Here is a 105,321-nt window from a genome sequence, read left to right on the forward strand (position 1 = left end):
GCACATGACCTGGAACTCCTTTCCCCTCAAGTTAAGCTCCTCCAAAAATACCTAACGGCAACAGCCAGCTACCCCATTATCAGTGTGAATCTATTTTGGTCACAATATCTAATGAATGCGACAATGTGTCCTTTCAGGGAGATACGCCTGTCAGATGCAATTATCGTGCCCTGAAATACCTCATGAAAACTCTCTGGAATCATCAGTGATTTTCATGTGTGTATCAGTGAAGGTTCATTTGTGTGATGTGTACTGCCCTCCATGCATGTCTTATAAAACCCGGTCGTCCTTTGTCGAAGATGTAAAAATGTGTGTCAAAGTCCATGGAGACATTTGTTGTTTGGCGATGCTTACAAATGCTCACATAAGACAGTAATTCATCTGGCTTTCACGTGACATAAACCGATTTGTTTTCATGACAACTATACATACATACATACATACATACATATACTGTACATAATGCCAATGTTTGGATAAATTGTACGACAAAAAGTTTGTAGAAAGATTTTTTTAAAAATGATTATACAAGAAAAGATTGAATAGTAGTAATTATATATTTATAGTTCACTATTTTATAAATGTACTGTATATATGTAGATTGTAGAGTAAAATGTTTGATTTTTTTTCCTTTTCCCGCTTGGATAAAGAGGCATTTATTTTTGTTACTTTTGGCGTGAATATAAGTCACAATAATTCATATTGATTATTCATCCCCCCAAAAACATTGGAATTTACTTAGTTCACTTACGTACTGCATGCTCATTAATGGATCTTAGAGAACTTAGAAATAAAATGCTGAAGTAGAAGTGCTCCCCTCCCTGCCATAGAACCACTCACCAGAATTGAAATGCAGTTCAACACTTCCACCTGCAGGATATTATCGACTCTGCAATAAAAATACTGTACTGTAGTCACTGTCCTACATAATGGTTATTCCTTCCTGAAACCAATCACGTAATTGTCTCAATAAATGCATTGCACGATTCTTTATCCACGAGAGCTATGGCACTGTATTAGTTTCTGTATACACGCTAAGACAAACATTTGACAAATTAATTTTCCAGCCAATTAAGTCTGCCATAATGACTTTAAATTGGTGTCTCTGCATATTTCCATTTGGAGAGGAATGAATTACTTGTGCGCGTGTGTGCGTGTATATACAATGTATACACGCGCACACGCGCGCACACAATTGGGAGCCTTTCACAACAATCTTCCGCCAGTAGGCGGGGGACGAGCGAGTGGCAACGTAAAATGGCCGCCGACAGCTAAACTTTCGCGTCTCTTCAAAATGATACTAACCGGAATAAGTTATTTTTATTTTCTTCAAAATAAAACCAAAAAATTTCTCTGTGATAGGAATTGGAGGAAAATATAGGTACAGATTGAACAGTACCTAAAAATTTTAAATATAGTGTTCGATAATTTGACAACAGTTGGTTTTAATGCATCACATTACGCCTGTCGTCCATTATTAGACCTTTATGTTGAAAGAACACGTCCAACTCGTGCGTTTCGCTACCGTATTATCTAAATAAATGAATGGAATTGCCACTATCGACGTTGTTGTCATCGCAGGAAACGACTCCACTGTTTTAACCTTTCGCCTCAAGTAATGTCGTATTCGCTAACTCAACAATGAATGTTCTAGAATACCACAATCTGGAACGTGTAGCAATCGTTTGCAGTGGTTCCCGATTAATTTAGCCTAGCCTGGATTGATCGGCGCCGGGTGAACTTCAGTGTTTTGTTTGTCAAGTGTAACTTCATTCCGCCCCACTGCCTTGCTTCTTGTCATGGAGTCACTCGGGGCCATTCTTGGGTGTTTTGCTCTAAGTGTACTTATATTTGCTGCCAACAGACTTGGCTTACTGTACCAGTTGTTCCACAAGGTAAGCGTTCCCGGACTCATAAAATCAATTATGATGTTTCTTTCGAGTTTCTTTTTACTACACAGCCAGAATGTTGAGCGCCATTTTAGTGAACCAATTACCCCACTTACTATGTGCTATCATTCCCTTTAACGAGTGTGACGTGAAAAATTAAATGCACCTAACCTTAGACTTTGTATGCCTTCCTAACACAAAGGTCAATGCCACACCCTGGCATGTTGGGAATGATGGATGCCATTTTTTATAGATGCAGCTGTGGTAAATCAGTTCACAATCGATTTTTAAAATCTCGTCCTTTTTGACATCCCACAGACTGAGACAAACAGCCCTAGGCATGGTGGCGAAAGCGTGGCAGAGGTCCTGCGTGCCCACGGGATCAAGTATGTCTTCACTCTGGTTGGTGGACACATCTCGCCCATCCTGGTGGCCTGCGAGAAAGTGGGCATCCGGATTGTGGACACCCGGCACGAGGCCACGGCTGTCTTTGCTGCTGATGCAGTGGCGCGTCTTTCAGGTGCCCTTTTATCACAGCACATCACAGTGGCCATGTTGTTTTCTTATTGATGTTGACTTCTTGACACCAGATTCCTGAGCCGTCAGGATGATGATGGATGAATGTACAGATTTCATCTTCCACTCAGTCTTGACCAAGGTCTCTGGTCTGTGTGTTAATGATGTGTGATTGGTTGAAAACAAAGGTGTAGACAGTAAGCACTGTAGTACAATACAAGCAAACGACACAGGCCTTGTTAAATGTGAAATTTTTAGTCTACGCTGCGGGCCACGGTGTGTACACTCCTGATTTAAACCATGCAAACGTTTGTTGAACTTGCAATTGTCGTGTATCTAATGATGTGTCCTTTTACTGACCGTCTTCCCATTAGGTACCGTTGGTGTAGCTGCAGTGACTGCCGGCCCAGGTCTCACTAACACTGTGACAGCAGTGAAGAACGCTCAAATGGCGGAATCGCCCTTGTTGCTCATCGGAGGGGCTGCTGGGACACTTCTTCAGGTGCAGTCAAATTGTTATGTTGTGACAATATGTTGTGAGTGTAATTAATGTTTCTGAAATGTTCCAATCAATGTTTTTCTGGTATTTGTTGTTTTGGGTTCCAGGGCAGAGGAGCACTGCAAGACATTGACCAAATGTCTCTCTTTAAGCCTCTGTGTAAGTTCTGTGCCTCCATCAGAACGGTCCGAGAAATCGTGCCTGTTGTCAGAAAGGCGCTGGCTGTTGCCCAGTCTGGAACACCCGGGCCCGTTTTTATCGAATTCCCCATCGACACTCTGTACCCTTACCATTTGGTGTCCAGAGAGTTTGCTGTGAAAAACCCTCCCAAAGGCCTGATGGGCAAAATTATCTCCTGGTACGTTCATTTTTGTTTTCCTCCCTCTATGTTATGGACAAAGTTCAAGTGCCATTTGTGGGTTGCCTGAACAATTATACAGTCACCGACCACAACATTAAGCACAACTGAACAAGTTGATGAAAGCCAATAACGGAGCACTAGTAACATTTCTGCCTTAACAAAGATAATGATGATCAATTTTAATTAGCTTATTTCGCATTCTTGGAGAGGCAACGTTTTTACATCAACATCAGTCGAAAATATGTAGATATTTTCTAAAATATTGGGGGGAAAAAAAATCTGCAAATGTTTGAATATGCGGGTGCTGAACCGTGTGCACGCAGGGTTTCCACTGTACATATTTAAAAATCTCTTGAATTCTACTGTGTGTACTGTATATGATGTATGAAACTGAATGCATACTTGCTAGGTACCTTAACAACCACCTCACGAACATTTTTGCTGGTGCCTGGGAGAGAAGAGACGTTTCACCTCTACCTGTTGACATTCCACAAGCCACAGATGATCAGGTACATCAACACGTGGCTCTGTTTTTTTTTTCTTTCTTTTTTTCCAAACCTAGTGATGTGATACAGTGTGGGAAACATGTATCTTTTTTTTTTTTTTTTTGCAATGCTCGTTAGGTACAAAAGTGTATTGAGCTGGTAAGCCGAGCCAAGAAGCCTGTTATTCTCCTCGGAAGCCAAGCCACACTCCCACCAACACCAGTCAATGACATCAGGTGAAAATGTGTTTGGCTAAAGTATTTTATTGTATAAGTACTCATTGTGCTTTACTGTTGTTGGGCGAGTTTATTTTGTGTGGGTAAATTACGCGTAACATCCAATCGAATCCGTTTGATGGCATTACAGGTGCGCTTTGGAGGACTTGGGCATTCCTTGCTTCCTTGGGGGCATGTCTCGAGGCATGCTAGGTAAAGACAGCCCAATCCACATTCGACAAAACAGACGCGATGCTCTGAAGGAGGCTGATGTTGTGATCCTTGCAGGTCAGACGCTGAGTATTGACCGGCGAAATCGTGTTTTCTTTTTTTTTTCCCCAGCAAATGCTCAAGTTTAAGTGTATCGGTAGTTGAGAAAAGACATGCAACGGGAGTTTTAAAAACTGCAATATGGATTTCTTTTTTTGTCATTTTGAAGAAAGTTCCGTGTCTGTTTGTCATTCATACTTTCTGAGTACATGCACGGCTGGTGCTGATGAGAATGCTGCGTCATGGTAGGGAGTCTTTCCCACTTCCTCGTTTCATTTTCACCCATTCATCACATTAATTTGATTCAACATTTGACCTAGGTATAAAGAATTTGATTGGGTGTGAGCCTCTGAGTCAAATGGTTGAGAAAATCATAGGGAGTGCAAGTCACTTCTTAGTTCATTTATTTTGTGTAGGTATAGCTGCCGGTGTTTCTTATTCTGGGAAATACTGCAACATTTGGTCCACAAATGCATGTCAGATGATAAATCATATTTATTTGGACTTTGATCTTTCCTGTAGGGCCCGATAAGGCTAGATTAGACAGACAAGTTTATGCTAGCCTTGTTATCTTGAAACGTGATATAATTGTCTTCTTGATTCAGTCATCAATCGACACTATGAAAGATATGTTTCTAAACATTTGTAGTACAGTAGTTTGATTAGGTTTTTTTTTGTTTTGCAGGCACGGTGTGCGACTTCCGTTTGGGCTACGGCAAAGTTCTGAACAGACGTAGTAAGATCATCGCTGTCAACAGAGACAGGATGCAGCTGCTCAAAAACTCGGATATGTTCTGGACACCAACTGTCGCAATTCAAGGTGTGTTTCGTAGCTATTTTTTGTTTTTGTTTTTTTGGTCACTTGCATTTGTAATTGCTAAAATGTTTGTCGATCACAGGTGACGCCGGTTCATTTTTAGTACGGCTTTTCAAAGGCTTAAAGGGCCATCGATGTCCGGAAGAATGGCCTCAAACCCTCAAAGCAGGAGACGTGATTAAAGAAAACATAAATAGGTAAGGAGGCCATATCAAATGTTTTCCTTACTAATTATGGAAGTGTACTGCTGACAGACACCCACAAAAAAAAATGCTCACTATCACATGATGACATAAAAAGTATCGCATCATTCATTTTATAACGTGAACTTGCATCAAGACATGATTGAGTGCTTCGGGGGTTTGAAGAGCATGGCATTGACTTTAGCAAAGGTAATTGTTGTCTTTTTTAATTTTCAGGGTTAAAGCCGATGAGAAGACGGAGCATCACCTGAATCCCTTGAAGGTACTTCACGTGTTGGATGAGCACATGTCAGAGGACAGTATCATTGTCGCGGACGGCGGGGATTTCGTAGGAAGTGCTGCTTATATCCTGAGGCCGCGGGCACCGCTGCGTTGGCTCGATCCAGGTTCGCTCCTTCTCTTTACATGACGTGAAAAGCTCTTTGGGGATTGCAGAAATACACAATGAGTTGTGTTTTAGGAGAGTAATGATTCCCCACAGGGGCCTTTGGAACGTTGGGCGTAGGAGGAGGATTTGCGCTAGGTGCAAAACTGTGCCGGCCTGAATCAGAGGTGCTGTGCGGATGCAAGTTTTTTTTTTGGAAAAAGGATCCATCTGCTTGTGATGCTTCATGAATGAAATCTGACCTCCTGTGCGTTTTAGGTGTGGATTGTCTATGGTGACGGTTCCCTTGGATACAGTGTTGCCGAGTTTGACACGTTCACTCGACATAAGGTACATCCATCATATTCATTACATTTCTGTGATACTGTTGTGAGAGATATAGGTTGTTGGAATAGAGGTCAAGCATCATATCCATCCATCCATCCATCCATTTTCTGATCCGCTTTATCCTCACAAGGGTCACGAACAAAACAAAAACAAAAATAATTTGTCTTTGTGACAGATATGGCAGGCAATTTTAAGAAAATGCAAATGTTTGTACAATAAAGACATCCCCTATCTGCAGTGGAGACGCATGACTTAAATAGGGATTCTCTTCTGTTTACAGACACCAGTTATTGCCGTGGTGGGAAATGACGCATGTTGGAATCAGATTTCCAGAGAACAGGTTCCCATTCTGGGCAGCAACGTGGCATGTGGCCTGGCATATACAGGTTGGCGCTTGATGATTGGTTCTATCTCTCGTGTTCTAATGTATTCCGCTGACCTCCCTGTTTTCAGATTATCACACTGTGGCTGATGGGTATGGTGGTAAAGGTTACCTTATAAGGCGTGAGGATGAAGAGCAGCTCGGGGACATCATCAGGGAGGCTCGAAAGGAAAGCCGAACGGGCAAAGCAACACTTCTCAATGTCCTGATAGGCAAAACTAACTTTAGAGAGGGCTCCATTTCTGTATAATGTTCATGTGCTCTGAGCATATTCAGCATGTACCAATGGCTTCTTTAATTTTTTTTTTTAATATAGTATAGAAGAAAATGAATCGTGAAAGCCTTAATCATACAGTTAAACATTTTCTGCTTCCAGGGTTACTTTTCTCCCCAAACCATAATCATTGCATTTCAATAAGGGACACCCGCAAAAATAAAATAAAAATAAAACGCTGGCATTGGGCTAAATAAACCCTCCTGTCACAATTTGGTAAATTTCATATTCTTCACAAATTCATACTATCGGCCACTCCACACTTGTGTTTTTGTTTTTCTAAATTGACTAATCGAAAGCGTTTAAAAATGGCTTGCTGTCTTTGACCATGTAATGCTAATGACAATAAACATGCCGTTTTTGGGGAACTGCTGAAAAGTGAGAATTTTTTCGATTCAAGTATTCCACCCAACGTTATCATCAACTTGTACAGTGCATTCGTTCACCACGTACTGTACGTATTGCAGTTTCTTGCATTGTTAATTAGATGCAACCAGAATGCCTTCAATCCCATTGTGAAATGAACATGAAGCCTTTGTGTTTGAAACCTGTCGTATTCTCCAGAGCAGCGGTGCCCAAGTCCGTGTCTTGAAATCCCCGATCCAGTCTGTTGACAATTTCTTCCTCTTGCAACACACCTGATTCTAATGATCAGGATCATAATCAGTCTTTTCAGCCTGAAGAATTTGAAAACATTTTGAATGCCTTCAAGTATATGCCTTTCGGATGCTCAAATAGAATAACAATAATATGCAGTATTGCAGAATATATTGATATATGTGACTGTAATATACACCAATGATGTCATTTTTAGCAGGTGGGTGTTATTTCATCTCAGGGGCCAGTTGTTTGTCCTCCAAGACCATATTAAATGTTTGAAAAAAAATATGATGCAATCAGTCAAACAAATACTCATTTTTATATAAGATGACATTTCAGGGTTTAGTGTTTTTGTGAATTTTAGAGCACTTTCCCCTGGGGGGGGGGCGTTTGTCGTATTTCTAGAATTGCATAGCAGGCCAGATGAAATGCTCCCGCCCACTCCTGCTTTACATTCTGCATCATATATTGCACTATAAATGTTCGTGATTGGTTCACAAGGCAAATGCACGTTTATTGCTGCTGTATGAAGGGATTTTTTTCAGTGTCCAATAGAAAATGTGTGTTGAATTTAATTATCTAATAAACTGACAAAAACAGGGGCGACTTTTGTTTTTTGTAATGCATCAAATATCGTCATAGTTTTGTATGATTTTGATGAACCATCGATTCCATTCATTCTTTCTCTTGCGCTTATCCAGGGTCGGATCGCTGAATCGGCATCTTAGAGTTTGTTCTCTGCAGCCACTTCGTTCATCTCTTCCTGATGTTTTCCCAGGCCAACCCGGGAGACTTAGTCTCTCAGGGTGTCTGTCCTAGGTCATCCCCGCAGACTCCTCCCAATGGGAATGTGCCCAGAACACCTTCACCAGGGTGGCATCCAGGAGGTATTTGAACAAGATGACCAAGCGACCTCATCTGGCTCTTTTCAATGCAATTCGTCTCGGAGCTCCACCCATGTGACTGAAATTCCCACCCTATCTAGCCCAGACACCCAATTTCAGAGGCTTGTATCGACAATCTTTTTCTTTCGGACACAATCCACAACTCGTGACCATAGATAAGGGTAGGAACGTAGATCGACCGCATCATGGCAGAGACTGCACCAGTCCGCCTGTCCATGTCCTGCTCTGTTCTTCCCACCCTTCCCCCTTGTGAACAAGAAAGCCCCAAAGATACTTGAACTCCTTTGGTTGGGGCAAGGTCTCATTCCGGACCTAAATAAGGCAATCCATTGTTTTCCAACTTAGAAACATGGTCTCAAATATGGAGATGCTGAGTATCATCAGTACCGCTTCACACTCGGCTGCAAACCACTCCAGTGAGAGTTGAAGATTGCAGTTTGGGGAAGCCAACATAACCACATAATTTGCAAAAAATTGAGAGGTAATACTGTATAAAAACCTAGACCAAGAACAGTAAAACTCGGGACTCAAACTCAACATCTCTGTTCCCACATCACGTTGACAGCAGGGACCACATTTTGCTTGGATTCTTTCGACCAGGGTTCTTTGCCATAATGAGACGTGGTATTCTAGGTAAGGTAAAACGTGTTCACTAAAAAGCAGGAAGCTTCGAATCCAATTGGTAGTAGTTCGTCTGCCGTCAACGAGATTAGGGGACGGGATTTTGGCTGCCAGTCTGAGCTGTAATTTTTAATTATACAAGTAGCACCACAGGATAAATCGCAGGAACAGTCAAATTATCAAAACGTGTTCGATTTACAGTCTGAAAAATACGGTAGTTATTATCCATTTTAGAAAGTGCTGACTGAAAATCGCAGAAGTTATTTTTCAATGTGACTAAAAATACGTGTTCACAATTATGTTAAAGGAGAGGACGGATTTAGTTGAGGACAAAACACAGAGGGGGAGGGGGTCGTACTGCTATTTACGTCATCATTTTCCGAAAGGAGATACAATAAACACTATTTTTATACAATGTGCGCATACGACGTTCACATACTTAGTTGTGTTTGAATCGTATTGCTTTCAAACGCTCATTAAAGTGTAGAAAATGAAACACAATGGCTAATTATGACTTGAAAAAGTGTCATTAAGCTCCGACTTGTCGATATGAGTATGAGAATTATCTAATGCGAGTTCTATTTGATATATATGATACAATGTACTGTGTCTTGATGGAAGAAATGTACGACCTCTTTCTGACACGCCACACTACTGTAAACGACACGCTTTTGTTATCCGTGATGCACGTGAAGGCATCATAAGACAAGCAGCAGAATCACCACAGGCGGCGACTTCAACCACCCCGCTCTCTCTCTCTCTCTCTCTCCCTCGGCTCTCCCTCGGCTCTCACGCGAAACACAAACTCAACATTGGACAATAGTGTTGAGCCTCCACGTAGTCCAAACTTCTTTTCGAAACGTTTCTATGCCATTTGCGAAGGCTCCTTCAGGCTCTGCGTTCATCATGACAAGTTAACCCGAGTTCCTGTGCCATTTAAACAAGGTTAGAAAGACAGCTACAGCAACAGTTGTGCTGGGTATTACAGTCAAGTTAGCTCGGTGCTTCGTCAGTTTGGAAGCCGGATTTTGTCCATCACTTCTTGTTACAAATACTTGATGACGTGGACTTATTTCGATTACAAAAAGCTGAGAGAGATTGCCCGGAGTTGTACGACTGTTTCTCACTGAGCTGGAATTATAGGAAGTTCTCCGTGAACAGACTTTCAAACAAACGTCGGGCGCGTCCTCCCTTATAAATAAAGGTAAGTCATTTTCATACAGATGAGAGCGTTGACAAATATGTACATTCACTCGTCATTTTCCATGTGATGGCTCAAACTACAGGCTGTTTGTCTCAGTCCTTGGTCTCATTATTACAGAAGATGCGCCGAATGTGTACTTCCTGTTTTTATCATGACTCAGACACCGCACTGTACAATGTTAAGTTTAACTGCATAATAATAAAAAACATTGTCGCGTAAGTGAGGTAATCGGAAAAGTTTATTTTGAGGTATGACATTGACAGTTTTGATGGTTCCAGGTGCTGAATGGCCTCTGTTGTAGCGGTGAAAACCGAGAAACGAACTGCAGCTGATTCTCAGGATGCAGATTCAAATGGGAAGAAGCCTAGGTAAGCATATGATATTATGAACACTGGTCATGGTTCAAAAACACCCAGAAGCCAACTGTCTGTCATTGAGAAGTAAACTATAGACTGTATTTAGATGCAATACAATGTACCTTTTATTTATATAGCGCTTTCACAACAGCTGCAGCTGTAATAAAGTACTTTTTCAGAACATTTCGGGTAAAATAACAATGCAACAGAACGCATAAGATAAACCATCCACTCTCTGTACACACTCGATGTCAACGAGATGTGTCAGAAAAGCTACAGAGCTGGTGTCACAAAAGTTACCGTATTTTCACGACTATAAGGCGCCATTAAGTCTTTAAGACATTTTCTCCAAAACAGACAGGACGCCTTATAATGCGGAGCGTCTAGTGTATGCGCCGAGTTCCAAAGCCTGACTGAAAGCACCTCTGGCCGACATGCTGTTTATATAGAGAAAAGGCGGAGTGAGTGACGACAGGCATGCGGAAGTCCGCCAATGAGTGAAGGGTGGGCGTGTAAGAGGGATGCTAAAGGCACGCCCCTCGCAGGTACCAGTCGCCAATGAGTGAAGGGTGGGCGTGTAAGAGGACGCTAAAGGCACGCCCCTAGCAGGTACCAGTCGCGTGAGTACGTTGTAAAATGCCAAAATAAAGTACAACCGAACTCAGTTTTGCTTCCATTGCCTTTTAAAAACGTGTTTTTAGCGTGCGTGCATTACGCCGTATGTTTAAGATGGCGTATGTTTTACCATGCCTGGCTGCGCCCAATAATACAGTGCGTTTTGTGTATGTGTCAAATACAGAAATAGCACCCCTTACTGAGACTGCGCCCAACAACACGGTGCGCCGACTGGTCGTGAAAATACGTATATTTCAAACCCAAACTGCCAACTAGGAGTTCTCCCCAGCAGAGTGGGCCAGACGGTCAACCAGGACATCTACCAAGAGATAACTGCATTGTTTGATCAGTGCGAGATAAAAGGTGGGATTTGGGGCAAGGAAATGACTACTGCACCATGACAACGCATCTGATCACAATGCCCTGAGCATCCGTCAGTTCCTGACCGAGAACAGCATTGCCATGCTGGAACAACCTCTGCACTCACCCAACCTGGCTTTGCGAGCTTTTTCCTCATTCCCAAGATGAGGGGACTCATCAAAGGGACCAGTTTTGAACATAGGGGTGATGTCAAGATGGCCTTGCCGACTAAACTGAAGACAGTGAATAGAGGTGGATTACGCCAAAGAGAAAACCTAGACATTTGTAGTTTCGATTTGAAATATACCTTTTGTGACACCAGTCCTGGAGTTTGTCTCAAACACCTCATATTATATTTCAGTAAATGTATCAGAATTATAATGTGTGCCATACTCCTTTTTACTTTAGAATTTCTTTCACCAAGGCAATTACTTTTTTTGAGTGGCATATTTCATTTCGTTAAATTGCCATCCTGTAACAACAATACGGAAACAATATTACAATTGATATTTATCTTGATAGGCCTATGTACCATTGAACTTTACAATAATGTGTTCTGTGCACCTCCACTGATCGAAACAATGCGTTCTGATTAATATTGTGTTTGGAGTATGAGTTAAGGAACCCCCCCCCCCCCCCCCCGTTATTAGTCATCTTCGGGGGCAGCCATTTTGCCTCTTTCTGTCAACTGAAAATGACGTCACAGTTGCTAGGGCTCAGGGAACAACCAATCAAGGCTCACTTGTTTTCTGAAGCTGAGCGATTCTTATAAAGAATGTTTTGGAGTTGACTTTCCCTTTAAAGTTTATATGTCACGGCTTATAAGAAAAATCTCTAATTTGTACCTTGTTATTCCTGACACTGCTCACAAACTAGGACTTGTTCGGGTAATTAATTCTGTAAAGCCCTGTTTTATGGATGCCATTCTGTGTGTCCAAAAGGAAGCTGTTGCCCAGCCTGAAGACAAAGCATGCCCCCGAGCTCGTATTGGTGATCGGCACGGGGATAAGCTCCGCCGTGGCCCCGCAGGTCCCCGCTCTCCGCTCCTGGAAAGGCCTCATTCAGGCCCTGCTGGATGCCGCCAATGACTTTGACTTACTCGAAGAAGAGGAGAGTCGGCGTTTCCAAAAGCACATGCAGGAAGATAAAAATTTGGTGCACGTGGCTCATGACCTCATTCAGAAACTTTCCCCGGTAAGACATTATGTTTATGATTTCCCTTTGCTTCTCCTTTCCACATTGCTGTGTCATGGCTTCAAGATCACTAATCTAATAGTCTCTGTTTCCATGCTCTATGCTAATTTTTTTAATCAAAATAAAGATAACCAATGATGCAAACTCCTATGACTGCGGCATAATAAAAAGTCTGGCTGTTCAACTATTTTTTTTTTTTTTGTACAACGGCAAATAGTTACTTTATCTTGGTATGGTTTTATCATACAGTGGCTATGTTAAATTGCTACTTCAAACATTGTCTGTACAGCTAGCAACGGTTTGAAGAAGTTAATCTCTTTTCAAACAAATTGTGTTTCGACCATTATCTCTGATCTGATGGCAAACATTCAGAGGGGAGATTACAGCATGTGCTGGGAGGTGATGTGAGTTTCTACACATGAACGGTAAACAGCACTTCTGTTATTTTATTATCGATGTTTAATTGTTGCCTCTGCTTCATTATATTGAGCAGCCAAATTCCATTCATAGTTCTGTTTAAAAGGTGTGATTTGCCTCTATTCTTGCCATCCTGACAAAAAAAAAACACCAAGTGACACACACACACAAAAGGCAAAGAAAAAGTATATCTCACTTGAGATAATCTATGACAGTTTCGCCTGATTTAACAGCATGATGGATTGGATTTGCCCGCCGCATTTTTGTGCGTCTTGAGAGCAGTGCGTTTCACTTTCCAAGTTGTATTATCTTGAGGCCATTTGAATTTTGAAGTTTGATGTAAAATACCTGCAAATCCATGCCCACACTTTGTGCGTGGACTCGCTCGAATATATAATGGCATATAAATACAATAGTTTATGAAATATCACCTTGACATCACAGGGAAAATAGTTTCATATGATCAAGTTCACTCAAAGTATTCTGACGCACAGGCTCAGTCAGCCAACTATGAACATTTGTGATGGTCTGAGGAACTTGTTTGACTAACTTCCCACTTTCAAAGTTCACTGAGAACTACCGGCATGACCGCAGCCAACGAGATAGACGGTAGAGCTTTGAATCACCCTCGAAATCTCGTTTCACTATTAGAGTTCACGTGAGAGCAACGAATGACTTCCGAATTAAATTGAATTGTTCCTCCTTGGCTCATTCCGAAATAAAGAAGTGTAGTAGCCCCCCCAAAAAGTATTCTTGCTTTGGTCGCCAGACCGCGGTTGGGGTGCACTGGGTAGATTGTCAACACGGTGCTGGGTTCCTTCATTGCGGGGAATCAACATATTGACGTTGCTATGTTGTACTAAACAACCAGGAAAAAGATGCCTTAGCACTTTGTTACGTGAAGGCCCATTTCTCGTTCTGTGGTCTTCCTTCGTGGTAGTTCTCTTTTCCATCTTTGATACCGTACTGCGGTGGCATCACAAACCTGTGCAGACACGCCCATATGCACACAAAAGCACTTGTGGAGTTTATATGTTGAGTGGTCAGCAAATCTTGCGTGACCTCACACGTGACCACTTGGTTTGACCTGTCAAATTTATGTGCAACTTGAGAGGAGTGATTTGCAGTGACATTTTCGTCTGCTTCCAAATTTTTGTTATGGCATTGCAACGATACATTCACAAAAAAAGCCCAAGAGCTGGAGAAATTGCTGACAGAGGGAGAGGGTCCTGATAGCGTTTTTCTCCTGTTAGTCATGTCTCATTGCACTTTTGACACTGATAAAACACACTTTGTGTCAACCCCTCAGCCTGCTGTCCCAAATGGAGCAAACAACACTTTATGGCTTTCTCTGCCGTGTTCTTTTCACTCCACTGTGCTCCAGACCTGTTTGCTCTCGGAAAAACACAGAAATAACAGACACGGGCTGCTCAACTCAACTATATTTATAGAGCACTTTCAAACGGCCATCGCTGTATACAAAGTGCTGTAAATGGAGAAAATATCATATATACATTACCACCACAAAACAAGAAATGAATAACGAAGACAGTAGAAAGCACAGAACAGTAAAAAGTCATGCCGAGTCTGCTTTGCATTTGGTTAAGGACACAGTCAGACATCGAGCCTGCTAACAATTTGCTATACAAGACTTGAACGGGCAACCTGCCTGCCATTTGCAATTACTTTGAAATCCTCCCGTGAAGCACATTGCATATGTGTCAATGGCATTTTCGGAGCCAAAAACACGTTGGAAACCGCTCCCACAGCGGACGATTTTGAAATCGACAGCTCTGTTATTTTCCTCTACGGGCCGAGGATGGTTTCTGTGTCTCCGTTTTTACATTTCCCCTTTGAACGTCCCAGAAAGCAACCATCTTAAAACGTATACAACACAACACGTCGTTATTTATACACGCTCGTGCTTTCACAAGAGCCGTAGCTGTAACAAAGTGCTTTACAGAACACTTAACATAACAGAACATGAAATAAAACATTAGCTTTTTGCAAGCTTTATTCTTTCGTTTAATTAAGTTTAAAATGTGAATAATTTTGGGGGGAAAATAAGGTCCAAATTTTGGACATCAAACTGTCGGAATGCGGAAACGGGATTTATTTTGAGTGATGCTTTGGTAACACTTTTTTTTTTCTGAAAGTCAGACTGTTGGAAGTGAACAATAACCGAATTTTCCGTGAAGTAAGCGGACTCCTTTTGGCAAATCTCCCGTGACTGGCGTTCACCATTGGTTTGTGCCGTGTGACTAAGACGGCGTACTGAGTGAAGATCCAGACAGTAAACAATCAATAGTTGCCAATTGGCTGGCAGCCATGTCGTTTTTGCCGCTCTGTGTGAACGGGACGTGTTTTGACAACTTGGCGTGTGTGGAACTTTTTCCGAAATGTACAAGCCCAGTTCCAGTCAAGTCTTGAATATTCACCTTGCGATGAATATTCATTGATGAGTCAATGAATATCTGAGGGTCGGGATACCATGACTTCATATTGCTGCTAAAAAAAAAAAAAACCCTGCGCACCGAACAGCAAGTAAGTGCGAGTGAACCCGCTTAATTATCTGTTGATTTAAGTACCAGACTTGTTTACTTGCACTTTATTTGGTGTTTGCTGAGTCGCTCAGATGGCCTGAGGACACAGCGATGTGGGCTTGGCTGCCATAGACACTACATGTGGATGATGGCTCCTTTCCCGTGGAAAGGAATCAAGCTGTTTAAAGCCCATTAGTTAGGTAATCGCCTTCAAGTCGGTCTCCCACAGTCGAGCGTCTCCCGGCGCCCAGATCACCGAGGTGTCACTACAGCGAGGCGCAAAAGTTCATTATTTATAGCTTCCATACAGATTTACTAAGTCGTCAGAGCACAGTCGTCATCCGTGTACAGTACATGAAAGCCCCCCGTCCTTTTTTTTTTTTTTTTTTTTTTTAAACAGGAGATCCCACAAAATTGGAGCAACACACATCCCAGTGAAACAAGATATGGTCCGAGCCGTGTGCGCTTTCACACAAAGACACAGCAGTCATGGAATTAGATGCGCAACAAAAGTGAGATTTGCTCTCAGGGGGGTTCACACCTTGCTCCCACCTTTTCGGCATTCTCATTGCTCTCAACTGCGATCTCGGCTCTGTTAGCGCTCGGATTTGCTTTGCCTTTGAGTCACTTGATGCATCCTCGATTTAGGTGACACGATGAGATAAGTAACACCTTAAACTCAAGTTTAATCCATTTAGTTTCCTGCATGCTACAGATTTGAGAATGGCTTTAAGAGGTATGCGTGCTCATGTTTGTTTGTTTTTTTTCCAAGAGTGCTCCATTCTTAACCGTCATATCAATTCATGTAAATTGAAGTCGCTCGCGAATGGAAAATAAAATGTCCGTCCGTCCATTTTATTGTTATCCCGCTTGTCCTCATTAGAGTCGCAAGTGAGCCGGAATTTATCTCAGCCAACTTTGGGGCATGAAGATGAACAGGTCGCCAGCCAATCACTTGCCAAATAAAAACAAACAAAAAAAAAACATTTTCACATTTCATCAATTTAACATCTTCAATGAAACCACCGTGCATTTCACACGCGGCAGTTCAACATGTGAGATTTTAATTTGTCCTCTGAAAATGTCAGTGTTTTTCGATTTATGAATGTGAACAATGTGTCACGATCTTATTTTCAGAGAACAGGCAATGTACGGTCCACGTTCTTCAAGGACTGCCTGTACGAGGTGTTCGACGATTTGGAATGCAAGATGGAGCACGCCGGGAAACATCTGCTGCGCTCTGTGCTGCAGTTAATGGAAAGCGGCGCCCTGGTCCTCACCACCAACTTTGACAACCTGTTGGAGATCTACGCGGCCCACCAAGGCACAAAGCTGGAGTCTTTGGATCTGACCGACGAGAAAAAGGTAAAGGTTCCTGTTGACATCATGCTGAGGTATTGATTGAACGGTCAAGCCTAGTTAAGACCAGTCAGCAATTTAAAAGGAGAGCAAGGTTCACTGGAGCATGAACGTCAACAAAGACTTTATTACTGAGCATGACTCGGAACACTTAAAAAAATTAATAAAAATAAAATAAAAATAACAACCTTGCAATACTAAAATCTTTTGATTGTGACATCAATTTCCTGGTCTGAGGCCCAAGATGTTAGGCTGTTAGGTCTCACGGCGGCTGTAAGAACTGTAAGAAAACAAGAATGGACAGTGTGTTAGCTAAAACAAACATTTGTACATGTCATGAACAATGAATGGTCAGGAAAAATAACCCCTGAAATTTCTTATAATAATAATAATAATACATTTCATTTATAAGCGTTTTTCAAGACACTCAAGGACACTTTACAACAAAAACTAAACTAGGTGTGACGCTGTGGGGCGGAATATTTGCCACCAAAAACTAAACGTGAATAACTTTTAAATAGTTTATACTGAATTTCAATTACGTGAATTGAAGGTCAGTGGGTCGGATAATGGATGTATTTGTATATTTTACTCTGAATCATATTGAATAACTGAATCTGAATTGTACAATCTGAATTTGAAACGATAGACTTTTTTTTCTTTGAAACTGTATTTGATCCTCACTGAAAATTAAATTCTGTTTATTTCCATATTCAGTCTTACAAATACAAAACGACGTTTTTTTCAACGTCAGATTTTGTTTTTGAATTGAGGTACTAAGTTTTAAATTAACTTTATGGTCAAGTATGAAGTATCCGGTTTGTATTGCAGCAAACGGAATCAAAATTAATTTCATTGTATTTCAGTGCAGAAAGGGTTCTTTTTGGCAGCACCTCTGACTGTTCAATCACCAACATTTTCACAAGTGATGTGTCGGTCGCGAACGAGCCGGTACAAAGAGCTCTTTGAAGTGAGCGATGAGCCGTTTTTAGACGAAAAAAAAACGACCATGTATAGTCAGGCGTTTTTAGCCGAAAAAAACGACCATGTATAATAATAAGGCATTTTGAGCCCAAAAAAACGACCACGTATAGTTAAGCGTTTTTAGCCGAAAAAAACGACCATGTACAGTAAGGCGTTTTTAGCCGAAAAAAACGACCATGTATAGTAAGGCATTTTTAGCCGAATAAAACGACCATGTATAGTAAGGCGTTTTTAGCCCCAAAAAAACGACCATGTATAGTAAGGCGTTTTTAGCCCAAAAAAACGACCATGTATATTAAGGCGTTTTTATCCTAAAAAAACGACCATGAATAGTAAGGCGTTTTTAGGCCAAAAAAACGACCATGTATATTAAGGCGTTTTTAGCCGAAAAAAACTACCATGTATAGTAAGGCGTTTTTAGCCCAAAAAAAATGACCATGTATAGTAAGGCGTTTTTAGCCCAAAAAAACGACCATGTATCGTAAGGCGTTTTTAGCCCAAAAAAACGACCATGTATAGTAAGGCGTTTTTAGCCCAAAAAAACGACCATGTATCGTAAGGCGTTTTTAGCCGAAAAAAACGACCATGTATAGTAAGGCGTTTTTAGCCGAGAAAAATGACCATGTATAGCAAGGCGTTTTTAGCCGAAAAAAACGACCATGTGTATAGTAAGGCGTTTTAACCCGAAAAAAACGACCATGTATAGTAAGGCGTTTTTAGCCGAGAAAAATGACCATGTATAGCAAGGCGTTTTTAGCCGAAAAAAACGACCATGTGTATAGTAAGGCGTTTTAACCCGAAAAAAAACGACCATGTAGTAAGGCGTTTTTAGCTGAGAAAAATGACCGTGTATAGCAAGGCGTTTTTAGCCGAAAAAAACGACCATGTGTATAGTAAGGCGTTTTAACCCGAAAAAAACGACCATGTATAGTAAGGCGTTTTCAGCCGAGAAAAATGACCATGTATAGCAAAGCGTTTTTAGCCGAAAAAAACGACCATGTGTATAGTAAGGCGTTTTTAGCCCAAAAGAACGACCATGTATAGTAAAGCGTTTTTAGCCCAAAAAAACGACCATGTATAGTAAGGCGTTTTTAGCCCAAAAAAACGACCATGTATCGTAAGGCGTTTTTAGCCGAAAAAAACGACCATGTATAGTAAGGCGTTTTTAGCCGAGAAAAAAGACCATGTATAGCAAGGCGTTTTTAGCCGAAAAAAACGACCATGTGTATAGTAAGGCGTTTTAACCCGAAAAAAACGACCATGTATAGTAAGGCGTTTTTAGCCGAGAAAAATGACCATGTATAGCAAGGCGTTTTTAGCCGAAAAAAACGACCATGTGTATAGTAAGGCGTTTTAACCCGAAAAAAACGACCATGTATAGTAAGGCGTTTTTAGCCGAGAAAAATGACCATGTATAGCAAAGCGTTTTTAGCCGAAAAAAACGACCATGTGTATAGTAAGGCGTTTTTAGCCCAAAAGAACGACCATGTATAGTAAGGCGTTTTTAGCCGAAAAAAAACGACCATGTATAGTAAGACGTTTTTAGCCCAAAAAAACGACCATGTATCGTAAGGCGTTTTTAGCCGAAAAAAACGACCATGTATAGTAAGGCGTTTTTAGCCGAGAAAAATGACCATGTATAGCAAGGCGTTTTTAGCCGAAAAAAACGACCATGTGTATAGTAAGGCGTTTTAACCCGAAAAAAAACGACCATGTAGTAAGGCGTTTTTAGCTGAGAAAAATGACCATGTATAGCAAGGCGTTTTTAGCCCCAAAAAACGACCATGTATAGTAAGGCGTTTTTAGCCAAAAATAACGACCATGTATAGAAAGGTGTTTTTAGCCGAAAAAAACGACAATGTATAGTAAGGCGTTTTAACCCGAAAAAAACGACCATGTATAGTAAGGCGTTTTAACCCGAAAAAAACGACCATGTATAGTAAGGCGTTTTAATAAGCCTTTTAATAAGCCTTACTATACATGGTTGGGTTTTTTTTTCGTCTAAAAATGCCTTACTATACATGGTCGTTTTTTTGGGCTAAAAACGCCTTACTATACATGGTCATTTTTTTCGGCTAAAAACGCCTTACTATACACTCGTTTTTTTCGGCTAAAAACGCCTTACTATACGTGGTCGTTTTTTTGGGCTAAAAATGCCTTACTATACATGGTCATTTTTTTCGGCTAAAAACGCCTTACTATACATGGTCGGTTTTTTCGGCTAAAAACGCCTTACTATACATGGTCGTTCTTTTTCCGGCTAAAAACGCCTTACTATACATGGTCGTTTTTCTTCGGCTAAAAACGCCTTACTATATACATGGTCGGTTTTTTTCGGCTAAAAACGCCTTACTATACATGGTCGTTTTTTATTTCCTAAAAACGCCTAACGATACATGGTCGGTTTTTTCGGCTAAAAACGCATTACTATTCATGGTCGTTTTTTTTGGGCTAAAAACGCCTTACTATACATGGTCGTTTTTTTGGGGCTAAAAACGCCTTACTATACATGGTCGTTTTTTTCGGCTAAAAACGCCTTACTATACATGGTGGTTTTTTTGGGCTAAAAACGCCTTACTATACATGGTCGGTTTTTTCGGCTAAAAACGCATTACTATTCATGGTCGTTTTTTTTTCGGCTAAAAACGCCTTACTACACATGGTCGTTTTTTTTCATCTAAAAATGCCTTACTATACACTGTCGTTTTTTTCGGCTAAAAACGCCTTACTATACATGGTCTTTTTTTTTTTACTAAAAACGCCTAACTATATATGGTCGGTTTTTTTTCCGTCTAAAAACGGCTTACTAGACATGGTCGGGGTTTTTTCCGGCTAAAAACGCCTTACTATGCGTGGTCGTTTTTTTTGGCTAAAAACACCTTACTATACGTGGTCGTTTTTTTTTCGGCTAAAAACGCCTTACTATACATGGTCGTTTTTTTCGTCGAAAAACGCCTTACTATATACATGGTCGTTTTTTTCGTCTAAAAACGCCTTACTATACATGGTCGGTTTTTTCGGCTAAAAACGCCTTACGATACATGGTCTTTCTTTGGTCGAAAAACGCCCTACTATACATGGTCGTTTTTTTTCGGCTAAAAACGCCTTCCTATATATATATGGTCTTTTTTTTTCGGCTAAAAATTCCTTTCTGTACATGGTTGTTTTTTGCGGCTAATAACGCCTTACTATACATCACTGGTGTCAAACTCATTTCACATGGTGGGCCACATACGCCCTCGGTCGATGTCAAGTGGGCCGGAACATTAAAATTATACCATACTTTGCTATAAACAACCAAAACAATATGTCTTTCCTTTGTTTTGGCATAAAGAAACACAAGAACATTTGGAAAATGTTGAAATTTAATGAACGTATCTTTTACAAAACATTTCATGAAGCACCTTACATTTCCTTCAACAAATGTGCAATTTACTTTTATCATTCACATATATGCATTGCAACTGATCCCACTGATTGTACAAACTTTAACAAGTAATTGGTATTGAAAAATATAGTAATGCACTTTATGATGAAACAATATTTATAAAGAAAGGAAATTTTAAACCATTTACACGTGCATATAAAATCTAAATGTAATCCCTGCCGACACTTTACAAACTAAGGAGAGTGCTATTGATAGCGTCTGCTGTCATGGGTCTGTCTCAGTGACGGACTGAGTCTGCTGTTGTCTTCTTCTCTGGTCAAAACAGTGTCGTCTAGTGGATATTTAATGAATTGCACCTTATTAAAAATATTAATTCTGTGTCATTTATGCATTTTTTTTCATTTTTAAATTATCCTGCAGGCCTGATTGAACCTCGCGCGCGCGTGTGTGTGTGTGTGTGTGTGTCTGTGATGAATGCAATTCCGCATCGGTGTGCAATTGTAAAACAAGGCTGTGTGTTGAAAAAATAAATCTGAAACTGCATTTAAGGGTGGCTCAATACTGGCTGGCCATATACGGGCCGCAGTTGTAAATTGATTTCTGGCCCAAATACTTGACTCCACAACTGGCCCTCATCTGGTTTTCCAGAGTCAAGCCAGTGCCTCCTTTGCCACTCCTGGGCCGTGTTCGGCCCACATGCATTATGCCAGTGCTGACTCAAGGCCAGCTGTGCCAGCTTCATGCTGAATCCGGGCCAGATGCCTTTGCTGACTGGGCATAAAATACAAATGTCAAACTTTTCCTAATGGCGACATACCATTGTGCCTCTCAGTCCTGGTATTTATGTCGGGGGCTGTAATATCCTCTTACTGCTACCCGCCGCCGATCCGGTCAGAACAGGATGTCGTGCAGCGGACTGTTCTAATGTGTGTGCTGTTCCTTTTGTGGACAGGTGTTGGAGTGGGCTCAGGAGAAGCGGAGGTTAAGTGTTCTGCACATCCATGGCGTTTACACCAACCCGTGCGGCATTGTGCTGCATCCCGCTGGCTACCAGAATGTACTGAGGAACACGGAGGTTATGGTGAGTCTTTGAATGCTTTTTGTGTGTGTGTGTGTGTATATATATATATGTATATGTATGTATAGTAGTCTCTGTGTAATATCAAAATTGATTTGATGCACTGAAACCTTTGTATGGGATAAATATGCAAAGAACACAGAAATCGGGGGCAAATACTATTTGACAACACTGTGTGTACGTCTGCTATGACTGCGAGAACAATGACACATCTTCCCACTGGATTCCACAGCGTGAGATCCAGAAGCTGTATGAGACCAAATCGTTTGTTTTCCTGGGCTGCGGGCGAACCGTTGACGACACAACCTTCCAGGCGTTGTTCTTAGAGGCGGTGAAACACAAGTCTGACCTGGAGCATTTCATGCTTGTGCGACGCGAGGACGTGGGGGAGTTCAAGAAGCTGCGCGACAACATGCTGGACAAAGGCATCAAGGTCATTTCCTACGGGGACGAGTACTCGGACCTGCCCGAGTATTTAGAGCGGCTGGCCAACGAGATCTGCTTTCGAGAGGTGTCAACGAACGACTGGGGTAAGGTACAGTGTTCGTATGTGGTTTGATGAATAGCAATGATCAAACTTACATGACATTAATCAAGTTGTATGGTCAAATAAAACTTGCATCATTGATCAATTGTGCGGCTCACTCACTGAGCTGAAGACACATTTTGCACGTTTTTGCACATGGCCTCATGCGACCCTTTTTTTTTAAACTTATGTTTTGATTGTTGACTTGAGCGATGTGCCAACATTCATTTACTGTATAACCTTTCTATCTGTATTTCCAGGGTTTTAAAATGGGGGGGTGGGGGCAGCGGAACGGCTTTAACACTCAGACATACCTCCTTCAAGGTTAGGACTGAATGCTTCTTCTCGCTGACATCAAGCTGTGGCCACACACCAGATTTCCACTTCAGCAAACAAGACTGTTCTTTCTGTATGTCAGGAGTGCTCGAACGTCAAAAGGATTTTGCTCCTTCAGGGGTCAAACTACCTGCGGATGTTCTAAGTAATTTCAGCTGACTGCATGACAGCATTCATGAAAGCTGTTTTTGTCAGTAACTTCGCTGAAATTCTCCATGTTGTCTTTTTATTTAAGTGCCACAGACCTTTTTTTTTTTTTGTGCATTTCCTTGCAACAAGGGGCAGTCTAATGCAAGTATAGCAGCTGATTGGATTAACATTGTGACCAATGTATGTCATTCCCCCCCACATTATTTAAAAGGGAAGCTAAATTGAATTTTGGGACACTCCAGAAATACGTCTCTGCTGTTGATGGTAAACTATGAGGGATGTGAGTCACTGTGATCGCTCGCCCATTAGTCATCACATTGGAAGGGGTATCTTCATGTTCCCCCTGCTCTCTGCATGCAACCGCACACAAATCCTACAAGGTTGGCGTCTGCCACACGCAACACCCACCAAAAGGGTAACTTTTCATTTGCGCTGTACTGCGTACAGGACTGGCACAAATATGTCAGAGACAATTCGAATTATGTTCCTTTTTTGCAAGCCGTTGTCCTGCAAGGAGCAACTTGCCACTGGTGCAGACATGTTCTTTGTAAGTATTTTGTATTTGTGATATCGTATTTATAAGTACTATTTTCAAAATAAAGCTTTTGGCATCCCATTTGCATTGGTTTGTACCGTTCAGTCGGACAAAGAACGGCGACAACAACGGAGGAAGTTCCACAAAGTATGCCGTGTACAGCAGCTTTACTTAGAAATGTTTACATTCTCATAAATTAGCTCAAATAACCTTCAATCCGCTAATATTGCATTGATGCAAGTTTAAGTGAGGAGATGCTTGGCTGAGTTCCTCCTATGAACAGATTAAGAAACCCATGGGGAAAACATAAATAACCATTCTTGGGAAACGGGTCACAGCAATCATTCATTTACAAACGTACGGGCCTCCTCTGGGATTAATTTCTGAATTAGGCTGGTAAAGAAAACGATACAATACTCCTTAAATTAGAACAAACATGTGATCCTTCAAAGCAGGGGTGGGGAACCGCTTTTCCTATCATGGGCCATAACACATTTATAGGGGGGGAAATATAATTCAGCACCTCAAGTAATGTTGATAATTACGTTACGGATATTTGTGGGTTAAATATGTTTGGGGCTCTCAGAACAGATATTCTGAGGTTGCATTTGTTTTTTTCTATTGCACGGTGGGCTGGATCAAATGCTCTTGTGCGGCTGCATGGCTTACTTGAGACAATGTATCAGTATACATTTAAATCCAATTCATTACCGTCAACTGAATCCAACGCCACGTTTCCCCCTTTGAGTAGGATTCGTTCCCATGTGTCTTTGATGTGAGTGGTAACCAAGACAGCAGCAGGAGACAAATAGGCACTATGGTCACGAAGCATTTCACAGGCAGCTGCTGCCAACCTGACCTGATTTAGCTGGGGGATGGGCCGGGGGGGGGGGGGGGGGGTGACTGACAAAATGCCATTTATTTGTTGTTGTTCAACTCGTTCTTACTGGGTAAACACAGGTCCATCAGTCGGGAGTGATTCAAAACTGATAATGAGGTACTTGTCAATTTGGCCCAAATCCTTAAGTGTAAAAGTAAAAGGGAGGCTTCCTCTGGTTGTGTGGTTTTCAAATGCAGCACCGTCCTTTCACGCTGGCCTGAAGCTGGGACAATGGTGCAATGAGCAGAAAAAAACGGGACATGAGAGAGGGCGGTCAAGAACGGCAAGCGCGGGCTTTTAGCAGGGGGCTCAAGCATCCCTTGGCAGCACGGCAAAATGAGAATGTCGGCTTCCTCGCAATGTCCAACGACAAACATCGGAGCCTGCTGCCATTCTAAGCCTTCATCAGGGCGCTGACCACAGCGCGGGCGTTGAGACTACGCAGGTCATTGTAAGTCTGACCGGTGCCTACAAACACTATTGGCTGGCCCGTGATGTAGGTCATGGAGATCGCCGCGCCAACCTGCGAAGGTAAAAAGGATGGTGCATCAAATGTTCCGATACAATCCAAATGCACCTTACAATCCATTTAACGCACCTTGTCGTCGATGGTGTCAAATTTGGTCAGCACGATGCCGTCGATGAGGCGAGGTTTCTCCGACATGGAGTGGTCAGCCAGAGCCTGATTGAACTTGACCTGATGATACAAGAACAAGAGGTTCATATGTACAAGTGGCACTTTTCTACCCAAATACGATGTTTGACAGTATTCTTTTATGAGGACAGTTGAGCAGGGGAGAAACACTGCCCTCTGTTGGACCTTAAAATAACAGCATTTTACAACAGGTTAGCTACTCGACAGCTGGTGTGAGGAGAGGGGCTTTGCACCGGTGTGGTGTCGTGTTCTTGCAGCGTGGAAAAGCCCTGTGACCACCTGCTGGGATATATTGCAGCCACCGGTGGCTTTGAACTGATATGTTTTCATGGCTCAGACATGTGTAGGCAGAAGGAAGATCGTAGCTCAAGTAGCAAACATGTTTCCTGGTAGCAGTGGGATTTGATTGACAGGTGACGGGTGTGGTTCATCGCATCCGGCCTAATTTGAAAGGTTTTAACTATGCAAGTTTGGCAGGGTTGTTAAAATACTTCTCCACAGTTTGTCAAATTTAGAAGACGTTTATTCGCACTTTAAGGGACTTTTGAGATCGACGTGGGTTCAATATTTTACGATAACCTGCCACGAAATCCTGGCTGACTCTTTTCAAATAATTCTTAGATTGATTGCAGTTGCGCAGAGCAACATAATTCAAAAGCTCGTCAAGCCTCACAGTCAAGCGATCCCGTTTTCAATCTGGTTTCAGGCCCTGCTGTGTGAAGTTAGCGTGTTCTCCCCATGCGTTCCTTTTCACGAAGACTCAAGTTGTGAATATTAGTTTTCCATGCCTCAAACAGGCAAGATTTCATCCCGGCGGTCAGACGGGCTTACCAATTGATCGACTGCCTCGTTGCCCACCAGCGCCTCTCCGACGAACAGCACAAGGTCAGGCATGTTGACAGCAATGAGTTTCGCCAGGGCTGTCATGAGGGGCGCGTTGTCCTGCATACGCCCCGCGGTGTCCACCAGCACCACGTCAAAAGCCTGGTTGCGAGCTGGAAGGAAAGAGTCAGGTAGTGCGGGGATTTGATTTTTCCGAGTTTCATTACAGGTTGGGTTAATGAGTATTACCATAGGCAATGGCCTCCATTGCAATTCCAGCAGCATCCTTCCCGTAGCCCTTCTCATAGAGCTGGACCATCGTTCGTCCTCCGTGCTTCTCCGGAGGGTGCAGTGAGTTGAGGCGGCGCTGGTGGGTTCGCAGCTGTTCCACCGCCCCGGCGCGGAACGTGTCACAGGCAGCGATCAGCACAGTGAAACCGTTTTCAATGAGCCAGAATGAGATCTGGACCGAGAAATGGGGGTGGGGTGGGGGCACATTCACAAAAGACGTTATGCTATTTATTGAATGAGATAAGTAATCAACAAAACAAATCTCTTGCAGGGTGCTAGCTCCACCTATCTTTGTAATTTGGGTATTTTCAAAACCCGAAGATGAAAAGCTCACCTTTGCCAGGTTGGTGGACTTTCCAACCCCGTTGACGCCACAGAACGTAATGACGAAAGGTCTCCTCTGGCTCTGCGCCTCCATGACGTCTCGCAGAATATCTACCCTGCGCTTGGGCTGCAGAATCTGCACCAGCGACTCTTGCAGGGCCTGCTTTACTGTTGAGGCAACAGCTATACACACACACACAAGATTTGCATCAATGAAATATGACAATTGACTGTCGTGTGAGACAAAACAACGTGAAAACAAATGAATGTTTACTTACTGGTGAAGGTGCCCATGACTTTGCCTTCCAGTTTTTTGGCTACAGAGTCACAAAGCTGTGAGGCAATTTCGGCTGCTACATTCTTCGCTGTGAAGTGCGGGCCCACAAAGATGACCAATCAGTAATCAATGATTAACATCAAGTGAGAGAAAGGCGTCAATCTCATACCAATGAGGTGCTCCCTCATCTTCTCTAAAACCGGCTCCATGTCCTCCAGGTTCAGACTCTTGGAGCCCACCAAGCCCTTCAGCATGCCAAACATGCCGCCAAAGCCGCCACTCTTCTTGGCACTGACAAAATTCCACATCTTTCATGCAAAGTTTTCACATTGAGTGCTAAAAGATCAACGCTCGTCCGTACCTTGTCTTGATTGTTGCATTGACAACTACTCTCTCTTCTTCTTCCTCCTCCTCCTCCTCCTCCTCCTCATCACTGGAATCACATTCCACAGATGGCAAATCTCCAATCATGGGGGTGAGCTGCATCCCCTGCAACATTTAGACATCATAACACAGTGTTCATTGAACAAATAAATGTCGTTCAGTGGTCGTGTTGAGACATACAGTAGCAATGGGTGCATCTGGGCTTTGGTCACAATCAGGGGAACTCTCTCCGTTCCTGTCACTGAAGTCCAGGTCCTTGGTGCTGCTGCCAGTCATCTCCCAAACTCGCCTCTGTTTCTCCTTGGGCTTCTGAGGCTTTGGAGACTTACTAGCAGAAAGACAACACGCCAACAGATGACTTCATGGCATACATTATGATATCAAGATACACACTGCAATACTTCAAGACATGCTTGACGAACAGAACAAGACAAAAAGACATGCAATGAACCCTCTAACATTTGCAGGACCAAAATTTGCTAATTTGCATCGAGCTTGGGGGTGGGGGGCATGCTCCATTATATGCTGAAAAAAAAAACTCACCTATTCACTGGTTTTGTGCTGAGGCTACTAATATAATATTAATGCTTCTGTGCCATCTTGTTGCCAAAGAACAATGTTGAAGTGAGTTTAGGAGCTTCAACATTGCTCTGGAACAATCTACCCCCGGATCTCCAAAACTGTACACCTCTCTCCACTTTCAAGTCCCGTCTAAAAACACACTTGTTCAGGACTGCTACAATACATAACTCTTCCATTTCCTCTGTTTTGTGATTTTATGTCTTGTTTTTCTCCGACTGCCAAGAGAGAGACCGGCAAGTGTGGCCATGGACTGGATGCCAGAGGGTGGAAAGAGGAAGAGAGGTAGGCCAAAGAAGACGTGCAGACAGACTGCCAAAGAAGACCTCAGTGAGATGGGTGTCAACTGGCATGGAGCAAGAAGGGTCGCCAGTGACCGGAACAAATGGAGGAGGCTCGTCGCCCAATGTTCCAAATAGGAGCGGGCGGAACTAACTAACTAACTAACTAACTATGTCTTGTTTTTATACAATATTTCTTTTATTTATTTTTACATTGTATTGTCTGTACAGTGTCCTTGGGTGGCATGAAAGGCGCTTTTAAATGAAACGTATTATTATTATATTATTCATTTTGTGATAGCGCTGGGTTGCCATTTTGTGACATCAGTAGGCAATTATAAATTAATGATTGCGATTTTCGCGACGTGCCGCATGGCTCTGTCTCGATCCCCCACAAATAGCGGGGAACTGGAAAATTTGTTTGCTCAGTACCCTCTTCTCTCACCCATGACCCTGAACGTAATAAGTGGTAGAAGAAAAACGGATGGCTGGTTGGAGATACAGTCAAATGAATGTCGTTCAACTTTGGAGGTTTCGTTCAACTTTGGAGGTTTCCCGAAATCATCTCCAGAAATGTCAATATTCAACGTCAATCTCTCACCTGACTTTTTCAGCAGGTCCCCCTGCACGCTTGCGAAAGAACTCCTCTCTCTTCTTCTGCATGATCTCTTCAGGGGTAAGGCCGTGGTTGCCGTTTTCAACCAGCTTCGGGGTAGAAGATGTGCCTTTGCCTTGCTCTGCTTTGACAAGGTCCACCGGAGGAGCTGAAAAAGATTAGGCATATCAGATTGAACAAGAAATCATGATTTTTTTTTTTTTTAAATAATGTTCCTTCAACAACACTTACCTTCCTTTTTGGTATTCTTGCTTTTCTTGCTACCCTGTTCTTTTTCTTTGTCCCCACCCTTTATTTCTATCATTGACTTCACAGTTTTTTGGGATTTTTCAGACTCCTTAAAGGAGCGCATAGGTGCGGGGCTCCGAGCCCTGCTGCCCTCTTCTGCCTCTCTGTTGGAAAACATTAGACATGAGCGGTGTCATCATTTATAATCAAACACATAGGTTGATTCGTCACAGGCAGCATTTTACGGCTGAAATGACTGTGGTGTCAAACAACAGTCACCACATGTTTTGCCACCACCCCCTCCCAACCACACGATCATCAAACACACATGCACACACACTTAAAAGTTCTGGGAAATTCCATAGACATCATTGTGGCTGGGTAAGACAAACTAAATAAGATGCTCAGGGTACCTTTTTTTTTTTAGACAGGTTTAGTTTTTGGTGTAAACATGGGTGTTTGTGCAAATATTCCTGAGGAAGAAAAGCCCCGCTTGGTGTATAGTTGCAGGTATTGTGCCTGAACAAGTCACCTCTGATGTACACATAAAACAGACCGTCCTATTTCTTTCGTGGATGATCAAATACAGTGACAGTTACCGAAGAAGCACTTTGAAGTCATCCTCAAATTCGAAGCTGTGGTTGAGAAGCTTAATCACTCCCTTTTGCTCCAGTTCATTCTTATAACGGTCCCTGAAATGCAGCTGGACGTCATTTATGAACTTGTCCACATAGGTTAGCGTTAGGATCTTCTGAAAACCCACCTGAAGAGCAAGCGCACACGGAGGTTAATGTCCACTCGCATATTATTTTTCATGAATACCGATGCGTTCACTGACTTACCACAAAAATCAACTCAAACTCGTTGTCCAGTTTATATTTGAGATTCAGGGATTCATGAGTGAAGGAGTTATTTCCACTCCGTTCCTGGAAAGTGACGAGGGATGTCAACAAGAGCTGAAAACATTTCCTCCACGCATCTTCCGCAGGCGGCTTCAAAAACTAACCTAAACAATTTTTATTTTCTTTTAGCTCGCAAAGTTGACGCCGGTTCTCGTGTGACAGATTTAATCGTGTCGCGCAGTACGGTACGTGTACAACGTGCGCAGCTAGCTTGTTAGCATTAGCCCTTCGCACCGTTCCGGAGCCTACCGTCATCGGACGAAAACAATTTAACGAGGCTCACTTGCAGTATCACGGAGCGGATCAGGGCGTTGACGGGCCCGGTGAAGGACTCGGTGACACCGGTTCCCTGAAAGCACCACAGCACTATCCCACCTTTGCTGAAGATGGTGAAAAAATCGAGCATCTTGCCAACACGTAACCTGGATTAGAGAGGGTAAAACGGTTTAGAAAGGTGCCAACCGAAGACCTACCAAACAAAAATAGGATGGAAAACAAGTGAAAGGGTGATTTCCAGTTCTCCAGGGACTCACCCAAAATACCAAAATAGTAAATAAACCCCCCGGCGAGTTGGCTCCACCACTTGTGCAAAACAGTTTTTCGACACGTCAGATGCAGAATCAGGAAGTGACGCAAAATTGCGCTGCCATGCGCATGCGCACGGTCGAAGTGTATGACGTTGCTTCTGTTTTTTTTGTAGTTTTTTTAACTTTATTGAACAAGTCAGAATACAATTCTCAGTAAACAGAAAACAAAACGAACATGTTATTAATACATACACGTATTACAAACGTTTAGTTTCTTCTAAGTCTACGAGGGTAGTAAGTGAGCGGCAACAGAACGCTACATTTCTTTCCAACCGAGCCTGGCCGTGTTGCGTTCAGTGCTGCGATTATTCAAAGCAGCCACTAAAGAGCGGTGTTGCCCACTTTTTTTTCCTCAGCGTGACTCAGAGTAAAGTACTGTACTGTACATCGATGCAAATAGTGTATATGATGCACAAACTTCCTCAGAATCTTCACGAATGGCTGATCTACTTTGGCAACGTTTTGAAATCTCACCTCAGGGTCTGCTAAGGGGGAACCTATGACATATTTTTAATCAGCACAGCCACCAAATTATTTTTATTTTTTTGGCTGCTGTGTATGTGATCAATACGGTGTAAGGCATGATGACACCGTGAAAAGTGAGAGCCAGAAATAACTTGAGAAAAAGCTTGAGGCTTTATATCCTGTTTCAGATCAACAGATGTGTATGACCCCAATATTCAATTCTCTATTTTCTATTCTCTAATTCTCATTCGGAATGATCCTCTCTTGAATGAGTAAATTGTAGTACATTACTCGGCACTATGTTATGCATTTAATTAATCACGTGAGAGGGGATTAGAAACTGACTGTTTGTCTGATATTGGTGCAAATAAAGTGTAAGATTATCAATGCTGAGCCCAATGCCTCAAAGTCTGTTAAATATTAAAATAAATTGTTTACTCTATTTATGGTGTTTTCTATCCATTTGAGGATTTTCAGTACAATCGAAATCGCCACCCAGAAACAAATACTCAGCATTGTTGCAATTACTGTGAACATTTTCTCAGGCATTGGCTAACCTCAAGCCACGGTTAATGGCAGTATGTTTTATATCACTAACAGTCAAAAGGGATGGAAATGAATAGGCTGGAGAATGTCCTTCCTTAAGAACAGAAAGACTAACAATAATTCTGCCAGGCTGATGGCTTACTGTTAAACCTGAATGTGATCCAGTTACGTAGTGGTCATCATCCAAGTGCTCTTTGAAAGAGGAGAAAATAGGCCTGCGCAGAGCATGCTGCCATGATCTACACGATACTCTCGGACCACCAACAGTCAGATAAAAAGCTCTCAGCTGTTTGTAACGACGCTGGTCCGGCCCGTGTGAGGCCAGATTGACCAGAACATTTGTGTTTGCGGTGAACGCATTCAGCTTGCCTTGCGACTGCAATGCTTCGGCTGTGCTAATTAAAGGAGAACAGGGAGATCCAAACATCTTGTCAAGGTTTTTATCATACATCACAGATATAGACCAAACAGTCAAATGAGAAGTCTGCAATTAAAATTCAGCACGGCAAAGACAGATGGGTTGTTTGTTATACATCAGTTATTTCCTGTTGCAGCAGGACTATTTGATAAAAATGTCAACATCTGCATACCCTGAATGTGCGCTTCGTGACTTTTCCATCCATCTGCTGTACTCCTTTTCCTCAATCGTGACATGTGTGTGTTGCAACCTATCCCAGCTGACTTGAGGCACCAGCATGAACTGGTGTGGTTGCTAGTCAATCAGATGCAATGGAATACCCTGATCAGGGATGTAAACACGAGCTCCTAAAAAAAAAAAAAAAAAAATGTCCATCTACGGGTTGCAAAATGTGTTTATGCATCATTAGACCGATGCTTGTTGTTGTACGACCAACACAGCAGCAGAGTGAAGCCCTGTGCCGTGTCGGATACGCTCCTCCCCAACGCTTTGGAATTGTCATTTTTGTTGAGACCTGATTGGCGCTTTGCTGAGATCTTTTCGGTGAGGGGTTGATAGGGTCTCAGATGCTGCTGGGGTATCACCCGGGAGGATGACAGGTCGGCATGGTGAAAAAAAGGGCAACATTTTAGACCTAACAGGCCATGCAGCAAATCACTCTGAGAGCCTTTATCCACAAATAGAGAAAGCATTGTGAAACATGAGGTGCGTGATGGTCGAGGACCAAAAAAAAAAAAAAAAGCAGGGAGGCAGGAGAAGCAGGTTATACTGAACAAAATATATGAACAAAAACACCCACAGGGGCACACTGGAAGAACTAAATCAGCCACACACAGTCCTGAAAACCCCCAATTACTCAAAGTAACAAACAAACAAACAAAAACCCATGACAGTAGCACAACGATTCAAAGCCAAGTGGCAGAGTTCCAAGGGGAAAAACACTGCCAACCAAAAAAGAACAACAAGGCTCGAAAGGCTCTTCTTAGATTTTCACAACATTTCTGAATGATTCCTAAGAATTTGGAGAGAATATTCTATGGACTGCCGAGAGAAGAATTGAACTTTTCAGAAGGTTTGTGTCTTGTTACAACAGGCGTCAATGTAACACAGCATTTCAGAAAAATCAGTCAAACACTGCGGTGGTGTGATGGTGTGGGGCTGCTTTGATACTTCAGGACCAAGATGAATTGCTGTGATTGATGGAACCATGAATTGTGCTCTTTTAAAGAAAATCCTGAGCGAGAATATTTGCCCATGAGTTTGTGACTTCAAGATGAAGCACATTTGGGTTCTTCATCATGAAAATGAACGGAAATACAACAGCAAGTCAACTTCTGAATGGCTTAAAACAAAAAGGAAGGTTTTGGAGTGGCCTAATAAAAGTCCAGACTTTGATCTGATTGTTGCAATGCTGTGACATGACCTTGACATGACGCATTAACAACCAGGCTGTTAATGCTCAAAAATCCTCTAGTGTTGCTGAATTTCAACAATTAAACAAATAACATTCCCATCAATTTTCTGAACTCTAATTTGGAGGGGGGGGGGGGGGTTGTAGGGGAACGGAGGACACTCGCGATCCGAGATTCAGCCCCCCCCCCCCCCCCACCTCACTATTGTGCAAACCAGACGTGGATTCCACCACTAGACACTCGCGTGTTTCTCATGAATATTTCAGAGACGCGCATAAAATGATAACCACAAGCAGCTGTTTACAGCGTCGCATGAGGACCTTATGAGCAGATTTTGATTGAATGTGGACATACATCGAGAAAACCCGACGAACTCAGTGCGCCATTCGCAAAGAGTAGACCCTCCAGTCCAGTCCGCCTGAAACGCGCGTGCCCCCACTTTTCGCGCATGCGCATTGACGCGGTTTGGAACGTGATGCTGGATGAGTTGAAGAGAGCGAAGGCGTTTGGAGCCTGAGTTGCTGTGTGCCTGCGGCGGCGATCGGGCCAGCGGCGAGCTCCCCGGTGGTCCGCTGGATGGTTTGCCCCGTGATGCTCGTCTTTCCCTCGGAGGGAATAATTCATGTCGTAAATCTAACGTGTCGGCGTGAGTCTGGTCACTCGTTCCCAGCAGCGCTTCACCTTCTCATCGGATGAAAACTGCATTTGGTGGTCACGTTGGTGAGTACTGTTCGAATTCTCGACGACGCAAAACGTTAGACAAAAAAAAAAAAAAAACAAGCTGGTGAACTGTAATTCCATTTGACTAGTCGGCTTGCGTTTCTTGAATTCAAGTCATTTCTTCCATTTGACAGATGTTGCAGACGCTATTTGCCACTGTTAAACACTTCTCACGTGCAATATTGCATGTGACGTAAAGAACATGAAGGATTTGATTATTTTGCAGAAAACTGACTTCACTGTTGTTGTGCCCTTTAACTTTGATTTTGTTTAGCTGCATGGGCATCATACATTTATTGGCATTCCGGATGGTGCACGATTGCAGTTGGAAGAGTGCACTTGCCTTATTGCGTCAAAGTAAAACCAAAGCAACTGCATTAAGTGGCTTTATCTTTTCTTTAGACCGGAGGTCCCCAACCTTTTTTGGACCAGTTTCATGTCAGACAATATTTTCAGGGACCGGCCTTTAAGGCCGGATAGATATAACAATATAATATGGTATGACCTGCATGAAAAGTGTGGTATTTTTGAAAGTTTCGAAAATACCACACATTATTATGTTTTGAATGGAAACATAATAATAAACACGAAACATGACACGAGGAACGTCCTATCTGGCCGCAACATTCTCAACACTCTCACAAACATAAGGCTGTGGTAGTTGTATTTACGTAATAGAAAGATAATGCTGTGTGCTCATGACATTTTTTCTCTCAGTAGGAACAAAATGTTTTACACCAGGTATCGAGGCTACTTCAAACAATTCACCCAGAATTTCAAATTAATGTTGTTGGTCTTGTTTCAGATAATCTGTTTCCTAAAAGTTACTCCAGGGAATAAATCATTTGCAAGCCAGTTTAAAGTGTTGTAAGTAAAGACCATTTTTGAATCGTTACGTGGCTTTCCTATCGTGAAACCAAGGTGCATAAAATGTTTTGGTGTGTGTCAGGGCAACTAGTGCAAGACACAGTACAGCATGAACATAAATAGCTCTGATATCTTGTCAGATTTGGAGCTGTGCACTGTGAGAGTGTTGCCGAAAAAAACGGATAAAATAAAATAAAATAAAAAACGCACACACACACACTAGTTTATAATGTTTTTAAATGTTCCATTTTATTGCGATGAATACGCCCAATCTTCCGTGAGGTTTGCATGGAGAACAATAGGAAAGTTGCAAAATCACTTGTGAAGAAAGTCTACTGTTGTGTAACTGCTGCATTCAATTAAATATCATTTCATCCCTTCCATGTTGGGCGATGTCACACACAATGAAGAAAAGAGGGATGTGTGTTCTGAAATGGCCTGCGGGGACTTACTTGGTTGACATGGTTACGACTCCCATGAGGAAAATGCAATGAGGAAGCAAACGGATTTGATTAAAGGCTTTTTTTGAATCTGTTTCCTCATAAATGTGGTTAAACTGCCACATATGACATCCTGATTTAGCTCTTCCGAGCGGATTTAAAAACAAGGTTTATGTGTGTGTGTGTCTTCAAGGTCATTCTCTATTGTGATTTATTGATATAAATAAAAGCAAAAAAAAACCCCAAAATATTTCTCCATTCTGAATTCTAATATGTGAATGTAAAAAGACAAACAGGCGTCAAGGGTTGATGTATATTGCAATATTTGCATATTTGGAAGTGTTATGTGACTTCAGTGGCACATTTTTCTCTTAACGTCTGGATGATTTCCAATGTTTACACCATCAAGGGCATTTGATTTCAGACGTAGCACTGTATCGTGTCAGGGATTATAAATAATCCAAGAATACGTCGCCATGGCATCGTGTGATTACTTTGTGTTGTGAAGCTCACAAATCATACGAGAACTGAGTTACAGTCTATTCCAGTATGTCTTCTCCACAAGCGTTTCAATTCTTTCGTGATAATTCCTCATTTGTACTTTTTCATCCATTGTTGGTGTTAACGTACGGTTTCAGCCAAAGAAATTCACCTGCTGTTATTTACACAACATTTTCAGCTAACAGTTGACATGAAATACATTGTCGTTTCAGCTGCTTGTTTTGACTGGGGCATATTAGAGCCTGAAAATGTAAACACCTTAAACGGTGTCTTAAATACAAAATATTAGCATCACCTTTATCGTGTAAAACGAAAACAGCGGTCTGTGAAGACGCGAGGGACCGGTCTTGCTGTCTGTGTGTAAGAACTGTCAGAATTTACCTTTGACTCTACTGCGGCTATTTCCAGCCTAGCCGTGACTGCCCACGGTCTTTCTTCATGTCACATTTATGCAGACAAGTTATTCAACGGACAAGCCGCTCTGCATTCAAGAAGTGTCTCGTGAGGCTTCAAAATGGTCAAAAACATCAAGCCTTTCTCTCTGCTCTCAAATGACGTGGGTGTGTCCACTGAACGCGCTGAAACCATGCCGCACTCCACTGCCAACTGTCAATCAAATACTACTACTATGACCTGAAAAATGGAAGCGACTTCATCGAGCAACTTTCTTACACCAACACGTTAACAGTTAACGCCGGGGCCGCAATCCGGTATTGATCCAGAAGACACCGACCCTAGCTGAGAATCGTCTTAGTTCATTTCAGTATTGAAAGTAGTTGAACAACATATTTTAGTTTCAGACATGGATGACATCACTTGCATGTTTTTTTTGTTGTAGGTTTTTTTTCTCAACTCAGGCTCGAATAGTTGTTTCCTCTTTTAGGGCCCGCTTTCTGTTTCAGAGTTGCCATGATAGTGCTTCAATCCAGTTCACATTGCATCTGTCTGTCTTTTGTTTTTGTTTTTTTTTTGCATATAGAGCAAAAGAGCCCTGGGCTGATCAGTCGTAAACCCGCAGTGGACAGAGTCACTGGAAATGACCGAGAGAAAAGGTAAAATGATCACTATGAGAGCAAATGAATTTCGTTCTGTTCACCAGATTTGTGTGAGAAATATCGTCACAAGTATGAGGACCATTGGCCAATGGATCTACAAACTTAAATTTCCACTCTTTTGAATCATAATCATTTCACCTTTGTTTCTTGAATGTTTGACCCGAACTTGGATCGACACGTATCGATTCCAAAAGTTGGTCTGAGCGAATTGTCTATTCCTCCAGAAGAACATTTTCGTGTTCAGACAATGTTGGACCGAAAAGTCAATGTGTTCTTTATTGCTTTATCTCTCTCCATTAATTTGTTCCAAAGGTCTAATAGGGTTGTTCAATTAAGTTCTATCACACGCATGCTTTTATGATCTTTGCTTTTTGTATGGGAAAAAAGAAAGGTAATTTCCCCAAACTCTTCCTATACATTCAGGGAGGGCTTATGTGATGTCTATATTGTCGTTATAGAATTCAGTTTGATGTGAAATGCTCTGCGTGCGTGTGTGTGTTTATATATGTATCGATAAATATATCTATATCGATATATATCTAATCTATCTCGAGAGAGAGAGAGAGAGAGACTCATTTCTGATCACACAGTTTATTTTTATTGGAGTCAAACTGAAGCACTCAACCCCTTGCGAGGGATGCCGGAGCTTATCCCAGCCGTCTTCGGGCAGTAGAGGGGGGTACACCCCGAACCGGTTGCCATCCGACAATTTTAGAGTGGTCAATCAGCCTGCCATGCATGTTTTTGGAATGTAGGAGTACCCGTAGAAAACCCACGCGGGCCAGGGGGGCGAACATGCAAACTCCACACAGCTGGAATTGAACCCGGTACCTCTGCACTGTGAGGTCGACGCGCTAACCACTGGACCAGCGGACCACCCTGTTCCAAGCCACTGATCCGTGCCTGACCACAAACGATCGTCTTCAAACTCTTTTCTGCCGGGTTTTGCTTCCGGACATCTGCTTGTTTCTCCGCCACGCCCATTTCCTCCGTCACCCAAGCAGAAGTTGACACAATACAGCGACTTATGATTCAAATAGCGGTTCAGAGATAGCCTTTTGCCGCATCTTCTGGGTAAAGCTTTATTTCAGTTTTTTTAAATTTTTATTTCGTATTTCATTTACGGCAAATGCAGGTGCTAATTTGGATTCTTGGCATCCGCACCCGGTCATACAGTGAGCAGACATGACAAGGACATGGGGGAAAGTGACTAAGTCCCTGAACGCGGCTAGAAGTAAGCGCTCTTCCTGTGTGTGTGTGTGAGTGTGTGTGTGTGGCTTAACCCTGATCTTGATGCACATGAATATTTGAAGGGCTGGATAATTGTGGGAAAAAATAACAAGCGCAAATATTTTGATTGTGATCGAAATCAGGAGGATGAAAACGATCATTCATTGCTTTCAAAAATGAGTACCATGCCAAATCATCTCTGCACGATGAACACTTAATTTCTGAACACCGTGTTGTTTTTGTCGAGTCCAAAATGACCTCGTAATTGTCATGAGAAATTCAAGCCTCTTGCACATTTATTCTGCTACGTCACACCATCGCATTACATTGAAGCCTTGAATCAGGCATTGCCTCCATCTCTTTTTCACATTTATCGGAAAACGGATGGATGGATGTGAACTATTTTGTGAAGCTCTTTGTTCCAGTTGCAGCTGTTCTGAAAGCGCTACGCAAATAAAAGATGAATTGTATTGTAACCTACGTTTTTTTTCTGCTACTGCTGATTATAAAGGAATGAAAAACGGTCAGAATCACACTTTTTTCCCCCCCCTGGTGAAAGTAGAGAGTAGTTTGGTACTTTGGTGTTTAGTATACAGTATATTATCATTGACCTCAATATCCTGGTGGTTTTCAAAATGTCAAAATGCTCCTTCACTTCGGTGAAGGAGTTAAATTATGACCCCACTCACAGCACAGTTTCACCTTAACTGATCTTCCAGTTTGTCACTTCAGTTTGGCTGTCATCATGTGTTGGTAAGGCAGGAAGTCTGGCAACCGGAGTGCCTCACATGTCACTTCTTGGGAACTCTGTAACGTGGCGTGTTCATGCCTCAGTGCGTTTTGCCACGCGGGCGCATAACATCATGTTGATGGCTTGGGCAGTGATGACGGATAACACAAACAATAGAAATGCAACAAAATGTTTGTTCATTTATATCGAAATACAAAATTTGGAGTCATCGTTTCGTGATATCAGGATGTCAGACACTGAGACAGTTTGATTTCCAAAATTTGTCTTTGGCTCAAATAAATAAAACAAAGACTTTAAAAGTATATTATTGTCTTTGCTTGTGCTTTTTGTTGACCGCCCTGCTTGCCTTATTGTGATAAAAAATGAATGCCCTGCTGGCTCCAGATAATAATTGTCACTTGCCACGCCTGCGGTCTGGAGCGTATTTTTCGACGCCGGTTGTTCTAATTTCAAGACACACACATTGCATTAATTGAAATGGAATTACTATGTTTCAAGCTTGCACCGTTTCCACTGTGAAGCCGGTGCGGCATTGTTCAATATTTTTATATTGCTTACTGTCAGACAACCGCTTTATAATTTGAGAAAAAAGTACATTGTCAAATAAAGTTAAACTACTCACCCCTTGAAGACAGAGCAGGAAAGTATTTGCAGAAATATACTGCCACTTAGTGTCTGGATTTAATCAATTTAGTGTAATAACTAATAATAACATCTTTTGTATCAGCATATATTTGTTGAAATTGAAATTTAATGGAATGTATTGCTCATACGACAAGAGCGCGATGCGCTCCTATGTTGTGATAGGTTTTTGGTTATGGTTGTAATTTTTGTCAATACTCGAACACTGTTGAATTTAAATTATTTGTCATTTTATGTTAAAAAAAACAATGAGGGTATTTTGTAAACAAGTGGATTAATTGGACTGAAGGTTTCAGTTTTACCCACTAACTTGTGCTTTATAATCGGATATGATATCGCAGTTATTTCTGTAATTCTTTTCTTTTTCTGATTCCAGCATGGTGCCTTAGTCTTCTCCCGGTTCTCTTCTTCTTCATCTCATTTTTCACATACTACTATTCCTATGCCATAGTTCAGAGGTAAAGACGCACACACACACACACACACACACACCCTTCGTCTTTTGTCATTATTCTGGTATTAAGGTCACTTAACACCCAAAATGCCTGCTGTGCTTAAAAAACTGAAAAGAAAAAAATCTCTGGAGAACTGCAAAGCGCTGAGTCCCCATGAATAAAGTAGTACAAGCCGACCACTGAGCCAAGCTGCTGGTCAATTAATCCCTCATTCAGACCTACTTTGCATTTTTTGAGGCTTCTGGACCCAGTTTATGTCTGGAGCAATTTACTTATTATTATTATTTTTTAAATGACTTCAATAGCAGTTTTCAGTTTCATGCCAGTGGTGGTGATTCACGTCTTTGTGTCTTGTCTTTTCACAGTTATGCCGGCACCAGCAAGTCTGTCAAGAGCCACAACTCTTTGTGCGCTGGCAGGCTGACGCAGAAGAAGTGGGAGAGCCTCGACTTGAAGTGCGTCACGGCATATCTGCTTAGGTTATCACGATTCACATGTGCTTCTGGCACAACTGTATTATCAGTTAGACTTACTGTGCAACCACTACCATACCTGTCAACTTTTCGGAGCGCCAACCTGTATAAACTACCAAAAAAATCCTTATAAAGAGCAAAAAATCCTTATAACATACCAAAGCATTTCATATGTCAAAATAACGGCAGAAAAAAACCCCACGAAATTTTCAATGATATTTATTGTAGATCTCCATAATACAATGTCTGGTTAATGTCTAATCATCCATCATTCTACTTAGTGGCATTACTGTGTTCAGAGTTGTATTCCTGCGTTACTTTTTTCACCAACTCCAAATCATTTGGAGTTGGTGAAAAAAACCCCGGACATTTTCAGAATCCGTATGATTTGTGCGATACGGCCATATACGTAAGATTCACCACAAAATCCGTATGAACTATGGCTAAACCGTATGAGTTGACAGGTATGCATTACTCACCCCATTAGGCAAACCTGTTTGTATAAGAGCCAATATGATGATGAATGATGACGCCCTCATATCTTAAGCTTCTTCTGATATGAGCACTGTATGATGGCAATCAACTCACATCACAATAAGCAACAGTTTGGCAAATAATGAAAATGTCATTTAAAAAACGGCTTCAAGCAGTTTAATGGCACTTGAGGTTGAAGCTTAGTGTCAAGCTAAAAGTAAAACAAAGAGAATTCCACATTGTTTTCAAAACAACCAAACTACATTGCCTTAAGAGCATGCATCAGCTCGCTTAATACTAACACAATGGAAAGCATGGCTGACATGCTAACAGTTAGCACCAATAATTACGGTTTTACAAACTTTGAAGCAACAGATATTTGAACACAAATTGTGGAGCATCACATGGTGAAAAAAATAATGGAACAATATTTACAAGCATATATTCTTTATCCTCTACAAAAATGTCTCAGGCGCTGTTCAGGAACAGTGTGAGATGCATTCTGTCCAAATGCAATATGAAACCACCTCCCGAATGTGGATTCAGTCTGTCTCTGGAAAATCAGATTTCATGTGCTTTGTGACTGCTCAGACTACAACAGAGCCATTCGGTTTCAATCTGATGGGCAGCAAAAAATATAAAATAAAATGGCTGTTATTCTGAACAAGGCCTGATATTACACAAAGTGAGTGGGGAGGAGTAAAAGTCTATTCTTTTTTCTTTTTTACCTGCAGGACTGGAGCAGCACAATGAATTGGATTAATATTAAAAAATTGTTGTTTTGCAGGGGGAGTTTGGAACGGATTAGTGACATTTCCATTCATTTCAATGGGGGAAGATGATTTGATGTGGGAGTGTTTTGAGTTATGAGTGTAGTCATGGAATGAATTCAACTCGTATCTCAAGGCACCACTGTAGATGGATGTACAGTACAAATAGATAGGCTACGCATAAATTCTTTTTTTAATGCGGCTCTTGTGTGAGATGTCATTTTCCTGACCAGATTCCAGCTCCTGAAGTGAAGTATTTGCTAAGTATTTATTACTGATAACTTTTCAAAATATTGTTATTCTTTCCATTTGTGATCACTTAACTTATCAAGACCACGGTTCATTTTTTCCCCCCCTCGGCTTTTTTCTCTAATTCTTCACCTCTGGACTTTGACCTTTTAAAATGCCAAGATCCCTAATCTTTCCAAGAAAAACATAGTGTGCACGAAGTCTACCGGTTTATGGTGCTTGAATGATAATTGCCGTGACGTTTTGTGTCATTAAACCGCTCCAAGTCCTTTGGCGAACTTGCTGACATATGAAGGTATGAAATGTATGGGAGCCTCTCTGTCACCGCAGTGGCTCATAGACAGCTGGAGTCCAACGCTGGTGAACAAGTCAAAATATTTGACGCGTAATACCAACTGCTGCATTTGTCCTGCTCCAGAAGCTCTGTGAACGTTGTTGTTTTCTTTTCCCTTTCCTCCGACGAGGCGTGTCAACGGAGGATGTTAATGAGGGACATAGAAATTCAAATGGCCCGTCTGCTCTGCTCATAGCGAGTATGTTTTCACCTTTGTAATAGATAACAGAAGCACTTTGGCAAGTTTTCTAAACGGCAGCGATGTGTTTACTGGCAGCATCGTTTGCATTGTCTTGTGCGCTTTGTTATCACCAAACAGCATCAAAAATGACTTTGCTGCCACATTCATAGTCTTCCGTCGTGATCTCCAATGTGATTCATGTGTAACCACCGTCCTGATGTTTCTCCCACAGCATTAGCAGGCGGACGCAGCTCTTTCTAAAACTGGATGATTTCTTCTGGCGAGAACATCTGTCAACGTTGCCGCTACCTTATGGCATCAAGGGCAGCGGTGCGTAGATATTTATGACCTGCTATTTTGCCATTTTATTTCTATCAATTTATTGATTATTTTACATTGTGAACTTCTGGGTCTTTGTGTCTTACAAGACACAAACCATTTATTACAGAGGGTGGAGGACCTTTTTTCCTATCAGGGGGCATTTCAGTTTTATGAATTCCACCAAGGGTCAAACAAAGGAAAAAATAGGATGTGACAGCAGAACATTTTTTTGTTTTGTTTTAGGAGTTACATGGCCCAATGGATTAAATACTCCCACGGGGCCATTGACAGGCCACGTGCGCTAGGTTCCCCACCCCTGCTTGACCCCATCTTGCCGCTTCGTTCGCTTTCTGACGATCGTCTATTTTAAACTGCTACCTTTCTCTCATTTCCACCCAGAACTGCAGCTGCTGAAAGTTCTTGCAGTAACAGCAAATTATCAGATGCCGGCCAACATAGACAAGTACGTGTGACACGGATAATGATCACTAGGTTTAAGTACTGGTTTTGAATTAGGTTTCATCAAGAAGGATGAACAATGTGTGTTGCATTTCTTTCTTTCAGCCTGGAATGCAGAACCTGTGTTGTCATAGGCAACAGCTTTGCCATTAAAAACACATCCTTAGGAGGCATCATTGACAAATATGATGTGGTCATTCGGTAAGAAGAAACAAATTGTATTGTATATGCTTTTCATTGGACAACTATGTTATGTTTTATTGTATTTTCAAATTTTGCAAGGCTCGCCTCGATTTCTACAAATTAGGGCTGTGCACGAATCGGTGGTGACTTGAATCAGAAATTTCGGATTTAAGTGAGAAAGAATTAGGCAGTATTGTTGTCTCATGTCACAGGCATGTTTGAGTAGCAACATGTGTGATGTATCTGTATGTATATATGCCGGAGGTGCACCGTGTCGTGTGAGGCACGCTCTTTCAGAGCGATACCCGGAAGTGCTTACGTGTGTATCAAAATGTTTATCCGCCTAATGAGCATAAAATGAAACAGTGAAGTAATTAGTCAATAAAGCCCATCCAGGCAGTTTAGCAATGCCCTTCTCGTTACTTTGCTGTTGGCCTCTGAAGTGCTAGCACAAAGGGAAACGGAAGCAAATTTTGACGCTGGACTTGAGAGAAAAAACCCACCTGCCCCAGGTTAGCTTTGCGCAAGCTAGCTGGTATGACAGAACACGGATCGATTTAAAGCTTTACCAAAAGCACCCCCCCCCCCCCACCACAAAAAACCCCCCAAAAACATCCTAATCGTAGGTCACTGTATGGAGAGGGTAAATATGAGGCTTGTGAAAACGCTTTGGAAGAACGTAGGTTGATGATAAAAGCACACTCCACATACCATTTAGCGTTATGATCAATTTTTTCCTTTCTGGGACTATGACGTGTTTTTCGGCAAAAGTACCATTAGTACAATTTCAATTGATTAGGGATTTGCTGTTTGAATGGTAAACGAATAGCAATCCCTCTTAAGTCTTTTTAGTCCCTAATAAATAAACACAAACAGTAACAAATGGAGTATTGTAATATTAATTAGCAACATCAATTTGGCGCTTTTATTTCATCTCACCAATTAGAAAACCTTTGGGAGTTGTACAGCTAGCTTTCTCGACAGGAAACAGGATCACATTTTGTCATGTCAGGCATGAAATCGCAAATCTGACTTTACTGCTTGGAGCAGACACACACACAGAGTTGCTATAAGCCTCTTTCAAACAGCCCAGCTGTTGGCCTGGGTACAATGCATTTTTCTTCCCAACATCAACGTGTCCGGGTGCCTCCCTAGCCTCTCCTTCTGAAAACAAATCAGTAGCCGGACATGTAGGTTTTTGATGGCCTGAATTCAATGCATGCCTGAAAGCAAATGTCATTGGATTTGTGTCATAGAAACACAACTTGAACGTTCTAAAAAGCCTAATGAGACTTGTGTGCAACCAAACATAGTCAAGGCGTTTCATAATACCTTAATACAACCTGAGTACAACTCACCAGAATTTGGGGAGCCGGATGTTGGGTTCTGGAGAAATTTGTTTTTTTTGGTATCCTTTTTAGGGAACGTTTGTGTGATATCTAGCCTATTGATAGTCTGGTCAAAAACGCCTTACCATGAGAGTAAAACAGACTCATTTGATTACAGTGGTACCTCTACTTACGATCATCTCTTCATACGAAATTTTCAAGTCACGAAATGCCTCAACAGGAAAATATTGCCTCTTTTTATGAAAGAAGTTTCAAGATACAAAAGATAAAAATACAATATGGGCTGCCGCTCGCAGGTCCGAGGTTCCTGAATGCAATATACTTAGACCTGCTCTGCTATTGGCTATTACCGAGCATCCTCCTGGCATCTCATTGGCTAAGAGGGACCTCTACCATATGTGTCTGTGTGTAGATAGATAATAATGTGTCTATGCAGCGTCCTCATCATTCGCCCCTCGAGCCATGAGGCGTTCCGATAGTTTCACGTAAATGTGAATCAGAAAAAGTGTTCGCTAGTCGGGCTATGCTGTTGTTTGCCTTGGACATTTTCGAAAGATTGTTAAACGCCGACAAAAGCAAACCAACTGGGATCAGTTCTTTACAAAACGCCAGGCATAAATCACCACTGAGAGAGAGAACTTGAACTAAAGAGGGCAAAAAACGACGAGGACACAGTTAAAAGTTAAACGACCATCATTTATATTCTTTGTTTTTTACATTCTACAGAACTCTCATTTATTGTGCAATAATCTAACCCTCACACGGGCCATAATTCCAAGGCGTTCTCCAACTCATCAAAATGATCAATTGTGTTTTTGTCATTTATGTGTTAATGGTGGATGTTAGGAGCATTTGAAGTGCTCATTTCATGTTTTTTGGAAAATTTTGATTCACCAGCTCACATCCAATCGATGCCAGTCAAAAAAAATTGAAATTGTGTCACATGTGCAAATTTGGCCACAATTCACCAGTTGAGTGAATATTAAGGGAATTGGAGGAATGTCTTGCTGAAAGAGCAAATAATTTCGACCACCAGATCGTTTTTTTCGTGAAGGGAACTGTGGGTGGGCGTGAAGAATACTGCGATTTTGAAAATGAGACGTGATTATACTTCCAGTTTCTCCTCTTACAGACTGAATGATGCTCCGGTGAGGGGCTACGAGGACGACGTCGGGAACAAGACCACAATGAGATTCTTCTACCCCGAATCTGCCTCCTATAATCCAGGCTTGAACAACCAGCCTGGAACACTTCAGATCTTTGTGCCTTTTAAGCAGCAAGATCTACTGTGGCTCAAAGAGATCCTCTACAATGAGAAAAGGGTACAAGATGTGTGGAAAAAGTTCTCGCACGCGCACACACACTGCTTTCCCCAGACCTTGCCAGCCAACCATATCAGGAACAAGCAGTGAGGCCAATGCCATAGTCCTTCTTGGGCCTGCTAGTCCGAACCGTTGCTGGGCCATTACCTGCTAATTATGCACATGGCGTTGCTTCCAGTCATGAGGGAATTAGTGGCTGGCTTGCATCACTTGTTTGTATAAATCAAGTGGGTGTACTGGACATGACTTATCTTTCTATTTATTTTTGTGTGCATGCATTCCAGGGCAGAAAAGGTTTTTGGAAGCCCCCTCCCCAAATCTGGTTGGGTGATTTTGCTCAAATCCGAGTGCTGGACCCGCACTTTTTGCACCAGACGGCAGAGAAGCTGCTGCGAATCCCCCTGACCCCCAAGAGTAAACGGGTGAGGCTCCGCTTTTCCAGTTTCGGGAGTCGTCATTCTGTCAGGCAGTTCGGCGAAGAGAAACAACGGTTGCAATCGACTTGTGACCTGTCGACATGCTTCACCGCGCGTTCGCCTGCTGGGAGTCATTCGTGTTGTTTGTTCGCTTTTACGTCTCCCGCTCGGCACGAACCAAAGCTGGCTGGAGCAGCCGCGGGACGGTCAAGGATGTTTGGGCGACAAACTCAGTTCAAGTGTAGCTCGGTCATTTGCAAGGGATCCAATTATGGCAGATGATGAGAAAGATCTTCCCGTTCTGACATTTTGATGCAAGATAAACCCTCGCCTTCTTCGAGTTTGCAGCAGATAATGGCTGAGAAATAAGTGGCTTGGGATAGAAAGCCTAAATAGAGTTTGCAGTGCAACCGAAAAGGACAACTTAAACTATTTCCAAAAGATGGCTGCTGTTGTTCAGTAATTTAGCAGTTCACCAAACAAAACGAAACAAAAGAAAAATCCACAAGAAACATGATGCAAGGCGTTTTAGCTGTGAGCCATTGATCTGTTTTCACTTGAAAACCTTTTTTCTGAGCCTGGACTTTGAAACAGCCCCCCCCCCCCCCCCCCCCCCCCCCCTAATGACCTCTTCAATCTCCTGGGAGATTGCCTGTGCCTGGATTACAATGTGCCTGGCAGAGTCAAGTTTTCTTTTGGTTCTGCCTTGTTACCCTTGCCAGAGCTCTTTTTTTTTTCCTTCTTGTCAAAGAATGAGAAGTGGTTAGCCTTTTTGGACTGCGGTCCAAACAAGTGGGCAGTGTATGTGAGGCGAGGGCACCGGCAGCGATAGTCAAGCTGAGCAGCAGGCTTGGCCCACGGGAGCCCTGCACCAACTGTACAAACTTTCAGGAGCGTTGCAGAGAGAGGGGGAAAATGGTGTTTAGGACCAGCACCAATCTGGAAGGATGCAAATAGAGACACTTGTCTGTAGGCAGTTAACATGTTAGGGTGTTGACTAACTTCAAGGATTATTCAAAAAGCACTCGGCAGATTAGCACAAAACCTTGTGGAGTGGTGGGGTGTGGACCAAGGAAGGAAGGAAGGAAGGAAGGAGATCCAAAGAAGTGGGTGTTTATGAAGTACTGTTTTGGTGCACGTTAGTCTTGTTTGGTGTGTTGGTCTTCTGCTCTGTGGCATTTTCTCTAGCCTACGTCGATCAGTGGGTTTGCGCTCAGTGTTTGGTGTTCAGGTACCAGGTGTTCAGATATGGAGTAGACCACAGCATTCTAACATTCTCTTGCGAACAAAGGGCTGAGTGAACAATATTTATTCAGAGCGCAGTGCAAGGTTTCATTTAAAGCAAAAAAAAAAAAACGTTTTGACCCGGCTTTGAACTACTTCATTTTTGGGCTCTCAAGTCACACTGCTGGACCACACTTTCTGAGAACCACCCATATACTCTCCACCACCACTCCCTCTTCATCTTCTGCATTGCCGACGCTTGTACAAAGCTACGTGATCCACACAGTGCGTGTGTTCACACCCCTCTCCCAAAACACAGGCATGTGCTGTGTTCTTCGCTTGCAGTGATGACAGTGTGCAACCCACTCACCGAGATCCGCAGGCCTGTGTCCAAACTACACAGAGCTCTGGCACCGGCCATGTGAGCCTCATACGCACAGAATGTCAGCTACTCCGCAAGAATCGGATTAAACACACAGACGCATGGACGGAGCACGGATTGTTGTTCGTCTTTCTTTGTGTGCCCTGCGATTGGTTGGCAACCGCTTCAGGTCAAGTGAAAACAATTAAAACTGAATACAATTGAGGTCAAGTGAAATTTTTTTTAAAAAGTAGTATCATGGGGAATTGTAGAGATCCTGCAGAATGGACATAACTCCGAATTCTGCTGTCTCTCCGTAACATAAACATGGACAAAAACAACACTGTGGAGAGATCACGCCATTGATTTTAATGGGGCCATCTCCACATAATGTAAGTAACATCTTTTATGATTGGCAGAGCCAGAGAGCGCTTAATCTAATCTTTTGAGTTATTTTATACTCACTGCTGGGATAGGCTCCAGCACGCCCCGGGACCCTTGTGAGGATAAAGTGGATCAGAAAATGGATGGATGGATGGACATTTGATACTTTTTAGTCTTGCTGTGTTCTTTAGTAACGTGCTCAGCGTTTAACTAATGAACAATAACGCGATCTATAAATTGAAACGATGATAGTTTTCCCATATTTTTTCTTTTTTGTTTCCAAATGAGAATTTGTCGTACATTGACGATGCAGCTGCCATTTTACCGTCGTATGGGATCTCTTAGAGCATAGGTGCCAAACTCAGGTCCTGGAGGGCCGCTGCCCTGCATGTTTTCCAAGTCTCCCTGTTGCAACACACCGGATTCAAAATGAACAGGTTCAATGTCAGGCTTCTGCAGAGCTTGCTGATGATCTGATCATTTGAATCAGGCGTGTTGCAACAGGGAGACTTGGAAAACATGCAGGACAGCGGCCCTCCAGGACCGGAGTTTGACACCTATGTCTTAGAGGAAAAGGGATCACCATCTGTGGAATGAGTTTGCGTTTTTCATTTCTTTTCAGTTGCATGTTGATGTCTGTTGATGTTTTTCTTTCAGACTTTGCGCTTTTATAGGAAACACGTCCAAAAGTGGAACTAGTAATGCGCCTCACGAAATCTGTTGACTTGTCGCGCCATCTAGTGGCACGGTGCAGTGGTGCATTAACAGCATCATGAAGGGGGGGGGGGGGGGGAGAGAAGAGGTGCTTGTGTTCACAGATTCCTATTGCACATGGGTAATTTGAATGTTAGCTAAAGTCCAAAAGCAAATTTCTCATGAAGAACCTTATTGATTTGAAATCAGCCATCACAAACATGAAGGATATTTCTCTCCAGTACCACCACAGAGGAACCCTGTTGGTTTTGAATTATATCCTGTCATAAACATTCACCGTGAGAGCTAAAGCTAAAAGATTGAGTCGTCAAAGTAAGGACCCTGATGATTTCCAAGGTTTTTTTGTTGGATATCACAACAAGAAGCAATCCGATTTATTTCTTTACTTACTTGCACACCTACTCATTCATTCATTGTTATATCTCACCCATCGTTGCTGAGGCAAACTAAATAAGAAAGAATCCGACTGGTTCTATGATTCGGTGACATTCCCATCATAGTTCATCATGTAGGTAGACAGCAAACATCTATTTGTGTCTTGAACAATGTGTAAACAGTTTGAATTTTATATCATGATATGTGGCTAGCTGGATTGATTTAAAGATGATGAAAAAGTTTCAAACAAATTGATGTGTGTTTGCCTCCAAAAGATTCATCCGACAACGGGAATCCTTGCCGTCGTCGTTGCCCTTAACTACTGCGATGTGGTCCACATAGCTGGTTTTGGGTATCCAAACTCCAGGAACATCAATGACCCAGTCCATTACTTCGACCATCATACTATGAAATCTATGAAGGTAAGCAATGGCGGTCTTTAAAGTGATTAACATACCCCGTTCTCACCTGTTTCATCCTAAGTCTATTTCTGTCCCTTTTGTAGAACTCTTACCATGACCTCAGTCATGAAGCTGAAGTCTTAAAAAGACTGGAGGACTCAGGCGCCATCTTATACCTACACCCGCATTCATGAGACACGTATGATAAGCTTACCAAATCAATTTATGCATATGGTCTTCTAACTTGCATTGTCATGGTGTGCTGTTAGTGTACAACAAGGATGTCCTTCTTGTTTTAATAGTTGTATTTCTCTTTAAGAATATAAATACACAATCACAAATGATTCACACAGCATTTCATCTGCTCTCGGTTTGCAAATATGTCATTTAATGGAGTTGTTTAATTTATTGTTTTAAAAAAAATACATTCTAGTGGTACTGGTGCTACTGGATAATTTTTGTTGGACAAAAAAATGAAAATTTAAAATAAACTTTTTGTATTCAATCAATATGGCCACAAGATGGCAGTCAGACTCCTTTGAGTGTATCAACAATTCCACAGCAAAACCTCAACATGAAATCAATTTGACATAATTAATTATAATAATAAGTATAACACCATGATAAAAATCAAATCAGTGACCTTCTTTGTATGGATAAACATTTTTAATCCAGTTCTTGCATTAGTAGTCTGACTGGACTCTGCTCTACTTAATGTCATGACTACAGTATTTGAATTGCAGTACGAGAATTGTTAGCTCACATGTGTACAACATGGACATATGGACGAGCAGGAACACCATTATACTGTTGGGGCCGTGTGCAAACGGTGCTCACGTGGCAATTCATTAGCGTTGTCATGAACTGATTTATGCCTTTGGCATTTAAAAGCTAGTTGGGCTTATGTCGCGTTACAATTCACTTTGAATGAATGCTAATATAAAGCTAATGTAAAGCTTTTCATTGCATTCAAAAATGAGAATGAATGCTGGTTAGCACGTCCGACTCACTGTGCAGAGGTGCAGCGTTCGATTCCACGCCCTGGCCTTCCTATGGGAGCTTGCATTTTCTCCCCTTGCCTGCAAGGCTTTTCTCTGGGTACTCTGGTGTCGTCCCGCATTCCAAAGACGTGCACGGTAGGAAGTGTGAACGCTCTAAATCAGAGCTGTTCTTCTGGCCCACAGGAGCCCTGCACCAACTGTTCTTCTCAGAGTATTCAGCCATAACTTTAATCCAGTTGTCTCGAACGTACTTTTAAGGCCGCCGTCATTTGCGATCTCCAGCAGTTTTTTAACTCATTTTGCGACCTCCAACGTTTTGTTTTTTTGGTGTAATCGGTCACGTGACGGAGAAGCGTGGTTTGACGTGAGTCAAGCGTGACACAGACGGATGTAACGGAGAATCCGGTATTTTTTCAAAATAAAACATCTTTCGTATTCCGAAATAAATAAAAGGGAATTAAAGCAAGTTCTTTCTGTGCGGCCCGGTACCAAATGCCCTGCGGACCGGTACCGTTCCGTGGACCGGCGGTTGGGGACCACTGCTCTAAATTGCCCTTAGCTGTGATTGTGCGTGCAAGTGGTGTTTCGTCTACTCTGCGATTGGCTGGCAACCACTTCAGGGTGTTCCCCGCCTATGACCCGAAGACACCTTGGATGGGCTCCGGCACACCCGTGACCCTCGTGAGGATAAGTGCATCGGAAAATTGATGGATGGCTATAACAGTACATTCTATTTCCCAAACCATCTGTGCACAAGCTGTCATTAAAAGCATTTGGGAAAAAAATTAAAGGGGTACTTCACATGTACGCCATTTGCAGCAGGAAAAAGTTAATATTTGTCTGTTATTCGTTTCTTTTTAATGTCACCTGCGTGGCATGTCTCCGCTCCAACTGAAAAAAATCACTTCTTGTCCCGTAACTGTTCATCGTACACCCGCGCATGCCTGCCTGTTTTTGTGCAGGTGTGCACACGGGCTCGACAAAACTTGTGGAACCACTGGTTCATGAAGAACCTTGAAGTTTCTTTTTTCCCATCACTAGCGGGAGGCCTTTATAAATGTTGATTTATTTATCCCCCTGGCCCCCCTCCAAACAGCAGCATTTTTTTTTTGAAACCCCAATTTTCTGATACTTCAGCTTTTTACAGATGTCACTCGTGCTCTTCTGATGATGTGATTTGTACTAATTCTTAACAACAGCAACACACACTGTGATAGTAAAGATACACATTCCCAACGTTCCACAATTAGAATTTCCCAAATGAACTCCCCAAAACTGCCATTCTCAAATTTTTTACACATATACACTGTACCTCCTCTTTCCACATTTTGTAAAATTCCCAATTTTTTGACCAATTCAAACCGTTCGAACATCAAGCCTCACATTCAAAATTTCAGCCCTTCAATACGACTGGCGGGCTATTGCCCCACAGTGAAGCCAACCTTTTCCCCGAATCCAGCTCGCCAGCCTCCCCAATGCACAACTACACACCTACTTTAGGTGTTCCATGTCACGCTTGAAAGCCTGCCTGCCTTTGCTTGCTTGACACAACAGGGACTTACATAATAGTGTGAACGTGTCCACTGCTTCTATGACCAGTCAAAACGAGGTCAGACTTTGCAGAAGAGTCTATTTGGAGTCCAAACGTAGCGCTCTGCCAGCATACATGCTACAAAGAACCATACCCCGTGTGTGTGTGTGCACTGTGGCACTTTCCTTCCAAAACATCTGCTGTGCTGAAATCAGCGCATGTAACAGTATTATTAGCATGACTGAAATGCTTCACATGGACCTGCAGTGCAAGCTCCCTCATTCTTATTGTGCTCTTTTTTTTTTTTTGTAATTCACTATAATATGGCATGATGGTAAAATATAAATAACTACATTAACTTTAAACACATTTACATTTGTACAACGATGAATCAGATATAATTACATGAATATCATAACCATATTTGACAATCAAAGAATTAGTCATTCAAGACACAATTTAAAATAATAAATGTATCCCTCCATCCGTCGGTCCCTTTTTTAATCGGTTACTGGTCACAGGGGTTGCGGGTGTGTGTGATGCAGCCCATCCCAGCGGTGTTCGGGCAGTAGGCGGGGCACACCCTGAACGCGTTGCCAACCATTTGCAGAACTAATAAATGTACACGTCATAAATATATTTCTCAAGCAGGACGTCAGTAGTTGACATTCCACAGATTAAGTCAATACAATTGAGTGTAAATATTATGTAATACGACAGCCATATAGTTTACACCAATCATCAAATAAAGATCATGTCACTCTTAATAAAATAAAATAAACTGTGGCAACAGTGCAAGTTAAAGTAACCTTGATTTGAATAGAACGGGCCGAAAAAATATTCAGTTCATTTTTATTTAACATAATGCACACAACTACACAACAATAGTTAATCAATGCATCAGGAATGGAATACAGTACAAATATAGTGGTTGAATTAATTGATTCGTTATAGAATACGTATGTATTATCTAATCAATCAAGGGCTCAGTGAATATGGACACATTTATTGTATTGACAGGATTGAGTTTTATGGGGAGAAAATACACGCGCGCACGCACGCGCACACACACACACACACATGCAGTGCGTCTGTCTGGCGTGCGCGTGCATGTCAAGGGTGGCCAGTGGACATTTCGTGTGGGAGAATACACAAGTGGAACAGGATGCTGTGAGGCTACCCGGCGAGAGGGCATCTGGCTTGGCCTCAGGGGCGGGAGAACTGCCAGGAGGCAGGTGCCCTGTGATCGGGCCCCACACCAACCGATTCAATATGACGGGCGTGAGGAGAGAAAGAAAGCACAACAAATCCACCTTCTACTGTACGGAGTTTCTTTCTCTTCACCTATACGAACTCCCTTTTTTTCACGCTCGTGGCAGTCAATACGATCAAAATGATCCCATCTTCATTTGCGTGGGCACCAAAAAAAAACAAAGCTCAGGCATATCACCTGATTTAAAAACTTGACACTGCTACTTGAGAAAACTCATTTTCGATCCTAGATTTATATTGTACTGTTTAGCGGCCCGGTGGGCGACTGGTTCTTGTGTCGGCCTCACAGTGCAATGGTGCAGGGTTCGATTCCGGCTCCGGCCTTCCTGTGTGGAGCTCGCATGTTTTCCCCGTGCCTGTGTGGGTTTTCTCTGGGTAATCCAGTTTCCTCCCACATTCCGAAAACATGCGAAGTGGGTTAATGGTGTCATTGTGAGCATGGATGGTTGTTTGTCTGTGTGTGCCCTGCCCTGATTGGCTGGCTGGCAACTGGTTCAGGGTGTCCCCCGCCTACTGCCCGAACACAGCTGGGATAGCGTCCAGCGCGCCCGCGACCCCAGTGAGGATACCGTAAGTGGTTCAGAAAATAAATGTTTCATGTATGATGACATGTTTATTGTTCCAATATTAGCTCTATCAGTTCCAGTGTATAAATATAAGTTGAAACAAATTTAAACTTATTAAAACACACAAAGACCTATTCAAGTGTGTCTTCTGAGTCACATCACGTGCGTGTCATGTTATGGTAACTATAACATCACAGTATTGTGGTGATGGTGGCAAAAGTACAGGGCCTCAGGGCAGGGAAGCAGTGAGGCACTCTGTTTCTTCAGTAAAAATTCTCGGATTTCCGTGAGCTACAAAATATCATCCTCAAAAAATTAGAAAGCATCAAATTAGGAATGTAGGATGTAGGGAGGGGCGGCCCGGTAGTTCAGTGGTTAGCACGTCAGCTTCACAGTGCAGAGGTACCGGGTTCGATTCCAGCTCCGGCCTCCCTGTGTGGAGTTTGCATGTTCTCCCCGGGCCTGCGTGGGTTTTCTCTGGGTACTCCGGTTTCCTCCCACATTCCAAAAACATGCATGGCAGGCTGATTGGATGCTCTAAATTGTCCCAAGGTGTGAGTGTGGGTGTGGATGGTTGTTTGTCTCTGTGTGCCCTGCGATTGGCTGGCAACTGGTTCAGGGTGTCCCCCGCCTACTGCCCGGAGACGGCTGGGATAGGCTCCAGCACCCCCCGCGACCCTAGTGAGGATCAAGCGGTTCGGAAAATGGATGGATGGATGGATGTAGGGAATTTATCAAATCTGTATGCATAAGTGTCACGGCATTTTGAATTGAACTACTGAATTAAAACTTTTTAAATTGTTCATAAATGTTAGAATTTGACTTTTGGGAAAAGTGAGTGCAATCTGAGAGAGCCTGACGCACGGTGTAGCTTTAACACGTGTTTTCCGCTGTTTTTCTCCACCTAAACGTTACGACCCTGTTCAATAAGATTCGTTGTGACGTTTGTCAGCGTGATTCTGGCCTGTGGAAGAAAGAAAAACGTGGCGAGAAGCGAAGCCCCCCCCCCCCCCCCCCCCTGTCCCCCTCTAAAAACTCCAGCTAATTCCACAAATATGCGTGAGTATTACTTGGCGGCTGAGTGTCAGACAGAGACGTCTTCTCGATGTTCGTCATTGCACTGTTTGAGACGATGCAGAAGCATGTTGTCAGGAATAATAAATAAAGCTGCGGCCGCCGTGTGCGCGCACGCTATGGAATCAATGCTGGATGGAATCGAGTCCGTCTGCTTGTCCCTTCACGCAGTGTGCGCGTGTGTGCTGTACTGTTCCTTTAACAACGCAGCAGCCACTATTCGATGTGCTTTTTGTACCCTCGGACATGGCAGCGCAGCTCACGTGTGTGCACAAACAAGAGGCCGAGTGTTCGCGCGCCGGCCCGGCCGCCGGGTTCAGCGCCACTGCTACAAAGCGCCAAAACCGCAGAATCTGAAAATGACACCGGGTTAAAAATGGAACATATTACTCAGCACCACCCCCCCAAAAAAAAAAAAAAATAGAAGCAAGCCTACTGTATGGTCGGGGTTGTTGCAGTAACAACAACACTCAGACTGAACTTCAACTAACATTTACTGGCCACAAAATATATTTTTTTACCCCTCAAAGGGCCATCACAAAATGATGCAACCATCCTATTTTTATCCTTTGTGTATTCTATTTTTGGAGCATCAGTGGGTTCTATTTTATTTTATTTTTTATGCTTCCGTAGGGTTTATTTGTTTTCAGAATTGCATGGCAGCCCGGGCGGTAAAGTTTGGCCAGTCAAACGAGCTAATGTTTGCAAGATATATACTGTGTGTGTATATGTGTGTATATATACAGTATATATATACTGTATATATATAGTAGTGTAGTGTGTGTGTATGTGTGTAAACGTAAAAAAAAAAACCTCACAGACCATATTCTTTCTTCTGTGGGAAGAACAAATATTAAAATGAAAATACTTAGCATTGCATCACGTCTATGGGGCATTCTCTTCTTGCGTCTCTTACAGCGGACATCAGTGCTGCCTGGGCCAAAAACTCTGGATTCGAACTTGCCGAAATGTTCTTGAAACCCCTCAAAAAGATGATTAAAAGTCTGTGACGTGATGAAGCACGGACAACAAACCGCACTCCAGCAGGGCTTCACGGTATGCCTACTTGGCGTACGTCGACTATTTTTCAGGCTACTCATGGCTGAAAATAAAGATGAGCATTTTTCTTCTTGAGACAGGCAGACTAAAAGTGCAGTATTTGTTCTTCAATCCACATTTGTTGACACACATCACCCGTCAGCTCATGTTGACTGTAAATGGAATGCGTGGCATGGAGTGATGAGAGACGCGCCCTATCATAATGTTGTTGTTTTATACAAAAAGTCACAGTCGTAGTAAAACATTGTCGACTGGTCCGCATTGACCCTCTTTCTCTCGGAAGCGGACTGGTATTGCGTATTTCCCTCTCGTGGGAAAATTCCTTTTTGGGCTTGTAATGTCCACTTACATAACAGTGTCCGTTTTTTAATATCTCGTCCATTTTTTTTACAGAAAGACGCTGCAGCCTTTTGTACCCGTCAACCTGCTCTCAGTGTGCGAATACCCTCCCACGTCCTCTCTTCCTCCCCATCTGCTTGTAACGCTGAGCCTTGAATAATGACAATTCAAAACAATGGAACCACTTGACGGTGGTTTCATAAGGCTTTCAATAATGTTTTGCTGATATCCCCTTGTGGCGAAAAAAAGAAAAGAAAAACCTTGTCAGCGTGGTCACTTTGATCAGAGGATCGAATGGTGTGTACAGATTTAAATATACGTTAACCACTTTCACATGCACACAAGATCATCACAACTGTGTACAGTCAAAGCTCTTTTCAAACGTACCCCGTTTACGTTTTCAGCCTTATAACGTTACGTCAAAGTCACGATTTCAGGTACCGTATTTTCCACACTAAAAGGCGCACTGGATTATGAAGCGCACCTTCGTCGAATGGCCTATTTTCTAATTTTTTTCATACATTGGGCGCATCGCATTATAAGACGCGATCTACAATGCATCCACTAGATGGAGCTATGCTCAAGGAAACGCCAACAGAACAATCGGATGTCAGTAAAACGTATTTCATAAAGCAGCGACACAGTTCACTTCACCAACAGCAAGTTATACCATTGACTCATTAACGTTGAACTCTCTTGCCGCCGCTCTATTTCCGTGTTCAACTGCGTAACCGATCGCCTTAAGTTTGAACTCTGTGTTGTCAACATGTCTCGAGCAAGGAGCCAATTTGGGGTCGAAATATTACCGTAATGACCATACACAAGGCGCATCGTATTTTAAGGCGCGCTGTGAGCTCTTCTCAGAGCACAAAAAGCTCCAGAAAAAAACAAAAACAAAATAGGCTTGTGAGTTGTGTGGATGCTCACTGAGCCAAATCTCATTTGATGTCACCGCTAGTGACCCATCAGCGTTTTGGGATTTTGACGGTGACTTCACAGGCTTATTTTCCCCATTAATTCCCGTTTGTACGACTTTGGTGGCATTCTGCTTCAGAGGTCCCCCTGTACTCTGTCTTTGTTGATTTTTCCACTTGATTTTGATTGACTCACTTTGGCCAAGTATTACAATTCCCCCAATACAGGAATCTTCCAAATGGGGAACGCTTCAAGCTCTCTGAGCTCCTAAACGGTTATGATAGATGACGCCGTCATTAAAAGCAGTGGAGCTCATCTCTGGGCTCTACTTGATGCATTCGAGGATGTTTTGATCGTGCTCCCTAAAAGGCACAGACCCATGAAAGAAATGAACGCACGCCAACAAAAATCAATGCAGCAGCACTGAAGTATTTTAGTTTTGAAACAACCGTCTTGAGTATCGCAAACTGAACTTCTAATCTGCTATGCCAGAGGAGAGGTAGAAATGGAGGAAAATATGTTTCGCTGAAGGCCGCACACATTTCACCTTAGACAAGTTCTCTATTCTTCTCCGTGTACTTAAAAAAAAAACACAGATGACAAACCGGCGGTATATGCATTTAATCCTCTTCAGAAAAGCAGGCAGAAAGTGCTACAGTAAACAGATTACGGACTGAATAGCTGTGCTACGACTGGTTTGCGGTGATAACGAATACCAATAGAACACAGAGGGGAATGGAATTGATCGACTTTTTATAAAACTTGACAAACCAATGTTGCTTTCCATATCGGCGCTTCCTGAAAGAAACCCCGCGGGTGCCTCTTTAAATAGGTTCCAGGGGATCTATAATGAGGTGCGATGGGGTATATCCCATGTATACATGACTGGAAGCAATACATCATGTTAAAGTGTATCTGGAAAACGCCATTTTCTCATGGTCATGGACGATCCAGAGGACAAAATGCAGCAAAGCTTGCTCCGAACGTGAACGTGAGCGGCAACAAGAGGATCGTGTCATGGAAGTTCCATTGCGTAATACGGTGAATACACTCCAGAGATATATTTGAGAAGCTGCAAGAGTAAACCTGGAGAAAATAAGACGGATGGAACCATTATTCAACGGAAATTTCAGGCACGGTGCACCTCAAAATGTGGGAGATGGAACACTGGTGACATCAGCGTCTAAATGACACCATAAGATGTACTCTGCCAGTTTGTATTGAAGCGCTTCTCTGATTTTCAGTTGTCTGCACTTTTACCTTTTGTTGGTTCAATTTGTTTATTTTTGTACAGTAAAATCACAACGACAGCAAACGCGGAATGCGCTGCCAAGATTTATTTCCTTGAATGTGTCCGGTCGGCTATTTTGAGCTGCAAGAACGTTTTAAAGTGTACAGATGAGATGTGTACTGCGAGTGTCCCGTGCAGTTTGGTATTCATCACCGCGCAGCCTTAGTTGGAACCTGCGGGCCTGTTTTCTCAATTAGACTCTGACAGCAAGTCGAGTGCACGACCAAGAGCTGCAAATGTCTCTTTGGACTTCAGGATCACCTCCATCCGTCTTAAGCGCTCCCTGTTGACACCCACTCTCTCGATGTGTGTGTCTGCATCTGTGTGTGTGTGCGTGTGTTCCCGCAATGCAACTGTATTGGTCTCCGAGGAGCAAGTTAACCCTGGGGTGCAAACGCAGGGAGTAGCAGCTGGAGATCGACTCTCCCTTGGTTCCTGTCCCAATTAATTAGCATGGACAAAGATGTCTACGTAAACACACGCATCTGTCGACCGCACGCAAACACACACGGACGCGCACAGCGGGGGGTTTAAAGCAAAGAAGCGAGAGTTTATGGCGACTTCCAACAAAAAGCCTCGTGTTTCAAATGACAGCAGTTGTCATTTCAGGTGTTTTTCGTGTTGCTGAAACTGAATACGTGGTGTATTACTCAAAAAGTAGTCGGACATGACTTCACCACATATTACAGTGAGACTGAGGTGGAGTGCAAAGTGCCTGGTTGTGCTGCATGTGGCTGTCCAAAGAATTTAAAAAAAAAACAGAACAGCTATATTTTGCGGCCTCACAGCGCAGAGGTGCAGGGTTCGATTCCGGCTCCGGGCTTCCTGTGTGGAGTTTGCGTGTTCTCCCCGTGCCTGCGTGGGTTTTCTCCGGGTACTCCGGTTTCCTCCCACATTCCGAAAACATGCACGGTAGGCTGATTGAACACTCCAAATCGTCCCTAGGTGTGAGTGTCAGTGCGGACGGTTATTCGTCTGTGTGTGCCCTGTGATTGGCTGGCAACCGGTTCAGGGTGTCCCCCGTCTACTGCCCGAAAACAGCTGGGATAAGCTCCAGCATGCCTAGCGAGCCTTGTGCCCTTAAAAAAAGAGATGGGTGTTTTTTACATGAACTTGGTTGTAATGAGGAAAGAGGAGAAGCTCAAGGAAATGGAGGAATTACATTTACATCTTCAATTTTTTTGTTTTTTGTCCATAAGGCCAACCAACTCAACCTTTCTCTCGTTTATCCATTAAAACGTGTCCACGTGCGCATCTGCAAATTTAAGTTAAGCTTGTGAGTTAAGTGTCAGTTTCAGTGAGTAGGCGTGCTTCTTTTGTGGTTGGCACCTTCGCAGTCCATAGAGAATTAAAACTCGTTCCACTGTGGACAGTGACACTGATGTTCCAGCATGCAGTTTCAAGTTCCAGGCAGGCTCGAGCATAGGTGGTTCTTGGGTCATTCTTGAGCATCTGTGCCAATTTTCTTTCATTGGAGGGTGACAGTTTGTGTCTTCCAGACCTTGGCAATGTGGCGATGTATTCAAATAACAGTTGATCTGAAGATCTTGGGATCAGCAGTTCAGAAATGGCTCCACAAGAATTTCCTCAGTGTCGCAGTCACCTTGAAAAAGTTGCTCAGTTACTTCACTGATTATTTTCAAAGTAACTACGATGACGATTTATTTTCATAGTTACCTTAAGCAAATACCGACAACCGTGATTAACATAAACATGACACCTGGGATTGCCACTTCATTTTTTTTCTTCTTTGTACTTTGGGGCAGTCTGGATACTTCATCGGCACCACGCTGCCTCTCACAGGTCGGTCTTGGTACTGTGCTGATCATCCAGCGCATAGCACGGCATTATAAGATCAGTAAGCAGGCACATATGGCGGTTTTTCATCATCAACTGAGGGGTCACTTAGATTTAAGAATTGGCGTGTCTAACTTAATATGCGGATTGACAATCAAAGCTACAGCATTTTATGAGCACCGTGCTGCTGTGTGGGCCTGGAGTAAATGTGTTTTACTGACATGAAAGCCACAGCAGGATCGGCTCCATAATATCATGCACATGTTTAACTTTATGAATGGCTTTTACATTGAATGCAGGTGAAAACACCGCAGCGCACTTGTGCACAGTTGCCTGTCTGAAGAGGGTTAAACTCAATCCTTGTACGTGACGCCTGCCGCATCCTACTCCTGTCGCCGCAAGCTCCTCAAATCATATGACATTTTGCTGATGACTGTGTCACTCAGCAGATGGCTGACAGCTCCGTCGCGTCTGCCCACTGGTGATGTTAGCGCGTTAAGAATGAAGGAAGAAGAAGAAGAAGAAAAAAAGCTTTATGCTGGCTTTAAATCAAAGAATGTTTCCTCAAATGGCAGCAGGCTAAAGCGAATAATACATCATGGCCTTCATCGTGATGAATTTGGCCTTGAATCACTTGAATGAGGTCTCACATGCCTGCCAATGAAAAGAGAAGATGTATGTTTACGAAAGCCAGACAAAATGGTTGAATATACTGTATTTTCGTGAAAAACACTCAACCATTCGAGGCTATTTCAAGATCTTCCCACAGGAGGACATCCATTTCTAATCAAAGACCCCAGCTGAGGCCTCCTGCACTCATGTGCGCGCGCACACGCACACGCACACACACACACACACAATGCAATTCTTTCGTTGTTGAGGCAGTCTGATAGTGTTATATGTCCTTTTTTATATCAAAGTGAAGCTTCAAACAGTAGATGACACAAACACCTAACGAAGGGTTCTGTTAAAACAGAAAAGTAAATCCAAAACAAAGTCCCAAGAACAAAACGAATCCAAAGTAACAAACAAAACCATGGCAGAAGCTAAAACCGCAAAACCAGAAACATGACCAAAACAAATCTGACAGGAACAAACAGCAACAAACAAACATGACAGTAGCCAAGAGCAAACAATGACCCGACACTGAGTGTTCGGGCGGGAGTCCTTTTATACAACTCATAATTATATAACGACCAACAGGTGTGCAGCTGCAGGGGGAGCCCTACAGTGCCACCTGTTGGTCCCAAACCAAATCATGACAGATGCAAAAAGCTTTGTATTGCAGGATGTCACTATTGTAGTCGGATGTTAATAAATACTTGCTCGGTGCCAGAATATTCACATGATTAGCCAAGAGAGAAACATTTGAGAGCTGAAGATACACCATGTAACAACTTACACCTGCATGCATTGATCAGACCACCTGCATTAATTGGTTTGGAAATCCAAGGAAACGGCTGCTCATTTGGTTTCTCAATATTTATTTAGCAGTCTTTCTGCCCATCACGTTTGATATTCAGCACTTTGCAAATTGCACAAATAAAGCTCCTGGTTATCCTGAGAGAGAAATTCCTGCCTTATCATTCATGGCAGTTGGTATTTAAAAAAAGAAAAATCTCTAATGACAAGCAAGCTAGCATAACTTGCTACTGAATTAGTCCCCACTAAAAGACAACAATAACTTTTATAGCATGTGGTATACTAATCCGAGCATTAACATGAGTTTACCAAGAGAGACAGCCCAGGAACGAGAAATTATACAATTAAATTAGACCACATTCTTTTTTTTTTTTTTGCCCCTAAATTTTGTCTTGTTTTCCCCACTGCACTTATGTACTCAACCGCAGAGTAGCAGGTGTCTAATTAAGGCGCCAAAGTGAGAGGAGGCCTGTATTTGTATGAATGCTTGGTCAGAGTCGAAGCGAGTCCGTTGATGTCTGTTGATTGGTCGATGGGGAACTGTTACTTCTGTTTCAAAATGACAATGGAGCAGTTTCTTTTTGTATGTCCTTTTACCCTTGGTTGCTGCCAATTAACCAAATATATAAATATATACTGTACATGTACAGTATGTATGTATGGATGGATGGATGGATGTACAGAATGTGTAGAGAGAGAGAGAGAGAGAGAGAGAGAGAGAGAGAGAGAGAGAGAGAGAGAGAGAGAGAGAGATGCAGTCCCAAACATAAATATTATTTGTCCAATTAATAAAGGTTTTATTTGGGCGAGAGCTCAACCTTTGAATATCTGTAAATACTTCCGATATTAACTTTCTAAAAATTAGATGAAATTAAAGGTCAACCAGACTTCCACTTGTGTTCCACTTTCCAGTTTCACTGTAGATATAAACGGCTGAGTTTTGCCCTCATGATGATTCTTCCCAAGATTCATTTTTTCAGACTAATCTTGACGCTTACAGATAAACGATTTCCGGGCCTTAAAAATAACTCTCATGGCTTTTAGAAATTAAATTCTAATTAGAAACAGTGAGCAGAGCCTCTGTCTGGTTTTAATAACAAATAAACATGGATTTTTTTCCCTCCATTTTCTTTGTCTAAATATTACATATCAACTCATATAACGGCCCAGTGAGGGTTTTGTTAATTTGAGATGGACATCGTTTGTCGTCATCACACCAAGAGGATAAGAAGAAAGAGATTTAACAGCCTGATAGATCGATGGATTATATTGAAAATGGTAAAAAGAGAGACTGATGTAACAAATAACGTATGTAACCGGTTTCTTTCTCTGGGGGCCTGCTTGGTGTCATATGGAGATGCACTTTGTCACTTAATAAATGTGCGAAGACCCCCCCCCCCCCCCCCGCCCCCCCCACACACACACGCACCTCTATTATGCAACCATTTCAGTATTTCTACAATGAAATCACGGTAATGTGAGGGGGAGAAAACAAAGAATTTGGGGTAAAGATTACGGACTTGGCAGCGTGTGTGTTAGAAGCTGTCAGATATGCCTTCCAGAACCTCATTAGCATACTTCTTTCGTCTAAATATAGCCCGTCATCCCAAACTGAAGGGCAAACAAATGGATCCACGGAAACGGGCGTTGAAGTAATGTTAGCTGGTCCACTTTAAAAATATAATAATCGTGAAGACGACGGCATGTTGTAAAACTAACTTATGAATGTGACGCCGATGTGCCCGTGGTTGCGGTTTACGAGGGCATTTGGAAACGTTTACCATGCTACTTGCGACGGAGCAAACTGCAAATGACTGCAGGCTGCAGGGATGCCAGGGGATTGTGTTGAAAGGTCACAGGCAAAACAAGCTTGGCTGGAGGCAGGACATGCAGTGAAGAGGAAGCATGTGTTGAAGATGCACAAATCTGCTGGGACTTCCTCCCCAAAAAGTCGCAGAGACTCAACGGTATACTGCGGTTTGCATAAAGAGAGTATGACACGCTGTTCCAGGCAGGCGACGGGCCTGGATCGGCTGGCTGTGCATACACGTGAACCTGTGTGTGTTGCGCCGTGTTCCTGATCCGATTATAGTCAACTCATAAAGGGTTGCTCCCTTTTTTGCATGAAGAGCTGAAGCAAAGCAGGTCACAGATGCTTGTAAATGCCAGGGCCCAACGGAGACCATCGCCCTGGAAGAAAAAAAACGTCAATTCACGATACGTCACCTCGCAAATAGTTCCCCAAAAGTTCACCAAGGTTACTGTATTTTCCTGACTATGAGCTGCTAATTCCCCCCCCCCCCCACGCTTTCAACCCTGAACCTTTTAACGTGACGCGCTGTATTTATGAACATCTTCTAACAGGCTTCAAGCCGTCAATAGATTTACCCACAGTCTCGTCACATCTGACCTCTGAAATTACCGAACACGTCACAGTGGATCAATAAAACTGTGCGAGTCTGCGAGTCTGCCCTGAATGCTGAATATTAATTGCCATCTGCGCTCGGAGTGCGCACGCAGGCTGCCTGAAATTCTGACGTCTGTGCGTAGCAATGCACGACTGTGTAGGAGCGTCTGTAGAAGATATAGTAGGGCGAAAAGAAGTCTCTTGAGTTGAATTGAATGAGCATCGGGGGCAAGTGCCATAAATACATCCCTCTCTACAGTGTGATCCCCGTCCCTCTGTTGTTTGTTTATACCCGTACATGCTCTGTGATTGGTTGCTGACCCGTCCAGTGTGTACCCCTGAGAAGGCTCCAGCACACCTGTCACCCAAAATAATTACCAACACAATTTTTTAAATCGAGTTTTACACATATAGCACATATCATAGCACAATGACATGAAACACTTATTAAGAAACGTTTTGTGTCTTTGTTTCATCACGACTACAATATCAGTTTTTCAGGGATCTAGACAGCACAACCAAATCTCTTCATCTGGGATTCAAAGCCTTTAGGAACTGTAATAAATGCTCCAAACCTCCTTCCTGTTGACATTCTACAACTAATATTAGAGGAGCGCTCAAGTGTTGTTTTGCATTGTATCGTGGTTGGCTTTCTTACCTTCTGAAATTAGAATCTGAACCAGTTGGGGCAATAAACCCATCAAGTCACTGCGACAAGTGAAAGAGAAAAAAGTGGGTGTAAAAGCATCACCTCTCTTTCCCACGCACCAAAACAACACTAGAATAGGGAAGAGTGCTGTCCGGCCCTCACATACCTGAGGATGACTAATTTGTTTCAAAACACGCGCACACACCTCATGTGTGCCGTTTCAACTCAGAAGATAGTTAGGGTTAGGGTTAGGGGTTAGGGGTCAGGGTTTGGGGTTAGGGGATAAGGTTAGGGCTAGGGGTTAGGGTTGGGGGTTAAGGTTAGTGTTAGGGGTTAGGGTTTAGGTGTAGGGGTTTGGGGTAGAGGTAAGGGTTAGGAGATTAGGGTAAAGGGTTAGGGTTAGGAGTTTGGGGTTAGTGTTAGAGGCTAGTGTCAGGAGTTAAGGGGTTAGAGTTGAGGGTTTGAGTTAGGGGGTTAGTTTCTGCAAGTAATGGAGGCAATTATAAAAATTTTTAAGGGGGTGCAAATTTGTGTGTGCATGTGCGTGTGTGTGTGTGTGTGTGTGTATTTGGGGGTGAATTTGTCACACGGTCCACTCCTGAATGAAGCAAATTGATTCATAATTTTTGTTCTGAATGTTTTTGTTGCCATTGTTTTTTTTAATTTTCTTATTTTTTTAGCTGAATAGCGAGCAGCTTCTACAAATTGCAACAAAAGCTAAAACAAGGCAAAGCAAATCTTGTGTGTCATAGAAATGCACTCAGAACAAAGGGTGTCTTCATCATGTAGCTCCCAGTCAAAGTAAAGCGATGACTGCATTTGGAGCTTGTGTGGAACTATATTGATTTATCTCTATCATTGATGAGATCTCGCACATCCTTGCCCGCTTTCTCCTCCACATTTCAAAGGCTCTCACGTCAGATCAAATAGAACACACGAGTTCAAAACCATTGGGGTTTTTTTTTTTTTTTACCAGACAAGGCATGTTACTGCACTGTTTAGATAAAAAACAAGAATGGCCGGTAACCAAACGGGCATATTCATTATCTGTTTTACTGTACATCTCTTGTGTTTCATGTCAATTTGTCAGAGTGGTCTTGTCTGGACTGTTTTGTGGCTGGCCAATTGTATATTTATTTGGCTTTACAATGGCTCTCTTCGTGTAGCCTGAATTAAATTTAAATGCTATTCTGTTATCCACCTACAAAGGCAGAGAGCTTAAATTGATACAGTTAATCAAATCTCGTGATGTAATACAGGAGATGAGTGAGACACACCGTGCATATCTAATACACTTTTTGAGCACACGTCCTGTTGTGCATCCTAGTTGTTCAAGAACCTTGAAAAACAAAGCGTAGTCGAGCTTTGAAGGGTTCGCATTGTGAAAAGCTGCTGAGATAGCTACAAAACAAATCTTCAAACAATCAGTGACATAAATAGAGATGACATTTTGGACCTGACAGATGCTAATGTGGTGGTTGTTCCTCAAATGCATATTAGCAACACACTGCCTGCCCATGACTCGCAGCCCTGGCAGCTTGTTTATTTTGCTTGAAAGTCAGCAATCGCAAAAGGAGATGTATAAAGAATGGCCTTTATCATGCATTTGGAGAAGAAAATGTACCATGGCCGGCCATAAAAAAGGGCAGCACCTGGGTTTGACAAAGCAAATTGGCAGCAAATGGGTAGCCTAACGAGGTTATGAAACCCTTACCGATGCAGCGAGTAATGCTCGTTTCTTAAATATGGGCTGTGTGAAGTCCGTCAGGTTCGGTTTAGCAATGTTTTGGACCGATAATATTAGCTCATCTGACTTTCTTGATATACCGGAACAGACCTTAATCCAATCAGGATATTTTTTTTTTATGTATTTACACAGCGGTATGAATCATCATCCATGAGCAGAATTTTATAACATTCCTGACATAATCATAGGCATATCAAAGTGCATGTTTAAAAAACAATAATATGAAAATAATAAGATGAAATCAGCAGAGTTTGATGGGAAATTCACTCACCCAAGCCTATCAGTTAGTCTTAATTCACCGGAAATTATATTTAATATTCATTCATCTGCTGAAGAAAAACTATCACAAGGGCAATCACGTCTTGTCTTTACTTTGTCCTTCAAAACAATGTGAACAGGGGGTTGCGCTCTAAAATAGAAGTACCGCAATTTCCGCACAATAAGGCGCACCTAAAAACATTCAATTTTCTCAAAAGCCGACAATGCAATTTTTAATCCGATGTTCCTTACATATGGATCCCTTTTCTGATTTCTTGGATGTAGTATTTTAAAAATGTTCTGTAAAGCACTTTGTCCTAGCTGCAGCAGTTGTGAAGGCTCTATATAAATGAAGCTGTCTTGTCTTGTATTCGCTTTGGCGTAGCTCCATCTAGTGGATGCATAACGCAATTGCAGCAAATATTGTAGTTTCTATTCTATGTGCCTGATAATGCGGTGTGCCCTATAGATGAAAATGGTTTCAAAATAGGCCATTCAATGAAGGTGCGCCTTATACTCCGAATCGCCTTATAGTGCAGAAAATACTTTTATGGTGGTCTTCGGAGATACTCATTATTATTATTAGAAAGATGTCATTCATAAGTTTTAACAACATGCTGGTGAATGCAAAGACTCATTGTGAAAATCAACATGAAAGCAACTCTTGTGTCCACTTGATGTCGTCAGAGAGTGAAATTAAACTCTTTAGCTGCAGAATTGAGATTCATCAAAGGGAAGAAGTCCTCTTGGTCTCGAGCAGCCTTTTGGCAAATCGCTGAGTTTGGAAATGATTTTGCTTTCATGTGCACTTCCCAGCAACTGAAATTTGGGAGAGAAGCACTCTAGAAATTGTGATCAAAGGCAATATCTCTTTTGCAGCCATGATCAGGCAATGGTTTATCGGCCCTGTGAAGCTTTTTTACTTGCGATCCTCTCTCTATTTCAGACACTGTTTGATCTGTGTTCAGTGCGTTTCATAATGTGTGAAGAGATTGCATGTCGCTGCATTTTGATATTTTGAGGGGGGGGGGGGAGACTGAACATCGTCAGCTTTGCTTGTTTTCTTTTTCTCAGTTCACGTGTTCTTCCCTTTGAATCTCGTCCCTAATTGCCTAACCTTGCTTTGCCACATATCCCGATTGGTTGGCTGGCTGGCTGGCTGTGTCTGAAGACTTAATACCTGTACTTGCAATTTTTTTTTTTTTTGTATAATCACAATCACTGGATTCCCAAGGCGTTTTGTTGCAGTCAGTGCAGAGATCATCCTTTCAACGGAACTCACAGAGGACTCTTAATGGCATATGACTTGGCAAAAACATAAGGATGCTAAATTTCGCTGTATCTTGCATTGAAGATGAGGTAGAAGAGCGGCATCGTGTAAGAAATCAGTTGTCGTTAACTTTCTCAACCAAAGACTCAAATTTAGTGTTTGGTTGTTAATGCAAGGAAATTGTGTCCCCGGTTTATGACAATGTAAAAATGATTATCATTCTAGTAGAACCTCCCTGACCACATGACACACTATTGGGGCTCATACACAGACATACAGCCGTGTGTGCAAGGAAGCTTCCAATTGCTCACATCACATGCACACCCGACTTCATCATCCGCAAGGGGAGCTCTTAAAGTTTACCTGCCAACTGGGTTCCAATGGATGGAACCCAGCTAGTCGATTTCTGTTTCCAAAATGTCAAGAATGGCGTGCGCTCCGACCATCATGATTTTACGGCAAATGAGGAATGTTATTTATAGGGATATTTTGCATTCCGTAGCTGTGCAAACACTCCGTTACGCCCGATTCTACCCATGCAAAGTGGAGCAAAATACCAAAAGAATGAAAACTCCGCCCATGTGAACAGTTAGACTGCGTTTTACAGATTGGCTCTGGATGCTCAAGTCTCTGTCTCTCTCTCTTGCGCGCACACACACACACACACACACACACACACACACCGCCCTGCGCATGCTCAGCGTAAAAATTTCAAATCTCCATTCAAAGCATGCATTTATTCATCATCGTACATTATTCAATTTTTAATCAGGCAGTGACATTCTGGGTTCCAACATTTAATAGCCCGACAGGAATAGCCTTGACAGGACACTGCAGGGATTCTGTGAATTTGGCCCCTACATCCTGCACACCTTCCATTTTGAATCGGACATCATGTTCCTGTTGTTACTACTGTAGAGTGCTGGTTTAATCTGCCTTGCATAGAGTTTCTTGTCTTTCCTGTCGCTAGGCAATAGTTCTTTGGCAGCATTAATCGCTACGCCAACTTTTTTGTATTTGCCCGTCAAGCACAAAGATGACTCAGAGATCCTGCTGAATTTTGTATTTCCTATTTAATCCTTGAGAATCCATCAGACTGTTAGTTTTCAGAAAATGTTCCCGCTGAAGTGTCATCCCCTTTTCTGCGTGTCGGTAACAAATAATTGATATACAATGGAACTAATCTAAAGTTGTAATTTTGAAAATTGCTGCGTCCCATAAATTCGGACTGAGCTGTGATAATGACTGTCAGATTCCATTCGGTGTCACCTCACTAGACATTATTTGATTTGAGCAGTGACGTGCAGTGAGGGTTGGGGAGGCACTGATCGTTCATGTTTGTCAAGGCTTTTTGGTTTTTCAAGTAACAAAATCCTGTATGCGTCTGCATACTCAGGCATTGAGAATAAAAGACAGGGAAAGCAGAAAAGGTGGGTTTTTTTGGTATGTTTTTGTTAATAGCACAGCCACAAAGCCAGTCTTTACGTGTATACCATTGCATTTGAAAAGAACGAGGAGCTTCAAACCTTGTAGTTCTAGCGTCGGATTTCCAGTATTTATGATTTTCCGCTTTTTTTGAAAGTCCAGCTTTGCAAAATTTCTGAATTTGGAAATGAAATCCTCCATTTTCAGGGCGAAAAATGACAGCTAGTGTTTTCGCACAGCACACTTGTTTACTTTTTGCGCACGGGTCAGAGTTCAGTGTGACCAGGCTGGTGGCAGGCTATCAGGCTGCTCATTATCGCCACCTTCCTAGAGGCAGAGGTACTGGCTGACTCAAGGCAAGCGTTTTCCCTGTGGATTTATGTCATATTGGCTGTCCATGCCTCACCTCTCGTCTCCAAAGGAGACTCCGTTTATTTAAGCAGGAAATAGAGAATTCACACCAAAAGCATAGTCCAGAGAACAACTATTAATTAATACTTGTTATTTTATTACTTTGTTTCTTTTTCCTGTCACGATGGCAGGGGAGGCACAGCCTCAACTGCCTACCCTGACTACATGTTCCTTGATTTGAGCCTGCATCAAATGATCAACCTGCTACATGTGCTTCGCTTTTTTTCTGATGCATTTCTGACACCTTTTCTAAAAGAAGTACAATGAGAAGAGAAGAACAATATTTACTGTGATTTACAGTAATCATGAGACTTATTTAATGCAGAAATAATTTGGTCGTGTTCAAGTACTTTCACCCAGACTGTTTCAGTGTCATGTGACTGCGCAAAGTGTGGCTTCTCTTAAGCGGTGTTTAGCACCATTAGCCTAGCGCTTTGTATACATAGGACTTTGATTTGGATCATGCATGTGATTATTGTGCATTTTAAGTCATCAATTTGTGATGTTTGATGTCCAATGTTTGTGTACAACTGTGTAGCGCTGCAGCGTTATAGCCTTGTGCGAGCTGCTAGCTAGCTGATAGTGGAGCTTATCTCACAAGGGTTACCTAAATGCAACGAACAGGATTTAGCCTCGGGCTTCACTACACAAGATGTGCTGTACTGATAATTTAAACTGTATTTATCATGCCATATGCAGCTAATCCAATTTTCACGTATTTATGTATTGCAACCGCAGCTTTGTCAATTTGTTCCAGCAAAATGCCTTGTCACACTCTTCTACACAAAGGTCATTTCTGTTCCTTTTTTAGGATCGTGTCTGCGCAGGAAATCAATCACATGCAAATCATGTTGCCCCTGCTCGTTCATGCGTGAACACATTCCCAAGAACATGTTCCGTTCTTATGGCTGTATTATGTTTATTCCCATGAGAACAAAACAGATGCCATTCCTGCGAGGAAAGATGACGGCTCTCTAACAACAAACCTGTCATTTGGAAAATGGGATACATAGTCAGATGCAGTGAAAATAAATACATTGAAGCATCCTCGAAAAAGGAAAATTGAGCATTCGAAAACGATTAGGGATCTATAATTTAATTAATGACAGTTGGATATTAAAATGTCATTTCTATTGCAGACATTTTACGTGCCTAGAAAATACCCTGTATCTTGAGCTGTGTTAAAATGTATTTTATACTTAGAAGTTGAGGATATAGGGGTCACCTCATGCAAGTCAAATTGACTACTGTCCGCCATGGCCCGATCAGAAACACGTGTCTGCTTCCAAACAAGGGCCATTAAACAGAAGACAAAGGACAGTTTGGCAAACAAATGGAGCCTGAAAATGGAGAACGATGAAGAACCCTTCAAGTAATATGGTGAGGACCAGTGGGAGTCATAATGAAACACCCCAAATGATGGAGATTAGACAGGGAAGCTTTTCCTGTCGTTGCTGTAGGCAAGTGTTTATGCAGGTAGAGTCCCTTATGAATAAATATTCCATAAACACACATGGGATCGTTTCTTTTATGGATGGAGGGATGGAAAAACAGTTGCTATAAAATCAAGAGCCACTTCCACCAAGAACCCGCATGCATCAACCAGCAGTAGTAGCCTGTTGGGTAATTTAATCGCCCTCATCAAACCTACCGTCATCAAAAGTATTCGGTTTACTACGCAAAAGTCAAGGTCACCAATAGCTTTGTTGTTTGAATAATCCTACAATGGCTAAATGTGACTTGAATGTCACTCAGTCAAGTTCATGACTGTGAAGAAGTGAAGACAGCCTGTCTGTTTTTCAGATAACAAGCAATTTCATATTTTTTGGGAGGATGACAAAAAGATGGGCAGTGCCAATTTGTTTGTGATGCTTTTTTTTTTTTAACAGGGGTGCATAGTACCAGTGATACCATAAATTACCGTACCTTCAATTTTGTTTTGATCATCCACCGAAATGTTATGGCTTATTCCACGGTCCTATCAATGATAGTCTTTCTAAATACGAATACAAGAAACCCCCCCCCCCCCCCCTCAATATATAAAACTAGGAGTGAACTAAGACTTTTGCACAGTACTGTGTAATACGGTATTAGTTGTTTTCATCATGATTATTTCAAGATGGTCATTGATTGCATTTGAGCTGAGTCAGGTATCAAACTGGAGAAAATAGGTCAGTGGATTAATTGTCAAGACCAAAACTGCAGCAACAGGAGTGCCTCAGCCGGGCATTGTCTGATTTGTTTTTGAAAGTAACGACAGTGATTGGATACTGAACCAGTATTTTGTTTCATTAGCTGAATTTCAGCTGCTGAAATGACCATCCGTCGAGCCGTTTTCCACGGCTTATCAGGGCCACTGGTAACTGTGGGTTAATGACCCCAGATGGTCGACAGCACACACTTACAAGCATTCCCACTCACATCCACACCTGCAGTAATTGAGCGCAAATCAATTCCACACTGGCTGCGTGAAATTCAGCCCAATGAAACACTAAAAGATGGGTGACCACCATTTTCTTCACATTTTATAGATTTCTTAAGGATTTAATATAGGCTGTCTTGGTTTTTCTTGGTTCCATGTCCTCAAAGACAGTTTTGGTCTTGACATGGGTCTCATTTTATGTGGTCTTGACCACAATATGAGTCGTCGCATAGGAATTAATTGGCTCGGCATCTGTAACACAATGCCGAGTTTTGTCAATTTCTAAAAGCATGTTAACCGTTGCCCATTTGATATTTACTCCTGCTTTTGATGACATGACACTTCACAATAGTCGGTGGGTGTGGGTCTTACTTCAAGTCAGTCCGCCACTCAATCGCATCATCCTGCACCAGCCTCTGCTACAGCTAATTACCCCGAAAATAAGCATAGAATGTGGTGCAAGATGGATTCTATTAGGGCAAAAAACTCAATGTCACACGGATGTGAAGCTACACAAACGAAAACTGCATATTGGTTGAGTACAGGTTGCATTTGGATCGCATTGTATATCTTCCGACAAGTAATTAGCCCATACAGACCGTATGCCATCCGAGTGAAGAGACTAGCATATCTATTAGCTAAATCAGCTCTATCCATAAGGAGCCTAGTGCAATCTGTCTCATCTACTGGTATCAGCTCAACTTTCTCAGACATATCTCGTACAAGTCAAGCAGGGCACACACATAAAGATAATCCTGAGTCTGATCCTGATTCTCCCCGTTCCAGCCAAAGCTGGCAAAAGACCCCATCAACTGATGTGCGATGATTATCCTGTCCAGTCATCCTTTACCTTCCCCGGTTAGAGCCGACAAATCGCATTATGTTCAATATTCATGTTACAATATTGTCGACAGGACATGGAGCTCTGGGACCGTTCGGCGTCGCGAAACGATTACCAATCATCACATGAGCATATGAAAAGAAACAAACGGCAATGGCAACAGATGCAAAGCTCACAGTGAGAGGACTTCAGAATCAGAGAGTCAGCTCATTGAGTTGAGTGTTATCCAAATCTTACCGCAAAAAGAAATGACAAGAAGTTGTGGCAAGAAATTCTTACAAGCAGCCTTTGCTGCTGCTGCTTGCTTCCCCCCCCAGCAGTCTGGATACCCACTTGCGGATTTCTGCCTCTCACAGGTCAAACCGGCTTCTATGTCGTTTGCTCCCGTGTTTTGGGGGGGACAAGACTCTGATTGTCGGAGGACAGATCAAGTGTGTGGTGGTGCTGTGTTCTGAGTACACCTCGCACCATTTGAACAATACAATGCTATCTTGTCTTGTCATGTCATCTTTGTGTGTACCCTGCAGTTGTTAGCTGGCATCGTGGTCGGTGGGTATGATGATAAGATTATAAAAAGACAATCAGTTAAAACCAACTTTTATGTGACGATATAGATGTGCGTTGGTGCTTACAGTACATGTCTAAAAAGCAATCCGTTCTATAGATTGATGCTCTAGTACGAGAAAAGGAGTATTGCATGGTTCAGTGGCTGGAGAACAGTTTGTTTCTCGAAGCTTTGCAATGCGACAAGATGGCCATTGACTAAATTAAATATCATACTGTCCAATCCTCTCCGGTTGAGTTTATTTATTTTTTATTTTTTTGTCTGATGGCTAATCAGCCAGGCAGTCCGTCAGCAAAGGGAGTCTCCTCCAAAGCAGCCGCCGAGCCGTTAGTCTCTCCTTTGTCACCTCCTGATTCTCTTTCCTCCTTGTCTTCATCCTGGCTAAGTGGGTCCAAGTCAGACAGGCCAAAAGTATGCATTTTTGGTTCGGGGCTCAGCAGTGACAGCTGCGGCAATAGCGGCCCATCCCGAAGCTTCGCCGCCATTTCCTTGGCGCTGCACGCGGGGGTGTTGGTCTCATAGACGTCGTGGAAGTTGTTGTAATCGACCTCATAGAAGCCCTTCTCCAGAGAGAGAACCGGTGTAAAGCGGTAACCCCAAAGCACTTCTGTGTCCAGATAGGAACTCCTGGCTTGACACGTCATCCCTAATCCGGATCCAGGCAGGCGTATCCACACACACACACACACACAAATTAAAGGTATGAACACAGAGAAACAGAGACAAACAACCAAAGTAGACAGAAAAACAAACACACAGACAGATGAAAAGAAAAGGGGAGAGAGACGTCAGTAAATTTTTCACGCCGATACTGTAACCGCATACTGAAACCTCTGCTCCTCCAGAAAGAGCACCAAATAGACAGTATCCAACCCAAATTTTCAGGCTGGCTTTTTGTGATCTTGAATTTGCCTGACTGATTCTCGTATTCCTCGAGAGGTGAACGTGTTGTCAGCGGATTAATCCATCCCATCTATTTTCTGAACCGCTTTATCCTCACAAGGGTCGCGGGCGGTGCTGGAGCAGATCGCAGCTGTCTTCGGGCAGTAGGCGGGGGACACCCTGAACCGGTTGCCAGCCAATCAGGGCAAGGCACACAGAGACGAACAACCATCCACGCTCATATTCACGCCGAGGGACGATTTGGAGTGTCCAATCAGCCTGTCATGCATGTCTTTGGAATGTGGGAGGAAACCGGAGTACCCGGAGAAAACCCACGCAGGCACGAGAACATGCAAACTCCACACTGGAAGACCAGAGCTGGAATCGAACCCGACAAGTCTGCACTGTGAGGTCGATGCGCTAACCACTGGACCACAGGGCCGCCGTAGATTAAGCCTTTCAACCAATTACATTGTGCCTAATTTTCTGACTCTCTTTCTGCTTGTGACACAAAGCGTGTTTTCGATGGGATTAAAAATAGAAGAACACTTGATTCAGTCTTATACAGCTGGACAAGGAGGTGCTCATAGACCTTTCTTTTTTCATTCCATCTGGATAGTGACGGCCTAGTTTTTATTTTTAACTTGCCAAATATTTGCCTTTTTTTTTTTGGTGACAGTTATGAAAGTCAGCCTTTGTTTGTTTTTATATGAAAATGTTGCTTGTCTTAACTGGAGGAGTAATGCGTATTTTTATGGTTTCTTATTTCATCCAGAAGCGGCCCGGCGGCTGAGTGCTAGCGCGTCGACCTCACAGTGCAGAGGTTGTGGGTTCGATCCCGGCTCTGGCCTTCCTCCCACATTCCAAAAACATTCACGGCAGGCTGATTGAACACTCGAAATTGTGCCGAGGTGTGAAGTCATTGTAACTGCCACTGCATCGCTGTCTATTAAATACCGTTTAAGGTCACAGTGGTGAAAGCAAGAAAAACAATAATTGAACCACATTACAGTTATCCGCCTCCATCAAGAATTCATGCGTAGAAGCACCCCTTCAAGGCAGACCTTTCAACCCAGAAAGAAAGATCGACACATAAAAGAGAGCTTAATTCCAGAATTAAGGCTGTTCCATTTAGGTGAGCTGCCTCCTGCTTCTTGTGCACCGTATGCTATGAAATCATTGTCAAGAGGTCAAGGCTAATTACCAACATTGCCCACATATCAAGTCCCCGTGATAATTCGTGTTATCACGTTAAATGTTTGGACAGCCAAGGTCATGTACACGTACTTGTTTTCCTGCTCGTCCGTTCCTTTGTCGTTTGCCCTCGTGTTTCCCCTCGAGGCTTCCCATCGACGCTAAATTCTCAAGCTGACTAAGCTTTGTTGCTCGTGGAATTATTTGTCCTTGTGTTTATTTCTGACTACGCTGGGGATATGCGCCCCTCAATGCTTTCCAATCTTCATCATGTCATGTTCTGTCCGAGCTGACTATTTGGCTGTTTGTTGCAGCAATTTTGCTGCTGTAGACTGTAAATTTCCCCAGTGTGGGACAAATAAAGGATATCTTATCTTATCTCATCTTATACTTTGGCTGCAGACCCATCCTGGTGTTAAGGCCCTTTTGAATGTGTTGTTGGTCTTACGCACACATTGAATGATGCCAAATTACTCCAAAGTAGTGTATGTGTTTATGTTTGGTGGAAAGTTCGATAGATATCTGAACTCATTCATTCCCAAAGACGTTTTTATATGTCTTTTCAGACTTGGTTTAGAATTGGCTGGTACTGAATTAATGTGCAACCCTACTTTTTCATTGGTCGGTTTACATATACAGTGTATATATATATATATATATATATAAACCGACCAATGAAAAAGTAGTGCAGTTGCATACCTGAATTAGGTACCAGATAATTGTAGTGTAACTTTTACAGATAGCATGGTGATCAATAGAAATATTCAGACGTGAATGCGTCAGAAAAAGCACGAGTAGCTCGTAATATTGACAAGATCTGCTGTTCCATTCGGAAAAAAAAAGGATACTGTGTTGCACAAAACACTCCTTATTTGGCATATCAATATTACAATGGATAAAAGATGACAAAACTGTCATGAACGTACTCTCGTCAGGGACCGTTCTACAATGACAACAAGGTTTGTTGTCGGCAACACGGACACACACACACGACATGGCCTCGCTGACACCGAAACTCTAATAACTGCAGCATACTCACGAAGATGTTTGCTCAGCTGACTTTGAAGTTGCCAAAACAGCTACCAGAATATATCGATAACAAACAGACACTTTAGAGGTTATGAGTGCACTGTTCTGCTGTCGACACTCATCCGCAGTCATTACGTGCAAGTGGATGTTAACACACGTCGGTTGGCAAAATAAAAACGGTTGAGGCAAAATAATACCAATTAATCTGAGAGGTACCCATTAATATTTTTGAAGTTTGACTGTCTTTTCACTCAGATCTCGTTGCCAGAATGAGACAATTGTCTTGACATATTTAACATCATCATGATATTTACAGTATGGAAACGACATGAAAAGACAATGTCTTTTAAGTGCTTCTTTTAATTACTATAATGCTGCGAATTATGGCTGGAGTTGTTTATTTACTTAGTTGCAGATGGTTGGGGGGACGGCTGGTCTGTTTTTATTTGGACAAACACATGTCGGGGGTTAACATGAATCAATGTTGACATTATCTAGCAATTTATCTCAAGTGGACCTTGTGGACTTGGGCAGACTGGGTGATAAAACGTATTGTGTTTTCGATTCACCCTTGAAACTGTGCAGTGTAAGATTTCACACTTGAATTCATCCGAAAGTCGTTTTACATGCTTTGATAACGTGCTGCTGTTTCGGTTGGCAACAGCGTCCAAACAAGCTTTGCAATGAACAAATATTGCTTTAGCCGGAGCTTAGACCTTGCAAAAACTGGCGCCAGGTGAGCAACAACTCTTTCCTGGTTCGGAATTACGTCAGTTGCTTGGGGGCGATGCCCACATGTACCTGGCGCACGTGCTCACCCATTACATCATAAAGAACCGGCAACCTCTTATCACTGCTTTGTCAATAGAGTTGTACGGTGTCACCGGGATTAAGTATTGGTGACTCAGTGGCACAGCTCTGGGTTTGCTTTCTGTCAATGTAAACCAAACTCCTGTTTGGCTCTGAGGACTGTCACGATTGCTACCGGCACGTGATGACAAATCATCAAACTAAGCTAACTTGCATTTCTCGGGCTTAAGCTTGCAACCACTTCTAAGAGTCTCAAGGGGACATTGTGCGTGGAGGGGGGTTGGTTGCGCTACAGGCAATAGCCAGATTGGCCACTTGCCCGGAGGAGAAGGACAGTGATGACACTAACCCCTGAACGCCGCAGCGGCTTGTGCTAGCGAAGCGAGGGGTGATTTAATGCCTGAGTCAAGTATCCGGCAGTGTGATCAGGAAGCATGATGACTACTGGTGCTTTGGGATAGAAAATAAATATAAAAATCAAATGTGAAATAGAGCAGAAATGTTCCGATGCAAGCAAAGCACTGCCTGATCGCACCAGGGAGTGTTGTGCTTTGTTCATGTTTATCCAGGAGTGTAAACCGTCCTAATTAGTCAGTGTGTCTCATTTATTAAGTCAAATGATGCATCTCACTATTCTCAGTGCCGGCACGTGTTATACTGTACATTTTTCTCAATAAATTTACGCATTCAAGAGTAGCCAAGAAAGGGCTTGAGCAAATTAGAATTCCCGCTTCAGCTAAAAGAGACGGAAATCTCATTAAAGAAGACGCTTAACAGCTAGCTATGGGGCATTTTTCACACATTCAAGATGATTTTAAGAGTTAGGGAAGTGGTGTTGAGGCTATAATTTTGACAGTTTTTCAGTAAAATATCATAAATCCTCAGATTGAAATAGGAGGATTTTTGGAACTTTACAGAAATACCCGGTGTCGTCTGTCTTTTAAAAATAAACCGGCCTGAAGCAATTTTGAAGGGCTTGGCATTTACCCAAACCAAACAAACATCAGTGCGGGTTGCTAAACGTCTCTCATTTTGCAATAAAAATATCAAAGAAAACCTTGAAGTAGCAACAGTGGAGCCGCGGGTGGCTGTATCTTCACGTCTAAGATGGTATGGGAGATTCCTATCCTTACGTGACATTTACTTTAAAATGTTGCTGTCGAATATATACACACCAGCTCCTCTGTCGAACTGGGTCAGCTTCGAGAAATACGCGCATATTAAATTCCATTTCGTATACCGCCCACTGGTGCCAGTTCATGTTCATCCAGATTGTTGGCGGACCGGCAACCATTTATTGACGAGGTGGAGGGTTAACCTGTATTCCCAATCAGAAATCAATCGCCAAGAACAGTGGGGCTAATTGCGTACATTGGTGGGCATAAATAACATCAACAAAAATATGTTTATTTTTTTTCCTCTCTATCTGTGCGGTCGGTACCCAAAATCTGTGGACCGGGTCATGTACTGGTGGTTTAGGACCACCGCTCTAGACTACAAGCTGTCGTTTCTCAAGATTCGTCCATTACAATATTATTTCTAAAACCGTATTTGGTGAGTATCCGTGGAGGAATTGATCACAACCCTCCCATTTACTGTTTCACTTTCATACCTGTGGCCTCCACCATGCCCTCGAGGATGACCACGATCTCAAATTCCTCCTTCTCCATTTGTGCCATGGACATCTCCCAGAAGGGGCTCTTTTCGTTGATCTCGTGCGAGATGATGAGCGGCGACACCAGGAACAGCCGATCATCTCCCGTGTCGAAGCCGATGTTGATGTCAGTTTGGTTGAGCGGGATGAACTCCCCCTCCTTGGTCTGCTGCGAGCGGATAAGCTTTGCTCGGATGGACGCCTCCACAATGTGAGAATTCCTCAGGTCCCCCACCCGAAACATCAGGCACATCTTGTTGTCTCGCACCGATATGACAGCGTTGTGCGAGAACATGAGGGTCTCGGCGCGGTTCTTTGGCTGTGAGATCTTGACAAACATGCAGCCAACCATCATGGCGTTCACAATGGAACCCAGGATGGCCTGCACCAAAAGCAGTATGATACCTTCTGGGCATTTTTCCGTGATGACCCGATAGCCGTACCCGATGGTGGTCTCAGTTTCAATGGAGAAGAGGAAAGCGGAGACAAAACTGTTGAGGTTCTCCACGCAAGGGGTCCAGCCCTCCTCATCCGCATGCAACAGATCCCCGCGGATGAGCGCGATCAGCCACCACAGGAAGCCAAAGAAAAGCCAGTTGACGACATAGACGAGTGTGAAAATAAAGAGACTGAGACGCCAGCGGAGGTCGACGAGCGTGGTGAACAAGTCACTGAGGTAACGGTAGGTCTCTTGCACGTTTCCATGATGAACGTTACATTTGCCGTCCTTTTGCACATAGCGTTGACGTGGCTTCTTGGAGGGGTCGGATATCAAGTGTGTTCGCTCTGTTGATATCTGGGCCTCCCGTAAGTGCTTAGGAAGCTTCTTCACCTACAGAGAGGAGATAAAGAGGCAATGTCAGAGAAAGAGAGTGTGTTTCCCTACTTTTCAATAACCATAGAGGACCTTAACATTTTCTGTAAAGATCCAATCGTGTTCACATGCGGGGTTGTGCATGTGCCAGCTGACCTTTGGACCAGAGGCAGTCATTTAATTGCAAGGCACACATCCACAAACAACCATTCACACAAACATTCAATTTAGTCTTTAATTAACCTACCAGACATGTTTTTTGGAATGTGAGAGGAAACCAGAATACCCGAAGAAAACCCACACGGAGAGTGTGGGCGGAGATTGTCTTCGCAATTATTTACACAAATATACTCACAATTTTCCTTGCAGATTTTTTTAATGATGTGTGTTTTTATCACAACTTATCATTTGTAAATATTCAATTTTGTTTGTGTATTCTTTCATGTGTGTTTGTGGATCAGCGGGCACGAGCATTTATTTTTTTAGACAAACGTCATGCAGTTTTAAAGATATTCACACACGTTGACGCGTGCAAAGGCCCTTCCCTCCTCTGTCTGCTAGGATGTTCTTCTGCTGATACTTTTTTGCCCGCTGCTGCACATTCAACAATTTACAAGCAAAATTGAGTATTTACAAATGATAAGTCATGAAAAATGCGCACACAACGTTTTAAAAAAAGTTTGAAAATGGCCGATCTTTGAACATTAATGATTTCATACAGGAGGGGCTGTTGATTCATGATCGACAACTGTACAAAATCTTGTTTCTTTTTGCTGTTTTCTGAGTTTTGTTGTTTGTTTGTTTGTTTTTAAAAGTTTTTCCTTGCCCTCCTGTGGGTTAAGATCAAGGGATGTAATTCATATTTGTTAACGGTGGGCATGTGAAGCCCTTTGAGATGTTTTGTGATTAAGGGCAATATAAATAAGTGTGACTTGCCTTGACTAAATCATGAATGGCGTTGATATAGTAGATCAGTATATACAGGGAGCAAGGGGGAGAACACTCAGGTTAAAAAAAAAAAGCCCAAGGTCGTTGGCTCTTTGTTGGCCCAATTCCAATGAACGATCTGGCTCCATTGCTTCTCTCTGCCTCACTCTCTTGCGCCAATGTCCTCTCACTTCACACCTGGGATCCTGGCAAGCGTGCATCGGAACAACTGAACATCCTCCAGCTCTCCCAAAGATACTGATTGCATCCTTCACCAAGAGTTTTCCATTTTAGTGCTCTCTCATGACGAATCTACTTTGTGATGTATAGTCCATTGCATGAATAGGTGTGTCTCTTTAGTTTTACCTGTGCAGGCGTGACACCTATCTCCATGTTGTGGTCCATGAGGATTCTGGAATCTCCCGCCATCCTCAACTGAAGCTCAACACCTACAGCACATAGGAAAAATGTCGCCGTTAAAGCCCAGACAAGGAGTTGCCCTTTATTAGTCGTTAGGTATTAAAGCCTAAAAGCAGCGAGGTTTGTCTCTCATCTTTCACCTTGTAAACACCCTATTTTTTATTTTTATGGTCATTTATGCAAGGGAACAGTTGCAGTTGTGTTTGTCCATTGGGTAAAGTTGTCAGGACATAACAATAGCTCATCTGAGAAGCCCTGTTTTTTGTAGTAATCCTGCTAAACCTTTCAAGCTACACAAGGCAATTAATTTAGAGAGCCCTGGGTGTTGTTTGAAAATCAACGCGTGTTAATTTACCAAAGGAGCAAGGGATTGCCAGCGCTCTGTAATCAACGGTGCTAAAAGAAATATGGCTAAATGACATAGTCTGGCTGATTCGTGATCTAATGGCATGTGACATTTCCTTGTCGTCACTCGCTAGCATCAATCAATTTCACTGACCAGCAAAGCAGAGGCAACCAGCAGGCGGGACAGTAAAAGTGAGAGGAACACATCACAAATCAGGCCCACATAGGAATGTAGTGTTGACATTGAAGGTCCAAAGCAAAGGGCAGTGTGACGTGACAGGCATCTGAGCAGGGGGGACAGACAGCGTGTGCGGAAAACACACAAAGCTTCTCGCGGAATATATGAAAATGATTTGGTTTCTCAGAGTAATTTTTTGCTTCTCCCATGAATTTAGCATGGCTCCGTGAAGGTCTGTGAATCCTGAGCTTGTACAAAAAAAAGTCAACGGTACCGTAGATTGCGGCTCACGGTAGACTCGGCAGTCCTGATTGAGAGGTGTTTTATCTGGGTGGTTTAAGAGGGTAACAAACATGTATCTTGTTACCAGGAGAGTGACTGGATGCTTTCGCTCAATGGTGCTTGTGTTGATAACATGAGTATTATATCTGTTGTGCTTCAAAGTAACAGGATGGAACGGTAAGCTATGCCTCTACTTAATATGGCACTGTGCGGCACCGTGGGAGATACACATCAACAGCAGTCGAGTCAAAGACATGGTCCTGAGCAAAATGAGCTCGCCTACGAATGTATTTTCAAAAACCCGGCGCACCTTTAAGTAGACCACATCTGAAAATGAACACAACTCAATGAGCAAGGTCAGAGAATGCTCCACAAGAGATCGACTGCTATTTGAGACCACAGTTTTCGGCAATTGCGATGTTGTCCTGACACTGACTTTATTCAACTCCGTACAATTGAGCGCACGATCAAAAATGATGTAGAAGCTGTTATGATACATTCAAACATTACTTTTTACTTTGCGTTCATTTAGTGGGCACCATTAAGCAGGGAGCTTGCTTTGAGATGAAGAACATCCATCCATTTTCGAATCCGCTTATCCTCACGAGGGTCGCGGGTATGCTACATCCTACCCCAGCTGTCTTCGGGTGGCAGGTGAGGTACACCCTGAACTGGTTGCCATCTACTTGCAGGGCACACATAGACGGACAACTATTTGTGCTCACAGTTACACCCAGGGACAATTTAGAGTGTTCCATGAACCTGCCATGTGTGTTTCTGAAAGTGGGAGGAAACCGGAGTACCCGCAGAAAACCCACGCAGGCACGGGGAGAAGATGCAAACTCCACACAGGTAGGCCGCAGCCGGAATCGAAGCCTGCACGTCTGCACTGTGCGGCGGACGTGGTAACCAGTCGACCAGCGCGACACTGCTCAAGATGATGTGCACCTCGAAAGTCCACAAATAAATCAGCACAGCATTTCTAGCGCACTAGCGTTTTAGTCCATATAAAAAGAAAGGCCAGCTGGTAAATGACTACAGGTAATGTAGTTACAGTCCCTATTGTACTGTTTCTGCAGTGACACCGAGGCAAGATGGCTGTATAGTGGAGATCAATCCCTGTAGTGTTGTTGTTTTAAAGCACTGGCTTTATATATCATTATAAGATTGACACACTTGTGGTAACCCTACCAACTGTTAGTTCGAACCCTAAATGCAACGGAACTCATACATATTTTAGTGCTTTCATACCGGACTGCCACCAAGCATGGCATGGTTACAAATAGCAGTATTAGGTTGCAAAGTCAGCAATATCACTTCTCGCTGTTCAGAATGCAGCATTACTGGTTGCTCATCTGTCTACTTTAAGACAATGTATTTCACGGTTGTCGCAGAATTTTTTTTTTTAGAAAAAAACCTGGCAAACAAGCAAGAATAAAAGAAGTGAAACCATGTGGAGCCTATAAGGGTATAAAAATAGTGTTGTTGGACACCACCAATTTTCTTTCTTGACAAATAATGAGTCAAATTCAAGGTCGTATCGGTGATACTGATCCAATACCGATACTTTGTGCAAGTAAACCTGAAGCCAGGCAGAGGTACGAGTAGCTCCCACCAAGCGCATATCATTCAGACAAGATCGCAATGGCTTACTTTCTAATGTGTTCCTATTTATAATAATATATTCTCCTCCAATGACTCACGCATCAAAGCTACCAGTATTTTGATTTGAGTATTCATTTTAGAGCATAAAGATCTGGTATCGCAGGTCGTGATATTTCAGTATCGATCTGCACATCACTAAAAGATACCACAAGTGAATGCCAAAGCTTATCTTGTGTTCCTGCATCGTAGTCATGGAGGCTGCTTGAAGTAATGGCAGTGGAATTATTGCCACTGGTCGTGTCACGATTATGTTCCTGGCCTTGACGGACCCGTAAAATAGCAAGGACTTCATCCCTATCTATGTTCACTTGTGACACTTGGAAGTCGGGCAGGTCAAATGACTAAAAACGTCCCCCAGCAAGTTTGGCTCCAGGCCGGACGAACACTGATACGTTCATAGACTGGCGTAGACAAACTTCACACCAACCCTCCCTCCCGATTTTCCCATTATGTCCGATAGCGAGCAGAGTGTATCAGGTTTTACCCTTCTCATGGATGACCTTCTCCGGAGTGACACATTGAGATGTCCTTCTCACACTGACTGGAGAACAATTTCCCTAATGATATGTCAAACTCTCTCTCTCTCTTTGCATCCATCAGTCACTCTCTACCTTAATGTCTCGACTGTCACGTTTTGCGTGATGGTAGTTGTAGGACCCCAAAAGGCAGGGAGGAGCAGGGTGGATTGACCAAAATGTATGTAACAAAAAATACACACAGGAGTACAATGGAAACAACACTAAGTCGAAGTACTCAAAAAAAATGGCTGGAAATCACAAGTATCAAACCAAACTATATCAGGAAACAAAACATGACAGGAGCACACGTATGCTCACATAGTCACAGCTCACAATGACCCAACAAAGACTGACAGAAACTCAGGGAACTAAATTCAAGCTAAGTGACGAGACAACGAGAAACACCTGGACAAGACACAACGAGAAACACCTGGACAAGACACAAAGGGTTGTGGGAGCTAATTGGTTACACACAAGGAACACTGATAACGAGAACAGGTGGCGAAAAAAGGGCACATGAGGAATCAAAACCAAACGTAACCAGACCAAAACATAACACCGACACCTTTCATATATTCAAGTCCGTAGGAGTTGTCCAACCGTCTTAGGTGTGTGACTCTCACCCGCAAAAGGTAAGATGGCCTCAGTGTTGTTCAAAACTCGGATGGTTTCAAAGCGCAACACCTCCAGGAGCCGATGCGCAACTCTCTTCAAAACCTCAAACGATTCTGATATGCTGCTGATGTAAGACACTTCCTGTGATCCAAGGCATACCTGAGCTTCTGTTGGCACCAAGTAGCTGGAGAGAATGATGACCAAGCAAAGGAATATTGGATAGTAAGACTCGTGCTAAAGTAATGGCTTCAGTTTAGCCTTATATAACATATTTCCACAAAGATTGGCCAGGGGCATTTATGAACTATCAAACTAAATAAAAACCGTTATGGAGAATTGTATCTAAACAACAACACTTGAGGCACACAAAGCGCGGCAAAAAAAAAAAAAAAAAGTTGCAAAGCTTGCAGTAACACAAAATTGCGCGCAACATTGCTGGAAAATCACAACATAACATTACATTATTATTATTATTATTATTATTGTGTTAGTGTACACTAGAACCTGGGCACTCTAACGGTCTCACATTGCCCACATTTTTTTTCTTTTTTTTCGGTCACCTTTAACCGACATGAAGCTGTTAGCGGTCAGCCGTCGCTTGCAGCAAAAAACAGAGCCATTAATTAAATGAAAATGTATATACAGTATACATACAGTACATATCTATATATATACGTGTGTTTATATATATATATATATATATATATATATATATATATGTGGTTTATTTTTTTATTTCGTTCATGTTAGGATCAGCGCTTGTGTGTTTGCGCACACCATTTGTTGTATGACAGCATGTGTGTTGTGGTTAGTTGTTGCAGGCTGGAAAAGGTGTGTGGAATTGCGATGTTGACACTGAACTGGTCAATCGCGGGAGGTCGGCTGCTATAAAGGTAGATCTCAGGTCGAAAAAAAGTTGAGCTGCTTCAACACTGATTGAACAGGTGACACAGTTTCCACATGAATTGAGCTTTAATAATTTGAAGGGAACTCTATGACAACACTTTCATTCTTCTGTCCGACCGTGCGTTGTTGCTGATGTTTTGGTGAGAAATGAATGAATGATGATGAATGATCTCACAAGTTTCCATGGATAGATAGATCGATCGATAGAAAATAAAATGCCGATGTGTTAGCCATCCTCTATTTCTTCCTTTCATCTGTGCTAATGAGCTCCAAATGTATGGGAATGTATTTCCCCTGGGCAAAAGATGCTCATGCTCACTCGATGATTACATAAACCCTGTAAAAGAGGAAAAAAAAAAGGCAAGAAAACCCTCTCATGTGTAGAAAGAACTGAATGTGCTCTCTTCCCACATCTTGATGACACTGCATTGATTAGCAGCCTTTTATTTTGCTTTAAAAGTATGTTCGATTTGCATCAAGAGACTCCTTTTATTAGTGATGCTGATTTGTCCTCGTTCTACAATAATCTGGCATCTCCGCGTGCGCCCAATTATTGAGGAAGTGTTTTATATTCTAGAACACATGAGAGGACACTTCCAAACATCCGTAATTAGAAATGTAGTCATGCAGACGCTATGTGAATGCAGGAATCCTCAACTGGGTTCAGCTCAACTGGCGCAACCTGAATGTTGATCAGATAGACATCCAAAGCGTCTCTGCTATTGTCTGTCTGTCTCGAAGAAAAGAATACTCCTGAATTAGACAAAGAGTCCGTCACCATTCAAACATCCAAGTCAGATAAAGGTAGTCTGAGCCTCGTTGGCCTCGGCGCTAAATCTTCCAGTTGTATTTCATACGGTAACCTGCTGCTAGCAGATCAGGATGAAAGCCATTCATTAAGACTCTCCTTCAGCGCGGTTAGCCACTTTTCACTGCGTATCATCGCAAAGGGCTCTACTCGCGCCCGTTTGACATGGTCAGCCTTTGGAAACTTCTCAGTTCACTCGTATGAAGACGTCCCGGTCAGAAACATGCTAACGTACAGCGTCAACAACAGAAACACGCTGTTGTCAATGCGACACAATTCAACAACACCGCAACAATTTAAAATGATCACAAACTGGATTAGAACCAGTAGACTCAATCATAATACAGTGGTACCTCTACTTACGAAATTAATTGGTTCTGGAAGAAATTTCTTCAGTAGAACATTTTGTAAGTAGAGACGCGTTTTCCATGTCAATGCCCTATTCTGCTCCAAGACCCCCCATAATTCAGACATAATGTTTTCTGAAGCATAAAAATGCATCAAAATATGCAACAAATACATGTTACAATTAGATTATTGGACCATAAATGAGAGTTGTGCATAATGTAAACAACAAAGAACAGAGTAGAGAATAAAAATGATGGTCATATAACTTTTAACTGCGTCCTCATTGTTTTTTTTGCCCTCTTTAGTTCATGTTCTCTTTCAGAAGTGGTTTTTGCCTGGCGTTTTGTAAACAACTGATCCAAGGACGTTTGCTTTTGTCGGCTTTTAAGAATCCTTCGCAATAGTCCAAGTGAACACTTTTTCTGGGTGATTCACATTTACGTAAAAACTGTCGTAATGCCTCATGGCCCCCCCAGCATTGGTTTACTGCATTGGTTGGGTACTGCTGGCACCCCATTTGACCCCCTACTCCAAAGGGTACCTACGTTTGATCCTGTAAATGTGTCACTATTGAGTACCTCAATGTATAAAAGCGAATCGAGTGCTGACTACAATCTTGAGCGTAACCACTTTTCACTACTTCCTTGCACGTGACCCTTGAAGAACATGAATATTGCTGCATGGATGAGTAACGGCAATATGAAAGGTGACCTGAACCCATTTCTATTCATTGGAGTATTTTGCAATTCCCCCGAGCCAGCAAAATGCACTGATGTGTGTGTGTATCTCCAGTGTGTGTGTGTGTAAAGTTAAAAAAAAAAAAAAAAAAGGAAAGCAAAGAGGCCATAGCGGAAAGATCAATCAAAAGGTAAAGGATGCTTCGCACATGCTGCTCTGTACCAAAGCAAATATATATAAGCTTAGTGAGGCAGTTGGCAAATCAGTGAGTGGTCCATGCGATAAATGTTGAGGCTTGGAGTCGTAGGTGCAGGTGAATTTGCATCGGTTGATTTATGAGTGCTTTTTTTCGATAGGATCATTGAATTGTAGAAGCAATTTTAGACTGTTTAATATATTCATGCGACATCAAGTGCCAAGGTTGCATTCATATTCAGCTACCGAATTTGAATTCTCGATCGTTCTTCTTCAAAACCAGTACAGAGACACTGTCACCATCGAATGGCAACTTGGTCATAGTCCAGTTCATAAACGATTTCGACTTCGGAACGTTCTCCGTGGTCACGTACTGTTAAAAGTGTGCTTTAAAACAGAATAAAAAAGATTCTTATTGCGATATGAAGACAAAATACAAGAGAAAAGACCGATTGGACAAAATAAATTAGCTATTTGCACAATAGACGTGGATACACCTAACATTGTGGAGCGATCACGATTCAGCGGGTACCATTAACTCATTCACTCCCAAAGACGTTTTTAAATGTCTTTTCAGACTTGGTCCAGAATTGGCTGGTACTGAATGAGTTATAAAAAAAGTCACTCAGAGTCTATTTTCATTCAACATGCTATCCCCACAAAACGGACCATCAGATTGAATTCTGTGCAGGGAGCTCATTCCCAACATGTCCACACGATCATTTCTTTTTCTCTGCATTTGTCTGACAAGACGGTGCTGTTGTAAACTTTGCCGTTCTGGTCTGACTTCAAAATGGGCTCCGAAGTGAACTACGGTAAAGTCTGTCTGTGAACAATTGCATTTGGAGTGAGCTGTTCACTCGTTTTGCGTGGATGGCTCACCCACCCGGCGATTGATTGGGGCATGACACGTATAAGATGCCGTGGATAAATAAACACAAAGTGACTGTATTAACGACTACAAACGTGTCTCTCCGAAGAAGGTGAACACGCACACATTTATCGAGGGTACTTCATTAGAATGTCCTTATTCCTGGATAAGCTCATGATATCCACGTATGGCTGCCGTGCAAGCAAAGGTCGTTCCTCCGAGGTTGGCCTTCCCCCTATGAACCCTTGAGACACCCAACAGTGGCTTTATCAACAGATGCACTTAATTCACAGTGATTTTGGAGCGTCTCCAAATGAACAAGCCCTCGTTTCCCCGTTTCTTAGGAAGAACAGCCTAGCAGGAATGGAGCGCTGAGGTTGCAGCTGCAATGATGTGCCGAGAATAAGGTCAAAAGGCCTCCTATCAGAAAACATTACATCTTTGCTGTTCACCCCCCCAGTGCACTTGAAATAGTCCGTGATGGCACAAGCAACCGTGCGCAGGCTCATTAAAGATGATGCCGGTAAAAGAAGCTTGAGATAAGTGTCGAAGGCTTTGTCGCTCTATTTTGAAATCAGGCTGTTAGAACTTTCCCTACCTTTCCTCTGTTAACTAAGAGAACAGCGACGCCTCACTTTTCAAGTTTTTTAAAAAAAATGTAATTCCCAAAGGAGAGACATAAAAAAAATAAAAAGTGATGATTGATTCGGCACATTGCCGAGACGCCTGTCTTTAAATTCCCCGATGAGACAATAGCGGGCGGGCTCTGGCTTTGGGGGTGCGGGGTGCAGGGGGGGGGGCTGTACTTGATTAATATGGCCACTCAGCCCATTGCCATAAAAGTTTTACAGCAACTACTTTCCGGATGTATGTTCAAGAGAGTACCGAGGGGGGGGTGTGGTCGAGGTACTTGTTCCTAGGGAATCAATAAACATGATTTGCAGACAATGCTTCGGTGTAGCCTACAATATTCATAAGGACGCAGCCAGCAGATGATCACTACCCCCGCATCCACTGTTTTATCTCCTTTATCTCCAGTTGAATATCTAGAAGCAAAAACATGCCGTTTGGCTGTGGTCTCTTCGCTCTCCTCCTCCTGCTCCTCCTCCTCCAGCGCTTACAGTTGCGCAGATGCACGTTCACGCTGGAAACTCCTGCATTGCACTGAGCGCATCTGTACGGCGGCACCCGGCGCACGAGGTGCTTGACGATCGAGTCTCTCTCTCTCTCTCTCTCTCTCTCTCTGGTTTTGCGTCACAGAGAGCCCTATCACCACCCCCCTGCCCCCGCCAACCACGAGGGCACGCAGATGCACGGCGCTGGCGGATGTACAAAACACCGCAGTCACACCGACGATAAAAGATGAGGAGAGCAAGATGTGATGATGCGATTCGATTGCGCGCTGATGGAGGAGGCTCATCCAGCCACTTTGCCCATCAACACTTTTTCTTCTCCTTTTGAGGTGTCAGCTGGTTTCTGGCTTTCATCCATAAGTGCCACTTTAATTCCTCTCTCTACTCTTGTTCCATTCCAAACTACACAGTTTTAACCCTCGACGAACACTTTTCACTCGGCAAGCGACTCCGCATGGGGACGATGGCCGATGTGCAATGGAAGTCGTCATGCAAAACCGATGCCATCCACCAATAGAGTGCTACTGCTCTCATCAGCCATTTGTAGCGGGCTTACCTTCAGGTCTTTGTGGGTGTAGCTGTCTCTTCGAGGCATCTCACAACTACTCCACTCCCCAAAACTGTGCAGTCCTTTTTTTTTTTTCCCCCTCCGGTTTCTGGCTCTCCTCTACCGCCACCCTGCTCCTTCTGCTCCTCACAGCTCTGTATCAAGTGTGAGCGAGGGCTCTGTGTCTCAGGCAGAGAGGCATGGGTGGGGGAGAGATAGAGGCAGAGTCAGAATGAGAGAGAGAGAGGACAAGACAACGGGATGTAGATATGATCCCGGTGTCTTGATTGCTTCTCTCTTGCCCCTTCCATGCACACATGAAACCTATTTTCCCTTCAGGATTCATCCTTCACCTGTTTCCACGTGCGCTCGCGTTACGTCTTGGTGAAAATCCAAAATACAGTTTTGCAGACGGAGGTTAGGAAAGGATGCGTTTGTGTATTTAGCGTTGACAACGAAGACGAGGCAGTGCCACAGTGAGGAGGAGTGTGCTGTAATCACTTGCCAGAAAATGCCTCCGGGGTTTGAATGAGATGCAAGAAGAGAAAATCGTCTTTGAAAAAAAAAAACTGAGCAAAGGAAAGACAGAGGGAGCGTCTACTGAATAGAAAGGTGAATGTCACGTTTTGCTTTGTGCGATGGCAGTTGTAGGACCCCAAAAAGCAGGGAGGCAGGGAGGAGCAAGGTGGATTGACCAAAATGTATGTAACAAAAAATACACACAGTAGCACAATGGAAAAAACACAAAAAAATGGCTGGAAATCACAAGTATCAAACCAAACTATAACAGGAAACAAAACATGACAGGAGCACACGTATGCTCACATAGTCACAGCTAGTGATGGGTCCATGAGGCCTCATGAGGCATGTCGACGCAATGACACACTGTGTTGATACTGTACTGATACTGTGTCGCTGACCACTGCCACCTGCAGGACCTTCAAAATCTCTGCAGCCAACCCACTTGACAGACTGAACAAACTGATTTGATGAAGTGTATACAATGCACTACCTCACTCTACCCACAATAGCCACAAGCGCCATTGTTTATGTTGTTGATTATGCTGTTTATATTGTTTATATTGTCTATACTGTTCAGATTACGTCTTTTTTATACAGTGTAGCTGCTATCCTTTCTTAGCTGTGTGTGTTTAATGCACAGCATGTTTGCATGCATGTATGCACTGAGGATTGAGAGGAAGAAATTTCATCTATGCTGCATGTCATACATAAAGCATATTTGACAATAAAGATGACATTGACCCTTGACAATATAATTCACATCCATGCATTCATATTGTATCATTCAATGTGTTTCAATAATGTGAAAATCATGTGAATGAGGATGCTTGTGGGCTTTGTCTTCACAAATTTTGATTTAGAAAAATAAGATGCTCCAGTGTTTTAAATTTCAGTCTGTTGCGTTTAATGCATGCTATTTCCCCTGTTGTGGAGAACACACACACACAATGGAATAAGACATGTCAAAAATCCGAGAGGCACTTGGAGAGACAAGATTTTAATAAATACCTTATTCTCCAAAAGGAGATCAAAATGGCTCTACACGGCGGACAATTTGTATTTGTCCGGAAGCTGCTCCATTATATGCACGTACTGTAGCAACGTCACTCGAGTGAAGCGCGTCTCAGCAGTCGATAGTCTGCTGCTCTCTGCTGTGAGCGCGTGAGCGCGAGCACGCACTCGCGGCGCCGACCCAACCCACGCCACATATTAAGCTTTGAACTACGACAACAGCTAAACTAGCCTAGCCGATGTAATGATGGTCAGCAGACAAGGTTTACGTTTTATGTGACTTTTAATAGCAACGTGGCAGAGTCATCAAACATGCGGTGTGCTCACTCGCAGTCACTTTCTGGAACTCCCCCTTATAGGCGGGACCTCTCAATCAACTGGAGTATGACGTACAGTACAAACGTTCATAAAGCACTTCTCATATAATAATAGCCTATTATATGACAGCCGAGATGACGCTCGAAGTCAGACGGACACATTTTTTCTGATAATCAGTGTGTTTTTCGTACTGCCCAAACATATATTTTTATTCGAGCGAGGGTGAGGTCTGGCTTGTTTCGGCAATCGGCATTGTGTCGCCAGACGCACTTCCTTAGGATACACTGTGCGGGCTTTTGCTGCGTCAACGCCCCCTGCACTGAGTCAACGCCCCCTGGACTAAGTGGCGCAGCTTGGACTGTGCCAAGCAGCCGATGCAGTCTAAACTGCACCGGTGCAGTTCACGTGTCAATTAGCAGCCTGGACTGTGTCAACGCAGCCGATGTGTCAATTAGCAGCCTGGACTGTGTCAACGCAGCCGATGCAGTCTAAACTGCGCCGGTGCAGTTCACGTGTCAATCACGTGACGTAATGAAGCAGCACATGCACCGACACGTGGTTTGCTCTGTGAGCCCGGCGCATGCGTCAACGCCTCGGTGTCGCTGGACCCATCACTAGTCACAGCTCACAATGACCCAACAAAGACTGACAGAGAAACTCAGGGAACTAAATACAAGCAAAGTGACGAGACAACGAGAAACACCTGGACAAGACACAAAAGGTTGAGGGAGCTAATTGGTTACACACGAGGAACACTGATAACGAGAACAGGTGGCGAAAAAAGGGCACATGAGGAAACGAAGCCAAACGTAACCAGACCGAAACATAACAGTGAAGATGAGTCAAGTACTGCTGAAAGCGCGCGAGGTCATTTTGACCCAGAATTCCTCATGAGAAGTAGAAGCGTTGCATCATATAAACCCTTGTCACGTCGAATTAACTAGTTAATTAATTAGTTAATTCGGCGATCAGGCGACATCCACAACTAATCCTCGGCTAACATTTGTGCGTATATTTTTGTTATTGCTTGCCATGTATTGTCTTCTTTCATCATGGAGCCAAGATGAATCTGCTCGACCTGCGAGCCACCAGTAGAATCTGCAAGTCGCAGGAGTACTACGAAGGTCTATAATTAGGACCGTTCAGACCGCCATTTCATATTCTATATAAACCTGTACCGATGGCTAGCAAATGACAGTGCGCCTGCTGTGCTGTGTCTTCTTCCCGCAGAGCACCAAGATTTTGATCTTTCTAATTGGTTCCCCATTAAATGACCAAGAAGCCTCCATTATAAAGTGATTTCCACCCCTATGACGTAAATACAGCTGAACTGTCCACAGGTCGCCTCAGTCATGAATGTGCCAACAATTTCTCATTGCATTATATGTGATTAATGTGCCTTGCTACAGCTAACTGGTTGAATTTCTTTCGAGGGTGAGCATGGAGGGGAGGGGTGAGAAAGAAGAATGGACTTTACTCCTCAAAGCGAAGATGACCGGCGCTTGAAGGACGGCTGCGCGAATGACCCGCAACTCGAATCCTTCTGACAGTTCCCAACCCCCCTCATTATTGCAAATGCGTTGCTTGATGTCTTATGATCCTGTAATTGGCTCCCTGGCCGTTAGCCGCCGCAACTACGAGAAGTACCTGACAGCCTTCTTCCATTTTTGTTGCCACATGGCAATTCTGTGGGACTAGTTGAGGAGAAGCGGGGAGTGCTGTCAACGAGATATAAAAGGCGAGATAGAGTCATAAATCGTCTCCAAAAACTCAATGCGGGAAGTACATGAGGAGGAGACAAGCAGTGTGAACCTGTCCCAACGATCCTTCCTTCTTCCTCTACCTCCTCCAACCTTTAAGCGCTGAACATGCAATCTCCTCCGTGGTATGGCCGTTAAATCTTGACATCCAGAATGTGTGACGGCTATATGAGGTTCGGGTATGTGTGTGTTTGCAAGCCATTTGAAATTATGGGACCCGCGTAGATGAGCAGGCAGTGGCAAGATTTACATCGTCCACCCGAGTTCACACCTCCACTGCTTGTTAACGTAGCAACGTTTCATCAATTGCATTCTCCATTCTAGCGAAACGGTCGACAGACTCGGTTTGAGTGCTGGAGATGTCTGCCGAGACCAGCAGCACTGAGTCGCCCACACTCCATAACTCCATATCCTCGATTGAAGAAACAATGAAGTCAGAAGTGAGGATGTTGGGTCATCCTCACACATCCTGATCCAAGCCTCTTTTCTTGGCTTCATTCACCGTCACTTGTTCTCACCTCCCCGTCGGGTTCATTAACTCTGATTGATCCCCTCTTGTCAAAGACTTTGGCACCGTAGTGAACATGAACAGCCTTGTTGCTGACATTCCCCAAATAAACATTTGAGGGTGGGGGGTTGGGGGGGCGGGGTTAATGGATAGAGGAGGACAACCTCAATGAACAAATCAGCACAGTCGTGATGGAAGTAGCTGATGGTGTACTTGTCAGAACAAATGCTTGGAGCCAGACACTGCCGAATTGTTGCATGGAAATATTCCGCCAGCTTTACTTACTAAATGGACATTTTGCTTTTTTTTTTTGTGCCGAGGCTCGTGGGCCGATGATTCTGGGCAGGCAGGCCAGCATTAAAACATCTTGCAGAAATAAAGTCTTGTGCAGGGAAATGTGTGAATTATTGAACATCTCTGATTATTTCCAAAGCAGCACATGCCATCAAGATCAACAAATTGGTACAACGTGATTATTATTGCAGGGCGGGGTGCGGGGTAGGGGGTGGGGGAGTAAAACAAAAACATTGGACCACTTTATAGTGCTACCATCAACAAGAGAGCTAAGAGAACGTGTACATGTATTAGGCTTTCAATTATGAATTGAAATGAGTGTGTGGCTCAACAGAGCAGCGTAGCGTTAAATAATTGACGAATGCTGTACATTGTGTCTCTTATGCGCAGAATTTGAACATACGGGAGTGGAAGTGGGCCACTGAAAGGGCCGAGTCCTCTATCTCAGGAAAGACAACAAACAAAGCCAAACATGATTTCAGCCATTGCATGTCACGGCACGATCTGGCGCTGCTGCAAAATCACAATTAACCCCATCTGCCTCCTGACATTTAACACTGAAACTGTCAAATGAATTCAGCTGCTCTGTACTTGTGACAGGTGCTAGTAAGACACAAAAATAATAATAATAGATTGATGACAGGTGTTAAGAGGATTGAATTAGAATCTATGCCGTGAATAATTTTAATAATTTTATTTCATTATTTGTAATGTTTGTTAGATTTTCTTTTTAAATTGAAGTGCTCTTGGGATTGCGTAGTTATCAAGCATGTCAGATTGACTGTTTTGCTGAGACCAAATCATCTCGCATTCCAGACAATCCCTCCAGGCAGAAATCTTTTTGGGGTGATCTCTGGAACCTTCCAGCAGCGAGTCTGACATGATATAAGCGGGTAACCCTGCAGCCGCAGCGCATTTCTCTCTCGAGCTATGTCATTCGAAGCAGTGAAAAGCTACGAAGCTGCTTCCGAACACGCCGTTCCATTTTTATGCCCTTTGAAGAAAATTACTCTGAGGAAAAAGATGAAAATGAAAATAATGACCTCGTTGGAAAAACGAAACTGGGATTGTGATATGATGGCTGTGTGGTTGTCCTTCAAGCGGGAGAATAGTGCCGCGTTGTCACTTGGTGTCACTGAACTCCTTGCATTCTCAAAGACTGCGTTGACCTACTCATTCGTTTTTAAAAACCCAAACACTGCCAAAATTGGAGTTTTGAAAGGGTTATTGACTGCATGCGAATGTCGTCAATGCTGTTTCCTTATCCCGCCAATTTGGAAGGGAGATATGAATGAAGAAGTGATTTGAAGTGTTTCTATATTCGCTTCCCCACTCATCAGAATCAGAATCATCTTTTTTGGCCAAGTATGTTGAACACAGAACAGAATAACAGTTGACACGGCCACATTAATAGATAACATATTTATAAATAAGATTGATCATAAAATGGAAAGTGGACTTCTCATTAATGACATAAGTGACCACCTACCTGTTTTTGCAGTTTTTCATAATTATTTTGATAGAAAAGCTAAGTCAACAACTCACATAACAGAAATAAGACTAAGAACCCAACGCTCCACCGATGCCTTTAAGCAAGACCTAGAAAAACAAAACTGGACCGAGGTCTACTCAAACGAAGACCCAAATACAGCGTTTGAAGTATTTCAGTCTACCGTAATCTCCTTATATGATAAACATTTTCCATTAACTAAAGTCTCCAAAAAGTATAAAGACCCAAGTAAGCCATGGATAACGAAAGGCATAGAAAACACATGTAAAAAGAAAAACAATTTATATCAATTGTTTTTAAAATTGAGAACTGAAGAAGCAGAAAAAAAATATAAGACCTATAAAAATAAACTAGTAAATATTATAAGAACCAGTAAAAGAGATCATTATCATGCACTATTAGAGCAGAATAAAAGTAACACACAAGAAATATGGAAGATACTTAACCAAGTAATCAGAAATAGTCCTAAAAAAATGGATTATCCAGAGTATTTTATCAAAGGCAAAAATACTATTTTGGAAAAAACTGCAGAAATAGCAACTGAATTTAATGAGTATTTTGTCAACATCGGCAGTAACCTAGCAAACCAAATTCCTGATCCAACAAACATGTTTGAAATAGATAGATATGTAGAAAAAAACTCCTCCACGATGTTCCTTACTGCTGTAAAACAAGAAGTATCAAATATTATAAAAACTTTTAAAAGTAAAAAGTCAACTGACTGCTTTAATATTGATATGACAATAATAAAGCAGATTATAGAATATGTAGTGCGACCTTTCACGCACATATGCAACCTGTCATTCAAAGCTGGTATCTTTCCATCAAAAATTAAAATTGCTAAAGTTATTCCAATCTATAAAAGTGGAGAAAGACATCGGTTTACAAATTATAGACCAATATCACTACTACCACAATTTTCAAAAATCTTAGAAAAACTATTTTCTCGCAGACTTGATAGCTTTATACAAAAGCATGCGCTGTTAAGTGAGAATCAATATGGCTTCAGGGAAAAACGGACCACCTCAATGGCAGTTATGGAGTTTGTGGAAGCAATAGCCACTAATATAGACAACAAAGAATTTACTGTTGGGGTTTTCCTAGATCTAAAAAAAGCTTTTGACACAATAGATCACAGTATATTATTGAAAAAACTAGAAAGATATGGCATTAGAGGTGTAGCTTATAAATGGATAAAAAGTTATTTAGAAAACAGATATCAGTACGTGCAACTCAACAATAGAAAAACGAATCAACTGAAAATCACTCACGGAGTTCCTCAGGGGTCAGTGCTTGGTCCAAAACTATTCATCTTATATATAAATGATACCTCTCCGTGAGCCGTCACCTTACCGTGGTGGAGGGGTTTGTGTGTCCCAATGATCCTAGGAGCTAAGTTGTCTGGGGCTTTATGCCCCTGGCAGGGTCACCCATGGCAAACAGGTTCTAGGTGAGGGACCAGACAAAGCACGGCTCCAAGACCCCTTATGATGAAAAAAATTAAAGGATCTCAGTTTCCCTTGCCCGGACGCGGGTCACCGGGGCCCCCCTCTGGAGCCAGGCCTGGAGGTGGGGCTCGTTGGCGAGCGCCTGGTGGCCGGGCCTACACCCATGGGGCCCGGCCGGGCTCAGCCCGAAGAGGCAACGTGGGTCCCCCTTCTCATGGTCTCACCACCCGTGGGAGGGGTCAAAGGGGTCGGGTGCAATGCGAGCTGGGCGGCAGCCAAAGGCGGGGACCCTGGCGGTCCGATCCTCGGCTGCAGAAGCTAGCTCTTGGGACATGGAATGTCACCTCTCTGGCAGGGAAGGAGCCCGAGCTGGTGTGTGAGGTAGAGAAGCTCCGACTGGATATAGTCGGACTTGCCTCCACACACAGCCTGGGTTCTGGTACTAGTTCTCTCGAGAGGGGTTGGACTCTCTTCCACTCTGGAGTTGCTCATGGTGAGAGGCGCAGAGCAGGTGTGGGCATACTCATTGCCCCCCGGCTCAGTGCCTGTACATTGGGGTTCACACCGGTAGACGAGAGGGTTGCTTCCCTCCGCCTTCGGGTGGGGGGACGGGTCCTGACTGTTGTTTGTGCATATGCACCAAACGGCAGCTCAGCATACCCACCCTTTTTGGAGTCCTTGGAGGGTGTGCTGGAGAGTACTCCTGCTGGGGACTCCCTTGTTCTGCTGGGGGACTTCAATGCTCACGTGGGCAATGACAGTGAGACCTGGAGGGGCGTGATTGGGAGGAACGGCCCCCCCGATCAGAACTCGAGTGGTGTTTTGTTATTGGACTTCTGTGCTCGCCACGGATTGTCCATAACGAACACCTTGTTCAAACATAAGGGTGTCCATATGTGCACTTGGCACCAGGACACCCTAGGCCGTAGTTCGATGATCGACCTTGTGGTTGTATCATCGGATTTGCGGCCGCATGTTTTGGACACTCGGGTGAAGAGAGGGGCGGAGCTGTCAACTGATCACCACCTGGTGGTGAGTAGGCTCCGATGGTGGGGGAAGATGCCGGTCCGTCCTGGCAGACCCAAACGTATTGTGAGGGTTTGTTGGGAGCGTCTGGCAGAATCCCCTGTCAGAAGGAGTTTCAACTCCCACCTCCGACAGAGCTTTTCCCATGTTCCGGGGGAGACGGGGGACATTGAGTCCGAGTGGACCATGTTCCGTGCCTCTATTGTTGAGGCGGCCAATCTGAGTTGTGGCCGTAAGGTGGTTGGTGCCTGTCGTGGCGGCAACCCTCGTACTCGCTGGTGGACACCAGCAGTAAGGGATGCCGTCAAGCTGAAGAAGGAGTCCTATCGAGCCTTTATGGCCTGTGGGACCCCAGAGGCAGCTGACGGGTATCGACTGGCCAAGCGGAACGCAGCTTCGGTGGTCGCCGAGGCAAAAACCCGAGCGTGGGAAGAGTTCGGTGAGGCCATGGAAGCCGACTTCCGGACGGCTTCGAGGAAATTCTGGTCCACCATCCGACGTCTCAGGAGGGGGAAGCAGTGCACCACTAACACTGTGTACAGTGGGGATGGGGCGCTGCTGACTTCGACTCGGGACGTTGTGAATCGGTGGGCAGAGTACTTCGAAGACCTCCTCAACTCCACCAACACGCCTTCCTTGGAGGAAGCAGAGCCTGGGGACTCTGAGGTGGGCTCTCCTATCTCTGTGGTTGAAGTCACCGATGTGGTTAAAAAGCTCCTCGGTGGCAAGGCCCCGGGGGTGGATGAGATCCGCCCGGAGTTCCTCAAGGCTCTGGATGTTGTGGGGCTGTCCTGGTTGACACGCCTCTGCAACATCGCGTGGTCAACGGGGAGAGTGCCTCTGGATTGGCAGACCGGGGTGGTAGTCCCTCTTTTTAAAAAGGGGGACCGGAGGGTGTGTTCCAACTACAGAGGGATCACACTCCTCAGCCTCCCTGGTAAGGTCTATTCAGGGGTGCTGGAGAGGAGGGTCCGTCAGGAAGTCGAGCCTCAGATTGAGGAGGAGCAGTGTGGTTTTCGTCCCGGCCGTGGAACAGTGGACCAGCTCTACACCCTTAGCAGGGTCCTCGAGGGTATGTGGGAATTCGCCCAACCAGTCTACATGTGTTTTGTGGACTTGGAGAAGGCGTTTGACCGTGTCCCTCGGGGAGTTCTGTGGGGGGTGCTTCGTGGGTATGGGGTACCGAACCCCCTGATACGGGCTATTCGGTCACTATACCACCGATGTCAGAGTTTGATTCGCATTGCCGGCAGTAAGTCGGAATCGTTTCCAGTGAGGGTAGGACTCCGCCAAGGCTGCCCTTTGTCGCCGATTCTGTTCATAATCTTTATGGACAGAATTTCTAGGCGCAGCCGAAGCGTTGAGGGCGTCCGTTTTGGTGGCCTCAGTATTGCATCCCTGCTTTTTGCAGATGATGTGGTGCTGTTGGCTCCTTCAAACGGGGCTCTCCAACTCTCACTGGAGCGTTTCGCAGCTGAGTGTGAAGCGGTTGGGATGAAAATCAGCACCTCCAAATCTGAAACCATGGTCCTCAGTCGGAAAAGGGTGGAGTGCCCCCTCCGGGTCGGGGGAGAGATCTTGCCCCAAGTGGAGGAGTTTAAGTATCTTGGGGTCTTGTTCACGAGTGAGGGCAGGAGGGAGCGAGAGATCGACAGGCGGATCGGTGCAGCGTCTGCTGTGATGCGGACGTTGTATCGGTCTGTCGTGGTGAAGAAGGAGCTGAGCCAAAGGGCGAAGCTCTCAATTTACCGGTCGATCTACGTTCCAACCCTCATCTATGGTCACGAGCTATGGGTCGTGACCGAAAGAACGAGATCCCGGATACAAGCGGCCGAAATGAGTTTTCTCCGCAGGGTGTCCGGGCTCTCCCTTAGAGATAAGGTGAGAAGCTCGGTCATCCGGGAGGGGCTCAGAGTCGAGCCGCTTCTCCTCCACATCGAGAGGAGCCAGATGAGGTGGCTTGGGCATCTGATTCGGATGCCTCCTGAACGCCTCCCTGGTGAGGTGTTCCAGGCATGTCCCACCAGGAGGAGACCCCGAGGAAGACCCAGGACACGCTGGAGTGACTATGTCACCCAGCTGGCCTGGGAACGCCTCGGGATCCCCCGGGGAGAGCTGGAAGAAGTAGCTAGGGAGAGGGAAGTCTGGGCTTCCCTGCTAAAGCTGTTGCCCCCGCGACCCGGCCCCGGATAAGCGGTAGAAGATGGATGGATGGATGGATATAAATGATATCTGCAAGGTCTCAAAACAATTTAAATGTGTCCTATTTGCTGATGATACAACTTTCTACTGTTCTGGAATAAATCTGAAACAGCTCCTGACAACCGTAGAAAACGAATTAAACAAATTAAAAAACTGGTTCGACAGAAATAAATTGTCACTTAACCTGAAAAAATCGAAGTTGATTGTTTTTGGCACAAGACCAATCAAACACCAAGCTAAAATTATGGTAAACTCAATTGAGATAGAAAGAGCGTATGAAACCAAGTTTCTCGGATTAGTAATAGACTCAAAACTATGTTGGAAGCCACATATCGATAACGTAAAAAGAAAAATAGCCAAAACCGTAGGGATCCTCTACAAAACCAAGGAAGTGCTAAATAAGAGATCTTTGTACACATTATACACTTCATTATTATTACCATATATGACCTACTGTGTGGAAATATGGGGAACCAAAAAAAGCAATTCGAATTATTAATAGATCAAAATATACGGAACCCACAAATCCACTATTTATCAAATTAAATACGATGAAATTTTATGACCTGGCTGACTTTAAAATCGCCCAATTAATGTACAAAGCACACAATAACCTGCTCTGCCAAAACATTCAGAAGTTTTTCGAAATTCGAGAAAGCAGCTATGATTTAAGAGGTACCAACTTATTCAAAAAACTCAAAACAAGAACAAACATCAAGCAAAGAAGTGTATCTATCAAAGGTGTTAATCTGTGGAATAATCTCGCAACGGACCTGAAAATGAGTAAATCGCTTGCTGAGTTCAAAAACAAATTCAAAAAAAATAGTACAAACAACCTACATCAATCAGAGTTAAAATGATAAATTCAAAACATTAAATATAATGATAAATCAGAACTAAGTTGATAAATAGAGAAAGGTATATAAATATCCATTATGAATACAAGAGAAAATTGACACAAGAGTGTCAGGGTGTGGAAGTATATAATCCCGATACAAACCAAAAGTTGTAAAAATATCACGGTTAAGGGTAAAGTATGAGCCTTAATGGAGACTTCTTTCTGCTTACTTTTTTCTTTTCTGATTGATATAAAAATGATTTATTAGATATAAACACATACGGGGTAGGACTAGATAAGTTTTTTACTTCTTCCTACTCCCTTGAACATAATAACTGTGTTGAATGAAGATTGATTTCTTTCTTATTACTTTTTTTATCTACCTTGTTTTCTGTCAAATTATTACTGTATATATGTTTTATGTTCAATAAACAAACAAACACACAAGGAATTTGTCTCCGGTATAACACGCTGCATTTGTATCATCGTAAACAAGGACATGACAAATAAGTATGGAAGGACATTTCGTAATGTAAGTGACTCATTGACTTGCTTATTCCAGTGAGGGAGCTGCCTAATCAAGCCGAAGTCCTTTGAGGGGAGTATTTGTGACAGCAAATAGAAACACAACGTGAGCCCAGAATATTGAGTGGCAACAAAATGACACATTTGATTATTTTCTGTCGATGGGAGTTTAAAGATTAAAGGGTTAGGCAAATCCCTAATAAACAACAACATCAATGTGGAAAACACAATAACGTGCACCAACCACACAGACTACTGAAATGCCAATGGAAAGGTACTGATGAGACTGTAAACTGGTGGTGTCAAACGTAAGGGCCGCGGGCCGGACCAGGCCCGGAAATTGGTTTAATCCAGCCCGCAAGACGATTTTGTATAGTATAAAAAATGAAAACTGTTCAGCATGCATCTGACTTCCCACAACAAAATACACACTGTAGACGGGTACACAATAATTTACAACTGTAAACGCCAATTATACTATTATGTTTATCCTGGGTCATTTTATAACCACATATTGTTTTCATGAAAAGAATCAAATAAAATCTACCACTATCTGCAAAGTTAATTTCCATTCATATGAGAACTCACAAATTTGTGGGGTGTCTGAGGTTACATGTTGCTTCATTACCACTCAAGGGACTTTGGCCCAACACTCAGTCGAGGAGCAAGTGGAAAATTCCTACAAACCCCGCAGGCTTGTATTCTCAGCCGTATGCTCGTACAGGCATGGCGGCCTCCAGCCCCCGCCTACAGGCTCCTATTGATATGCACATTGCAGCCAATCCTCGATTCAGAGATCCCGGGATTACCGGTACAGTGACCTCAACTACTTCATCCCTGAATATTGCAGACAAACGTCATCCTGCCCAAAGTCACAACAAATAAGGTGGAAAAGTGACAAAGATATACTGTAGCATGCGGTAAATCAACGATCCACTGCTTGCATCTGCCACAATGGGGAAAATGCCACGCAAGCACATTTCTTCTACTTGGGATTGCAAATGACTGGCATTTAGCGCCATGCCGCTTTTACGCTGCGAATGATGGATATGGAATATAAATGCTCAGTGACACGATGACCCAGCAAAATGGCCAGCATCCACGAATACCATGTACTCCCATCTCTCAGCGCACGCTTACACTCGGGCACACACACAGGCTCACGTGCAGCAAGTCCTCCTGACCTGATCACTGAATATGTCCCCATTTAAATTCAAACTCACCGACCGTTTGAAGTAGCTAACAGAGTTCATTGAAATCCGTTGGCCCTTCATTAGAAACCATAATTGGTGTTTTCTGCCGGTAGTTTGTCGTCGAACATTTTCGAGATATGATTTGTGTGTCAAAAGCCCCGCCCCAAAATCGAAATCTGTTGAGTGTATTTGACCCCATAACAAAAGTCGTAAAAAATACAGTTTTTTAAGGGGTCACTATTATTCACAATTAGTCACTGACTGAATGTTCTTTTGAATGACTAGTCGTGAAAAGTCACTTCCAAAGTTGCCAAACCAGCCCGACGATCATTAATGGTGGCTAGTTGCAGGCCTATTGGGTACAAAAAAAAGCCATCTCAATGACAGAGTTAGTCAAAAAAATCAAAAAATTAAAGAGTTTTGGATGCCTAATGCTGAACATCCTTTTACAAGGGGATGGATGAACAGAAACATTGAACCTTGATACCACACATCTCTGCAGATTCAGTACCATATGCTCTACAACTCGCGAGGATAATACTGAAACTTTTTTGGGGCATTTTACCAGGAACGATCGTGATGGAAAATGCTTCGTCTGTCTGCATGAATATCCTCAGGTCCCTATTACAATTTAGAGCATGTTCCCCTTCTATCTCTTGTCAAATCTCGTCCCAATTCTCCACATTTTTGCTTCGTGGGCCTCATATTTTACAACAACGTAGCTCTTTGGTTTCAGTGCACTGCACTGATTTCTGACTGACAGGGACAAGTCGATTTTATCACATTTCAGGAGAAGTGGAGGGAGGTATATAAATTAATTTAAAAAATAATCATTTTCTGACATTCTACACATGGGACATATACTGTACGTAATGCACATGGGGACATGACGATGCAAATTATTAAAAAAAATATTCGAGTTGGCCTTTATCAGAATTTTCTGTAGATGTAGAAATACACTTATACAGTATTA

General features: G+C 43.0%; 5 protein-coding genes across 11 annotated transcripts; 3 read left to right on the top strand and 2 right to left on the bottom strand.

Moving 5' to 3' along the window:
• Nucleotides 1-1,532: 1,532 nt before the first annotated feature.
• Nucleotides 1,533-7,823, top strand: hacl2 (2-hydroxyacyl-CoA lyase 2). The gene is made up of 14 exons (XM_086126217.1): nt 1,533-1,895; nt 2,208-2,409; nt 2,780-2,907; nt 3,012-3,262; nt 3,675-3,774; nt 3,889-3,986; nt 4,117-4,253; nt 4,921-5,055; nt 5,135-5,249; nt 5,472-5,641; nt 5,737-5,807; nt 5,899-5,970; nt 6,248-6,353; nt 6,421-7,823. The coding sequence occupies exons 1-14, from the start codon at nt 1,800-1,802 to the stop codon at nt 6,597-6,599; spliced, it is 1,860 nt and encodes a 619-aa protein (XP_085982343.1). The 5' UTR covers nt 1,533-1,799; the 3' UTR covers nt 6,600-7,823.
• A 1,652-nt stretch (nt 7,824-9,475) lies between these two features.
• On the top strand, nt 9,476-23,873 carry siral1 (SIR2 antiphage like 1). 4 transcript variants are annotated; one of them, XM_086125597.1, is made up of 7 exons: nt 9,476-9,953; nt 10,232-10,321; nt 12,226-12,478; nt 16,576-16,803; nt 22,122-22,250; nt 22,480-22,777; nt 23,034-23,873. In XM_086125597.1, the coding sequence occupies exons 2-7, from the start codon at nt 10,239-10,241 to the stop codon at nt 23,039-23,041; spliced, it is 999 nt and encodes a 332-aa protein (XP_085981723.1). In that variant the 5' UTR covers nt 9,476-9,953; nt 10,232-10,238; the 3' UTR covers nt 23,042-23,873. The 4 variants fall into 4 exon arrangements, with proteins under 4 accessions (XP_085981723.1, XP_085981724.1, XP_085981722.1 ...); XM_086125598.1 differs by having other exon boundaries at nt 23,098-23,873; XM_086125596.1 differs by having other exon boundaries at nt 23,103-23,873.
• Nucleotides 23,874-23,928: 55 nt separating this feature from the next.
• On the bottom strand, nt 23,929-30,645 carry srpra (SRP receptor subunit alpha). Its single transcript, XM_086125594.1, has 15 exons — nt 30,567-30,645; nt 30,317-30,455; nt 29,974-30,057; nt 29,731-29,894; nt 29,135-29,295; nt 28,889-29,051; nt 27,608-27,755; nt 27,405-27,532; nt 27,213-27,334; nt 27,045-27,131; nt 26,777-26,949; nt 26,401-26,614; nt 26,161-26,324; nt 25,273-25,371; nt 23,929-25,197 (listed from the first exon to the last, which is right to left on the bottom strand). Exons 2-15 carry the CDS (start codon nt 30,437-30,439, stop codon nt 25,069-25,071), a joined length of 1,959 nt encoding a protein of 652 aa, XP_085981720.1. The 5' UTR covers nt 30,440-30,455; nt 30,567-30,645; the 3' UTR covers nt 23,929-25,068.
• Nucleotides 30,646-33,930: 3,285 nt separating this feature from the next.
• st3gal4 (ST3 beta-galactoside alpha-2,3-sialyltransferase 4) lies at nt 33,931-50,621 on the top strand. 4 transcript variants are annotated; one of them, XM_086125653.1, is made up of 12 exons: nt 33,936-34,181; nt 36,969-37,041; nt 37,800-38,278; nt 40,044-40,125; nt 40,488-40,577; nt 42,836-42,933; nt 43,324-43,387; nt 43,489-43,584; nt 46,048-46,237; nt 46,522-46,659; nt 49,987-50,133; nt 50,217-50,621. In XM_086125653.1, the coding sequence occupies exons 3-12, from the start codon at nt 38,230-38,232 to the stop codon at nt 50,304-50,306; spliced, it is 1,044 nt and encodes a 347-aa protein (XP_085981779.1). In that variant the 5' UTR covers nt 33,936-34,181; nt 36,969-37,041; nt 37,800-38,229; the 3' UTR covers nt 50,307-50,621. The 4 variants fall into 4 exon arrangements, with proteins under 4 accessions (XP_085981782.1, XP_085981779.1, XP_085981780.1 ...); XM_086125654.1 differs by having other exon boundaries at nt 38,180-38,278; XM_086125656.1 differs by lacking the exon at nt 46,522-46,659 and having other exon boundaries at nt 33,931-34,181.
• Nucleotides 50,622-72,597: 21,976 nt separating this feature from the next.
• Nucleotides 72,598-91,347, bottom strand: kcnj5 (potassium inwardly rectifying channel subfamily J member 5). Its single transcript, XM_086125851.1, has 4 exons — nt 91,203-91,347; nt 82,051-82,133; nt 79,902-80,775; nt 72,598-75,020 (listed from the first exon to the last, which is right to left on the bottom strand). The coding sequence occupies exons 2-4, from the start codon at nt 82,111-82,113 to the stop codon at nt 74,647-74,649; spliced, it is 1,311 nt and encodes a 436-aa protein (XP_085981977.1). The 5' UTR covers nt 82,114-82,133; nt 91,203-91,347; the 3' UTR covers nt 72,598-74,646.
• Nucleotides 91,348-105,321: the final 13,974 nt, after the last annotated feature.

This window comes from Hippocampus guttulatus, chromosome 12, assembly GCF_054856545.1.
Source record: "Hippocampus guttulatus isolate MCC_2025c chromosome 12, RoL_Hgut_1.0, whole genome shotgun sequence".
NCBI classification, from domain to species: domain Eukaryota; kingdom Metazoa; phylum Chordata; class Actinopteri; order Syngnathiformes; family Syngnathidae; genus Hippocampus; species Hippocampus guttulatus.

Excerpts from the sequence above, each read along its gene's own strand:
- siral1 (XM_086125595.1), top strand. The coding sequence starts at position 10,239 with ATGGCCTCTGTTGTAGCGGTGAAAACCGAGAAACGAACTGCAGCTGAT. Across the intron at positions 10,322-12,225 it reads TCAAATGGGAAGAAGCCTAG|GAAGCTGTTGCCCAGCCTGA; the intron begins GTAAGCATATGA and ends TGTGTCCAAAAG. Across the intron at positions 16,804-22,121 it reads ATCTGACCGACGAGAAAAAG|GTGTTGGAGTGGGCTCAGGA; the intron begins GTAAAGGTTCCT and ends TTTTGTGGACAG.
- st3gal4 (XM_086125653.1), top strand. The coding sequence starts at position 38,230 with ATGACAAGGACATGGGGGAAAGTGACTAAGTCCCTGAACGCGGCTAGA. Across the intron at positions 38,279-40,043 it reads GTCCCTGAACGCGGCTAGAA|CATGGTGCCTTAGTCTTCTC; the intron begins GTAAGCGCTCTT and ends TTCTGATTCCAG. Across the intron at positions 42,934-43,323 it reads TTATGGCATCAAGGGCAGCG|AACTGCAGCTGCTGAAAGTT; the intron begins GTGCGTAGATAT and ends ATTTCCACCCAG.
- srpra (XM_086125594.1), bottom strand. The coding sequence starts at position 30,439 with ATGCTCGATTTTTTCACCATCTTCAGCAAAGGTGGGATAGTGCTGTGG. Across the intron at positions 26,325-26,400 it reads AATGGAGGCCATTGCCTATG|CTCGCAACCAGGCTTTTGAC; the intron begins GTAATACTCATT and ends CTTTCCTTCCAG. Across the intron at positions 25,198-25,272 it reads TTGACACCATCGACGACAAG|GTTGGCGCGGCGATCTCCAT; the intron begins GTGCGTTAAATG and ends TTACCTTCGCAG.
- hacl2 (XM_086126217.1), top strand. The coding sequence starts at position 1,800 with ATGGAGTCACTCGGGGCCATTCTTGGGTGTTTTGCTCTAAGTGTACTT. Across the intron at positions 3,263-3,674 it reads ATGGGCAAAATTATCTCCTG|GTACCTTAACAACCACCTCA; the intron begins GTACGTTCATTT and ends CATACTTGCTAG. Across the intron at positions 5,808-5,898 it reads TGTGCCGGCCTGAATCAGAG|GTGTGGATTGTCTATGGTGA; the intron begins GTGCTGTGCGGA and ends TGTGCGTTTTAG.
- kcnj5 (XM_086125851.1), bottom strand. The coding sequence starts at position 82,113 with ATGGCGGGAGATTCCAGAATCCTCATGGACCACAACATGGAGATAGGT. Across the intron at positions 80,776-82,050 it reads TAGGTGTCACGCCTGCACAG|GTGAAGAAGCTTCCTAAGCA; the intron begins GTAAAACTAAAG and ends TCCTCTCTGTAG. Across the intron at positions 75,021-79,901 it reads GGGCATGGTGGAGGCCACAG|GGATGACGTGTCAAGCCAGG; the intron begins GTATGAAAGTGA and ends GATCCGGATTAG.